The 144,179-nt window shown below is 40.9% G+C and overlaps 1 long non-coding RNA gene across 2 annotated transcripts; it reads left to right on the top strand.

Moving 5' to 3' along the window:
• Positions 1-90,743: 90,743 nt before the first annotated feature.
• LOC149126410 (uncharacterized) lies at positions 90,744-137,701 on the top strand. Of its 2 annotated transcripts, none has more exons than XR_016233387.1 (3): positions 90,744-90,900; positions 129,448-129,577; positions 130,287-132,325. It is a non-coding gene; the product is annotated as an uncharacterized LOC149126410 (long non-coding RNA). The 2 variants fall into 2 exon arrangements; XR_016233386.1 differs by lacking the exon at positions 130,287-132,325 and adding an exon at positions 137,129-137,701 and having other exon boundaries at positions 90,756-90,900.
• Positions 137,702-144,179: the final 6,478 nt, after the last annotated feature.

Here is a 144,179-nt window from a genome sequence, read left to right as displayed (position 1 = left end):
TGTGAAAAGCAAGCCTGCCTCATCTCAAGAGGAGCATCTGCCCATGCCTCGTGGCTGAGAGAGGTTGTGGAGGATCAGTTATTCCACTGCTTGAACAATGAAGCCTACAGAGTGTGCATAAACTCATGATTTCTGTTGATTTATGTGATTTGTGTCTAATTTATTCACCAGTGGGTACTGAATAAATACATATGAAACAAGATTTTTAAATATGTGGACCTAATATATAATGAAGTTTTGGTTACTTATTTTAATGCTCATAACCTGAAAATTTTAAATGTGTCCTTCGTAATTCTGGAAGATTTCAACCCTTCTATTATTATGCTTGCAGACCAAGCTGGACATAGAATAGAAGCAAAGAGAATTTGTGAGTTGATCAACTCACTTCAGGAGTACAACTGAAGCTACTTTAAAGAAGGAATGATATTCTTTTTCTAATGTGTTTTTTACACACGTTTGTTGGCACAACTCCTAATATTTTTTTCAAATGGAAAAGCATTTTCTGATATTTAGAGAATGTGTCCCTGGGTTTCTCCAGCTTCTAATTTCCCTAATAAAATTAGGAGAATCAGATGTTATGACTAGGAACTGTGCCAGCCTTCTGGGTTTCCAAGACCAGATCTGCCAAGGACTTGATCTAGGCCAATGTTCTTACACTCTATTGCTATAATCTCTACCACTTTCCCCTAAAAATTCCAACCCAGGGCCTTTGGAAAATAATATAAGCAGTTATTAAATAGAATATTCTTTCTTCCGTAGAATAGTCATTTTTAGACAATGAAAACCTATAATTTTATTATCAATAAACTCATAAGACACAGTCTTGCATTAGTTGTGATTAGATCATAAATGTGTTTCTAAATAGGAATATACCTATTACGAATCAATACTGCTGCTCCACTATTTTCTCATTCTTGTATCTATTCACTCACTAGAGTTGTTATGTAATTTTCCTGTTTAATAGTTTTAGCCCAAAGCCAGTGAAAGCTGAACTGCAATAATCCTTCCTATTTGTATATTAATTTGCAGTTAGAAAAGCATTTGGAAAATTTGTGCGCATTGATTGTGAGCAGAGAATCAGAGAGGTGCAGAACTTATCCAGAATCACATGTTTAATAAGAGGGACAGCAAGCAGGGCCAATGGCTCCGAGCAATGGGAGGAACCTGCCCTGGGGTCCATCACAGGATGTATGGACTTGAACCACTGTATAAACAGGGCGTCTCCTTGGATAATAAAGTTACTCATTGGTCATTTCTTTCTCTCCTTTCCTTCTCTCCTCTTTATTCCCTGTCTCCTTTCCTTCCCTTTTCTTATTTCTTTTTCCTTCTTTTTCTCCCACTTCCTTCCTTTTCTCCCTGTCTCTCTCCTGGTCTCCCTCCTCCCCCTTTCACTCTTGCATACCCTTCCACCATTCTTCCCAAGTTTCCATTCTCTCAACAAGCACCAACAAGTGTTTATAATGCCCTAGACACTCTTCTAAATAGCAAATGTACAATAACAAAGAAGAGGGTGGAAAGCTGGGCTAGGTCATGGTATACCGCGAGACGGAACAGAGCTCTTAATCTCAGAGAAGTGACACAAGAAACGTTTACTTCCTGCCCATGGAAGCCTGAAGCAGTTTAGAAGACTTCCTTGAACAACCTGCAAAAGGTAGCATCCAAACAGTCATGGAGACAGGGGAAGATTGGGAGCAAGGAGACACCTTGGCTCTTTACTGTTTAGCACAGAAATGTCGCCAGTTTCTTGTGCTGGTACTCCACTGTCCAGAGCTACTGGTGTGGCCCTAGCCTTGCCAACAGGAAGGCTGGGGAGCATTTTATTTTAAAGATTTATTTTTTTAAACTTTTATTTAGTAAATCTAAATTTCCAAAGTACAGTTTATGGATTACAATGGCTTTTTCCCCCCATAACTTCCCTCCCACCTGCAACCCTCCCATCTCCCACCCCCCTTCCATTCCATTCACACCAAGATTCATTTTCTTTTTCTTTCTTTCTTTCTTTTTTTTTTTTTTTGGACAGGCAGAGTGGACAGTGAGAGAGAGAGACAGAGAGAAAGGTCTTCCTTTGCTGTTGGTTCACCCTCCAATGGCCGCCGCGGCTGGCGCGCTGTGGCTGGCACATTGCGCTGATCCAATGGCAGGAGCCAGGTACTTATCCTGGTCTCCCATGGGGTGCAGGGACGAAGTGCTTGGGCCATCCTCCACTGCACTCCCTGGCCACAGCAGAGAGCTGGCCTGGAAGAGGGGCAACCGGGACAGAATCCGGCGCCCTGACCGGGACTAGAACCCGGTGTGCCGGCGCTGCAAGGCGGAGGATTAGCCTAGTGAGCCGCGGCGATTCATTTTCAATTAAAACGATTTATTTTTATTTATTATTATTATTTATTTTTATTTGTTTGAAATACAGAGTTAGAGAGTTAGTTAGAGAGTCAGAGAGTTAGAGTTAGAGTTAGAGAGAGAGCTAAGTGTCTTCCATCTGCTGCTTCATTCCCCAAATGGCCAGACGGCCAGAGCTGAGCTGATCCAAAGTCAGCAGCCAGGAGCTTCTTCTGGGTCTCCCACGTGGGTGCAGGGGCCCAAGGACTTGGGCCATCTTCTACTGCCTTCTGGGAGGGGTATTTAATGAGCAAACTGTTCTTCTCACAATCCCTGTCCTCATGGGGCCTTTCATCTGTGGCCTGGGGAGATGCACACAATTAGAAAGTAACATATAAGTAATGACAGACAATGGCAGATGTTACAACGTTGGGAGAGAGGACCCAGCTAAGACACATACATATTCTGTCACTTAGAAAATGAGGGATGATTAATGTTGTGGTTGCTTGTTATGCAGCAGTGTAAAACTATTACAGTGTCACCATTTTCTATAATCTAATAACTTTAATGCATAAGTTCTTATTTTGTGGGCTTTTAGAACACATTAGTGTGTGTGTGTATATATATATATATATTTAAAATTTTATTTATTTATTTTCAGAAGGCAGAGAGAAAGAAAAAAACAGACATAGAGAGATCTTCCATCCACTGGTTCATTTCCCAAATTCCCTAGGGCAGCTTGGGATGGGTCAAGCCAAAGCCAAGAGCTACTGGAACCATATCCTGCCACTTCCCAGGATGTGCATTGGCAGGAAGCTGGATCAGAAGCAAAAGAGTTGGGATTCAAACCAGGTTCTTCCATGTGGGGTGTAGGAGTCCCAAGTGGCATCTTAATTGCTGATCCAAATATCTGCCTCCTAATCTTTATTATTTTTTGTTAAAATTTGTATACATGGAAAAGAATATTTAAAACTCATGTAAAGTTTGAGAAGTAAAAAAAAAAAACTGTCATATTTCCCAGTTTACAAGAGATGTGACAAATTCCCTTTGAGTCCTGGTGTGCATCCCCACAATTCTTCATACACCAGAAATAAGCACTCTCTTGAATTTGCTGTCTGTCACTCCCTTACTTGTCTTTACAGATTTTCCACATATGTATGTATCCTTTAAACAGGATCTCATTTTGTTCTGCACGCCTTTGAACTTTATGTGAATGAATCACGTTGAAGATACTCTGCAAATTGCTTTTCTTGTTCAATCTTGTGTCTTGAACTCAAACCATGCTGATGTGTGCAGCTTTAGTCTATTTATTTACTTTTCACTGCTGGATGATATTTCATCTCATGAGCCTACCATGACGCATTTATCCCTTCTCGGTCCACGGACATCTGCATTGTTTCCAGGTTTTTTCCATTATCAGCCTTGCCTGGAAGCACATTCTTGTCTATGCCTGCAAGCAGAATAGCTGGATCATAAGTTATGCATATTTTCACTTTCCTGAAAAATGTCAAATTATTTTCTGAAGTGATTTTGTATCAAATAACACTCCCACTATTAGTTTATGAGGCTTCTCGCTATTCTATATTCTTGCCAAAACTTGTTGCCATCAAGTGTTTAATTTTTGCCAATCTGGTGGGTGTGAAATGATATCCCTTAGGTTGCAGTTGGCATTTCGGTGATTAATAATGCTGTTGAGCATCTTTTCAGAGCTGTTTTAGAGGCCATTTGGATCTCTTCCCACGTGAGGTTCTCTTTAAGCATTAAGTCAGTCAGTGCTCCAGGAGGAGACAAGAGGCACACCCACATTGAACTTTTGAGGAGATATGAATAAAAGGGGGATGTACTGAGATGTGGGCAGGATCCCAAAGCAGGTAACAATCCTGGTGCTCTTTACACTCTCAGGCCTGGACATGGGAAGAGAGGTGGGGAGGGGGACATGCAGAAAGAGATGGGGATGAAAGTAAGGAGGGAGAGAGAAAAATTAAGAAAGATAGAAAGGCGGAAAGACATAGGAAGAAAGAAAGAGAGAGAAGGAGAGAAAGGAATAAAGGTGGGGGGAGAAAAATAAATGGCCATCAGGTAGACTTAACATTCAAGAATGTGCACCTGCATGTACATTGCCGCTAGTGCCCATGGGACTTGTGATGGACTCCAGTACATGCTCCTCCCACTGGTTGGGGCCATTTGACGCGACTGCTTGCTCTACCACTTACTAAACATGTGACCTGGGACAAGTCATTCACCTCTCTGATTCTCCTCACCTGTGAAATAGGATTAATAACACTTGTCTTGCATGCCTTGCAACGTTGTGGTCACAAAATGGGAGGAACTGAACCATGCACCTCCAGGAACTGGATCCCGATTCAAGTCATGGGGAGAGGACTGAGACGGGCCTGTGACCTCCGAGGATGCAGCCAGCCTCAGGGGGTCCTGGAAGGAAAGAGCTGTCCCAGGGACTGTGAGGGAATGAACTGGCGGATGGCAGTTTCCTCCCGCCAGTGCTGCTGTTGTATACTACCCCAGGGAGCCCCGGGAGCCCCTTGCTCTGGTTTGTGCAGCGCAGGGTAGAGCAGGGAAAAGAGAACCATCTAGAGGGGCAAGATGAGTGTCCAGTCAATGTGCTCTTGTGCTACTGGATTGGTTGAGCTTTTCTTAGTGACTCGTAGGAGTTTCCATAGCTTCTCCCTGGCCTATTACTGTGTGAGATTCTCACTGCTCTGCCTGGTTCCCATTTCATATTTGGTGTGAAGTTTCTCTGTAAGTTGAGTCAAAATTCACCTTCTTGAAACATGCAGTTCTTGGACACATTCTAATTACCCTTCAAGGTCAAGCCTTCACAGTCTGGAAGAATTTCACATCCTCTTTCTGTCTTTAGTGCCTCTCCCCAACTTCTTCTTTTTTTTTTTTTTTTTTTCATTTATTTTTATTTGAAAGGCAGAGTTACAGAGGCAGAGTCAGAGAGAGAGAGAGAGAGAGAGAGAGAGAGAGAGAGGTCTTTGATCTGCTGGTTCACTCCCCAAATGGCCTCAACAGCCAGAGCTGTGGCAGTTGGAAGCCAGGAGCCAGGAGCTTCTTCCAGGTCTCCCACATGAGTTCAGGGGCCCAAGGACTGGGGCCCATCTTCTACGGCTTTCCCAGGCTGTAAGAGAGAGCTGGATCAGAACTGGAGCAGCCGGGACTTGAACTGCTACCCTTATGGGATGCTGGCACTGCAGGCAGTGGCTTTACCTTCTATACCACAGCACTGGCCCATCTCCCCCAACTTTTTAGTTCTTGTTTTGATGCCTGTCCCCCCACCTTTTTCGCTTGTCTCTGTTTCGGCACTCGGATTAAATAGATGGTTCAGATGGAGTTTCCTGCCCACTGCCCACCACTGCCCACCCCCCAAGCTAACATCAGTTGCCACCAACCTTGATCTCCTCCATCCTCTTTGGACATGAATTACTGTTAAACTCTCACTGCACGTTTATGGTTTTTCTATTTTATCTTTTTTGATTCAAGTCTTGAGCATATTTCTGTTAGAAACTGTATAAATTTGATTCATAAATTGTATTAGTCCTTTTTCCCAGTCTTGAGTCATATAGAATCTTTATGAAAGTGGACTTTGAGTAAAATGAACTCAAATTCAAAGCCAAGCCTCCTGCTCAAATGTGACTTTGTGCAAATGTCTTGTCTGGGATTTATCTTCTCATTGATAGGAAAGCAATAGCATCAATCATATAGAGAATTGTTCATTATTTTCTAAAAACTTTGGAGCACAGAATTAATTAAGATAACATATGTGAAAACACCTGCACCATAGAAACTCCGTGATGCAGTAGAAGTGTAGTGTCAAACATTTCACACACTTTCCTTTTGTGGTTTTCAAAGGGTGAGGCCTTGAACCTTGCTCACTTTACCCAAAGTGATATTTTGATTTCTTACAGCTGAATGGCAAGGAGAAAAGCCAATCAAAAGAAGGCTATGATGGAAGACAGTCATTTTCCCAGACAGACCATGGCCTTGAGACAATTATTAGCTGTCCCACAGTCCTTTTTCTCTTTCTTTAGTCTCTAGGAAGGCTTCATATGCAGCATTGGCCCATGGTGTAGGAGATCATGTCCATTATTAGGACATAGCTGGAAGCAAAAAGGAGATTATGACATAGGCAGTGTTCAGACAAAACAGGCCCCACTTCCACCTGAGGGTTCATGGGAAAAAGTGAAAACACAAAATACTTAGAGGCATGTCCCTGATTTCTCCTCTTTGCCTTTGGTCAGAGTTGAAATGCTCATAAAAAAAAAAAATGGTGGTCCACATGCCAGGGAATCTGTCGCTTGTGTCCATCTGATATGCTGAGAGGAGGACAGCTTGAGGACCATACTACACCAGTGCAGGACAGTTACAGCAATGTAACTCTGCATGTCAGGCACACTGTCCTTCTTGATGGATGTAGGCATGAGCCAGAAGGTGGGGAGCTTGACCATGGGGTGCCATAGCAGAGGCGTGGTGGCCGAGACCTAGGTCTCCACAGTAGATTGTTAAAGCTAAGAGTTAATGAGTGGCACAGGCAGATCTCAGGGATCCCAGAAAGACAGGACAAGCCCCTGTTCCTGAGCCAGCAGGGGACCCCACTGAGCACTGGCCCATACAAAGAGGACAGCTCACAGATCACCCTAGCTTTGTATTTCTAGCCAATCTCAGTACAGAGAAGAGTGAAATCACTTCCTCTGAGGACTGATACCAACCTGCTGCCCCTGGGGTGTACAAGTCACCCACTCTCTATGCTCAGAACTAATGTGGGTGTCCAACAGAAGAGCGTTTCCTTTGGAAGGACTGCTTATGTTCACATAGCAGACTAAATTCAGACTCAGTTGCATGGTTAAAATTTTTTCCAGTTGTTGTAGGTAGAGGCTCAGAAAGAGAATGGCTACCTATATGTTAAACTTAACTTGCACAACCAAGTTATAGTATAAGATGGAATTTTATTTCTCTTCAGAGGTATTTAAAAAGTTTTAACTTACTATTTTCGTTCTTTATTCATCAGTAAATTGTTTAGAGGATTATTTATTTGAGAGGCAGAGTTACTGTCAGAGAGAGGGAGTGACAGAAAGAAAGGTTTTCCATCTGCTGGCTCACTCCCTAGATGGCCACAATGGCCGGAACTGGGCCAATCCAAAGCCAGGAGCCAGGAGCTTCTTCGGGTCTCCCACGTGAGTGCAGGGGCCCAAGCACTTGGACCATCTTGCACTGCTCTCCCAGGCCATTAGCAGGGAGTTGGATCGGAAGTAAAGTAGCCAAGACTCGAACCAGCACCCATATGGGATTCTCATGCCACAGACAGAGGCTTAATCTACTGCACCACAGCACCAGCCTCCATCAGTTAATTAAAAAAAAAAAAAAAAAAAAAGAACTTTTAATAGCCCTGATCAAAATAAAGAATACTGTGTTTTTACTCAGGACAGATGGCAAGCTCATCCTTGATAGTTGCCACTTTTGCCTTTTATTTTCATTTCCTTTTATTTTGCTGTATTATTTGAGCTAGAAACATAACCCAAACAGTTTAAACAAATAGGAGTGAAATGAAATTTTTTAATATAAGTGAACATCCCAGGGATTTATTTTAGGTGTCAATTGGCTCTAGTTTTATGGTGTTTAAATACATGGTATTTGGGCCAGCACCGTGGCTCACTTGGTTAATCCTCCGCCTTGTGTCACTGGTATCCCATATGGGCGTCGGGTTCTAGTCCCAGTTGTTCCTCTTCCAGTCCAGCTCTCTGCTGTGGCCCAGGAAGGCAGTGGAGGACGGCCCAAATGCACCTGCACCTGCATGAGAGACCAGGAGGAAGCAACTGACTTCTGGCTTTGGATCGGCGCAGTGCTGGCCGTAGCAGCCATTTGGGGAATGAACCAACGGAAGGAAGACCTTTCTCTCTGTCTCTCTCTCTCTCACTGTCTATAACTCTACCTGTCAAATAAATAAATAAAAAATAAAAAAATACTTGGTATTTATATTTTGTCTTAGCTCATGTGTTCCTCCAGGCCACACTGTCTGGCTCTACATGTTGACCCTCAAAAATTCAGGATCAATCTTCTACTGGAGTCAAGGTCAACACAAATAGGAATATTTTTTATTGGCAACAACTAAAAATAAAGTGCTGGAATTAAGTTTGTTGGCATGCCTGGGGTCACTTGCCAGTGACACTTGAATGTTACTGGAAACATTTGCTCTGGCCAGTGGGTGGAACTGTCCTGCACGGCCAGGCCTGGGTCGGGTGCCTACTCCCAGAGACAGGCAGTTCAGTGGCTTTATCTGAACTCCTGGATTCAGAGTGGGAGTGAGCGGTTGCCCAGGGAAAGGAGGGTGCTGTCGTCAAAGAGGGGACTGAGTGCGCGCCAGGAAACCCTGTAAATGCCCCTATGCGTCCTGCCCCAGACTTCTGACCACAGCTCACTCTCTGTCAGTGCCTTTGAAGGTTCCCCGTGGAAATGTTCCCCAGAGAGGGCTCCCCAGCTCGTTCCCCACAGAATATCCCCCTGAGCAGGTCCCCTCAGAAGATTCCCTACAGCAGGTTCCACACAGAATGCGCCCAGCAGGACCCGTAAGCACCCAGGAGGCTGAACCAGAGCTTCTTAGCAGGTGCCAGAGCCTCCCTGTCCTCACGCTTTCTGGCTGTCTCTCACGTCTAACACTGCACTCCATGCTCTCTACGTTTGTTTTACCTTGTCTGAATGAGAACCGCTGCTGATGAAATGGAAAGCCAATCCATGTTGGATGAATAAAGAAATAGTGGAATGAAAGAAGTGAATGAAATCTTGAACAGATCTGCCTTACCTTTATTGACGTTAAAATTTCTGCATTTCGTAGCTACTGGAAAAAACTATACGTCATTTTTGTAGAATGCTTTTACCCCAGGACAGACTCAGCTCATTTAGGGCACATGCTTGCTGCATCCATTAGGTTTGAAGGGAGAGGTGTAGACAGTGTGCTATCTACCTTACTAAAGGGAAGACCTAGATAAAAGATGGAATGCCCAAGCCCACACACCACAACCCCTAAGGCCCGGTGTCCTCATGTATAAAATAATCAGGCTGCAGTGGAAGATCTTGAACAAAGTCCCTCAGCACTAAAATTCCACCTTTCTGCATCTATGGCATTCTCACGGTTGAGCTTCTCGGAGAAATCCTTGGGAATATGCCCAGATGTCTTGAGTGCCTGTGAGTATTCTCAGCACAGGATCAAATGTGGTGATTTCATCAGAGGAGAAGGAGAGGCAGTCCTGAGCTGCCAGGTTGTAGCTGGCGCTGTGTTAGTAAGCCGCTGTGCTCTCTGCTTGCACAGTTTCTCCAATGGCACCATCCAATGAGCACCCTTGGTTTCAGCAATGGACTGAGGCTAACCCAACATTTTCTGCAGTCACCGTGGAGCTCAGATCAGAAGAGCCTGTCAAATCACAAAATGTCCCATTTCCCCTCTCCAAGCTAACTTGGGTGTCTGCTGCTGCTTTGTCAATCAGCCATAGCTTTAGCCATGCTCCATTATCCCTCTTCCCTAGCTAAAAAACATTAAGATACCCAATTACGGAATTACCCCCAGTTTCTGATAGTATAAGACAGTATAATCCGGAGCAAGCTCCTGCTTCCTAAAGCCCTAAGTTAGAAGACCTAACTCCAGCCCAGATCGCTAACCCTTCACCTTCCCATTGCCATATTGCTGGTGCATAAGTCCTAATTTGACGACAGATGTGGGGGTCTTGGGCCAGAGGTTTTAACAGAGGTTTCTGCTCTCTTATATCATCTTCCAGTTTGGTATCTGAGCAGCTGCTTTCTCGGAATCACCTGTTCAGCTGGAGGAGGAGTTTGTCCAGACTGTTTTCTCCTGGATTCAGTCACTTTGTCGTCTGAACAGTCATTGATCCTGCAGAATTCACCTACTTTTCCTCCTGGAGATGTATCATTTAAAAGACATGATTTCTCTCCTTCATTTTGCTTTCTTTCAACTCTACCTTCCCTCTAGTGGTATCTAGGGTATTTTCATAAATATTAGTGCCTGATTTCACACTCAGAGCTTAAGTTGTGATTTCCTTGGCTTTGGTGCGGTACAAGCATGGATGTGTTTTTAAAGCTCACCTAGTGACTTCACCTGCAGCCACTGATGCAGATCACTATTCCAAGAAGTGAAATTGTCAGCAGGTCAGGTTTCTGGTGTCAGTTACTCTCTACCTTGCCTCAAACCCCTTAGCTGGGACCCTATGTGTCCAGTCCCAGACCTCTGATGGCAAAGCAACTTGTCCCTGCCTCCCCACTGGCTACTGTGCCTCCCCCTGCCCTTAGGCTGGGTTAGGGCTTTGACTCCCATTCAAAGTTCCTGTTCCAGCAATAGATACATACCCCACCCCACTGAGCACAAGAATCCCTGCTGTTAAGCTTAATCTCATTACACTAATGCTAAAGCATTCTCCCTCCACCCTGCCTTTCTTTCTTTTTTTTTTTTTTATCTTTTATTTAATGAATATAAATTTCGAAAGTACGACTCATGGGTTACAATGGCTTCCCCCCCCCATACCGTCCCTCCCACCCACAACCCTCCCCTTTCCCACTCCCTCTCCCCTTCCATTCACATCAAGATTCATTTTCGATTATCTTAATATACAGAAGATCAGCTTAGTATACCTTAAGTAAGGATTTCAACAGTTTGCTCCCACACAGAAACATAAAGTGAAAAATAATAGATGATTTTTTTTAAATGATGATGAAATCAGATCAGACCTATTGTCATGTTTAATCCCAGTGAGAGTCAAGTTGGGAAATTGATAATTTCTTTTTTTTTTTTTTTTTACAGAAGATCAGTTTAGTGTACATTAAGTAAAGATTTCAATCGTTTGCACCCCCATAGAAACACAAAGTGAAATATACTGTTTGAGTACTCGTTATAGCATTAAGCCTCAGTGTACAGAACATTAAGGATAGAGATCCTACATGAGGAGTAAGTGCACAGTGACTCCTGTTGTTGACTTTACAAATTGACACTCCTGTTTATGGCATCAGTAATCTCCCTATGCACCAGTCATGAGTTTCCAAGGCTATGGAAGCCCTCTGAGTTCTCCGACTCTTATCTTGTTTAGACACGGTCATAGTCAAAGTTGAGGTTCTCTCCTCCCTTCAGAGAAAGGCACCTCCCTCTTTGAAGACCTGTTCTTTCCACTGGGATCTCACTCACAGAGATCTTTTTGCCAGAGTGTCTTGGCTTTCCATGCCTGAAATACTCTCATGGGCTTTTCAGCCAGATCCGAGTGCCTTTAGGGCTGATTCTGAGGCCAGAGTGCTATTTAGGACATCCGCCATTCTATGAGTCTGCTGAGTATCTCACTTCCCATGTTGGATCACTCTCCCCTTTATTTATTCTATCGGTTAGTGTTAGCAGATACTAGACTTGTTTATGTGCTCCCTTTGACTCTTAGTCCTTTCATTATGATCAATTGTGAACTGAAATTGATCACTTGGAATAGTGAGATGGCATTGGCACATGCCACCTTGATGGGATTGAATTGGAATCCCCTGGTATGTTTCCAACTCTACCACTTGGGGCAAGTCAGCCCGAGCATGCCCCAAATTATACATCTCTTCCCTCTCTTATTCCCACTCTTATGTTTAACAGGGATCACATTTGTTAATTTTCAACACTTAAGAATAACTGTGTGATAATTACAGAATTAAACCAGTCATATTAAGTAGAACAGACAAAAAAAAAATACTATGAGGGATAATGTATTAAGTTGTCCATTAGCAGTCAGGGCTATGCTGATCAAGTCACCATTTCTCATAGTGTCCATTTCACTTCAGGAGGTTTCCTTTTTGGTGTTCAGTCAGTTGTCACCGATCAGGGAGAACATATGGTATTTGTCCCTTTGGGACTGGCTTACTTCACTCAGCATGATGTGTTCCAGATTCCTCCATTTTGTTGCAAATGACTGGATTTCGTTGTTTCTTACTGCGGTATAGTATTCTAAAGAATACATATCCCATAATTTCTTTATCCAGTCTACCATTGATGGGCATTTAGGTTGGTTCCAGGTCTTGGCTATTGTGAATTGTGCTGCAATAAACATTAGGGTGCAGACCGCTTTTTTGTTTGCCAATTTAAATTCCTTTGGGTAAATTCCAAGGAGTGGGATGGCTGGGTCGAACGGTAGGGTTATATTCAGGTTTCTGAGGAATCTCCAGACTGATTTCCATAGTGGCTTGACCAGTTTGCATTCCCACCAACAGTGGGTTAGTGTCCCTTTTTCCCCACATCCTCGCCAGCATCTGTTGTTGGTAGATTTCTGTATGTGAGCCATTCTAACCGGGGTGAGGTGAAACCTCATTGTGGTTTTGATTTGCATTTCCCTGATTGCTAGTGACCTTGAACATTTTTTCATGTGCCTGTTTGCCATTTGGATTTCCTCTTTTGAAAAATGTCTATTGAAGTCCTTGGCCCATCTCTTAAGTGGGTTGTTGGTTTTGTTTTTGTGGAGTTTCTTGATCTCTTTGTAGATTCTGGTTATTAACCCTTTATCTGTTGCATAGTTTGCAAATATTTTTTCCCATTCTGTCGGTTGTCTCTTCACTCTCCTGACTGTTTCTTTTGCAGTACAGAAACTTCTCAATTTGATGCAATCCCAATAGTTGATTTTGGCTTTGACTGTCTGTGCCTCCCGGGTCTTTTCCAGAAATTCTTTGCCTGTGCCAATATCTTGAAGGGTTTCTCCAATGTTCTCTAATAACTTAATGGTGTCAGGACGTAGATTTAGGTCTTTAATCCACGTTGAGTGGATTTTTGTGTAAGGTGTAAGGTAGGGGTCTTGCTTCATGCTTCTGCACGTGGAAATCCAGTTTTCCCAGCACCATTTATTGAATAGACTGTCCTTGCTCCAGGAATTAGTTTTAGATCCTTGATCAAATATAAGTTGGCTGTAGATGTTTGGATTGATTTCTGGTGTTTCTATTCTGTTCCATTGGTCTATCCATCTGTTTCTGTACCAGTACCATGCTGTTTTGATTACAACTGCCCTGTAGTATGTCCTGAAGTCTGGTATTGTGATGCCTCCGGCTTTGTTTTTGTTGTACAAGATTGCTTTAGCTATTCGAGGTCTCTTGTGCCTCCATATGAATTTCAGCATCATTTTTTCTAGATCTGCAAAGAATGTCTTTGGTATCTTGATTGGGATTGCATTGAATCTATAAATTGCTTTTGGGAGAATGGACATTTTGATGATGTTGATTCTTCCAATCCATGAGCATGGAAGATTTTTCCATTTTTTGGTATCCTCTTCTATTTCTTTCTTTAAGGTTTTGTAATTTTCATCGTAGAGATCTTTAACGTCCTTGGTTAAGTTTATTCCAAGGTATTTGATTGTTTTTGTAGCTATTGTGAATAGGATTGATCTTAGCAGTTCTTTCTCAGTCATGGCATTGCTTGTGTATACAAAGGCTGTTGATTTTTGTGCATTGATTTTATATCCTGCCACTTTGCCAAACTCCTCTATGAGTTCCAATAGTCTCTTAGTAGAGTTCTTTGGATCCTCTAAGTACAGAATCATATCGTCTGCAAAGAGGGATAGTTTGACTTCTTCCTTCTTGATTTGTATTCCTTTGATTTCTTTTTCTTGTCCGATGGCTCTGGCTAAAACTTCCAGAACTATGTTAAATAGCAGTGGTGAGAGTGGGCATCCCTGCCTGGTGCCAGATTTCAGTGGAAATGCTTCCAACTTTCCCCATTCAATAGGATGCTGGCTGTGGGTTTTTTATAAATTGCTTTGATTATATTGAGGAATGTTCCTTCTATACCCAATTTGCTTAGAGTTTTCATCATGAAAGGGTGTTGAATTTTATCAAATGCTTTCTCTGCATCAATTGAGATAACCATATGGTTTTTCTTCTGCAGTCTGTTAATGTGGTGAATCACATTGATTGATTTGCAAATGTTGAACCATCCCTGCATACCAGGGATGAATCCCACTTGGTCTGGGTGGATGATTTTCCTGATGTGTTGTTGTATTCTATTGGCCAGAATTTTATTGAGGATTTTTGCATCTATGTTCATCAGGGATATTGGTCTGTAATTTTCTTTCAGTGCTGCATCTTTCTCTGGCTTAGGGATTAAGGTGATGCTGGCTTCATAGAAAGAATTTGGGAGGATTCCCTCTTCTTCGATTGTTCTGAATAGTTTGAGAAGAAATGGGATTAGTTCTTCTTTAAATGTCTGGTAGAATTCAGCAGTGAATCCATCTGGTCCTGGGCTTTTCTTTGTTGGGAGGGCCTTTATTACTGTTTCAATTTCTGTTTCAGTTATGGGTCTATTTAGGTTTTCGATGTCTTCATGGTTCAATTTTGGTAGATTGCATGTGTCCAGGAATCTATCCATTTCTGATAGGTTTTCCTGTTTGCTGGCATACAGGTCCTTGTAATTTCTGATGATTCTTTTTATTTCTGTGGTGTCTGTTGTTACGTTTCCTTTTTCATCTCTGATTTTATTGATTTGGGTCTTTTCTCTTCTTTTTTTAGTTAGTTGGGCCAATGGGGTGTCAATTTTGTTTATTTTTTCAAAAAACCAGCTTCTCGCTTGGCTGATTTTTTGTAATGTTTTTTTGGATTCAATCCTGTTAATTTCTTCTCTGGTTTTAATTATTTCTCTTCTCCTACTAGATTTGGGTTTGGTTTGCTGCAGTTTTTCTAGGTCCTTGAGGTGCACTGAAAGCTCATTTATTTGGTACCTTTCTAATTTCTTGGTATAGGCCCCTATTGCTATAAATTTGCCTCTCAATACTGCTTTTGCTGTATCCCATAAGTTTTGATATGTTGTGTTGTTGTCTTCATTTACTTCCAGAAAGTTTTTGATTTCTCTTTTGATTTCTTGAATGACCCAGTGTTCATTCAGGAGCATGTTGTTCAGTCTCCATGTGTTTGCATACTTTCTGGGGTTTCCTGAGTTGCTAATTTCCAGCTTCATCCCGCTGTGGTCTGAGAAGCTGCATGGTATGATTCTAATTCTTTTAAATTTGCTGAGACTTGCTTTATGGCCTAGTATGTAATCAATCCTAGAGAAGGTTCCATGGGCTGCTGAGAAGAATGTGAAGTCTGTAGATGTAGGGTTGAAAGTTCTGTAGATATCTGTTAGATCCATTTGGGCAATAGTGTCGATTAAATCTGCTGTTTCCTTGTTGATCTTCTGTCCGGATGATCTGTCTATTTCTGAGAGTGGAGTATTGAAGTCCCCCAGTACTATTGTATTGGAATCTAAATCTCCCTTTAAGTCCCTTAACATATCTTTTAAATAGACCAGTGCCCTGTAATTAGGTGCATATACATTTATAATAGTTACATCTTCCTGTTGAATTGAACCCTTAATCATTATATAGTGTCCCTCTTTGTCTCTCTTAACAGTTTTTGTATTAAAGTTTATTTTGTCTGATATTAATATGGCTACACCTGCTTTTTTTTGGTTTCTGTTGACTATTTGAATCCCTGGATCAGTGGTTTATCTGATGTGTGAAGCAAGATGACTGAAGTGCTTGGAGCCCAACTTGGGTAGATCAACACAACTCCTGCAGACTGGATCCCTCCCAAGGAATTTGCATGGGTGGTGCTGAGCATGGGACAGGTGTCCCTAGGTTCCAATTTGCTGGGGACAGCCCAAGTTATGCTGCGTAATTTAGTAAGTGCCTCCTTTGTCTCCAGAGTGTTTTGGTTTAGAGCATCAGTTATAGAGCCTATTATGATCCGCCACGTATTGTGGTCTCGATTCAACATACCCTGAGAAATGATAGTGATTTTTTTTTCAATAGTTGTCCTGATAGCCCAGTTCCTTCATTACCAGAATATTGTGTTTCTTGCCTGCTTTGTGCAAACCAAAGAGAATTACATTGCCATTTTTCATGTAACACATGAACACACAAAATGCTACTTTTCTTTTTGCTTTTTTCAATAGTATATTAAAGGAGAGGAGAGATTGGTTATTGAATGAGACTTTCCATGTTCATACACAAGTACTTCAAAGAGGTCATGGAAAAACAGAATTAGATGATTTTTTTTTGGTTCCAAACCTATTTGCAATTTCTGCATAGGTTGCTCATAATATGCATTTTCCGTGAACTTTTGGAAGATTTCTCATATTTATTTTCCCCAGTTCTTCATACTTTTCCCCCGTCTTTTTTATGTGGGCTCATCTTTTTTATTTCTACTTGTACATCATTTACATCTTCTTAACTTCATTGTTTCAATTCGTGTTTCACCAAACAGACTGTATTTATTTTAGTTGCCTGAGAGTTTGTGTATTGCTTTCCCTAGCATCCGATATGTTTCTGGTTAGTTGGAGCATTGTTATGGAGTAGAGTCATGGGGGCACTTTGCCATTTTCCTTTCTCTCCTCTGCACCAGGCTCCCCAGCCCCGGTTTCGGAAAGTGGTCTTTACGTGCAGCATGCGTTCAGATTTATGGACCTGTCTTTGAAGGACAATGCACCCAATTTTAATGTCTGTTTTCTATTGTACTTTATAGCATTTTGTAGTTTGCAACACACAGTTTAGTGCTTATTCACTGCCAAATTTCTCTTTCCATTTTGTGTCTGCTAGTGCTGTTTCTTCCCCCTGGATTTCGGGCTTGTTTTGCGTAGGAGACAGTTCTGCTTCTTTTGTGTGTCCACATTATAGCGGTACATCAGACACCTTGCAAGAAGGGGAGAATGTGGGCACTGCTGTGGATAGGGCATCTCAATTCAGTCATCACCGCATTAAAGTAGTTTTCTCTTGTGGGAAACATCTCGAGACTCCGATTCTTCAGCTGTTGCCTTTTCTGCTTCTGCATCAGACCTCACTTCTGGTGACTCGTGTTGTTTGGTGCTTGTTTCAGTCTCCAGAAGTTTTACCAGATTCCCTCTCATATTGGCTCACTTCGGAGCTGCAAGTTTTTCTTACTCTCATTAACTAGTTAACTGAAGCCGATCAATGTGTGGCATTTGGTAACTGATTTTGTGTATTGCTTATATGTCTATTACTATCATCTCTTTAGTTTCTCTTTTACTGCAGATGAATAGCATGTTATGTGTTTCCATATTTCAGGGGCTGATAAATGTGTTGTGCAGCCATGCTGTGCTGACTGGCTTATATGCACCAAAATATTTTGTTACTACTGCAGTATCTTGGACTGTGCATGACTTGATGTGGTGATTGGATGCTGTGGAATAGCGCTACATTGGCAGCCTTTCAGTTTATTTCATGGTGTGTCTCCGTCCACATTTGCTTGAGAGGGCCTGCAACTTATTCATAGGATTTGTGGAGTCCCGAATATTGGCTCCACTACCTCCTGCCTCCCACATTGACATCTGACAAAACAGGATGACAGGGCTTCCCTGAGATGGTAAAAAGAAGCAATATTAGCATTAAGAAGTGATATTATGATTTTTCCGGTGTTCTCATTTGAAGGTGCATGAGGTTGACACAGTAATCTCAAAAGATTTAAACACACAATGACAGAATCTGTAATATTTATTAACAGGCAAGCGTAAGTGATAATTTAGGAGTTGAAATGCTGGGGCTGAACACAATCAATTTGGATTAGATGCACATTACCAAATGGAACGCCTTTTATTTCTGCATAATGTTGGCTCATGAATCAGAGTTTTACTTGTAATATTTGACTACAGAAACAGGAGAAATTCTGAGTTCACCCTGAATTACTTATTAACAGAAAATTACCACAGATTTTCACATCTCAAAATATGAAACTATTTAATCGTGGTCTTAAGAACTGTGGACGGAGGGTCTATTTTTATCTGGGGAAGAGCTTCCACAGTGCCGGAGGGAGAACTGCCCTGTATCACACTGGAGCTGTGACAATTCACTTTTTATGGATGGTTAAAGGGAGATGTAATGCGCAGTTCATTTCCTGGCAAAAAGGCAGGCACAGCCAGGGTCCACATGGTTGTGGAAGACATTTGGTATTAACTGGGTCTAACTCGGGAAGAGAAGGTTTTGAAATATTCAGTGACAATGATACCTGGCATAATCCAGAAAGCAATAAAACTCTTCGGGCCTCCCAGGAGGCAAGTCGCCAGTGGGGCCCTGGGGATTGGAGGATATTCGTGAATGTGGTTAGCGGGTGAGAGTCCCATCAGATGTGAGCAGAGAGTTCAGACAGGAGCCCAGCCTGTGCATCAGATGTGTCTGATCTACAGGGGAACTCAATGCCCTGAATTAAGCATATTTTCTGCTAAAACACGTATTTTAAGATTTTTCTGTTAAAAGCAATATTGAAGTCACTGTGCCCCATTCTCCTGTACTATTTCCACTTGATGTCCTCTAACATGCTTGGAGTTGAGAGTCTGTTAACACAGAAATCCTATAGAAAGATGTGCATGGTACCTCCAGGGATTACTCGCCACCTCTAGCTCTTCTTCGTTACAATTATTGAATGTGTGTATGCATGACAAACTTCAAAGCACAGCTCAGAGGGAGGGAGATGACTTCCAGGAACGTAGTTTTAAAGAAATATCTGACAGAGATTGAAAATATCGGCTGATCTATTAAAGAAATTCTCATTTATACAAGTAGAAAAATTTGTAACACTGTAAAGGTGTCTTGCTGTTGTTTTGTATGGCAATTTTTTACTTTTAAAATGCTTTCCATTACAAAGAAATCAAAGAGTAGGTTGGGGCCTGGAAGAACATTTTAAATTCTTGTTAAAATTGATTTCCCCTTATTACTATGTAGCTGCTAACTATTTTTCTTTGAAAACATATTTTGTTAATTTTTATAATGTGAAGTTTCAGTGAGATAAAATGTAGCTATAGCAAAAAAAAATTACCCATATCTACACTTTCTATCAAATTTATTTTATTGAGGATTTTCTTCTTTAGTTTAATAGCTTCATAATCTCCAAATTCATTTTCTTAAAGTTTTCAGAATTTTTAGTGTCTAGGAACTTGATCTTATTTCTCATTGTTTTATAAAAGAGAAAAGCCCTAATGTCCAGCTTACGTTGCTGTAACAGCTTCTTTAGGTTTTGTCTGTGGAGAAACCAGGAATTGATTGCTCCTTCAGTCATTTCCTTTCTTCCATTTACCTCACCACCCAATTTATCTTCTCTTGCCCTTTTGACATCTACTCCCTCACTCAAGGGGTTGCTGTTTTCATTAACCCAAACTTTCTGTTACATGAATCCCACGTGGCTTTTCTGTTCCCCTGATTCAACTCTTACGGCAACATTCAGGGTCTTCTTGTTTCTTCACGTCTCTGGGCTCCACACATCATTGTTTATCTGAGGCACTCGAGCCTGCCACCTGTTTTATTGCCGTAACCACACATCTCCGTCATTTCTTTCTTTTCAATTCTCTTTTACACATGTAACAGCCTTTCCTTGTAAGACACTCTAACTGAACACCTAGGGAAAGACAAAGCATACAATGTTTTGCCAAATATGCAAAAAGAAAGAAACAGGTTGATGGAAATGGGATTAGGGAAGACGTTTCAGAGATTCCAGTGAAAGAAATACTAATAAGCACACAAATGATAATTCTCACTTTATAAAATTCTAAAAAGTCTCAAGGTAAACATATTTGATTAAAATCTTATATCTAGTCAATGACAACATAGCGATATGCAATAAAGCTTTCTTAATTACACCAGGCATTGGATGCCTCAGCCTGCCTTACCACAAATCACTACCAGAAATTTCCATGTAGATATGAATCACACTTGCAAAATATTATTAATAGGTTTTACTACAGTAAGAGAAAAATCTGCATGGTAAAATAATATTAAAAACCAACAAACTGGCCGGCGCTGCAGCTCACTAGGCTAATCCTCCACCTTGCAACGCTGGCACACTGGGTTCTAGTCCCGGTTGGGGCACCGGATTCTGTCCCAGTTGCCCCTCTTCCAGGCCAGCTCTCTGCTGTGGCCAGGGAGTGCAGTGGAGGATGGCCCAAGTGCTTGGGCCCTGCACCCCATGGGAGACCAGGAGAAGTACCTGGCTCCTGCCATCAGATCAGCGCGGTGCGCTGGCCGCAGCGTGCCAGCCGCGGTGGCCATTGGAGGGTGAACCAACGGGAAAAGGAAGACCTTTCTCTCTGTCTCTCTCTCTCTCACTGTCCATTCCGCCTGTCAAAAAAAAAAAAAAAAACCACAAACAACAACAAACTAGGAAAAAATATTGTATTAATCATCACAAACAAGGGACTTTCATCCTTAGTTACAAGTAGAACTTGTAGAAGTAGGCAAGAACATGAACAGGAAATTTACAGCATAATGAATATAAATATTACTTAAATTAAAGGCAGTTCAATGTTAATGATAAGGAAACAAGTAAAGTAAACTGCACTAAATTGTTTGTGGTATTTCAAAAGTTTCAAATATGAAAGAGGAAGATTTGGGCTACCGTGAATTTGTTGGATTTGGCAGTTGAGGGTCACAGTTGCAGCAGTTGGCAAGCTGCGATGGATGTAAAGAATGAATGGGGAGTAAAGATACAGGCAGGGCAGGCATATTCTGTTCTTTTGAGTACAGCAGGTTTAAAGAAGAAATGAGACAAGGCATCATCTTTTTCCTTTTCAATTTTAAAATTAGAAAGAAATGAACATTTTTATAGACAATGTTACTAGAGCCAGGAGAAGGCTAATCAGATTGTGGTAATAGAGGTTTGGTAGTTTGAATCCATCTCCCAGGGAGGATCAGAAAAGTTAGAACAAAATTTATCTGCTTAAAATAATAAAACAAGGAAGAATTATGAACCCAATTCTGACAGAGGATGGCAACCCACAGAAGTTGCCACAGATTCCACTGGAGATGTCCACTGCTTTCAAGAGAAACCATTGAAGGCCGGCGCCATGGCTCACTAGGCTAATCCTCCATCTGCAGCGCCGGCACCCCAGGTTCTAGTCCTGGTCAGGGCACTGGATTCTGTCCTGGTTGCTCCTCTTCCAGTTCAGCTCTCTGCTGTGGCCCAGGAAGGCAGTGGAGGATGGCCCGGGTCCTTGGGCCCTGCTTCCGCATGGGAGACCAGGAGGAAGCACCTGGCTCCTGGCTTCAGATTGGCACAGCGCACCAGCCTTAGTGGCCATTCTGGGGGGTGAACCAACGGATGGAAGACCTTTCTCTTTCTCTCTCTCTCTCTCTCTCTCACTAACTCTGCCTATCAAAAAAAAAAAAAAAAAAAAAAAAAAAAAAAAAAAAAGAGAGAGAGAAACCATTGAGAGGCTGAGAAGTTGAGCAGAGTCTTTGGGGGCCTCTGCTAGTTAGGATGACAAAAAATGGGGCCCATGTATCTCAGAAGTCCAAAGTCTGTTAACTCAGAAGGGCAGATCTTAGGATGAAATGTTCCGTTACAGAATGAAGCCCTTACTGGATGAAGCTATCCTGAATTATTAATGCTCTTAGCCACTGGCAGAAATAAGTTTAGATTTTCTCTGAAAGAATATCATTATTCTGGGTTTCCAGTTATTTCTATTATTTTTAAAATAAAGTGTCAAGTGTTAAATAAAAAATAAGCAGATGAACAAGGAAACATTAAAATATGGAGGCTGGCATTGTGACACGGTGAGTTCAGTTGCCACTTGGTACACCTGCATCCCGTATTGCAGTGTTGGTTTGAGTTCTGGCTCCTCTGCCTCCAGTACAGCTTCCTGATAATGTAACTGGGAGACAGCAGATAATGGCCCACATGCTCGCGTTCCTGCCACCCACATCAGACACCAGAACGGAGTTCCTGGCTCCTGGGTTTAGTATGACCAAGCCCTAACTGCTGTGGGCAAGCAGCTGAAGATGGTTCAAGTCCTTGGACCCTTGCCATCCACATGAGAGACCCGGATGCAGTTCCAGGATCCTAACTTTGGCCTGCTCCAGCCCTGGCCATCGCAGCCATTTTGGCGGTGAATCAGTGTTTGGAAGATTGATCTCTCTCTCCCTCTGTCTCTCTGTCTCTTGCTCTGTCTGTAACTCTGCCTTTCAAGTAAATAAATCTTTAAAAAATATTCAACTCCAAGTTTTGGAGATTTAAGGGCATGGTGCCGGCATCCTTGGCTGCATCCCTGGTGGGTGGCACCATGGTGGGAGAACATTTGAGCTGGAGATATTATGTGGGAAGGCAGGAAGCTTGAGAGAAACCTTGAAGTAACCAGATTCACTGTTTTTGTAAGAACCAGTGAGAAGTAATCAGAACTATACAATTCCTTTACAAGGCAATGCTGTCAATCAGATACTTCCTGCTAGGCCTCGCCTCTTTAAGATTCCATAGCATTGTCACACTGAGGACCAAGCTCTCAACACAGGAGCCCTTGGGGATACACTCAACTGTGTCCACATTGTAATAATGCTGTATATATGTTTATGGGGTTATCTGCTAGTACAAAATCCTCATCCTGTCTCTCTCCTCACCTCTAATTTAAAGGTAACTATCTCCCCCTGTTCCAACATGCTACAGCAGATGTGGGTGTTGTCACTCCTGCATCCCATTTCAAGGTGCCTGTGTTCAGTTCCTGGTCCTGCTCCTGACTGCAGCTTCTTTCTAATGCAGACCCTCAGAGGCAGGGGTGATGCTCCAGTCAGTGGGTTCCTGCCACCTGCGTGGCACAATTGCGTTGAGTTCCTGGCTCCTGGCCCCTGGCTCTGGCTCTGGCCCAGCCCCACTCATTGTCAGCATTTGGGAAATGAATCAGTGGGTGAGAGGGCTCTGTCTCTCTGCCTCTCAAGTAAATAAAAATAATTTAGGAAACCAAAGAAAAAGAAGCACAATTTTAAAAATTAACAAATAGAAGCCAAATTTCACTACAAGATTTATCACCAAGTGGCTAGCTCTCTGTCTGATAATTTGCTACACTTTTTTGTCTTTTAGACATCTCCATCTTTCCACAGCCTCTTCTTTCTCTAGAGTTCTTTCAACACAGTGATTCCTCAATAGCCTGACACTTCTATATTAATCTAGTAATAAATCTCCATTAAAATTTTATTTTTCCTGTGCAAAGAGCTTGTCTTTCCCTCCTTGTCTGTCACAGAAACTTTAAATACCCAAGGGAAAACTATTTAATAATTTCTCAGGACTAAAAAAAAATGTAAGAACTAGGAAAAATAAACATATTTCAACTTGGTTATTTTCTTCAGACTTGTGAAATTCAATACCTTACAAAAATGAAGGTTGTTTTTCACACTCTATACTGTCCAGACTTCAAGGTCTTACCTTTTAGTAAAACAAACCAAAAATTAATTCTTTCACATTGATGTGTAAACATTAGGCTGTGTTTCTTTCTTGCTGCAGGAGACATTCCAAGCTATTTGTCTTTTTAAGCTTTGCAAATGTAAAAGAAATTAATGTAGGTTACTTTAGTCTATTACAAATTCACCTCGCTGTCTATTAACATATCTCAACTCTAACTCAATGGCACTTCTACCTGTATTATTCATTTTTCATTATCCCATAATCCAGGGCTCTCAGCTGAGACTCTATGAAACACAACTATTAGTTCCAAATTCAGAGAGATCCATCTGTTGGGACATGGATTAGATCATCAAGTTATTGAAGCAAGCTAAACCAACTGCCACTCAACTGCAGCGTTAGTCTCCCACTAGTGCTAGTTCTAGCCACCATCCATGATTAAACATTTCTGTATTCATTTCACATTGCCTCTAGCACCAACTTGAATTAACTTGCCAAGGTACTGTGCATTTTTAGTTACATAGCCAATAAGCTGGCAGTCTAAGTCTTCTCCAGTATTTCTCAGCCAAACGAGGCGCTATAAGCTTCGGTTTTCCCAAAGAAAGTTCACCCTGAGCTGAAGGCAAAAATTTCACATTTTATCAATCTCAGGTCAGAACATCATCTGTCAAAATCAATTGCCTTTCTTCTCACCTTGCTCCTTATTAAGGATTCCAGAAAAATATGTATGAGGGGAAGCCACGGAACAAACATGGTGGCTTAGAAATTTTGAGTTTTAAAGTCAGCTCAGAGGAAAACAAAAGCAATAGATTATAGGCATGAGTTACTGGGTTTTATCAGAGAACATTTACAAATGTCAACAATAACCTAACTTTCCAGTACTAGGGGATGTGTGAAATAGATTGCATTACATCCATTCAGTGGAATGGTATGTGATCATTAAAACAATGATAAAAACCTGTTTTTATTGGTTTAAAAGTCAAATTATAGGATGTTTTATTTTCCATGTATGTGTATATATAAAATTTTAAGGGATACTATTAAAAGTAATTTTTCTAGATTAGAAGATTCCAGATAACCTTTTTTATTTTACTTTTCTGTATTGCTGATTTTTATCTTTATTAAAAAAGAACACATAGACTGTTCTGCATCAGGCCATGATGGAGAAGTGGGGACCAGATTTCTTTTCTCATTGTAAAAAGCTGAAAACCTAGGCAAGACATACAAAGCAATGATGCTCAGACACTGGGAAACTGGCAGTGTGGGGCAGGATCCTCAAGGAAGAAAGGTAAGGAGGTGAGCCGCAGAATCTCAGCTGATATCCTCATGGGTCTGCAGTCTGCAGCACACGAAAGGGCAACCATGGGATTCTGGAGTATACTATTTCAAGGAGACAGAATTGAGAAAGGCAGCTGGATCAATTTGGGAAAAACTGCAGAATGAGGGAAGAGAGAGAGCACGCGGGAGAGCACACCATAGACCTGCAAAGGAGGCCCTGCAGTCATCCCCTCAGGGCTACTGAGCTTGGAGTTAAAAAAAAAAAAAAAAAAAAAAAAAAAACACATGAAAATGCAAAGCAGTCACACCAATGTGGAGACTGCTCATTCTCAACTCTGAAACAGAAAGCATCCTAATGTCCAGGGAATGGCACCTAGGCGCCAAAGGAGAATGCCTTGATAGTAGACAGAATGCTTCAATAGAATGCTTAGCATTAAGGGTTGTTCTCACCCTGCCCATCAAAGCTTAAAAACAAGCCTTAGGAGGAGAAGTCTGCTTCTAGGTACTGCAACTCAATCTGCATCCAAAAACAAAGCACCAAAATGTTTTAAAATATTAAAAAGTTTCCAATAGCGTGAATTTACAATGTCTGATATCTATATAGAAATTATGAAACATGCAAATAACAATAACAATAAAATCCAATCATCATAAAGGATGCATACATGGGAAATATGATAGTACACAGAGACATTTTAAAATATTTTTTGAGAGAGAGAGAGATAAAGGCAGACAGAGATCTCCCTTCTGCTGGTTCACTCCTCAAATTTCTGTTACAGCCGCAGTTTAACCATCAGAGCCAGTCTCTTGTAGCACAATCCAGGTCTGCCATGGGAGTGGCAGGAGCCCGATCACTTGAACTGTTGTCTCCCAAGGTGCTCATTAGAAGGAAACTTGAGAATGGAGTGACAGTGGTCATTCCAAGCATCATCTTAATCATTATGCCAAACATCTGCCCTAGTGCCTTATTCTCAATAACTGATTGATTAAGTGAATAGAAAAACTAAGATAATAGAAGATATTAAAATATTAACAAGCAACTTGACTTAGCTAATATTTCTAGCACCCTGCAGCCACCAGCAGCAGCATTATCAAATACACGTAGAATATTTACCAAGACACTCTAAGCAGCAAGAATTCTCAATAAGTATTAAAATGATAAAAATTAGTGTTTCTGACAAAAATGGAACTAAATTACAAATCAGTAACTGAAAGCTATTTGAAAATTTCTTAAATATTTGAACAGTAAACAATATACGCCCAATAACCTTGGTCAGTGGAACTTAGAAACTGTTTTCAATTGAATGAAAATTGAAATAATGCTCAAAAACTTCTTGATGATGCTACTGTTTAGTGTTTGAGATATTTATAACCTTTAATGTTTGTTTTAGAAATGAAGGAGGCCGGTGCCACGGCTCAATAGGCTAATCCTCCGCCTGCGGCACCTGCACACCAGATTCTACTCCCAGTTGGGGCGCCGGATTCTGTCCTGGTTGCCCCTCTTCCAGGCCAGCTCTCTGCTGTGACCCGGGAGTGCAGTGGAGGATGACCCAAGTGCTTGGGCCCTGCTTCCGCATGGGAGACCAGGAGAAGCACCTGGCTCCTGGCTTTGGGTCAACGTGGTGCGCCAGCCACAGCACACTGGCTGCAGTGGCCATTGGAGGGTGAACCAACGGCAAAGGAAGACCTTTCTCTCTGTCTATCTCTCTCACTGTCCACTCTGCCTGTCAATAAAAAAAAAAGAAAGAAAGAAATGAAAGAATATCTGAAAGCAATAATCTTATTTCTACTTTAGGAAACTAGAAAAAAGTAGAAAATTAAATACAAAGAAGGACTAAGAGTCAAAGGGATCACATAAACAAGACTAGTATCTGCAAATACTAACTGATAGAATAAAAAAGGGAGAGAATGATCCAACATGATAAGCGAGATACATAGCAGACTCATAGAATGGCAGATGTCCTAAACAGCACTCTGGCCTCAGAATCAGCCCTTAAGGCATTTGGATCTGGCTAAAAAGCCCATGAGAGTATTTCAGGCATGGAAAGCCAAGACACTCTGGCAAAAAAAAAACAAAAAAAAACAAAAAAAAACAAAAAAAACAAAACAAAACAAAAAAAACCTAAATGAAAGTGAAAGATCTCCACAAGTGAGATCCCAGTGGAAAGAACAGGTCATCAAAGAAGGAGGTACCTTTTTTCTGAAGGGAGGAGAGAACTTCCACTTTGACTACGACCTTGTCTAAATATGATCAGAGTCGGTGAACTCAAAAGGCTTCCATAGCCTTGGCAGCTCATGACAAGAGCCTAGGGTGATTACTGATGCCATAAACAAGAGTGTCAATTTGTTAAGTCAACAACAGGAGTCACTGTGCACTTACTCCTCATGTAGGATCTCTGTCCTTAATGTGCTGTACATTGTGATTTAATGCTGTAACTAGTACTCAAACAGTATTTTTCACTTTGTGTTTCTATGTGGGTGCAAACTGTGGAAACCTTTACTTAATATATGCTTACACTGATCTTCTGTATATAAAGAGAATCAAAAATGAATCTTGATGTGAATGGAAGGGGAGAGGGAGCGGGAAAGGGGAGGGTTGCAGGTGGGAGGGAAGTTATGGGAGGGAAGCCATTGTAATCCATAAGCTGTAGTTTGGAAATTTATATTCATTAAATAAAAGTTAAAAAAATAAATGAAGGAGTACCTAAAAGCAATAATCTTATTTTTACTTTAGGAAACTAGAAGAAAGTAGAAAATTAAATACAAAGAAAGTAGAAAGGAAGAAATAATAAAGAGAATAGAAAGCAAAGAAATATAAACCATAGGAGAAATATTCAGTGAACTGATAGAACAGAGACATGGTGGGGCAGTGGGGACAGAGGATAGACATGACACTGCTGGCCATGCTGCCAACCACCCCTGCTTCTACGTGTTTGGCTTCCCAGCAAGATGGAAATGCCATCTTGCTAAAATAAGGCAGGAAGAAGATGCTGTGGGCCCAGCCACTGACGGCTTTAACTGAGGGAGACTTCCATAGTCTCTGCTGACTCCACTTCCAGCCTGGAGAGCTGACAGTGCCTGAGTGACTACTGTGCTCTGTAAAGGGAGCCATATTGTCTCTACACCCTCCCTGTCACCAAGGCAGCAGATTCAGTATGATGTGGGAGAGTCACTGCTGAACTCTGATTCAGGGGACAGGATGCAGTCCTACTGATACCAGCAGCCACCAGAGTCAGAGACAAGCCAATCTACAGGGCAGAGAGCAGACCTGTACACAGTGACTGTGGGAATTCTGGACCTACCCCGCAGAGTTAAGGAAATCACGTTATAGCTGGGTTCCTGTGCATCCACTCAGTGTGACTGTGCAGATAGAGCTCCCTGCTCACCAGCGGTGGATCAGTCTGTGAGGTCACAGTGAGTCTGTGCTCTGGATAGTGTGCCTGCCTGGTTGGGTGAGGTGCACTGGAACTCTGAGCTCACTCTAAGCCGGGAATCAGCTAGTCCACCCTGGCACAGAGAAAATCTGGGACTGTGAACGCACTCGCTGTCTTCAACATCCCCCTCTCCTCACTGACGGTAGCCAAAGGTGCTCCACTGCCCCTTTTGGCTGTTACCTGGAACCTTGCCCCTCTGCAGACCTTCCTGACCCCACCCAGCACACAGACTCCTGGAGCACAAGTGTGAGCTTCAGGCACTCCCATGAACTCCAGTGGCACATTTGCAGAAAACAAGAAATTCAGCAAGGAAGTGGAGATATTGAAAAAAAATCCAGAAATATTAGAAATGAAGTATTCAATAAGTAAAGAAAAACACAGTAGAAAGCCTCAAGAACAGACTTTGTGAGGCAGAAGAAAAAAATATCTTACATAGAAGACAGGTCTTTTGAAATATGTCAGAAAGAAAGAAAAATTTGGGAAGACCAAAAGTAGTGTTCATGATCTATGAGATACAATAAAATGATGAAATGTATTAGTTTAGGAGTTCCTGAAGGTATGAGAAAAAAAATGGTTTAAAAAAACCTGTTTAATGAAATAATAGCAGAAAATTTCCCCAATTTGGAGAACAATGTGAACATCCAAATACAGGAAGCACATGGAACTCCAAGTAGACAGGATCAAAAAAGATCCTCACCAAGACATGCCCAGACTTTCAAAGAGAAAAATCATAGCATATGCAAGAGGGAAATGCCAGCTAACCTTTAAAGGAACTCTTATCACATTGACAGCAGATTTCTCTATAGCAGCTCCCTAGACCAGAGGGGAACTGAACGATACAGTCCAAGTCCGAAAAGAAAAATCTGCTAACCCATAATACTTTACCCAGAAAAGCTCTCATTCATAAAGGAAGATGAAATGAACACATTCCAAGACAAGTAAAAATTGAAAGACTTTGTCACCACCAGTTCAGCCTTCAAATGATACATAATGGGGAACTGCTTACACAAACATATGAAGACAACCATCATCATAAAAGAATATGAGAGTAGAAAAATCACCCAGTAAAAGAATAAAGGAGATTCAAAACAAATAATAAGAATACTTATGGATAAATAGCAGGAGCAAGTCATTACTTATCAAAAATAACCTTGAATATACATGGGCTACATTCTCTAATTGAAAGATATAGAATAGCTGAGTGGATAAAAAAGACCCATCTATATGGTTCTGCATACAAGTAATACACTTCACCATTAAAGATACACACATACAGAAAGTGCAAAGATGGAAAAAGATATCCCATGCAAGTGAAAATTAAAACCAAGCAAGAGGAGTTAAATTTATAATAGAAAAATAGACTTTAAGATAAAAAGTGTTAAAAGAGTTAATGGCATTATTTGATGTTTAAGAGATCAATTCAACATGAAGGTATGACTGTTGGAAATGTACATGTCCCCAATGCTACCGCACCAGTTTTATATAACAATGGACATAAAGGAAGACATAAATTTCAATGCAATAGTAATGGGGGACTTCAATGCTACATTGTAATTAATGGAAAGATCAACTAGACAAAAAATAGACAAACAGAGCTAATCTACACTATAGATCAAATAAACCTAATAAATATCTACAGACCATTCCATCCCCCAGCTGCAGAATAAGCATTCATTTTACCAGCACATGAAATATTCTATAGGCTAGACCTTATAATAGGCCATAAAACAAGTTTTAACAAATTAAAAAATTGAAATCATATCATGTATCTTTTCTGACCACAATGGAAAGAAGCTGGAAGTTAACAACAGAAGAAACTTGAAAATACACAACCACATTGAGACTGAACAACATGCTCCTGAATGAACAGTGGGTCATAGAAGAAATCAAAAGGGAAATTAAAATAATTCCCTGAAACAAATGAAAATGAGAGTACAATATATCAAAACTTATAGGTTACAGAAAAATCATTCTTAAGGGTATTTGGCAATAAGTTCCACATCAAAAAATTGCAAAAGTATCAAATAAATAATCTAGCAATGCATCTCAAGAATCTGGGAAAAGGAGAATAAACCAAACTCTGAATTAATGGAAGGAAAGAAATAATAAAATTAGAGAAGAAATAAATGAAATAGAAATTTTAAGCTATACAAAAGATTTGAAGAAATATTTTTTTGAAAAAATAAAATTGATAAATTTCATTTGGGGGGAGCCATTGTAATCCATAAGCTGTACTTTGGAAATTTATATTTATTAAAAGTGAAAAAAAATTAAAAATAATTGATAAGCCATTGACCCAGCTAACCAATAAAAGGTGGGTGGTGCAGGGAGAGAAGTCCCAAATTGATAAAATCAGAGATGACAAAGGAAATGTTATAACTGATACCATTAAAACATAAAGAATCATTCAGAATTATTACAAATATCTATATGCCAAGAAATTTGAAAATATAGAAGAAATGGATAGATTTCTGGGCACATATAATTTGTCAAAATTGTGGCAGGAAGATGTAGAAACCTTGAATAGAGCAATAATTAGTGCTGAGATTGAACCTCCCGATAAAGAAAAGTCCAGGACCAGTGGGCTTAATTCTACCAAACTTTAGAGGAAGAAATAATACAATTTCTCCTTAAGCTATTCAAAATAATTGAAAGTGAGGGAATCCTTCCAAACTCATTCTATGAGCCAAGCATTATCTTACTTCCAAAGCCAGACGAAGATACAACAAGAAAAGTATGCACCACTATGTTCATCTATGTTCAATGAAAAAATGCTCAACAAAATACTAATGAATTGAATCCAACAACTCATCAAAAAGGTCATTTACCTGGACCAATTAGGAGGCAGGGATGGTTCAACATGCACAAATCAATAAACATGATACATCACATCAACAAAATGAAGAATAAAAACTTTGAGTATTTCAATAGATGCAGAGAAAACATTTGATAAAATGCAATAAGCTTTCAAGATAAAAACCTTTTAAAATTGGATATAGAAAGAGTATACCTCAACACAATCAAGGTAATATATGGCAAATCCAGCACCAGCATCATGTGGAATGGGGAAAAGCTGGAAGCATTTCTACTACTAAGATCCAGAACCAGGCAAGGATGACCACTCTCACCACTATTATTCAATGTAGTTTTGGAAATTTAGCCAGAGCCATTCAGCAAGGAAAAGCAATCAAAGGGATCTAAAACTATCGGCAGATAACAGTCCTTTGGGGAACCAAAAGGCTCCACTTTGGGAGTATGAGGACTCATAAGAAAATTTGACAAAGTTGCAGGAAATAAAATCAGCACACAAAAAAACCAATAGCATTCTTATACACCAAAAATTCTCCATCTGAGAAACAACTTAGAATATCACTTCCATTCACAATAGCTGAAAAAATGTAAGTATCTTGGGATAAATTTTACTCAGGATTTGAATGATCTCTATAATTCAAACTGTAAAACATTAATGAAAAAAATAAAAGACACCAAAAAATGGAAAAAATCTTTCATATTGATGAATCAGAAGAATAAACATAATCTACTACCCAATGTGATCCCTTTCAAAATTCCAATGACATTCTTCACAGAACTAGAAAAAAATTCTTAAAATTTATGTGGAAAAACAAAAGACTTCAAACAGCAAGGCAATCATAAACAATAAAAACAAAGCTGGGTATACCACAACATCAGATTTCAAGACATGCTACAGCTACAGGGCTGTTGTAATCAAAACAGGCACAAAAAATATACGTGTAGACCAGTGGAACAGAATAGAAACCCCAGAAATAAAACCCATTCATCTACAGCCAACTAATATTTGACAAATGAGTTCAAATCATTTTCTGGATAAAGGACTGTCTCTTCAACAAATGGTGTTGGGAAAATTGGATTTCTACTTGCAGTTGAAATAAGACTCCTACATTACACCCTATACAAAATCTTAACACACAGTGGATCAATTATCTAAACCAAAGACCTGAAACAATCAAATTACTAGAGGAAAACATAAGGGAAACACTGCAAGGCATTGGCCTAGGAAAAAACTTTTTAGATAAGACCCCAGAGGCATAGGAAATAAAAGCAAAGAATAGATGGGGGATTACATCAAGCTAAGAAGCTTCTGCCCAGCAAAGACAACAATTAACAAAGTGAAGAGGCAACTGACAGAATGGTAGAAAATATTTGGAAACTCTGTGTCTGATGAAGGATTAATATCCAGAATATATATACGGAGCTCAAGAAACTCAACAACAATAAAATAAACAATACATTCAAACTTAGGTAAAGGATATGAATAGAAATTTTTCAAAGGACGAAAGAAAAATGACAAACATACAGATGAAAAAATACTCAGGTATCACTAGCCATCAGGGAAATCCAAATAAAACTCATGGTGTGGTATCACCTTGCTCCAGTTAGAGTGGCTATTATCCAAACAATCAAAAAATAACAAATGCTGATGAGGTTGTTGGTGGAATGCAAATTATTGAGGGAAACAGTTTGGAGATTCCTCAGAAAACTAAAAATAGATCTACCATATGACCCAGAAATCCAATTTCTGGAAAAATATCCAAAAGAAAATGAAATCAGCATGTGAAAGTGATACCTGCACTGCTATGTCTATAGCAACTGAATTCACAAAAGCAAAGATACAGAATGAACCTTGTGACCCATCAACTGATGATTGGATAAATAAACTTTGCTGTGTATACGTGATGGACTATTAGTTGGACATAAAAAGAAATAAAATCCTGGCATTTGCAACAAAATGGATACAACTGAAGATCATTTTGGTAACTGAAATAAGCCGTACCCAGAAAGAAAAATAGTACATGTTTTCTCTTATTTGTGGAAGATAATATATATATATATATATATATATATATAGTATAGAAATTGGGTGGTTATCATATCATTTGGTATTTATTTATTACAGATGTTGTTTCACTGAATCATATCTGTAAATGACAATATACTTTTCTTTCCCCATGTTCAAAAAGAAAAAGAAAAGAAATAAATGAAGAGAGAAAACAGTGAGGACTCTTGGAGGAATAGTAATGTTTTATCCTTAATGTGGGTGTTGGTTATTAGTGTGCTCAGAGTACAAAAAACTCACCTATACACTTATGTACATTTCTTGATATATTTACTGTATTTTGATGAAATATGTTTTTTAAAGATTTTATTTATTTGAGAGGTAGAGTTACAGACAGTGAGAGGGAGAGACAGAGAGAAAGGTCTTCCCTCCACTGGTTCACTCCTCAAATGGCTACAACGTAGCTGCGTCGATCTGAAACCAGGAGCCAGGATGCTTCTCCTGATCTCCCACACAGGTGCAGGGGCCCAAGCACTTGGGCCATCCTCCACTGCCCTCCCAGGCCACAGCAGAGAGCTGGACTGGAAGAGGAGCAGCCAGGACTAGAACCCAGTGCCCATATGGGATGCTGGTGCTGCAGGCAGAGGATCAACCTACTGTGCCAAAGTGCCTACCCCTTGATGAAATATTTAAATGAAAAAATAAATCATAAGAATTTACAAAATCAATAGAACTAAAAGAATATTTGATTTAACAAAATTGATAGACATTTAGCCAGACTGTTTAGGAAAAAAAAGGAAAGGAGAAAATATACAAATTACTAATATCGGAGAAAAGAGTGATATCTATACATATATTTATAAATTATTATATATATTTATAAATTACTGCTACTAATAATAAATTTTTTGAATTACTTTATGCCAATAACGAGACGATTTACATGAAATTGAGAGGTTACTTTCTGGGTACAAAGTTCCAAAGTTCATTTGGGAAGGAATAGATATCTTTTAAAAAAATTTTTTTTTATTTGACAGGTGAGTTATAGACAGTAAGAGAGAGACACAGAGAAAGGTCTTCCTTCCGTTGGTTCACTCCCCTAATGGCCTCTACGGCTGGTGTTGCGCCAATCCAAAGCCAGGAGCCAGGTGCTTCTCCTGGTCTCCCACGGGGGTTCAGGGTCCCAAGGACTTGGGCCATCCTTCACTGCCCTCCTGGGCCACAGCAGAGAGCTTGACTGGAAGAATAGCAACCAGGACTAGAACCTGGTGCCCATATGGGATGCTGGCGCCACAGGCAGAGGATTAACCAAGTGAGCCATGGCATCGGCCCCAGGAGTAGATATCTTGAATATCCCTATACAAAGGACTATCACAAAGTTCATAGAAAAATGGAATTGGAATATAAACATAAAAAATAAGCTTTATTTTTCAGTACAAGTGCCAGTCAGTTCAAGACTCCTAGGTAGGCAATCCATCTCTCTCCTGTAGGAGCCGTCACTGCTGCAGCCCAAGAAACTGAAGTCAGGGGTGGTGGTGGGGATCAGACCCAGAGACTTGGATGTGGGACGTGAGGCACTTATCTGCTGCGCTAAACATGCACTCTAGATTTTGTATTTTCAGAATGTTCCCAAGAGACAAAACTCTAGGCCCAATTAGCTTTGCTGGTGTTTTTTTTTAACCAAGTATATTAGAAGGAATAAAATTTTATACAAACTCTCCCAGGAAATGAGAGAGGTGGGAACACCCCAGTCTGAATCTGTGACATCAGCATTACTTAACACTATAATCAGGCAGAGGTATTATAAAAAATGAACGTTGAATAATCCTCTTGAACATGGACACACAGCCTCTTAAAGATCATAATGAACACATTGCAGCATGTGCAAAATGTACTATACGTCACGACTAAGTAGAGATTTTCCCTGGAATCCAAGGTTTATATAATATGTAGTTCATCACATTGACAGCTGAAATCAGATAACTCATTGTGTTCAAGGCTGAAGGAAGGAAAACCACATATGGCCATCACAACAGGCTCAGATAAGTCTTTTCCCAAATCCAACACTGACTCACGTTAGTTAAAACGAACAAAAACATCTTAGCAAATAAGAAATAGAGGAGAATTTCCCCAATCTGTTAAAAGTTATTTGGGAAAACGAATCTCTATTACACTTAATGGTGAGAGCCTAGGTGCTTTCTCCGTGGTGCTGGGAATCAATGAACGAATGATATGTGCTTTAACAGCTTCCATTCTATCATGTATGGCTGGTCCTAGCTAGTGCAATCAGGGAAGAAAAGAAATAAAATGCATTTAGAAGGGAAAGGAATAAAACTTTCTTCTTAGAAAATATAATTGTTTATGTAAAAAATCTTAAGAAACCTACAGTCTCTTGAAACTAAGAAGTGATTTTATCAAAGTCACAGCAAATAGAATCAATACATGAATATCAGTCAAAAAGAAATTGAGGCTAGAAATACCCAGACTACTTCACTTCTAGAGGGCTGGTGTTCTGGCAGTGTGAATTAAGGCAGTGCTTGCAATCCCAGCATCCCATACTGCAGCACCTTCCAATCCAGCTTACTTTTTTTTTTTTTTGACAGGCAGAGTGGACAGTGAGAGAGAGAGACAGAGAGAAAGGTCTTCCTTTGCCGTTGGTTCACCCTCCAATGGCTGCCGCGGCCGGCGCACCGCGCTGATCCGATGGCAGGAGCCAGGAGCCAGGTGCTTCTCCTGGTCTCCCATGGGGTGCAGGGCCCAAGCACTTGGGCCATCCTCCACTGCACTCCCTGGCCACAGCAGAGAGCTGGCCTGGCAGAGGGGCAACCGGGACAGAATCTGGCGCCCTGACCGGGACTAGAACCCGGTGAGCCAGCGCCACAAGGCGGAGGATTAGCCTAGTGAGCCACGGTGCTGGCCAGTCCAGTTTACTTTTAATGCACCTGGGACCTCAGCAGGAGATAGCCCCAGTTCCTTGGTCCCTGCCACCCACGTGGGAGACCGGGATGGAATTCCTGGCTCCTGATTTCAGCCTGGCCCATACCCGCCTGTTGCTGATATTTAAGGAGTAATCCATGGGATGGAAAGATGCTCGCTCTCTCCCTCTCCGCCTCTCCCGCTCTCCCCCTCTCCCCCTCTCCCCTTCTCCCGCTCTCTCCCTCTCCCCCTCTCCCCCTCTCCCGCTCTCCCGCTCTCTCCCTCTCCCCCCCTCCCCCTCTCTCCCTCTACCTTCCTCTGCCTCCCTCCTTCCCTCTCTTCTCTCTTCCTCCCTTTCTGTCATTCTGCCTTTCAAATAAATAATTCTTTAAAAAATCAATACTATCAAATGAAAAAAAAGTTAGGAATAAAATGACAAAATATTTGTAAGATATATACATACTCAAAACCAAATTCCAGATGAGAAATACAAAACCAAAATAAATAAAGATTAGCATGTGCATTGTTCGGAAGACTCAATGGTCTTAGGACATCAATTTTATTCAGATTGACCCATAAGTTTAATATAATATCAGTGATACCGCTAGCATGTTTTCCACAAGCTGAAATATAAATGCACAAGCTGAAATTTACATAGAAATGCAAGGGGTCTAGAATAGCCAAACCAGATTTGAAAAAGAAGAGTGAAATATTGCTATCTGATTTCAGAACTTAAAAAAAACAATAAGTAATCAAGACAGCATTATATTCATATAAAGGTGGAACAGTCTTGGTATAGACTGACACATACCTGCAATTGATTTTTCAAAACAAATGCCAAAATAACTCAATAAACGATTGTCTTTTCAAAAAATTGTACTTGAACAATGAAGCACATATGCAAAATTTGAAATTTTTTACTTTAAATAATAAGTAGAAATGAACTCAAAATGGACATACACTTAAACATTAGGCCAAAAAATATAAAATTTGTATAATTAAAAATAGAAAATATATTACTCCTGTTTTGTCGAAGTTGTCTTATATGACACACATGAAAAACACAAACTGTAAAAGGAAAACATTAACAAATTTGGTCTTCTAAAGTTACTTTTCTTTTTTACTGTTTAAAGGCACAGTTATAAAAATGAAAAGCAACCTAAAGACTGGAAGAAAATGTTTGTGGGAGATATATGACAAAAGACTTGCAATATATAAAGAATTTTAATAATAAATAAGAAAAGATAAACAATCCAACTAAGAATGTTAAAGAACAGAACAGATACTTGAGCAAAGAGGGAAGTATTCAGATTGCAAGTCAATGTATGGGAAGATTCTTAAGCTTCTTCAGTCTTTCAGGAGCATGAAAAGTAGAACACCATGAAATACCATTATGTTACCCACCATTGTGTAGCATTTTAGAATCATCTCTTGATTATGGGTTGAATCTGGGAATATGATGAAATACTCCTCCAGTAGCAAAAAGACTTTGTGAATATAATTAAGTTCCCAATTCTGTTAACCTTTAACTAGGGAGATTAGGTTGATTGGTGGGATCCAATCACCTGGGTCTTTAAATCCGGATCTAGAGGTCAAAATGGGGGAAATCTAGGAGATTGGAAGCAAGAGAGAGATTCTGTGCACAAATACCAGCTTTGAATAGGGAATGGGGTCATGTTGAGAATGCAGGCAGCTCCTAGGAGCTTACAGCAACCCATGGCTGATAACCAGGAGGGAAGTGGGGACCTAACTCTTTAACATTGGAGAATGCTAGTTTGCTGCACCTGTATGAACTTGGAAGAAGAACATGGGCTCAGGTAAGAATATGGGCTGGCTGGCGTCTTGATTTTTGCTTGAGAGACTGTGTGGGAAGTGAATCCAGCCACATGGGCCTTGACTTCTGACTTGCATGAAAACTCCAATGTTGTTTTAAGCGACTAAGTCAGTGGCCATCTGGTACAATGCAGTAGAAGATTCACACACTGACTTATTGTATCTGTCTGTAGAGAGGTGGAGCACCTGGAGCACGCCAACACAGCTGGCAGCAATGTGGAATGGCACTGCCACTTTGGAAGACAGTTTGACAGTTTATTTTAAACAGCTGCACACCTTTGGACCATAAGACCTGCTGATCCACTCCTGGGTGCTTGCCCGAGAGAAATGAAAATACACATCCCTGAGAGACTTGTGTACAAATGTTCATAGCAGATTTATTTATAATAACCAAAACTGGAAACAATTGAAATATCCATCAAGTTAATGGATAAACAAATTCTAGTTTGCAATTATTGCTTAAGAATAAAATAGAATGAAACGTTAAATATTTTTTTAAAGAAGCTGGATCAAAAAAAAAGAAAAAAGATTGTATACTATAAACCTATATAATATATGATTCCACTACATAAAATAAAAAAGAATCCATGCTAATCTTAATGGTAGAAGGCACATAAGTTGCCCAGAGGCAATTGAGAAAGATAGGAATGGATTACAGAGGAGAGAGGAGAGACTTTTGTAGCAAAGAATCTGTCCATTATCTTGATTGTGTTGATTATTTCATATTTATTTGTCAAAGAATATCAAATTGTGCACTTTAAATAATTGTAATCTATTCTCTGACCATTCTACTTCAATAAAGCTGTAGTAATAAGACAGATACACTCTGTAAACTAAAATACAAACAAAATGGGACCCAAGTTCATGGTTTCCTTTTCTATTCTCGGCTCAGTTTCTAACTAGTATATGAGCAAGTAACATCATCTTCTCCTCTCATATACTCCTTTATAGAGAAAGTTACCAGAATGAGATGATATTTATGCACTATTCCTGTGAAATACAATAACATCAGGTACCTTTTATTGTATGTTTTTTAAGTACCAGGCAGTGGGATTGATACTTACATCATGACATGTGACTCAGAGAAGTCGGCAGCTTTGCCACGATCACCATGTGAGAGTAAGTAGGAGGTTGAGCATCAGAGTCCGCCTGACTTTACAGTCTGTGTTTTCAGCCAGTCTTCTATGCACCTATAAATACAGGTACTTCAGAAAGTTCAGGAGAAAACACAATTAAAAGACAAGTTTATTTTGGTGCAGAAAGTTTTGAAATCATTTTTTTAATAATACACATTTTTTATGAACTTTTTGAAAACCTGTGAATAGATTTTAACTTTTTCATTGCCAAATTAAAATTAATTCCATTTTCCATGAATGTTTTGGAGTTCCCTCATTGTATTTTTTTTTTTTTTTTTTGGACCGGCAGAGTTAGACAGTGAGAGAGAGAGACAGAGAGAGAGACAGAGAGAAAGGTCTTCCCTCTATTGGTTCACCCCCAAAATGGCCCTTAAGGCCGGAGCTACACCAATCTGAAGCCAGGAGCCAGGTGCTTCCTCCTGGTCTCCCATGGGGGTGCAGGGCCAAGCACTTGGGCCATCCTCCACTGCCTTCCCGGGCCACAGCAGAGAGCTGGCCTGGAAGAGGGGCAACCGGGACAGAATCCAGCGCCCCAACCGGAACTAGAACCCAGGATACCGGCGGCGCAGGCAGAGGATTAGCCAAGTGAGCCGCGGTGCTGGCCACCTCATTGTATTTTGACCAGTGTTCACTCCCTGCTCATCTTGCTAGCTTTTAGCTTTGGTATGTTCTTTTGGCTATCACTAAACTACAGAGTTGCCTTCCATTTGCCATCTTTTCTCATGGTTTAACATCCAGTATAGATCATCTTTCATGTGATTTGTGGAATTTAATGGCACAGCTCTTATTAATGTTAATGTGAGTTGCTGAGCAGAACTATATCATTGTGCTAAGAATTTATACACGACACAATTTCATCACTAACATAACAACTCACAAATTACAAGGGCTTAATGTAATTCTGAACTTTACCTTTCATTTTCTATCATTGCCTTTTCACTCAAGAATAAAAATGGAACAAAAAAGCCCATTGTATACAGGATAATATGTAATTTTTTCTCTTATGGAATTTAACTTCACTTGAAAGAAGATACGATAGAAATCCCTGAAGAGATCTTTTATAAGAGATCACTTACAAGCTTTTCTGTCTTTTGCATGCATATATTTCTCAAGAGAGAGCCTATAGTATTATATATAATCAAGTGAAAAATACTATGCTAATTAATTAATTAATTAAGCTTATGAAACGGGAAAATAGGCTCATCAGAAAATTTCACCGCCACCCATCAGCCCTGAACCCTCTCCCTGTCTGAAGTGGGCCATATTGCTGCTGAATTACTAATAGCCTGGAGGGTGAGCTGATTAACAATAATCTTCAGTTTCAGAGCAGTTTTCATTCTTTATTCACATCATGGTTCACACGTTTTAACATGGGTCCAGAATAAGCCTTTCAGGAGGCGTGTGGGCAAGCCCTTTGGCAGAACCAGGCTGCAGAAATAGGGGGTCGGCGGCACAGGTCCGATCACATCCTTTCTGCCCCAGGGCTTCTGTATCCCCTCCACCTAGGTTTTGTCTTCTCATTTTATGTGATTCTGTTGGTATCTAATTTCTTAGAAACAAGAGACTAAAGGAGAATGGAGACTGAGGGACGGGTTTAATGGCTCCGATTCTCTTCACTGCTTTCCGTCAGGTTGCTCTCTGCATTGCAGGTGTGTGTTGGAACAGGCTCGCGTTCATCACCTGGTCTTTCTCTTGGCCTGTGCTGTCTTGCACTAGCCCCACGAGGCAAAGGATGCTAGAAAAACTCTGGGAAAAGAAAACTCACTTACTTTAACTTTATTGTTTTTTGATGTTGGCAGGTATATTTCTTTTTAACTTTAAAATAGCATTGTTAAGATATAATTGATCAATCAAGTCACATTTTTAGAGTATCTGGTAAATTTTGACACATGATTAGATGGTGACACCACCAGTTATTGATCACCTTCATCACCTGTGCAACACACCTTTATGACTTCATTTTTCTCTCTTACCCAGTCTTACCACCTGTGTGATTGGATCCATATACCCACCAGCAGGTTGAATTTAATGCACACATGTTTTCTTCGCTATTACACAGGATAATTATTTTGAAATCAGTTTTTACAAGTTAAGCATTGGTAGGTTTCACACTGCCTTGGTTTGAATGTTGGAAACGGACTCCTCAAATTCCTGTGTTAATGATTTTTGAAGTGAAGTCTTTGGGAGGTAATTAGATTAAATGAGGTCATGGAGTTGCCCCCAGGTAGCAGAGGGGCTTTAAAAGAGAGAGAGAGAACTGAGGTCCATCTCACTGTGTGATGCCTTCTTACCATGCATCCAGAAGACCCTCACTAGAACTCAAGTAGATGCCAGCTCCATTCTCTTGGACTTCCCGGCTTCCAGAATCATGAGCCAAGACTTCTCTCCTAAAGACATGACCCAGTCTTGGGTGTTTTGTTGTAATAACAGAAGAGGGATTAAGATAATTGCTATCCTGGCTGTTGACATGCATGTGTAGTTGTGGTGCTGTGTACTTGCCTGCCGTTCCAGACAACACATGCATCGTGCAATTTGCTTCAGTCTCCACAAGGCTTGCTTTACTTGCTGATGTTGTCTGTTTAGTCTTTAACTTTACCACCTTTGCCAGCCAATGTGTCCTCCACCCTAATGCACGTACTTACTGGTCTATTCAGTTACCATAAACTTCCCTTGTTTCTCTTTTGTTCTTGCAAAGAGTTTTGCCGTTCTCTGCCTAGCTGGCTTGACAGCAGCCTTTTTAGTAATACTTCTCTCTTTTTTTTTTTTTAATAATCTCTTTAGATAGGACTACTGCTCTGGCAGCATTTTGTTCTTAGCATTATTCCAGAACATGTCACATTGTTAATGTCTGCATACATACCTGGTCTGCTTGCTAGGTAGACACAGGCCTACTAAATCCAGGAAAGATGTTTTCAGTCCTCTGGTTCTTAGCATGTAGCCTAGCATCCTGTGCAAGGCAGAAATCTATGGCATATTTTTTAAAATGTCACATTTATTTGATTTTTTAAAGACGTAAGGCTTTTATTCTGTTATTCTATTCAAGAGGTGGGGGGATCCACAAATATAGCCCCAATGTTTTAAAAGAAACAGAGATTCAGCTAAAATTGTAATTTTAAGAAATGAGAAGACTCCAATAAATTAATGGAAAATGCATATTAGTAAAGAGCTGTGCCTGGATTCAAACATTTTTGCACCAAAATAAATTTACCATTTAATTATGTTTTCCATGAACTTGTTCAAATATCCTCAGGTGATATGTGTGTGAGTGTGTGTGTATCAACGACCATATGTGTGTGTTGACTGCTTTAGATGTAATGACCATTGGCACTCACAAAGACATCCTCATTGACACAGCATCTGACTTGTAGTTGGGAAGTTTTACAGGCTAGGTTGGCCCATTTGGGAAGGTGTGTGTTCATTTTGTGGGTTTATTGTTTTTAATTAATATGATGCTTGCTCCTCCCATATATATATATATATATATATATATATGAAACAGTGTAGCATATATATATATATACATCATATATATATTCATATATATAAGTGTAAACTTGACTAATTGGGATCTTCTTGCCTAAGAAGTTCTTTACTAAACACAGGCAAGTTTGTTATTGTTCAATAAAATCATTCCTAGCCAGTGTTTCTACATTTTGGTGACTAACTAGAAGCTGTCTTATTTCTGACCAGATCCGTCATCTTTCTGTTGAGTTTACATTGAAAAAAATTCTTTTTGAAAAAATACTTTATGCTACCAGTCTTTCTTAGATAAAAATGTGTTGGAGTTCAATGCTGTTTCTCAGTAGCATGCATGAAAAAAAAAAACCTGACTTTTTTTTTTTCAATTCAGTTCTTTTTAGAAAAGCATTTTGTGAATGCCTACCATGTTCAAAAAGCTCTGTACGTACAGTGAGAATAAAAGAGTGAATAATACCTAGCCCATCTTCTCAAGGATCTCACAATGTTCCAGGGAAAACTGAAAAATAGACGAGCATATCAGGGGATGGAAGCCGCTCACACAAAAGTCCAGAGATTGGGACACTGGCCACTGCATTCATGGAGCCCTCAAAAAGAACCTGACCGTCTGAGACTCTTTGTATGCAGTGGTTGGGAAGGAGTGGGCCGGGCAAATGGGCACCGTTAACAGGTTTAAATATCAGATCAAGGCCTCTGGATTTTCATTGTATATGGGTCACAGGGAACCATTAAATATTATAAAGGGAGGATTCAGAATGGAGATTTGGATTCTGTGATATTAGCTTGTCAGTTCAACGTTTATACATAGAATGTTAAGGTTGAGGCAAGCATTGGTCCCTCCTTCCTGTGCTTCTCTCCGTCTAGAAACACAGTTAGACATTGTCGAAAGATATCAAGGGTAGTTTGCAGCTTGTAATAGGTCAGTGAAGATCCATGGAAAACAGGTGGCTGCACGACCTGGACACTTCCCTCCCCAAGGAAGGTATTTCGTAGGGTATTTAGGGTTTATGTAGCCTTGTGAGGCTGAGCACATTGTTTTTGATGGTTACATTTGCTTTGATTGGTATAAAAGGTGACCCCTACCTGGTGTGTTCCAGACCACTGAAGATGTGGGAACTTTGCCCTGACTACTCCAACAAGTCCAGTTATATTCTAAAGGCAGCATTTGTGCGTTCTGCAGAGAGCAGGAGAGAGCAGGGACGAGGCCCACAGGGTGACTGCATTAAGACTCTTTTCCTGTCTTCTTTGCCACTCTGATGGATGATAATAATTTTCTTTTTCCCTGCCGATAATAAATTTAGGCTTTCTTCTATCAGTGTGTGAATGTTTCCAGAGGTTTTTCCCAACTTAGTGTTAATAAAATTATGCTTCTGAGGAAGGTGGGAGAACTCCTGCCCAGGCCCCCTGCGGCTGGACCGTGGGGTCTGGCCTCTGCTCACCCGCAGGATGAGATGAACACCTGCCTTGAGACTCTTCTGGATCCCCTGGGAAAGACAGCCCATGGCTATAGTCAGGGACCCAAAGGGTAAGCAGGGATGGGTGGTCTCCATGAGGAGGCCAAGGGCCTATGTGGATTTAGGGCCCCGGTGACCTTCTTGACCGACACCCACTGTGGAATCTTCCTGGGCCACCATCTCTCCCCGATTGGCCGAGCCACCCCCTCACTGCACACTGTGAACACCTGCCCAAGATGGGCCTCCCTCTGTGTGCAACTGTGTTATCAGAATGAATTGCACTGTGCTTTCCAGAGTGTATTTTTTTTTTTTTTTGGACAGGCAGAGTGGACAGTGAGAGAGAGAGAGACAGAGAGAACGGTCTTCCTTTGCTGTTGGTTCACCCTCCAATGGCCACTGCAGCCAGTGTGCTGCGGCTGCACACCACGTTGACCCAAAGCCAGGAGCCAGGTGTTTCTCCTGGTCTCCCATGGGGTGCAGGGCCCAAGCACTTGGGCCATCCTCCACTGCACTCCCTGGCCACAGCAGCTAGCCTGGAAGAGGGGCAACCGGGACAGAATCCGGCGCCCCGACTGGGACTAGAACCCGGTGTGCTGGTGCCGCAAGGTGGAGGATTAGCCTAGTGAGCCGCGGCACCGGCCAGAGTGTGTTTTTACTCCCCAGATGTGGATGTTTTCTGTGCCCAGGCCATTTCAGTTTGAATCAAGGGGTGTGTTTGTGACATACTCTTGATAGATAAATATTAAGTATGGATTTCAATGTTAGAATCTGTTTCAGGGCCGGCGCCGCGGCTCACTAGGCTAATCCTCCGCCTAGCGGCACCGGCACACCGGGTTCTAGTCCCGGTCGGGGCGCCGGATTCTGTCCCGGTTGCCCCTCTTCCAGGCCAGCTCTCTGCTGTGGCCAGGGAGTGCAGTGGAGGATGGCCCAGGTGCTTGGGCCCTGCACCCCATGGGAGACCAGGAAAAGCACCTGGCTCCTGGCTCCTGCCATCAGATCAGCGCGGTGCGCCGGCCGCGGCGGCCATTGGAGGGTGAACCAACGGCAAAGGAAGACCTTTCTCTCTCTCTCTCTCACTGTCCACTCTGCCTGTCAAAAAATAAATAAATTAAAAAAAAAATCTGTTTTAAACCTTGGCTGGGCCATGTAGGTGTGTGGTGGTACACAGATGGAGACCAGGAGCAGCGGAGGCAAAGAATCAGTGTATTTCACGATGGCTTAAGAGCTCCAGCCTCCTATCTGTTGTCCATCTCTGGTCGTCACTACTAACTCTGCTGACCTTCCTTGGCAGGTTGCTGCGAAGGGGCTCTTCCCTGGATATGCAGGACATCTCATTCTGCATGTGAGAACTTTCTGGAAAACAGCTGTTGGTGAGAACTCCTAGTTAGGAAAGTTAAAAGATTTCATGAATATGATTTTATAACTGAAGAAACCATGAGCTGAACCTGCTCACAATGATAATTTGAGGTTTAATTAATTAATGACTAAAGTATTTTAGAAACACAAAGGACTATATAAATGCTAAATATTATTAAATGTTAATAGCCATGTTCTCGAATAACACTGATATTAATTTAAATTCCTAAACCTTATTATCGGAATGAAATGCATGCTAATGAGGCTTTCCTAATAAATATTTTGTTTATGATGTATTTAGAGTGGTATTACTTATCTTGCTAGAGCGAGTATAAATTATGGCACTTGGCAAAAGGGCTGCTGCCTTTTCTTCATGATAATTAAAATGGAAATTTAGAGAAATATAATGAATATATTAAGCAAAAATTTTGTGCAAAACCACTGAGATTCACTTTATGACCGAGCCAACTAAATCCATTTCTTCTTCAAGTAGTGCTTCTGGTATTTTGTTTGTCCACATTTTCTTATTAAACTTTCCTTACTGTAGTTGGTGAAACATATAGAAATTTTCAAGCAAATTGGATAAAAATCTTTCCAAGGAATTTTATGAAAATCACAAGTCATCCTTTGAGATCCCTGGAGATATTCTGGGCTGTTTTCAGCCAAGCGTAGGGAGTCCCTTTTATATCCCTTCTTGCCTGGGACAGCTGACAAGCCACTATCACTGCCGCACAGATGGGAGGCAGACTTGCTGTGCTCTTCGTTTCGTACATGGACTGGGGAGTGATGCTACAGCCTGTTTTTTGGGGCGTTGAATCATTTGTGTTTCAATTAGTGAAGCCCGGAGTGAAATCATCAGGTAGAATGTATTCATACATTATTTATACATGATTTTTCTCCTACTGTGGTGGCTGCTTATAAAGGCTAGAGATGACTTAGTCCAGATCTCCTTCAAGTTTAGAAGCCTGAAATTTATAAGATTTATACTCATACATACTCTAAAATCATAAAAAAAAAAAAAAAGACCTTTATTTTAACCCTCTTTTTACTGGTAAAGTGATCACAACTCTAACTCCTGCATGTGAAAATGAGTTATAATACTACTCTACAGCAATATGTTAGTATAATGTTAAATATTTTACATGCATTATCAAATTTAATCCTTTTAGAAACTCTTTGAAGCAGTAGTATTATCCCTTTAAAAAGCATACATTAATTTAAATGTATACATCTATTTAAAACAATCTATAATTAAGAATAATTAATTTTATTATTGGCTTATGAGGACCCTTTACAAAGTCAGGAGAGTAAGCCTCTCTCCTTTGGGGTCATTTTGTTTTAAATTTGAGAGGCAGAGACAGAAAGCCAGCCAGCCAGCCAGAGCTCCCAATGCTGTCAATGGCCAGAGCTGAGGCAGGCTGAAGCTGGGAGAGGGGAACTCAATCCAGATCCCCCCTGTTGGTGTCATGGACTTGAACCATTGCTTTCTGCCCTCCAGGGTGTGCATTAGCAGGAAGCTGGAATCAGGAGCAGAGTTAGGGCTGAAACCCAGTTATTCTAATATGCAGATGGGAGTCCCAAGCCTGCAGTGTAACTACAAAACCAAACATTCCCTACCATCACCCCAAGCCCAGATCAAAAACTTTGTTAATTTCTTATAATTTTAAAAACTTTGATGTATTAAATTAAGCAAAACATATTCTAGTTGGTAATATCTGATCATACATTCCTTTGGGATCGGCTCCTTTTATTTTATCTGAATTTAGAATACCTTTGCCATTAAAAATGAGAAAACAATTTACAAATATTTTTCCAGCTCCTTAATAAATTGAAATTGTCTAATTATTTTTCTGCTTTTTACATATAATTTACAAATCTATCTGAAATTTATTATGTCATACAATTGCAACCCAAGCTCCAAATAGATTTTTTTTTTCCTTCAAAAGGCCAACCATTATTTCTAGAAGTTTTATAAAGTGTGATTAGACCTTGGAAAATAAAGCAGGCTGATCCATGTGCCAATGAGCGTGTGAAGTGTCTCTGTGAGGCAGTTAGCCAAGTGGTATAGCATGAACAGGCTCAGACAGCGAGAGTCTGCTCCAGACTGCCCAAGCTTGGGCTGTCTTGGCTGAATCCTCAGGAGGGGCAGGAGAACTCTGTTCTCAGGTCATTAGCTTGAATGTTTGAATCCCTTGGGTGTGAAAAGCAGAAGTGGCTGCCCAGAAAGACCAAGTTCCCAGGCTTTGTAGATTCTCCTATCATTTTTTCAAAAGCCTAGACTTGAAGGTGTGTACTGATAGAGAGAGCTGAAAGAGGCCTCCAGACAGTATGCCAGCAGTGCATCAGCCCAAGATGGGACAGTAATGGAGGTGATCTTTATGTCAAATGCCACTTCACACAGCCAGAAAATTGGCTACAATTCTGTTATATGGGAAATGAACTTAGTGACTTTTTTGCCGAACGGTGGCAATTTTAAGGCTGTAAGGGAATGGTTTTACTGTTGAATTTATAAAGGAAAGAATTGCTGATTTTTTTATTACTCAGAGAAGATGAGAAAGAAGTTAATGTGTATCACATCTGGTCAGCATCCAACAATGTTGATAATGGTTACCATGCTCTGTGAACTCACTGTGTGTGTGCCCTGCAGATTTTACATGTGATTTCATCAACCTTCCCAATAATCCTATGGAAGAGCGATTGTTATCACCTGAAATAACTTATCTTTGTTTTATAGACACCGGTATAGGAAGCAGAGACCCAGGGATTTGATTCCAAAGCCTATGCACTTAGACATGGAATTGTCTGTTGGAATTAGGTGCAATTCCTACTACATAGTATTTTGAATGAATGAATAAATTAATTATTGGGGAAGTATGCAAAATAATATTATCTATAAATATTTAAGAGAAAAAATTATTCAACTTACATATTTATTTACAGCAACCTACATATTTCTATTTCAACAACTTCAGAAACTGAAAGTACATCTTCATTAATAAAATAATTGAATAACCACAAAGCAATAGCTACCAGAAGAGCCCATGAACTACCCTTGTATCTTAATACAAATACATTTGAAGAATTCAATATACCTGTTTGCAGGTTTCTTAATATAGATAATGAAAAGCTACAAAGAGATCAGTTAATAGTTATATTGTTTTTTCATATTTATAAGCAAATTTAAAGTAAAGGATTTCTAAGAAAAATACAAATAAAAAGTATTTGTGGAAAAGGATTATGTATAATACTCAATATAATAAAAAAACTAATCAAAGAATGCAAGACTAAAAATCTTAAAGAAATATGGATAGACCTATACAATATAAATGTTTTCAAGTTCTGTTTATAGAAGTTTGAGCTAATATGTACATAAAGAATTGAATTCCACAGGTAACTATTGAAGAATTAGCTCTGTTTGCATGATCTTAAAGAAAAAAACTTTCAAAGAAAAAATATAAAATTATGATAATACAATTGTATTGCAATCTCATAAATTCAGTTATTTAGAAAATATGTAAATTTCCCATTGCTAATTATTTCAAAAACTAAAAAAGACAGGAAATAAGGAGCCACTTTCCTAATGGTTATTACTTTTCTAAGCTAATAATCATCAGAAGTTTGTGGCTCTCAGATAAGGAAATGAACATAAGCAAATCTGTAGAAAATAATGTTCCCTAGCTTGGCAGGTGACATTGGACACAGAGATACAGATAAAAGAAAAATATTAAAAGTTGAAAAACATTATGACAGTTAAAGTGAATAACTGCAACAGGATGATGGTCAGTTAGGGACCCCACCATCAGTTTATCAGGAAGATAGAGGCAGGGCCAAGGTCAGAGAACCCTGACTAAATCTGTAAACATAAGCAAGTGCTTTGCCACATTAGCATATGGGAAATACCACATTAGAATTTTCTGTGACATACAGACCACAGAATTGTGAAGATGGAACATGGAAAAACAAATGAATAATGCATCTAAAGCCATTGTCACAATATTAAAATCTTGGCTAGATTCTTTTTATGTTTTCCCTACCTACTGAAATCAAATAGTGAAGATGTATTTGTGATAATTATTTAAAAGAACAAGTGTGTCTACTCTAATTAATTACTAATCTTTAGCTCTTTATAAAGAAAAATACACAGTTTAAGCCTAAAAATTCCCAATCCAAGTCTTTCTAGTCAATTATTCTACATCATTTGTTCATTCATTCATCAGTCATTCAAAATCTTGAATTGTCGACGCGCAATTTTGAATGACTGATGAATGAATGAACAAATGATGTAGAATAATTGACTAGAAAGACTTGGATTGGGAATTTTTAGGCTTAAACTGTGTATTTTTCTGTTAAGGATACACGATATCAAAGACAAAGTTTCTGACATCCAGGAGTTCAAGGGTTATTAGGAGAAATATGTAGTCACAGTTATCTGAATGAGCCTAGCTGTGACCAAACAAAAGGTGGAAGGGCGGACAGTTCCATTTGTCTACACTGGGGGAGGGTGTGCAGTGGAGGAAGGCACGTGAGCTGCATGGTGAGGATGCAGTAGACGCTGGGATGACTGGGGATAAGAGATGGCGGGCAGCTAGAATATCTTGTTCAAGCCCCAGTGAGAAGACAGCGGGGTGTGCAGGAGAAACCACAGATGCTCCTCAGAGCCCCAGCAAGAGATGCCACTTGCCTTAGAGCTTGGTTGACAAATAATACTGGTGGGGTTATCTGGCCAAGAGAGAGTTCTCACCGTCGTCTCCCCTCTCTTACCTTCAAAGACGAAAATGACTTGAAAAGATTCACAAAAATATTTGGGGCACAGAGAGGGTGGGTCCCAGATGCTGGAGTTCTTCCTGTTCTAGCTCGTGGGGCTGGGTAAGCCAAGAACAGCTCTTGCTGCCCTTTCTTGCCCTTTCCTCATTGGCTCCTCCATTCCTCTCCCTGCTTCTGGTACTTGGCATTTGCTTATTTCTTTACACGTGGGGTGAATGCTGAAGGTCTTGGGCTGCTGATCCCTGGCAGGAAGCCTGGTCAGCCTTGTCTCCAGCGACTCCCTTCTCACAAGGCCAGAGGTCTTGATGGACCCAGGGCTCCTCTTCCCTGGGGAAGAAATGCACCCTTTCCTCTGTTCTCAGCATCCCTTCCAGCCTTGTAGGAAAAATAAGCAGGGGAGGAAACTTGGAAAAGGAGTTGGACCTACCCAATCCAGGCAGGGAATCCTTGCTGGATCCCTAGAGTCCAGGCCAGTCCTCCAGTTTCCACATTAGCACTGGGGCCAGAGGCCCTGCAGGTCACAAAATGTGCCTTCGCATTATATCAGTGTTTACTCAGATATTTCACCCGGGCAGTTCTCAGAACTTGAATGCTCCTGAGTTTCCTGGCCCTAACAATGGCTGACTGGCTGGCTGTCTCTCGTATGCACATCTAGCAAGGGGTTGTGTAGGTATTCACTGAAGGGTTTGAAGCCACATGTTCAGAGCAGCATATCTGAAAGACTATTTAGGAAGCTACATTAAGACTTGCCTGTGGGGAGTGGTTGGGTAGGATACTGATCCAAGCAGCAGAAGACTGAATAAAAGATGGAGAGGACTCCAGCAAGGAAACAAGGAAGACACAGTTCAATTGATCGTTAAGGCTTAGTGATAATTAGAGTGGGGAATCTGATAGGAAAATTGGATGCTTTAGCTTCCCACCAAGGGTGGGTTGGGCACAATAGAGAAAGATAATGTGTTATAATTTGAATATCCCCAAATAAATGATTTGGTAATACCTCTGGGAAATAGATACGGAGTAGATTGGTTCTGGCCCTTGTAAAGGAAGTCAAAGCATAGGGGAGGTCATTGAAGCTTGGATTTAAATGGGATTAACCAGGGAGGGTATGCGGAATAGGAAGAGCTGAGAATAGAATTATGGGGACATATGTGTATAATTGTGAGGTGAGTAGAGGAAGGGAGAGAGAGGAAGGGAGATTGAGACGAAATTTTCCAAGACATCAGATGCTTTCAGGCTTTTTCTATGGCTTTACACCGGGGGACAGAAACTGGCTATTCATTTAATATAAAGAAAAAAAGCTACGGAGGCACAGCCACAGTCATTCATTGCCATATTTTCAGTGGTGCTTTGGTGCCACAATAGCAATGTATAGGAATTGTTCAGTTGCCACAGAGCTCACGTGGCTCACAGCTAAAATAGATGCAGACCATTATAGAAGAGTTGCTGACCCTTCCTCTGGATCATGGTGATGGATCCTAATCGCTGTTGTCCTCAAATGTCAGTGACAGAAAGAGGGAAACTCAAGATCTCATCTGTCTCCATTGATCTTCGCAATCACTGGGAGAGTGGAACTCATAGCAGAAAGTTCATCAGCTTCAGTCATGACTGAAGACAAAACCTGGAAATGAAGACACAGTATTTAATCCGAACAGATGGTGCCCTCTCTAGTTAACACCCCATCACAGGGAGAACTCAGGAAGCTCCAGTCTTTGGTGTGGAGCCCTCCTCTCAATTTGGAGCAACTGTGCTGAGAAAGGTTGAAAGGACACTGAGGTTCCTGTGAGAAGACAGCTGATGGACAGGGAATCGTCAGAGCATTGCAGTCATGGCCACATACAGAAATCAGGAATCGCAAGAAGCTGACTGCGAGGCTGCTCTGAGTGGCTAAAAAGGCGCACGTTCCTCCAGCAAGTGGGCCCAGAAGTGGATTGGATTTGAGATGAAGGCGTTTGTTGTGTATGGAGGCCTGAGCCAGCAGACCGTAAGTGCTGCGGAAGATGCTCCTGCCGCCCGCTCTGCCGTGGCTCTGGGCTTCCTGAGGATGCGCGTCGACAATTCACTTCCAGCAGATATCAGGATGCCGTTAGGAGAAGTTCTGATGTTGTGATTTTTGTATATCACTGTTGAAATCGCCAAAATTTCCTATTTGAAATACCAGTATCTAAAAGTATTTGGAGCAACAGAATACAAACAAAATCATCTTTCTTCTGGGAAAGGCCAAGAAAAGTTAAAGGAAACTCAGTGGGCTGGACTTGAACTTTAGCTCCATTTTCCCCACGTCTGCTATGAATATCCGCTCCTAGAATCTGGTGCACGTTGGTTGGGAGGGAAGGACAGTAATGAATTCCTTTTACTGAGACCCTTTATATAAACACTTCACTTATCAGACCATAGAGAGAGAAGTAGATGGTTTCTTACCATCTCCTCCAGACACATCTGGCCACAGAATTTGCAGAATGAAGATGTGGGATCACTTGTTCAAAATGCAGGAAAAAAATGCCATTAAACATACTAAAATAATACAGCTTTTTCCCTCTTTCATGATCTTTCAATTTGGCATGGCATTTCTTACTTGTTCTTTAGTGTTGCTAAAAAGTGAAGAAAAGTTAAAATTTTAAATTGTAATAATGTTTTAATGGTAATAATGATAATCTTCTTTTCTTTATATTGTCCATTGCTAGTTTGAATTGCAATTATGAGATCATTTAACTAATACACAGATTCATCAGAATGACAAAAAGTGAATGTGCTTGTACCTGTATATGTAGTTTATTCTTACTAGAATCGTGGGAGTTCTGCCAAAACCAAATCAGTGGTTTTTACTTTACTGTGTGATATGTCCCCAGTCAATTAGCACTCTATGCTTGGTCTCCTAACTGGAAGGAATGGGAGGGACAGAAACTGCCCTTCAATGTCATCATCGGTGGTTGGCTGATGTAGAAAATAATTTGAGTAAGAAAGAATATGATAGAGCTGTTGGTCAGTCATGTTTCTTAGAGGTGATCGTCACCTTCTTTCTGAATTGAAGCCAGCTCTGGTTCTTACAGCCACAGGGACCTTTCAGGACCGTCAGCATCCCTAATCCCAAAGTCAGTCACAGACGTCACCCACGTCACTTCTACTCACACTGAGCCCCTCTCAACTCCCAGCCAACAACGGTCCATTGAGAGTCTGTGTCCCTTGGACAACAAGTGTATTGTACCTTTTCCCTGCTCATGCACATGCTACCTGTCCCACGGGACGAATAAAGCACAAGTTCAAAGACAGAATTGTTCATTTCAAGAGCAAGACAGCAGAGTATTAAACCACATGGGGCCCTGTAAGCAAGATCTGTGAGCGCCTTCACAGGTCACATGTCCCGGGGAGCCAGCTGAGCTTCAAAGAGAAGCCCTCTGATGCCAACCTGTGTCTGTGGACCAATGGGCCATGAGAGCTCAGCTCACCCTGGTCTGAGTCAGTTGTGAGCCCCAAGCCCAGCCTCCACCCTCTGTAAGCCCCCCTGCCCCATGCTACTACATAAGCCCCCGGAACTGGTGCTCAGATCTGCCACTCCTTCACTGTCACCCATGGTCCCCGCCTGCTCCTGAGCTCTGATGAAGATGAGACTAGAAATTGTAAACCCCTGTTGTCAAGGACTAACTCCCAAACAGCCCCATACCTGGTTTTCCCAAGAGTAGCACTGCCCCGTGCCTGCATTGCAGGCCCACAGTGAAATGTTCTCTCTCCACCTGGGCAGGCGCTCCTGTTCACGAGATGTCCTTGTGCTTTTCTGAACACTACCTGTATAGGCATGACAATGCCTGTGCTGTTGGGTGCTCCCCAATAGGCTTTGTCCTGTGTCACCCCTTAATAGCAGAAGAATGAGAGTGGGTCTCCTTGTCCCTGGGTGTCCCGCAGCAGCGGTGTTTGGTGCATTTTGTATTAGATGCCTCACAGGCCTCCAGCCACACCGGGATCTCCCATAACTTCAAGTTCTGCGTCCTGAAATGTTGGTTGAATTCTCAGAGCTTCTGAAACCACTGGTTTGGAGGTCTTTCCAACCTGTCAAATTGACCCTTATAATAACCATAACAAATGTATGCCTGGGTTTGGTTGGGGAGTGGGGGGGCGGGGTGGGATGGAGAACACAAAAAATAGGAAATTATTGTTCTAATCAGAGTTTCCGTGTGCATGCATTAGTGAAAAGTGAACTACCTCCCTGGTTAGCTGAACTGAGTTTAATTACAATGAAATAATTCACTGCTGACAGACAGGATGGGCCAAATGACCTTGTTCCTTGCATTCCATTTCTGGATTTTTATGAGACTTTTCCACCTCACTGGAGAGTCGTCTTAGTCAATCAATTTTACGTATTTGGTTTGGATCGCTTTCCTAAGGTAGATTAAGATCCAAGTGTGCTTTTGTGTTTTTAACGATATTAATTGCTTGATCAACTCCCATTTCAGAGCAGCTCCGGGAAGTGCTCCCTGCCTGCATCTCTTCCACTCTTCCACGGCTTCTTCGCCTTTCCCTTCTCATCCGTTAACCCTCCACTTGCCATGCAGATTATACACATTCTGCACCCCTGGCGGTAGTAAATTACATTTGTCTTTGAATTCCATTAGAGGTTTTCATGCGTGATTGAGCTTGTTTGTGTTCTTCTTTTCTAATCAAACCACTTAGATCTAAGGTCTGTCTCTCACTCAGTGATATGGCAAACAAGTTTTATCACTGCTAAATAATTTCTAAGTAATTCAAAATAGGAGAAAGAGGAAGAAAACAGGGTCATCAAATGTAGACATTTTCTTTTTTATGAAAAAAACCAGAATGCCTAGAATTGGTAAGTTTAAGTAAGCATTTTTGAAATAACTATCAATATCCCAAAGAAAAAAATATAAGCACAACATTTGTATGTTTTTAATTCTTCTATTGAGGATAACTAGGTTGGCACTTTAAGAAATCTGTATCATTGTAAGGGTGAAACAAAACAGTAAAACAGATCCAAATGGATGTGGCCATTCAAAAGGAAGAGTCCATGCCATTAATTAGGATTGACCTCAATCTTGCCGTGAGTGAATAAAATACTGCCCCTTAGTATTTATGTAGACCTTTTTAGTAGATAACAAAACAAGCTATTAAATCACAATTGACATATTCTGGCTACCTTTCCTTGAACAAATGGACCTCTCAGCTCAGTGATTTTGTCTGTAAAATGGAAACCGCAATGCCCATGTGAACCTGTTGAGGATCAAGGAGGATAATTTACATGAATCTCGTGGTCAATACAACAGAAAGGACTCGAGATCAGTACCTACAGCTGCATCACCATTGCTACTCAATCTCATCCCTAATTGTTTTACCAGGAAGAGGACAACTCCATTTCCCTTTCTAGATAGTTATGGTAAGAAAATGGATGGTCTTTGATGTTACCCATCACAGGTCAAAAACAAAGTAGTGATACTTGAAGATTTCCTAACCAACAGTTTCTTCTGTGTGTGCTTTCAATGGTCATTCACTTAAAATCCAACTATTTTCCTTTCTTATTTAATGTGTGTGTGTGTGTGTGTGTGAGAGAGAGAGAGAGAGAGAGAGAGAGAGAGAGAGAGAGAGCTAGAAGTGTGTATGTGCATATACCATGTTTAGCTGACAACTCCTTGAGATTTTGTATGCCCATAGCAAAACGAGATTGAATGTTTCTAATGAATGGTCATTCTCACCAATAAATGTAATTAAATGTGTCAGTATTTTCAGAGTGTGATCAGCCAGAAGATAACTCAAACCAAGTTTCCCTAATAATGCATTCTTAACAATTTAATCTAGTCCGTGATATTTAGCTCAGTATCAGATTTTCAAGCTTTTTTTAGCTTGAGAAAATTATAATTTCTGAGAAATTAAAACTTGAGAAATAAAAGACATCTTGCTAGCATAATTTGTAAAGCATTCAGTGGATAAAATAAGAAAAATTAGCCTTTGAGTGAAACTTAAAACACGTTTGTCAAAAGCTAGCAGCCAAAACACAGGAAAGCAATTTATCCAAAATTAGATTGCTCTGAACTACTGAGGTTAATGGAATCAAGGCAGGAAGAGGTGGTAAGATAATTTGGCATCGTTAAAACCTTGAACTGAGATGGGAGATAATCTCAGCTAACTATGTGAACATTAACTCATGTCTTAAAATTCTCCAAACAACTGGGAGTTTTTAGGAAAAATATTCCAAGAAAAAGAGTGGCACGGGGTGACTTTTGTGTTTCCTTTTTAGAGGGATAATATGAGGCCCTTTGAGATTGTTCTCTGGTGAAGCTCCTTTTAACTCACAAACAACTGAAAATACAAATCTACACAAGAAACAGCAGTTCATGCTCAGATGAGTACATGACTCATTTGTAAAATAACTTGAGAAAAGTGAGTTTTTTAGTTACTGAAATATATCTCTAGACACTATTTGTATCTTTCTTGGAGTGACAGAAATGCTGAAGTTACTTCATAGGACACTGCATCATTTATTTATATTGGTTTTGTTCCTCATTTTACTTCTAGTCATTCATTCACATCCAGATGTTTAAAATGTGTCCTGAGAAGTGTGATCATGTTAACAACAACAAACAATGGAATCATAAGCTCTGCTTTCCTTTGCTGGAAACGGATAAGAACAGTGATTGAAGAGCAGCTGTTTGGCCTGGTGGGTAAGATGCCATTACAATGGCCGCCTCCTATATTGCAGTGTGTGGGGCCACCTCCGGCCCCTGACTTCAGCTAGGTACTCATGCAGATCCTGGGTGGCTCAAGTAATTGGGCTCCTTCTACCAACACTGCAGACTGGATTGAGTTTCTAAGCTTCTCTGTGGCCCAGGGCGTGAATCAATGGATTCTCTCTGTTAATATGTCTCTCACTCTTTCCATTCAAAAAAGTTTATTATAATTAGTTCCCTTGGGTTGTATTTAAGGTTTTCAAGTCAAATAATTTTTCAGATAGTAAGTTTAAAGTCAGGTAAAAGTGACTTTTTCTCCCTTTGTATCCCTAAGAAGCTGGAAAGTGCAAATTAAATGTACCAGTTTCCAAAGCTGTAGCATTTCTATATTTTTGAAAAGAGTAATATGATTTGTTAGAGATCTTGTTCAGTCATTTATAAATAGTCACCTTTGTAAAGCAAGAAATAACCTTGTTTAAAAAACCACTAACATTGTTGTTCTATTGTCACCTGCTGGTAATTGAAAATGTGTTTCTGTCAGTTCCACCTAGGATGGAATGTAATTCCTCCTAAGATCTGGATCCTAAATTGGTAGCAAGAAAGCCAAAAAGGAAAAGCAAGAAGTCTTTACTTGTTCTTTGCACGAGTAATTTTGTTCTGCCCTTTCTGATAATGTGAGTTATTATTCTTACTGACTCTTGGAAGGCAGCAATAGGCTTCTATTTTTTTACAGCTCTGTTTTATCCAATTGATATGGAAGTGGGGCTCCACCTGACTTTGGAACACACATTTGTAATGTTTATTTTAAAATGCAATCCAGATTGCTTTGTTAGAACAGCCACCTCTACACAGCCAATAGCTAAATCCTTGCCACAGCACCCTCAGCCTCCTGTCTTGTGAGGGGCCATGAACTTGTCCAGAGCATGTACAACCTCGTATCACAAACTGTAGCAATGGTTACAGGGAATTAGTCAAAGTCTCCACACTGTGGGCTCAGAATAACTCAGAAGGTTACCAGCCTCAGCCAGATAACCACCCAAATCTGGTGCTTTCCGTGATCCCACTCCACAGTGCTTATCTTTATTTCATGGAATGCAAGCAGAATTTTAATTACACACATAACACTGCCTAAGGTAATCCTATCACAGAAACCGAAGTGCTGTTCTGCAAACCTTTTCGCTCCCTGTTGGTGGGAATACAGGGCACAGCTGGGAAGAAGTGTAAAATTCTTTCTTAACCGTCAGAGTTTGAAAGATCAACAAGCTGACCTGGCACAGACTGTGTCTTCTCATTGACCAAGTCCAAGGAGTCACTTACTTTTAGAGGTGAAATGAACCTATGAAGTCACATAAGCCAATTCTTTCACAAAAATTCTGTGGGGGCCAGCGCTGTGCCGTAGAGGGCTGGGCCCCCACCTGCAGTGCTGGCATCCCATGTGGGCTCCAGTTGGAGTTGCAGCTGATCCACTTCAGATCCAGCTCCCTGCTGGCGTGCAGGAGGGGAGGCAGTCATGGAAGATGGTCCCTGATACTTGGGCCTCTGCATGAAGTTGGACGATCCAGCAGAGGCTCCTGGCCTCTGGCTTCAGGCTGGCCCAGCCCTGGCCACTGCGGCCATTTGGGGGAGTAGGCCTACAGATGGTGGATCTCTCTCCCTCTCTCTCTCTTCCTCTCCCTCCCTTCCTCCCTCCTTCTCTCTCCCTTTCCTTTTCCCTCTCCCTCCCTCTCTCTCCTTCTCTCTGTATTTCTGCCTTTCAAATAAATAAATCTTAAATTTTGTCTACACTATTCCTAGGAGAGGTCACCCTATTTACTTATTATCATTTTAATTGATTTTTGTTTCTTCAGTTTTAAACGTGTTTACTTATGTATATTTGAAGTCAAAGACACACACACACACACACACACACAGGGAGAGAGACAGAGACAGAGACATCTCCTGTTCGCTGTTTTATTCCTCAAATGCTGGCAGAAGCAGGGCTGAGCCAGACTGAAGCTAGGAGCCTGGAACTCTCCTACATGGGTGGATAGAAGGGAGCAGCTATTTTTTTTCTTTTCTTTTTTTTTTATTTATTTTTGACAGAGTGGACAGTGAGAGAGAGAAACAGAGAGAAAGGTCTTCCTTTGCCGTTGGTTCACCCTCCAATGGCTGCCGTGGCCGGCGCACCACGCTGATCTGATGGCAGGAGCCAGGTACTTCTCCTGGTCTCCCATGGGGTGCAGGGCCCAAGCACTTGGGCCATCCTCCACTGCACTCCCTGGCCACAGCAGAGAGCTGGCCTGGCAGAGGGGCAACCAGGACAGAATCCGGCGCCCCGACCAGGACTAGAACCCGGTGTGCTGGCGCCGTAGGCGGAGGATTAGCCTAGTGAGCCACGGCGCCGGCTAGGGAGCAGCTACTTGAGCTTGCTGTCTCCCCGGATGCGCCTTAGCAGGAAATGGGAGTCAAAAGCAGAATCAGGACTTGGAACTCTTTAACAGTCTGATAGGAGATGCAGGTATCCCAAGCAGTATCTTAACTGTTGTGCCAAGGGTTCATTCTGATGCCATTTAAATGTTGTGGAAACTAGGAATTGCTACTTAAAAAAGTAGTGTGACCCACCTGGTTCATAAAGAATTCTAAATGTTAGTTTCCTATGTTAAAGCAAAAAAAAATTAGCTTCCTCTAGATCTTTTAGTTGCTGTTGCTGTTCTTTGTTGCTGTCCCAAGGAATTAACAGAGTAAATCTAATTAAGTCTGGTTTCATGTGACTGTCTTTCAAATACTTGCTGATAGCTACCATGACCATTGTTTGTGGGTACGGTGGTTCAGAGGTGTTAGTTTTATTTCTTTTGATTTCCTGCACACTGCAGGAATCTAGAATGGGGTTAGCAGCTCCTTCTTTTCTCTTTCGTAACTACAATAAAGGTGTTGGTTGGTAGGGCTACACTTTTATTGACTTTGTATAGACTTTTTGCTAAGTTAAGTATCATGCCCACTTTAGCTCTTTGACACATGTGATATTTCATATCGACTATGTCTGCATTGTGTTCTGATCATAAAGTATACAAACATTTGATCTTTTAAACAGAGGCTATCCTGATAACCAGGTACAAAATAAGCACCCTGATTACAGTGGAAGGTAAAACTAGGACCTCATGCTATCATTTGTTGACTTATTAAAAATTGGTAGTTGTGTTATTTAGGTATAAGAAATATAAATCTGAAACTGAAGCATCATATTTCACATACTTTCAGGTATTGTGATAAATAAAAAAATCACATTTCCCTGCGTACTTTCTCAACTAGCTGTCGTATGAGGAAGATAAGGACAGGAGGGTGTAGGTGGGTATCAGACCCACTTAAATGCACCACACGATTCTCAAAGATGCAAATAAACTAGTAGTCAAGTTTGAGAAGTTTTCTTGATAAATTTATTTAGTGAGGCATTCTGTCATCCACATGTTGTGGACAACTATATGGATCGACTGAGTCTATAGGTACTTCTCTGTAGGCTGAACCCCCTCGTGCTGGCTACCCTAGCAAGGTGAGGTGGGACAGTGGTAAGTGAACTGCGAAAGGTGAAAAAAAGTCTCCAAATTCAAGATCATGATGGAAGGTGGGCATACTAATTGAATACTAACTGAATTATGCACTTCACTCTGTAAAAGCAAGACCTCCTCTGCAAAGTAAAATACCTAAGTGATTTTATAGGAGAACCTTCTAAGATCGTAACAAAATATCCAGGCGTGGATTTGTTTGCTTGCAAGAGAATCATCACAACACTCTTTTCCAAATGCTGATATTTAAAGGCCCAAACCCTTAAGACCATAGGTGCAAGAGAAACAGGAAACCTTAATTTATTATGGACTTTCCACACGTTTAGAAGATAAAACTTGATTTTGTGGCTGCAGTGGTGCAGAAATCCCATAAAGCTAGTCAGCCTTTGGCTAATGTTCCGAAATCCCTAAAGCACCAGTTAGAGCCAGAGAAAGAAGTCCCATTTAACTGGGCATCTAAGATGCTTTACTGATAAAGCAGGACCAACAGCTCTGTCTGAGGCACCACAGCATTGACTTCCCCCAGAACTAATGAGATCACTGTACTTTTATTAGCCTTTCTCACTAAGTTTCCATTTAATGGAGCTTTGGGTACAAATTAACTTGTTCCCCCTTTGTGCCCAAAGAACTATCTAGTTAAGGTCACTCCACTTAAAAGCATTTTCTCACCACTTTACAAATGCATCAACAAAACTGAGATCTTGACTTCTTGCCTCAGTAGAGTAGTGGAATCCCAAATGGGGAAAGCCTGATAAACCATGGATGAAGAGCACGGAGAATATAAGCAGAACCTAGAGATTCCAGGAGCAACTGTAAATGCAGTCTCTCGCATAGGGACTAATAATGATGGAAATCATCACTCAGGCAGAGCAGGAAGTTTAAGAATGACAATTCCCTTTCATAACAAAATTGTCAAAAACAAAATTCTGGATGGTATTATTTTTTCTTTCTTTTAAATGGTATTTAATGTATGGAGTGAAACCACATGACCATTTAATGTTTTTAAAAGACTGAAATATACATGTTAATTATGGTCATTACAAGACTATGGCATACAGTTAGATTTTGACTCATATACTTCCACTACATTTTGGAGCCAAAAAGTTAAGAAACCAAAAATATCAAATTTTTAATCATTAAAGTATATATATATGCATAAAATAGAAAAGAAATACATTACAAGGTACTTATTTCAAAGATATTATGATTCCAATAAGAAAACAAAAATAACACACATAGCCAACACTTAAATGATAATGATATGGGCATAAATACTAAATATCATCTTGAAAAAATAATGAAAAATATATATTATGAAAATCTATGTAGAGAGTTCAAATTTTTTTGGATCAAAGCAGACTCATACAGACTTGTTATAACAATTAAGCAGGATCTAGTTTAAATCAGTTTGAAAACAGCCCATCCTAGAGCAACATGAATTCTGCTAAAATTAAAACAAGAGCAAACATCAAATTTAAGGTAAAGCCTGACTGAAAGAATGGTGAGATTATTGACATTTTACTAGAGATTTATTGGAATGATAACTCAAAGAAATGCATTGACAAATGAGTAACTCATTTCAAGAAGGGACAAGATGATGTTGAAAATAAAGCCTTCTGCATCAGACCATCTACACTGATTTGCAAGGAAAACATCAGCTTTTATCGGTGTCCTTAAAGGAGATGACCAACAATAGTAGTAGAAAAAATAGCCAACGCTGTGCATATCTCAATTGGTTCAGCTTGCACAATTCCGGCTAGAAAATTAAGGCAGACTTTCTGCTTGATGGATGTCAAAACTGGTGCACTCAGAGCAGCCACAGATAAGAGCTTTCAGTGGAAATTTCAATAAATGAGACCAAGATCCTGAAGCATTTCTTCAAGGAGTAGTTACAGGTGGAAAGAGGTACAATCCTGAAGATAACACACAATCAAAGCAATGGCTACCCAGAGGTGGAAATGATCCAATCCACACAGAAATGAATTGGTCAAAAACAAAGATCCTGGCAACAGTTTTTCAGGAGACTTAAGGAATTTTGCCATCGAGTTTCTGTAGGGCCAAAGAATAACAACATCTTCTTACTAGAAAAATAATTTGATTAGTTAGTGAAAGCCATAATGGGAAAAGGCCTGGGGAATCTTCCCTACCATTACAATGCTGCTGCTCATTCCTCTCATCCAATAAGGGTAATCGTGTGAGAATTTCAATGAAAAACCATTAGATATCCTGTATACAGTCCTGATTGGACTCCTTTTGAGTTTTAAAAATTTCTTACTCTTAGAAAAATCTTTAAACCAATATTTCTTAAGTTACTAATCTAAAAAAGACTTCATAGACATGATTAAATTCTCAGGACCCTCCAGGCTTAGGGATAGACTAAATGGTAACTTCACTTACAAAAGTATCTTCTAATTGATGGAATTTATGTTGAGAAATATAATTACTTTAATTTTTCAATGCAATTTGTGAGATCAGTTTGTAATTGGGAATACAACATGAATGCTAGAGGGGTATAAATGCAGGCATAAGAAGTGTCAGGGAGAATCACACGCCACTGAAGAATAAGGCGGTAAAGGGCCTGGGTAGATGGAAGTTGGAATTGGCAAGGATAAGGAGAAAGAATTTTCCAAGATAGCTTTTTGGGGTGGCAATGAAGACTAGCAGGACATGTAGATAGTTGACGGGAGAAATGTTGAGAAAATTATAAATGTTAAGGCTTTGATCTGATGTAAGAAGTAAGAGAGAACTGAAAATGTTTTGAGTAGAATAGAGATAGGAGGGTGGTGGGTAGGAAGGGTAAGTGAGACAGCCTGCCCCACTCCTGAGTCCCAGAAATCTGGGTAGAACACAATGTCTGCACCTCTTAACCAGCATCTCACAGGATCAGCCACTGAACTCCTCTGCGCCAGGCATGGTGAATGCAAGATGTTTGTTGCAAGCAGGTGTTTGATGAGCTACACATCATTGCACAAAAACCAGAGTACTCCACACATTCTTAGAGAAGAGGAATTAAAAGACAAATTTATTGTGTTACAAAATTTTCTTTGAAGTCATATATAGTTTTTTCATAATACACAATGTCTGTGGTCTTTGGAAAATTCCTTGTATGCATGCATGTCAAAGACTTTTTGTACCAAAATAAACATAGCTTTCATTTTCTATTGTTCATGAAATTTTTGAAATACCTGCATAAAGGGTAGGAGTGTTTTATTGTAATTTTTTAAAAAGTTTCTGTTTATTTATTTATACGAGGGACAGAGAGCTGGTGGGGAGGGCAGAGACAGACAGCAAGACTGCTTCACATCCCAGTGCCCAAGACTGCTATGGCTGGGCCAGACCAAAGCCAGGACCTCAATCCAGGTCTTTCACTAGGGTTTACAGGGATCCAACTACTTGAGCCATCACCTGCTACCCCTCAGCCTGTGAGTTAGCTGGAAGCTGGAATTGGGAGTGGAGTTGGGGCCGGCACTGCGGCTCAATAGGCTAATCCTACGCCTGCGGCGCCAGCACACTAGGTTCTAGTCCCGATCAGGGCGCCAGATTCTGTCGCGGTTGCCCCTCTTCCAGGCCAGCTCTCTGCTGTGGCCCGGGAGTGCAGTGGAGGATGGCCCAAGTGCTTGGGCCCTGCACCCGCATGGGAGACCAGGAGAAGCACCTGGCTCCTGGCTTCGGATCAGCGTGGTGTGCTGGCCTCAGTGCACCGGCCACAGCGGCCATTGGAGGGTGAACCAACGGTAAAGGAAGACCTTTCTCTCTCCCTCTCTCTCTCTCTCTCTCACTGTCCATTCTGCCTGTCAAAAAAAAGTGGGGGGGTGGACCTGTGGTATAAGGGTGGCGTCTTAACTACTAGGCCAATCACATATCCCAGGAGTGGGCATAGTGTTGACAAGAAGAAAGAAGGTCAAATGAGTTTGTTAAAAGTGTTCATGTCTAAGGGGATGAGAACTTTGACTCTGTTTCTTAATGACTGGAGATGAAACTGAGGATTTAACTATAGCAATGCAAGTAGCTTTCTCCTACTGAATCCTACCTTCTCCTTTTCATCTAATGAGGTAAATATCTTTACAGCTTTATTAGTCTTAAGATACACTCAGGTCATAAACTTGTGACTCTCTATCAGTTGGCATTTTATGTAAAAATGTCATTTGTCATAATTTACTCAATTATTGCTTAGCAAAATACCACACAACTAATACTCAACACAATTTTAATTGATGACAGCTGTGATTATGTCTAATAAAATACACAGTCAAGCAAGGTTCTTCTAATTAGAATGAGCTAAAATGCCCCCGAACAGTAGTAGGTTAATAATGCTCTAATTTCTTTATTTTCATTTAAAGGAAGAAAGTGAGAGATTTTTCCAAATCTGTGTTGCTCATCAGATGTGGCATGGGGAGAGATGAGGTTCACTTTTACTTGATCGGGCAGGAAGCTGGAGATGACTATGATAAGACCTTATAAAAAGAAAGTGAACATTTTATCCCTAAAAGAAAGCCAGCAAAGGCTACTTTAAAAAATTCCATTAGGAAAGGGAGATAAGCAAAGTCTTGTTTCAAATCCATATAACCTGCAGTGAGGCCGAGAGTTGGAGTATAATTTGATGACCTCTGTGTATTTGCACACACATTGTTAGCAGCCAAAAAAAAAAAAAAAAATCAGGTGTGTATATTTCCTCTTTATTTCAGAGAACCCTATGAATTTAAGACTGGCAAAATCTATCACAGCAGCCAGTGATAGCAATAAGAGATAAGAACACGAGTAAGGGAAGGCCTTCCTGTAAAAAGTGCCTTAGAAATTTCTCATCACACAAAGCTGATAAAAACTCAACATGCGGTGCACACCGTAGAATGCCAAGGGCTAAAATGAGATTGTGCCCCAAACAGCATGATATCAGGGAGAGTCAGTTTGCAACAAAGGATGAGGGTAGGAGGAGTGAGGAGGATAACAGGGGAGTGCTCTTTGTGGGAAAATGACACACAATCAACAACTCTCTCAGAGCTTTAGGGAGTGGGGCCTGCTCCCGGGACAGCGCCAGATGTCGGCCTGGAGAAGGGGCCCTCGCTGCGGCCCAGGTTGGCTCTTCCAGAGTCTTTCCTACTGCCTGCTGCACATTCCCTGGTACTGATCGACATGCCGACCGCAGAGGTTCGATGATAGCCCCCGCCAGGATAGCTTGGGAATCTAATCCCTGGGCCCAGTGATTGTGAGCTTGGCTGGAAAGAGAGTCTTTGCAGATACAAATGACACCAAAGCGGGAATAGGTCACTCGTGCTGGAATGGCGCAGGCCCTTAATCCTATATGAACGGCCTCCTTAGGAGAGTAGAGACAGAGACACACCCACAGAGGCACAGGGAAAATGCGGAGTGAAATGGGGGCAGAGAGCCCAGTGTTGTATCCATAACCAAGGAGTGCCAGGCATACCGGAAACAAACAGGAAAGCATGGACAGATGCTTCCCTGGGGCCTTCGGAGAGAGTCATGGCTGTGTGACTCTGATACGGAGCGTCCAGCCTCCAGAACTGCAAGTCAATCGATGTCTGCTGTTTTCACCCACTCAGCCTCTAGCACTGTATTACAGGAGTGCTAGCATCATTAACAGTCTTGTTTTCCTCAATGGCATGGCAGCATCCATGAAGGCAGGGACCATGTAGTATACTCTTCCTATCTGCCCCCCTAGCCAAACACCCAGCTCGCTGTTACAATAGGAGCCAAGCCCTTTGTCGTAACCACTGTTGCCATGCACTGTTCTGGAGTGCAACGTTAAGGCTGGTTAAGACTGTTGAACAGGTGGCAAATGGGTGCTAAAACCTGCTGGGTGCTAATTGCCAAACGGATGAGGCCTCTGGAGCGTATTTGTCCTCAAGCAAATCGTTGTGTATTTTACTTTGTAATCGTTTTATAATGATTTCTGTGTTGCCTGCTTCTACACGATATTTTACTTGAGTGACACAACTAACAAGCATAAAATAGGACAATTAAAACAGGGTGGAAAATGCGGGAGAAGAAGAAGGATAAGGAAAGATTAGTTTCAACAAGGAGTTAATTATTGCAAGTGAGAGCTAATTATACCTCTGAGCTTACTGGCAGCCCAGGGAAAAAGGTTTTATGGTTGGTTTTAGATCAACGATAAAATATTTAACTTCTACCTGAAGAGAGAAATTTTCTCATACAGTCTCTAAGATACTTTATGTGAATTTTAATGTAAACTTATATATATTCAATAAAATAAGTTGGTGTTTTTGCAAAAATGTTGACAGGTTTTGCAAGTGGACATTTCTTAATTCCTGAAAGGACATTGAGGACAGTTTTGGATCATTCATCCATCCCTCAAGAACATTTTTGCCTAAAATGTACTGAGCCCAATCAAGATGCTACGTGTCTGTTATGGTTTGAATATAGTTTGTGTGCCCCCACCCCGAAGTTGACATGTTGAGAACTTGGTCCCTACGTTGTCAATATTGGGAGATGGTATGAGCTTTTAAGTGGTGGCGTCTGGTGGAGGTCCTGGGGTCAATTAGGGTGTGCCCTCAGAAGGGATTGTGGGATCCCACTAACTCTGTCTTCTGCTCCTGGTTCACAGTGTGACCACTTGTGCTGACATGAGCTCCAGCCATTGTAATTGGCCGTGATGGACATAGCTGGGAAAGAGGCTACTCCAGAACTAAGCCTGTGCTAGTACTATGCCCTTGAACCTCCAAACTGAGTTAAATAAGCCTCTTATTCATAACTAGCCTGTGTCTGGCATTTTGTTATAGGGATGCAAAGCTGACTGATATACTGCCCTTAAAGAACTCTCTGATTAGAGAACAACTAATACAATAGGTTTTATATGCGAAGTGCATTCAGAAAAAATACACAGAACCTAACCAGGACATTAGGATATGATTTAAGATAAGATTCAGTGAGAGCTAAAATCACATAATACAGTTGCATTTTTCTCTAGCAAGTTGGCAGCACTTGGAGTAGATCTGGAAAACAAACCAGAGGGTGGCAATTTATGATCTGTGGGCTTAATATGACCAGTAGATGAATTGTGTTTTGCTGACACAGTCATATAACACTTTTTGGTATAGGTAAGCATTCAGCATTTTTAAAACAATCTGGCTTCTGGCTTCTTTCCTTAAAACTGTTTATTTGAGAGACAGAGAGGGAGCTCCCATCTGCTGGCTCACTTCCCAAATGCCCGCAATGGTTGGGGCTGGGCCAGGCCAAAATGGAGATCTGGGAACTCATTTAAGGTCTTCAGCATGGGTGGCAGGAACTCAGTAACTGGAGCCAACACTGCTGACTCCCTGGATCTACATTAGCAGGAAGCTGGAGTTAAGAGCCTGAGCCAAGTCTCAAACCCAGCTTTTCTGATGGGGACACAGGTATGTTAACCTCTGGGCTGAACATCTGCCCTAAGTTTCTGGCTTCTTTGCAAATGAGACAAACTGGACCATACAGCAATAGTGGACTTCATGCATCGGTCATCCAGCTTTGGGAACCACTGCCTTGGAAGGTCTCCACCCCTATTGAGAATCTCCAGGCAGCTTGTGGAATTTGAGGAGCAGATTTACATCTGGTAAATTCTTAATACACGAACAATATCATAACAAAGAACACCATTTACTGGCCACTGGTAATGTGTCAGGCATTGTGTTTCATGCCTTACTTACATTTTCTCCTTTGCGCCTCACAACAGACACATGTGACCTACATTATTATCTTCATTCTGCTGGGATCAGAGAAAGCCTGATCCAAGTTGAGGGAATTGATCAGCACTCGGGGCTGGAGTTCAAGCCCAGGTCTGTCTGATACCAAGTCTCTAAAATGTTAGAATATACCATCTCCAGAACCCAAAGTCTACAAAGCCACAATGCACATGAAAATGTGAATGTGTCTGTACACGACACACAGTATCAGGAAATCTTATTCACTATACTGAGAATGATAACTATACATATAGAGATGCAGATTAAAATGATAATGATTCAACACTAGTATCTATTATACTGACAAAATTAAAATCTGGGAAAAGTCAAGTGTTGGCAAGAGTAGGAAAAGAGAGACATGATCCTCAACTCTGTTTGCAAGCTGAAGTCACCTGGGAAGCGTCAACCAGCACTGTTGCCTTGATTCTACTCTGAGAAACTCTGATTTAGTGTGGGTTAAAGCCTAAAGTGGTTAGATTTCCAAAACCTCCCCCGGTGATTTGATATGCAGCCAGGATTTAGCACCACTGAGTCAGAAAATCTACCATCATTACTGGTCCTGTGTAGCCATTCCGGAGAGCAATCGGCCCTTCTTAAAATATATTTACACATACCACGTGATCTAGCAGTGCTGATCTTGAGTATATGTCCCAGAGAAATTCTCACAAAGGTCTAGGAGATGCAAATATAATGATGTTCACCCCACATGCAGTTGCAGTAATTGTATGGGAAGCAACATGTTTGTCATGGAGGTGAATGAATACCTAAGTGGACACATTGGGCAGGAGGTTGGACACCAATGTCTGGCATATGGGGGCGATGACAAATGATAAATAGATAGATATAGAGAGATACATAGATGATAGATACATGGATGATAGACACACACACACACACAGGGAGAGAGAGAGGGAGAGAGAGATGGCTTTTAAATATATAGGACTTAATGAATAAAATCATTTAGGGCTGTAATGTAAACAGATAGAAGAGGGAATGGCCAAACCTTAGAGGCTCCTACATTTAGAAATATGGGGCAGAAGAAAGAGCCAACAGAGGGGAATAATACATAGTGGCTCATAATTAGGAGGAAACCATGGGAATGTGATGTCAGGAACACCCAAAGTAGCAACCTAAAGAACTAGGGGTAGTCTACTATGCTACCTACTGCTGCGAAGCCAAGCAGGCCTTCACTCTGGCAAAAAATAGGTCATGGTGACCTTGAAAAGGGCTGTGTTAGTTTTGTGGTGGGAACAAAGGGTTGATTAAAATGGGCTGAGAAGATAGTGGGAGGTAGGGAAGAGAGACTGAGGTTTGGTTAATCCTTTGTTAGAATTTTGCTATGAATATTAAAGAAAAATGGGATAATGCATAACAATCTAGAGCACCATAGGTGCAAGCTGGGTGTTGTTTTAATAGATGGTTAAAAATTAAAAAGTGAATGACAGTCCTGGGGAGGGTCTAATGAAAATGATTTGATGCTGCAGGAGACAAAGGAAGGTTGGCCAGGGAAGAGGCAGTCGATGGTGATCAGTGGGTTGCTTTGGGAATGAGAAATGACCTGATAATTTTTTGTTGTCTTTTCTCTGTAAATTTGAAATACAGCCAATAGCCAAAAGTGTAGGTAATACAACCAATAGCCCAAAGTGTAGGTGTAGTGAATGCTGGAGTTTGGAGAAGACAGAAGTTGAGAAATGGGCACCTCATTTACATGAAAACTGCCAGTGTTGCCTGGATCTTTCCTTGTGATGGAGGCTACAGTTCAGGTGCTATTTTCCTAATTAACCTTCTCTTTGCTGCTTCAATATAAATGTTCCTCAACACACAATGGAGTTCTGTCCTGATGGACCCAATGTAAACTGAAGATACTGTAAACGAATGTGTATTCAACCATTCTGATCTCAGCAGCACTGCACCCTGGAGAGCTTGGCAGGTTCCCCTGGAGAGTGTGGGGCTGCCGTGGGGCTGTGTCCTTGCCTGCATCACACAGCGTCGGATCCACATTCAAAGCTGAAAGAGACGAGAAAGAATTCCCAGGAGGGTTTCTCCTGCATGGACATTGCTTGGCCACCATCATAAAGTCAGAAATCGCCAGTCAGCCTAAGTCAAGGACCGTCAGAATTCACGCTTCCCTTGTTCTTTCCCTCTGCTGAATAATGCAGTCACAGACCTCTGGCCTCTCTCTTCTTTCTTCCCACTTCCTAAGTCAGAATCTGGGTTTAGAGTCAGAAACCCAGAGCCTGGTGTAATGTGCTCCACAAATATCTGAGGAATGATTGGTTGTGCAGGTATGGAAATATTCCATGTCAACAGAGTTGAGACCCATTTTCAGTAGATTTTTAATGCATAAATGATTATTTTCAGCCAAGTTCACAAGTTCCCTTTCAAGCGTGGAAGTAAATAAAGGCTAAATCTGAAATAATCAATTGCACTGTCATCTTGATTAGAGAGTCAAGTTTAATTCCTCCTAGAACAATGTCACCTGTTGTTGTTAAATAATCATACCGGTAATTGGATACAAGTAGATAAATGTCTTTAAAACTCAGAGAGCTCTTACTAGAGAAGTACTCACAAGAATACAATCTTCCTAGTCCAGATTTTGTAGAATAACTTCTCAGCAAAACCAGTGCTTCTTAGCACTTAAGTGAATGAGATGATATTTAGGGTGAAATGAGTTCAGAGATACAGTCAGTCTTTCTAGACCTCTATGAGCTCCATATACTCTTGATAGACTGCAATTTTTCCCCCAAGAAGCTATATCCAGACATGGAGGAATAAATTTTCATTATATGTACCAGATAATCCTTTAGTAACTGAAATCAGTGTGGGTAGCTGACACTTAGATGCCCTTAAAATTCTTTTTGCTTGAATGTTAGCTGTGAGACTGTGGTTTATGCATGAGATGTGCACAAAAATATATTTTTAAAACCTAAATCTGTTATAAAAAGTCTCTATAGGCCCTACTCTTAACAGCAGAGGTTATTTTTTTCTTTAAAGTTGTTGAAAAACATAGCAAATTACTGTCTAGATTAGGAATAAAAATCAATTGAAAATAAATATTTTGTCTTTGGAGGTTTAGAATCATTTGATTATAACTAAAAAGACCTGATTTATTAGAGCTGATACATTAAAACAGCCCTCCTTCTTTACTTCCATCCTCCCTCCTCCCTCCTTCCTTCCTCCTCCCTCCCTCCTTCCTTCCCCCTCCCTCCTTCCTCCCTCCCTCTCTCCCTCCCCCCTTCCTCCTTCTCTGCCTCTTTCTCTCTACCTCTCTTCTCTTTTTCTCTTTCCTTATTATCTTTCCTTTAATTATTTATCAAGGGTCTGCTCTGCACCGGGAACTTGGAAAATGAAAAACAAAAGTTATGACAGTTACACTGTAGTCATCGTTGAATAAGATACAGAGTAGTGGGTGCCATAAGAGAGAAGTAGAAGGGCTGGTACAGTGGCGAGGTGGGTAAAGCCGCCACCTGCAGTGCTGGCATCCCATATGGGTTCCAGTTCGAGTCCTGGCTGCTCCACTTCTGATCCAGCTCTCTGCTGTGGCCTGGGAAAGCAGTGGAAGATGGCCCATGTCCTTGGGCCCCTGACCCCACATGGGAGACCCAGAAGAAGCTCCAGTCTCCTAGTTCCTGGCTCCTGGCTCCTGGCTTATCAGTGCAGCTCCCACCATTGTGGCCAGTTGGGGAGTGAACCATCAGATGGGAGATCTCTCTTTCTCTCTCTGCCTCTCCTTCTCTCTCTGTGTAACTCTGACTTTTAAGTAAATAAATAAATCTTTAAAAAAGAAAGAAAAAGAGAGAAATAGGTACACTTTTCTAAATGAACCATGGATAAAGGAATGAATATTTCTGAGAATAAGGGCCAAGAGCTATTGGTGTTAACAGAGAAGTCTCTAGGGAGAGAGTGACATTTGAGTTAGAACAGTTTACAGGTAAGTAGAAGACTAGATTAAGAGAACTAATAAATAGGTTTAAAGAATCTCAAGGAAAATTTTGATAAGACACGATTGCTTATTTAAAATTGTGTTAATATCTTTTATGCGATATCTTAGAATATAATTTATAGTATTTTCTAATATAAAACTATGATGATTAGAGATTTTGAGATTTACTGAGACTTGTTTAATGGCCCAGTGCATGGTGCATGGTATATTTTTGGTAAAAGACCAAATACTCATTCATAAATAAAGTCAGCTAAGCCAGTGTAGCTGGTAGTCTTTCAGATCTTCTATGTCAGTCCTGATTTTTTTCTCAGTTGTCAATGGCCTGGAGAGGTGGGGCTTAAAATCTCTCTCCATGGTTGCTGACCTATTTATCTCTTCCTTTAATTCTACATTTATTTCAGGTACTTTGCAGCGCTGTCATTAGACATACACACTTATGATTGTTTTGTCTGCCTGACAAATTGACCGTTTGAACATTTTGAAATGGATCCCCTATCTGTACTAACACTCTTATTCATGAAGTCTATTATATATCTTACTAACATGCCCATGGGCCCTCATCACAGCCAGTGATGTCATGATGTTGTTTTTCTTTTATTCTTTAACGATTTATTTATTTATTTGAAAATCAGAGTTACACAGAGAGAGAAGGAGAGGCAGACAGAGAAGTCTTCAGTCTGCTGGTTCACTCCCCAATTGGCCACCATGGCCAGAGCTGTGCCGATCAGAAGCCAGGAGCCAGGAGCTTCCTCTAGGTCTCCCATCTGGGTGCAGGGGCCTAAGGTCTTGGGCCATTTTCTACGGCTTTCCCAGGCCATAGCAGAGAGCTGGATGGGAAGTGGAACAGCCGGGACTTGAACTGGAACCCATATGGGATGCCGGCACTGCAGGCAGTGGCTTTACCTGCTACGCCACAGCGCTGGCCCTCAAGATATGTTTTTCATCCATTTACTATCAGTCTGTTTGTGTCTTTATATATTTTTTAAAGATTTATTTTATTTGTTTGACAGGCAGAATTACAGAGAGAGGTGGAGACAGAGAGAGTGGTCCTCCATCCGCTGGTTCACTCCCCAGTTGGCCGCAACGACCGGAGCTGTGCCAATCCAAAGTCAGGAACCAGGAGCTTCCTCTGGGTCTCCCACATGGGTGCAGGGGCCCAAGGACCTGGGCCATCCTCCACTGCTATCCCAGGCCACAGCAGAGAGCTGGATTGGCAGAGGAGCAGCTGGGATTAGAACCGACACCCATATGGGATGCTGGCGCTCAGGCAGGGCGTCTACCCGCTGCGCCACAGCGCCGGCCCCTGTGTCTATATTTAAAATATACTTACTACAGAATTTCATAGTTGATTTGGATACTTTTTTTCTCTCCTGTTAGTGTTGCCACTTAAACTGTTTAGTCAATTAATGCCTGATATGTAGGAATTTATGTCAACTATGTTATTATTTCTTTTTAAGTTCCATATACTTTTTGTTCTTATTTTCTTCCTTTCTTTTTCTAAGATTATTTATTTATTTGGAAGGCAGAGAGAGAGAAAGAGAGAGACAGACATACAGAGAGGTTTTTGTTTGTTTGTTTGTTTGTTTGTTTGTTTTTGACAGGCAGAGTGGACAGTGAGAGAGAGAGAGAGAAAGGTCTTCCTTTACCGTTGGTTCACCCTCCAATGGCTGCCATGGCCGGCGCGCTGCAGCTGGCGCACCGCGCTGATCCAATGGCAGGAGCCAGGTGCTTCTCCTGGTCTCCCATGGGGTGCAGGGACGAAGTACTTGAGCCATCCTCCACTGCACTCCCTGGCCACAGCAGAGAGCTGGCCTGGAAGAGGGACAACCGGGACAGAATCCGGTGCCCCGACTGGGACTAGAACCCGGTGTGCCGGTGCCACTAGGTGGAGGATTAGCCTTGTGAGCCGCAGCGCCGGCCCAGAGAGGTCTTTTACCTACTGGCTCATTCGTCAAATGACTGTAACAACCAGGTTTGGGTGAGGTCAAAGCCAAGAGCCAGGAAATCCATTAGTGGCAGGGCCAAAGTGACTGGGCCTTCTTCTACTGCCTTTCCAGGTGTATTAGTAGGAAGCTGAATTAAAAGTGGAGTAGCCAGGACTTGAACTGGCACTTTGAAATGGGATGACTGTGCTGCAATTGATGGCTTAACTTACTGCACCACAACACGGCCCCTGTTCTTTCTTTCTTGATATCTCTGAGGCTAAATGAGTTTTTGAACTCTAATTTGTCAAATTTTCACATATATTTTTCTGTTCTTAATTGGCACATAGCAGTTGCATGTTTTTGTCAGGTACAGTGTGACATCTCAATATATGAATACAATGTGAAATGACCAGATCAAGATAATTGACAGATTCATCACCTAAGAGATTTATCACATATTTGTGTTATCACATATTTGTGAACCTCCCAATCCTAATACTTATTTTGAAACATAAAATGAATTCTTGCCAACCACAGTTCTCCTACTGTGCCATAGAACATTAGAAGTTATTCCTTCTATCTGAAGGCATCCCTGTGTCATTGACTTTTTTATTTTATTTTATTATTTTTTTTTGACAGGCAGAGTGGACAGTGAGAAAGAGAGAGAGAGAGAAAGAGAGAGAAAGGTCTTCCTTTGCCGTTAGTTCACCGTCCAATGGCCGCCACAGCCGGCGCACTGCGCTGATCCGATGGCAGGAGCCAGGTACTTATCCTGGTCTCCTATGGGGTGCAGGGCCCAAGCACTTGGGCCATCCTCCACTGCACTCCCGGGCCACAGCAGAGAGCTAGCCTGGAAGAGGGGCAACCGGGACAGAATCTGGAGCCCCGACCGGGACTAGAACCCAGTGTGCTGGCGCCGCAAGGTGGAGGATTAGCCTGTTGAGCTGCGGCTCTGGCCTCCTGTGTCACTGACTTTTAAATAAGCTATACTTCCTTACTTTATTGCTAGTGGTTGCTGTGGAGTTGACAATAACCTTATTAGCTTTTCACAGTTTTTTAGTCAATATTGCTCTCCTTCATACCCCGTGTATGAAACCTGCATTTGTGTAAGTCCATTTACCTCCATCACGGTTCTTTTTCCAGCCTGTTTTGCTTATTGCATTTGTCTATATTATAGATACCTCAATGCAATATATATATTTATATGTAAATATATATTTAAAATACATCTCAATAAATACATCTTATATATATTTAAAACATATATATATATAATATATATATTTAAAATACATCTGGAGGAAAATGAGTCTTTAACATTTATTCCTGTGTTTATCATTTCTAATACTCTTCATTTTCACCCCAAAATGTAATTTCCTTCACCTCACTTCAGCCTGAACAACTTCGTTTCCTGTTTATGAGTAGTGCATGTTTGCTGGGCATGAATTCTCCCAGCCCCAGCTTCTCTGGAATGCTCCTGTCTTTCCTTCATTTATGACACACATGTTTCTGGGCAGACGATTCTGGTTTGATATTTCTGCTGCTCATTCCACTGGGTTCTGGCTGCCTTTGTTTTAATGCAATCACCATGGTCATACCTATTGTTTTTCTTCTGCGTATAACGTGTCCTTTTTCTCTGCCTGTTTCCAAGTGTTTTCTTTGTCTTTGGCTGTCAGCTGTTTGGCTATGATTTGCCTGAGAAGTGATGTGACTTTCTTCGTGTTTATGCTTGTTGTGTACTTGAGATTGAATTCCTTGAATCTGTAACTTTTTCTCATTCTGTTAAAAAAAGTGGCTATTTTTAAATAAACACCCTCTCCTCCAATTTTTCTCCTTTTTTTTTAAAAAAAAAATTTATTTATTTGAAAGGCAGGGTTAAGGAAAGAGAGGGAGAGATAGAGCAACCTTCCATCCACTGGTTTACTCCCCAAATGGCCGCAACAAGAGTTGTGCCAGCTGAAGCCTACCTGCCGCTGCTTTCCAAGGCTCGTTACAGGGATCTGGGTTGGAAATGGAGCAGCCAGGATTCAAACCAGTGGCCATATGGGATACTGGCATTGTAGGTGGCAGCTCAACCCACTGTGCCACAGTGCTGGCCCCTTGCACCTCTACTTCTGCGACTCCGAGTATATCTCTTGTTATACCACACGTGTCTGGGACCCTGTTCATTTTGTCCTTTGTTCTCTTCTACTGTTCATTTGGTTTTTTTCTATTGATTGATCACCAAGTTTATTGATTCTTTTGTCATCACCAATATATAAATTTTAACTGCATTTTCATTCTAAAACTTCTACTCCATTCTTCCTGAAGCAATGTTATTGAGGTATAATTTACATACAACTCAGTTGTTTAAATGTACAACCAATAATTTTTAGTATTTTATAGATTTGTACAACCAACTGCACAAACCACCTTTGGAACACTTTCATCATACCAACAGAAACCAAGTGCTTATTTGTACCCTTTGCCTCTTCCCACTCCCACCCCCAGATAACCACCAATATCCATGTCCCTTTAGGTTTATCTCTCTGGAATATACCTTAAAATAAATAAGATTAGAAATCATTTTTTGCATCTGGCATCTTTAGCATAGCATGTTTTTGAGGTTTATTCATGGTCTGCCATATATCAGTCAGTACTTTCTTAATTTGTATTCTAAGTAGAATCCAGTCACCTGAATATACTGAATTTTGTTGATCCTCTCACCAGATGATGGAAATTTATAGTTTCTTCCACTTTGTGGCTATTATTAATAATACTGCCATGATCATTCACATACAACTATTTTGTGGGCATATGTTTTTATTTCTCTTTAGTAGCTATATTTGCAGTAGGATTGCTGAGCCACAGAATAAATCTGTTTTTCACATATAAGAAACTGTCAAAATGTTCGTCAAAGTGACCGTGTCATTTGATCTTCCCATTTATAATATATGTGTGTTCCATTCTCCCTATCTCCTCTTGAACGTTTGTTATATTATCTCTTTTGTTAGTACAACCATTCTTGAGATGTAAAGTGGTATCTTGTCGTGGTTTTTATTTTCATTTCCCCGACAGAGATGTTAAGCATCTCTCCATGTGTGTATTTGCCATCCATCTATCGTTTTTGGTAAAAATGTCTATTCTGGGGCTGACTTCGTGGCACCACAGTTGAAGCCCTTGCCTGCCATGCCAGCATCCCAAATGGGTGCTGGTTTGTGTCCTGGCTGCTCCACTTCCCATCCAGTTCCCTGCTGGTTCACCAGGGAAAGCAGCGAGGGATGGCCCAAGTCCTTGGGCCCTTGCATCTGTCCCGTCCCGCGGGACGTCAACTAGGGCCAAGTACCTAGAATGGGGAATGAAAGGGACAGGACACACAAGGAAGGCAGCAAGACAAAAGTTCTGATCAAGCTGCAAATTTTATTTTTCAACCACACACTTATATACCGTGAAGGCAGGGTGTCAGGCGGGGGAAGGAGGGGCGTTTTGGGAGGGCAGGGTGTCGGGCGGGGGAAGGAGGGGGAGCTTATCTTGTAGCTGCAATGCTTGTGCAAGTAGGGGAAAGGTTACAAGGTCTTACGACACAAGGTTGCGTTATCAGTACTCTCCGGCCTGGGCTGCCTAGCTCTGTCTCAGTAGTTTTCCACTAAGAGGCCACATGCTGCGTGGTCCCCGACAGCACCCACGTTGGGGTCTTGGAGTAGGCTCCCAGCTTTGGATCGGCTCAGCATGGCTGTTGGGGCCATATGGGGGGAGACCAGCAGACAGAACTCTGTCTCAAACTCTCTGTGTAACTCTGTCTTTCAAATAAATAAAATAAATCTTTTTCCCCAGAAAACTTTTAAGATATATAAACTTCGTGCATTTCATAAATAGAACTTTATGCACATAGTGATCCTTCCCACTGTACCCACCCTCCCAGCCACACTCCCACCACTCTTCCTCATCCTACTCCTATTCCCATTCTTATTTTTTTTAAAAGATTTATTTATTTACTTGAAATTCAGAGTTACACACAGAGAGAAGGAGAGGCAGAGAGAGAGAGAGAGAGAGAGTGAGAGAGAGAGTTCTTCCATCCACTGGTTCACTCCCCAGATGGTTGCATCAGCTGGAGCTGCGCTGATCCAAAGCCAGGAGCCAGGAGACTCCTCCGGGCCTCCCATGCCGGTGCAGTGGCCCAAGCATTTGGGCCATTCTCCACTGCTTTCCCAGGCCATAGCAGAGAGCTGGATCAGAATTGGAGCATCTAGGTCTTGAACTGGCACCCATATCGGATGCTGGCACTGCAGGCGGAGGCCTTACCCACTATGCCACAACACCCCCCCCCATTCTTATTTTTTACTAAGAACTATTTTCAATTAATTTTATACACATAAGATTACTGTATACTAAGCAAAGAGTTCAACAAATAGCATGAAAAATAAAACTTTTCCATAACTTTCAAGACAAGGGCTGTTCAAAGTCATTGATCTCAAAGCGTCAATTTCAGTTCTAGAGATTGCCTTGTAGGTGCTTTGTCAGTTATCACAGATCAGAGAGAACATATTGTATGTTTCCTTTTGGAACTGGCTTATTTCGCTACATATGATGTTCCCAGTTTCATCCAATTTGTTGAAAATGACAGTATTTCATTATTTTAACTGCTGTTTAGTATTCCATGATGTACATATCCCATAATTTCTCTATCCAGTCTCCAGTTGATGGACGTTTAGGTTGATTCCATCTCTTAGCTATTGTGAATTTATCTGCAATAAACATGGGAGTACAGATAATTCTTTTACATACTGATTTCATTTCCCGTGGGTAAATTCCCAAGAGGTGGATGGCTGTGTCATATGTAGGTCTATATCAAGATTTCTGAGGTATCTCCATACTGTCTTCCATAGTGGCTGGACCAGTTTACATTCCCACCAACAGTGGATTAGGGTACCATTTTCTCCACATCCTCACCAGCATTTTTTGTTTATTGATTTCTGAATGAAAGCCATTGTAACAGGGATGAGGTTAAATCTCACTATGGTTTTGATTTGCATTTCACTAATGGCTAGTGATCCTGAACATTTTTTAAATATTTATTTATATATTTGAAAGTCAGAGTTACACAGAGAGAGAAGGAGAGGCAGAAAGAGAGAAAGGTCTTCTATCTGCTGGTTCACTCCCCAATTGACAGCAATGACTGGAGCTGCACTGATCTGAAGCCAGGAGTCAGGTGCTTCTTCCAGGTCTCCCACACAGGTGCAGGGGCCCAAGAACTTGGGCCATTTTGTACTGCTTGGGCCAATGTACTGTGTCATTTTGGGATGCTGGCTATTGATTTTGTATGTTGATTCTATATCCTGCCATTTTACCAAGCTCTTCTATGAGTTCTGTGAGTTCCAATAGTCTTTTAGTTGAGTCTGGATCCCCAATATATAATCATTTCATCTGCACGCAGGGATAGTTTGACTTCTTTCTACCCAATTTGTATCCCTTTGATTTATTTTTCTTGCCAAATGGCTCTGGCTAAAACTTCCAGGATTATATTGAATAGCAATGGTGAGAATGGACATCCTTGTATGATTCCACATCTCAGTGGGAATGTTTCCAACATTTCCACATTCAATAGGATGTTGACTGTGGGTTTGTCATAAATTGCCTTGATTGTTTTGAGGACTATTTCTTCTACACCCAATTTACTTAAAGTTTCCATCTTGAAAGGGTATTGTATTTGATCAGATGCTTTCTCTGCATCTGTTGAGATGATCATATGGTTTTTGTTCTTCACTTTGTTAATGTGATGTAGCACATTGATTGATTGGCAAATGTTGAACGATCCCTGCCTACTGGGGATCAGTTCCACTTGATCCTGGTGAAGGATTTTCTGATGTGTTGTTGGGTTCGATTGGCTAGTATTTTGTTGAGATTTTTGCATCTATGTTCCTCGGGGATATTGGTCTGTAGTTCTCTTTCTCTGTTGTATCTTTCTCAGGTTTAGGAATTAAGGTGATGCTGGCTTCATAGAATGATGAGTTTTGGAAAGTTTGCCTCTGTTTCAATAGTTTTGACTAGCTTGAGAAGAATTGGAGTTAAGTCTTTAAATGTTTGGTATAATTCTGCAGTGAAGCCATCATGTCCTGGGCTTTTCCTTGTTGGGAAGGTCTTTATTACTGATTCAATTTCTGTATTTGTTATTGGTCTGTTAATTTTCCATGTCTTCATGGTTCAATTTAGGTAGGTTGTATGTGTCTAGGAATCTATCCATTTCTTCTAGGTTTCCTGTTTTGTGGGCATACAGTTCTATGTAGTAATTTCTGATGATTCTTTTTATTTCTGTGGTGTCTATTGTTACATTTTCTTTTTCATATCTAATTTTATTGATTTGAGTCTTCTCCCCTTTTTTTTTTTTGGTTAGTTAGGCCAATGGTGTGTCCATTTTGTTTATTTTTTCATAAAATTAGCTCTTTATTTCACTGATCTTTTGTTGTTGGTTTCAATTTTGTTTATTCTCTAATTTTAATTATTTCTTCTACTAGTTTTGGGTTTTGTTTGCTGTTGTTTTTCTGTGTCCTTGAGATCCATTGATAGCTCATTTATTTGATCCCTTTCCAATTTATTGATGTAGGCACTAATTGCTATAAACTTACCTTTTATCACTGCTTTTGCTGTATCCCATAAGCTTTGATATGTTGTATTGTCATCTTCATTTGTTTCCAGAATTTTTTTTTATTTCTCTTTTGATTTCTTCTGTGACCCACTGTTCATTCAGGAACATGTTATTCAGTCTCCATGTGTTTGCATATGTTTTAAAGTTTCTTGAGTTGTTGATTTCCAGCTTCATTCCATTGTGATCTGAGAAGATGCATGGTATGATTTCTATTTTTTTTTTTTTTTAATGTGCTGAGACTTGCTTTATGGCTAGTATATGGTCTATCCTAGAGAAATTTCCTCCATGTACTGGAGAGAAGAATGTATGTTTTGCAACTATAGGATTAAACTTCTGTAGATATCCATTAGGTCCATTTGGCCTATAATGTTAATTAACTCTGTTGTTTCCTTGCTGATTTTCTGTCTGGCTGATCTGTCCATTGCTGAAAGTGGGGTATCGAAGTCCCCCTTTACTATTGTATTGGAGTCTATGTCTCCATTGAGATCTAGTAACATTTCTTTTAAATAGCCAGGTGACCTGTAACGAGGCTCATATATGTTAATAATAGTCACATCTTCCTGTTGATTTGATCCCTTAATCATTACGTAGTGCCCTTCTTTGTCTCTTTTAACAGTTTTTTTTTTTAAATCCATTCAGCCAGTCTGTGTCTTTTAACTGAAGTGTTAAGATCATTTATATTCAAGGTAACTATTGATAAGTAATGACTTGGCCCTGCCATCTTTCCATAAATATTCCTATTGTTTACTTTGGATTTCCTTGTACTTTTATTGGGAGATTTTCTGCCTTCTGCTTCTTTCATAGTGAAAACCATGTTTCTGTGTTTCCATGTGTAGGACATCCTTAAGCATCTTTTGTAAGGCTATATGAGTGGTGAAAAGTTCTTTCAATTTCTGTTTGTTGTGGAAGATCTTTATTTTACCTTCATTCACAAATGAGAGCTTTGCAGGGTACAGTATTCGGTGTTGACAGAATTTTTCTCTTAAAATAACTCTATTCTCTTGGAATGTCTCTCGCCATTCTCTCCTAGTATATAAGGTTTCTGATGAGAAGTCAGTTGTGAATCTAATTGGAGATCCTCTGAAAGTAATCTGGCATTTATCTTATGCACATTTTAGAATCTTTTCTCTATGTTTTCCTCTGGAGAGTTTGGTTACATTGTGTCATGTTGAATATCTTTTCTGTTCATGTCTATTAGGAATTCTCTTTGTTTTCTGTACTTGGACTTCCCTTTCTTTCTCCAAATTGGGGAAGTTTTCTGTAATTATTTCACTAAAAAGGCCTTCTAATCCATTCTCTTTCCATGCCTTCAGGAACTCTGAAGACCCATATGTTGGGTTGTTTGATAATATCCCATAAGTTTCCAACACTGATTTTTGGTTTTCTGATTTCTTTCTTTCTTTCTTTCTTTTTTTTTTTTTTTTTTTGGTCTGACTATAAAACTTCCAGTGATTTGTCTTCTAACTCAGATATTATTTCTTCTGCCCAACCAAGTCTGTTGTTAAGGTTTCCTACTGCATTTTTATTTGACCTGTTGAATTTTGTTTTTTTAAGATTTATTTATTTTTTGAAAGGCAGATTTACAGAGGCACAGACAGAGAGAGAGGTCTTCCATCTGCTGATTCACTCCCCAAATAGCCACAATGCCTGGAGCTGGGCCTATCTGAAGCCAGGGGATTCTTTTGGGTCTCCCACATGGGTGCAAGGGCCCAAGCACTTGGGCCATCTTCTATTGCTTTCCAAGGCCATAGCAGAGAGCTATATCAGAAGTGGAGCAGCCGGGTCTTGAAGTGATGCCCACATTGGATGCTGGCACTGCACTCACTATGCCATACACCAGTCCCTTGAATTCTTTGTTTCTAATATTTCATTTTGATTTCTTTTTAAAATCTTAATTTTAAGGGAAAAATTTAATTCATGTCATGTATGGATTTGCTTCTGATTACGTCTAAGTAATCCTATGATCAGTTTTTGATATTCCATTTCTGGCAGTTCTTCAATATCTTCATCTTCACATTCTAGTGTTGAAGTATTGTTGTGTTCCTTTAGGGGCGTCATGTGGTCTTCCTTGTTCTTGTTTCTTGAATTGCTGCATTTATTTTTTGGCATTTGTGTTTCTTTTCCCCTGTGATGGCTTTTATGTTTGAACTACGCCTCTGTGGCCTAGGAGTGTCTGCTCTTTCAGTGACTACGCAGAGGCCTGTGCTGGATGCTCTTTTCAAAGCTCCAGGGTACGAGGAGTGTCCAGCGTGGCATCCACATTGAGCATGGTAAATTGCCTCCTTGTTTATTCTATCAGAAGGGAGGTGTGTTCAGCTCTGTTGGCGCAGTCTCACACTTACCACCTCTCCTCCAAGTAATCTTTGAAAGAAAATGTCTATTCCACAATCCTTGCCCATTTATAATTGTTTTTTTTTCCTTCTCGTGATTGAGGTATAAGAATTCTTTATAGATTTTTATGTAAGCTCCTCCTTAAATATATAATTTGCAAATACATTCCCTAGTATGTAGCTTATCTTTTCTTTGTTAACAATATTTTTAAAGTACAAAACTTTTCATGTTTAATGTATTAGGGTTTTTTTTTTCTTTTATTGGGTATGATTTTGTGAAAAATCTAAAATATTTTGCCTAACCCTGGGTCATACAGATTTACTTCCACTTTTCTTATAAAAGTCTTATCTCTCGTATTTAGGTGTATGGCATATTTTGAGTTGTGTGTGTTATGTGAAGTAAGGTGCAGTAGCTTTCTTTGCTTTTTGACATGTGGACATGCAAATGCCTCAGTGTCCCTTGTTGAGAAAACTATTCTTTTCTCCTGAACTGACATGGCACATTTATTGTAAATCAATTGTCTATAAAAATAAAAATTTATTTCTAGACTCTCAATTCTATTCCATGGATCTAGTTGTCAATTCTTGTGCCAGTATTCTACTATCTTTGATGATTAAAACTTCATAGTAAGTTTTTACATCAAGAACTGTAAATTCTCCAAAACAGTTCTTTTTAGTTTAAAAAGATACCTTCTATTCCTCTGTTGAGATTTCCTATTTATCATGAGTATATTTTTCTTTATAATCTTGTGCATAATTATGTCAGCTGCATTAATGTTCTTTCGTGCTGATTCCAGTATCAACAAGGTTTCAAAGATTCCCATTCAATAAATGTAGAAATAATAAAATTAGAAAATCACTCTTTGCAACTCCTATTAAAAATTGATTCATGTGCCAATCATCGATGGATGAGAGATCCATTGGAGCTGGATGGCTGTACAGGACTTAAATATGAATCCATTGGTAACTTAATAGTTATAAAATGAAAATGCTCTTTACAGTGAGAGAATCTTTGCTTCTTCCTCAAGTCATCAAACCAGTAAGCTTCCTGATGTGAAGTATACAACTTTGTCTCTGAAGTATTCCACAAAAGCATTTCATAGGAATCTAATTAAATCTTTAGCCAGCTATTGGGAATACAAGATAAAGTTATAACATCAGGAAGAAACACTAAGGCAAATCCAAAATACAGCACAGCAGGACAGGACTCATCAGAAACTTAATTTCACTAGCCTAAAATAATGAAGAAGCCCTTTTTAGATGAAAATAAAGAAATATAACCAAATGCAAATTAAGAACTTTGATTAGATTATGGCTTTAAAAGATAAACTTTAAAGGACATTTAAAAACAAAACGATTGATGAAATTTGTATAAGGAAGATGATTACACATGGTTAAGTTTTTTTCCTTAATTGTATCATGTATGATATTAGGCATTTGTTTACATGTCAAGGTGCTCTTTTTTTTAAAAAAAAAAAAAAAAAAGATGTGCACTGAAGAATCAAGAAATGAAATGTTGTGACCTCTATAATGCACCTTCAGCTGGTTCAGAAAAACATCAAGACAGAGCGTGGATATCTGTATCAGTAAATAATATGTGATAACATGTGGGCATGGCTGAATCTACCTGCTGGGTATATGTTGCTCATGGTATTATTCTTTAACTTTACGATATGTTTATAATTGTTCATAATAAAATGCCAAAGAAAAGAGGCCTTTCCGCATTTGTCTACCCAGCAGGTATCAGATTTCTGGGTAAAAGCAGGCCCTAATACACTTTTGCTGTTCTGCCTCCTACAAGAGCTTTGTTGTTTTCCTTTGGACAAAAAGCAAGGCCATTTCTATGGCAGTATCTACCAGCTCTCTAGCCTGAGAAGGCATTCTTTATTCAGATTTAACATCAGACAGGGAAAAACAAAGTTGAGAGCGATGGAGAGAAGTGCCCTTTGTCTCTGGAGCCTGCCCTTAGAGTGGATAATGACAACCTGACCCTATTTCCAGATCTGGATACAAGCATCCTGTCCTTCTGCCTGCTGCATCATTAACCTGATAATGTGCAGCACAAGCCCATGCTGACCCCGGAATGTGACAGTATTATTCCAGCTCAGCGGTTGAAGGAGAGCTCCCTTTGAGGGTATTCTATCAATGAGCCCATTTTCCCACTGCCCAGGGAGGCCCTTCCCTGTCCCTGCCCCTTCATTTCTGAAATAAAAGCCATGAATTGTTCAGTCAGCTTCATTAGACGGCTAGTGTCAAGTGCTGTTATAATCTCTGCTGTGATTTGATGATATCCCATCACTTTGTTATTTTTTAGCTCCTAATTGCTCCATATGCTTTTGACATCTCTATTGGGTTGATGTTAATGTCAAGTTGTCCTGATTCAGGTACTGCATTGAAATCTGGTACTGAGGCAGCTGAAATATGAATTGGTTGAGGACTTTTTGAAGTGCTCTGCCTACAAACCTTTCTTTTTGACTTCTGTAGCACCAGAAGTAGTTTTATTTTTGAGAAAAGAATAAAGGCATATGAGGTTGAAATTGTTCATGATGTTAAAGTGCATCAACTTATGTTCAAATTGGAAAGGGAAAGGTGTGAAAAGTACACAGTAATCCTTAATACTGTGTGAATTTTTGGACTAATTAAGATAAATATTCTTTATAGAGAAAATCATGCTAATGGCCAGAAAAACAGAAGTGTGCACACACACACAAATGCACAAAGACACATACAACCTGAAAATAACAGAGATTCAAAGAAGAATATAAAGGCCAGCCATAAACACACTCCCATTTGCGTGCTTTTTGTTGTACAACTTTAGAGACTTTTCTGTGTGTACAGATATCTACTTATTTTTTATTTAAAAAATATAATAAGACCATGGATACTTGATTTGCAACTTGTTTATCTACATAATATGCATGGACTCTTTTCCATGTCAGCAAACATAGATTTTGCTGATTTTTATGGCTTTTTTATATTCCATTCTTGACAATCTATTTAATAATTCCCTATTTAGGAACATTTCTGTTGTTTGAAAATCTTTTCTTAATGGCATCATGTGTCTGAAAACTCACTACCTAAACCAGCCACTCTGATAATCATTTCTCTAGTTCTGTTTTGAAAAACTCCAGGCTGTTGCCTCCAAAATGAATCATATGACAAATCCTTTGACATGCAAATTTGGGAAACATTAATCACAAACTAAGTCAGTCTTAATTACTCAGGGGATTCTCGGGGGAGCCAGTGAGAGACAGATCTTCCATTGGCTGCTTCACTCCCCAGATGGTCCCAGTGGCCAGAGTTGAGCCATACTGAAGCCAGGAGCCCAGAACTTCATCAGGGTTACCCATCTGGGTGCAGGAGCCCAAACATTTTGGCCATCTTCCGCTGCTATTCTCAGGCCATTAGCAGGGAACTGGATCAGAAGTGGAGCAGGAGCAACTGGGACATGCAGGTAGAGACTTTACCTGATTCGCCAAAATGCCGGCCCCAGATATGATAATCCCTGTGCGTCAAGAGAGGCATAGGCAGTGATCATTTCCCAAACTCACTCCCTCACAAAGCATTTCAAGGAGCAAGTGTTCCCTAGAAAGTAACGTAAGAGGGGCCGGCGCTGTGGCACAGCAGGTTAATGCCTTGGCCTGAACCGCCAGCATCCCATATGGGTGCCGGTTTGAGCCCTGGATGCTCCACTTCTGATCCAGCTCTCTGCTATGGCCTGGGAAAGCAGTAGAAGATGGCCCAAGTGCTTGGACCCCTGCACCTGCTTGGGAGACCTGGAGGAAGCTCCTGGCTCCTGGCTTTGGATCGGCGCAGCTCCGGCCGTTATAACCAAATGGGGAGTGAACCATCCAATGGAAGACCTCTCTCTGCCTCTCCTCCTCTGTGTAACTCTATCAAATAAATAAATAAATCTTTAAAAGAAAAGAAAGTAATGCAAGAAATGGTGTTCTGATCCCGTGCAAGCCCTGTCCTGTATTCATTTCTCTTTGGATGTCCTAAGTTCAAACCTTTTCCCAGTAAGTTTATTAGTTTCTGGATTGTCAATTAATGAAAAAAAAATCACTTTTGTTAAGGTGACATTTATTGGATATCCACTATGTGTCAGATATTGAAGGAAGTCAAGGATAAAAATATCCATAAGAATCAAGTGCTTAAGGCTGGCACCATGGCATAGTGGGCTAAGTCTTCACCTGCAGTGCCGGCATCCCATATGAGCACCGGTTCTAGACCCGGCTGCTCCTCCTCCAATCTAGCTCTCTGCTGTGGCCTGAGAAAGCAGTAGAAGATGGCCCAAGGGCTTGGGCCTGTGTACCCACATCTGAGACCCGGAAGAAGATCCTGACTCTAGATCAGCCTGGCTCCAGCCTTTGTGGCCATTTGAGGAGTGAACCAGAAGATAGAAGACCTTTCTCTTTGTCTCTCCCTCTCTCTGTCTGTAACTTGACTTCTCAAATAAATAAATGAAATCTTAAAAAAAGAAAGAATCAAGTGCACAGGCTATGGGAGCTCATGGTCATGATCAATGACTATTTAGTAGTTGCTGTGGACTTTTGGTGTTTTGCTGTCCCGTGTCTCCCCATCAGAGAGTCTTAGTCTCTTAGAAAACAGGGGCCCAATTAGAGCCAACCAGATGCCACCTAACGCTGGTATCGTTTCTGGGAAAGAAATATTCTTTCCCCTGTATTTCAACCTTGGGAAAGCAGGTTACAGGCTGCAGATAACGATTTTTGTCACAACTCAAAGTCTAAGAATTGAATCAAATGGAGGCAGCAGAATCTGAAGATGGAGAATAGGTCCTGCTGAGCCAATCCACCTGCTCCTGGTCCTCTTGGAATTCAGTTACATGGGCCTATTTGGGTTGGGTTTCCTGGGACTTGCATCCAAAGGACCTCACTCATATGACTCTAACATGTTTCTCTCCTTATTGAAAATCATTCAGAGTATGTTAGGACATTTCATTGCCTGAGGAGGGATATAATTAGGTATAAAGTCCCTTTTGATTTAGAAAAATGTAGTATGAATTCTAAAAGTTGTTTTTTAACTCAATATTTGATCACAGCATGTTTTCTTTTGATTGACCTATATTTTTCCTATAAGCAGAAACACAATGAATTATGATTATATTGAAGGTTTTGTTTGGGTTTTGCTTTAGGTGATAAAGGCCCTGTTGTATGTAGGTACATTAAAAAAAATCTTGGAAAATGGAATTAAATTTTACATTTATTTTGGTGTAAACATTTTTGAAATCCATACGTAGTTTTTCTGTAACATACTTTTTCATGTATTATTTGGTGTCCCCTTGGATATAACCATCTCAGTAAGTGACCACATAACCTAGAGAAGTTTTAACAATATTTAGTTATTTTTTTTTTAATTGAAAGAATTACTGTCACATGATCCTATGGCAGCCAGGTTTTGCTGAAGCCTGAAGGAGTCCACTTTGAACAATGGTTTATGCTGGAGAAGTCTCTGACTTTGAGCCTCCTCCATATTGTACAAGGGGTTCTAACAATCCTAACTTAACGGTGTTTTTGGTGTTCCCTCTTCTTATTCTTAAGGGTCCTCTAAGTAAGAGCTCATCCCTCGCCCATGAATCTGCCAGATTCCTATACCAGTAACCGATTTTACTCTTAATCGCATCCACAGCAGGAATTCTCCTCACATTCCTTGCTGAATCCTGAGTCTGGGCCTCTCCCCACAGCTCACGCTCAGCATGTCCAACACAGTATGCCACGTGCCCACTGACTCCAGGCTGCCCCTTTGCAGGTAGAGTGGCCAAGAAGATTTGCAATAATAAAACATCGTAAGTTGTGCTACTTGTCAGCCCGGCCTGGCAAGTTTAAATTGTATTATTTGAACAGCTGTAATGTGTAACTGTACGAACTAAGTCTATGACACTGGCTTGAAATGCTACTGTCTTTCTAGATATGTCAGTTGAGTGGGCTCACACCTCCCAATGACTAACACTTCTCTCTTGGAACTTGACAGCGGAGAGCTCTGGATGCAAAGTGTCATGTCCATAAATTTCATTTAGGCTGCAAGATTTGCCTTGTATTTCAGATAAAATAAACACAATTCCTCTCACTCTGGGTCTTTTTATCCTACTCCTCCTATGAGACTCCACACCAGGCCCAACTTTCTGATCCTCTAGGTTCATAAAGCCATCTTGATTTTGTTTCCCAGAGTGGAACATGATGCTTGAAATTTTTTGTCCTGCCCATAATTTGCAGAAAATTTGGATAGGTTTCTGGTCTGAATTTGACATCTTCAGAGACTTATATAAGAGGCTATGAAAGAAAGCTATGCAGACATTCCAAAGAAGTTGGCACTAAAATAAATTTAGCATTTAATTCAACTTTCCATGAACTTTTTGAAGTTCCCTTGTGTGACTTCCTGTCCTCAGTGGCTCCATGAGATTGCAAAGCAGAATTGGCACTGATGTGATCAATGTTCTTACTGAAACAATATGCAAAGTAAAACTGGTTTTTTTTTTTTTTATTTATTTTATCTTTTTGAGAAGGAAGCAAAGAGAGAGACAGCTAGAGATAAAGACAGAGACAGACAGACACTCCCCAAATGACCATGGGTAGGCTAGTAGGAACCCATAAGCCAGGAACTCAATCCAGGTCCCCCATCTGGGTGAGAGAGACTCAAATACTTGATACATCACCTGTTGCCTTCCACATGATGCATGAGACAGAAGCTGGAGTCAAGAGTGTGTGGAGAATCAAACCCAAGCCTACTGATAACAGGATGTGTGTGTCACAAGGGTCTGTCTTAACAGCCAAGCCAAATGGAAAATCTGATTCCCTGATGAGCTACCTCCTCTTGGGCAGGATTTCCCAAAGTACAGTCTATGGAATGTCAGCTTCTGGTTTGAACAAGAGCCAAAGGGAACAATAATACTTATAGGATACAGGACAAAATATAACTTTGAAAACACACATGGCGGCATAGCAGATGGAGTGAGAATACAAAAGGAGGTACCCGGGAGCCACTTTGGAAGTTTTAATACTGTTTTTTCTTTCCTCTAGAAATCTGATAACACCTAATTCAGTCTTTGGTCTGATTGTTCTATGGAAGTTATATACGAGGACAGTGTTAGGTATAGTATGTAGAAATTGTAGAAGCATGGTCCTCACCAACAGTGGGGAAGTAACCTTTCCAGTGATGTTGTCCCTATTTTCATTCTATTAGCATAGAACATGAGCAACTCATGACAAGAGCCTAGGGAGATTACTGACGCCATAAACAAGAGTGTCAATTGTTAAGTCAACAACAGGAGTCACTGTGTACCTACTACTCATGTAGGATCTCTGTCCTTAATGTGTTGTCCAAAGTGAAGTAATGCTATAACTAGTACTGAAACAGTATTTTACACTTTGTGTTTTTGTGTGGGTGCAAACTGATGAAATCTTTACTTAATATATACTAAATCAATCTTCTGTATATAAAGAGAATTGAAAATGAATCTTGATGTGAATGGAATGGGAGAGGGAGTGGAAGATGGGAGGGGTGAGGGTAGGAGGGAAGTTATGGGCGGGGGGAGCCATTGTAATCCATAAACTGTACTTTGGAAATTTATATTTACTAAATAAAAGTTCAAAAAAAAAAATAAAAAACATGAGGCCTTGCATAGGCAGTTTGAAATTCTTTGAAAAAAAAAAGAATATAAGTAAATTCTATAATTATAATTACTATGGTTATTTAAAGCAGCTACTAAGGTAATATTGTATATTATATCATTACCAACTAATTCTGCAATTTGTCCACCTGCAGTTTCTGAGACAATATTCGCTGAAATTAACAGGCTGACAAACACTAGAGCTAATACACAGAACGATACAATCACTGATTAGCAGAACTAATATAATAACTGGCAAATCAAAATTAATACTGATCAATCAATACATAAGAAACTGAAATTAAAATTAGTAAAATACCTACTTGGACTGTTTTATATAAATTGGGTAAATGTGTTTGGAATTCATCAATATCCTGTTTTTTCATGCAAATCGTGAGCTTATTTTTGTTGTTTGTGCTTAGGCCACTGCAAAGTGGAAGCAGCCAGGTGGACCATGAAGCACACCCTGCGTGTACGCATGAGCGAGCAATTAGTGGAAGCTGTCTCCTCATTTCAGGAGAGAGACTTCACGTGCGTGTCAGGCTTCAAGAGGCATTCACCTTGAAGGCTGCAGGAGGCTGGTATCGGAATTCTGCCGGAGTCAGTCCAGGTACATGCTTGATTGGCTTGAATTCAGTGAGCTGCTCAGTCATTTAGTTTGCCTGACCCTGGACAGGTGATGTGTTGGGAGGTGTGGGTCACGGTTGTGTTTGCAAAAGTGAATAACAATGCACAAAAGCTTTCCTGGAAGTTTGATTTTACACCTTCTGTTAACAGAACTCTTACCCTGAATTTTACGATTTCCTCCCTCTGAGCTTTGGATGACAAGACACATTCCTGTGCAAAGTCTTCTAACTTCAGCTTAGGTCATGAGAAAACGTGAGTTTCAGTAGAAGGAGAATGGGTTCTTTCTCCTTGGCTTACCTGTAGAGGGGTCTCTATATCCTCTCTCTGACAAGCCTCCAACCTTGGGCTCTACCCTGAGGCCTTGCATTCCAATTTTAGCAAGAATTCTGATGAGTCAGTTTCCTGGAACCCCTCATCATAGCACCTTTGATATCTTATCACTCCAGCCTGCCTTCAGCAAAAATCCTGTTATGTCAGTTTAGCAGCTGCCCTGCTGCCTAGTGATTTTCCATCACACACCTCCCAGCCGGTGCTTAGCCTATGAATTCCTACTTTCCCTTCTTGTACTTGGGAGTTGAGTCCCAGCTCTCTCTCCTTCTGCAACCTCTACCCTCCTTGGCTAAAATCTTCCCTACCATCCTTAACAAATAGCGCTAACAGTTTTTCCTTTAACAATAACAAGACACAGTCCCATGGGGAGGCTGGCAGCCTCTGATTAGTTTCTAAGAAAATCTGTGTTTTAGTAGAAACAACGGCGGGGGGGGGGGGGGGGTTTGTGGTTATCAGAACTGAACAAACAAACATGTCCCTTGGGTAAGTCCTTTAACTTGAACTTCAGGTTTCTTATGGTTAAATTTGGGCCAATAGTAATATCCTTCCAGATTTGTAAGGATTAAATTAAGTCCTATATATAAAATTTCTTTGTAAACCTAGAAGTAAGTCCTAAGTTTTGTTAGTGCTAAAGCATTTGAACTTGCTTGTCACTCACAGGGATTTGTATATTGCATATTTCAAAAAAAAAATAAGTGCTTAAAAGTCTATTGATAAAATACTAAAATTGTATTTTAGTGCAATATTCAAAATTTTCAATAACTGAACACATTATTGAATTACATGTTACAGAAGCAGGGGCAAGGTTCAGCATTTTGGTGAAGTATGAGATGCAGGGCCAGTATTCCTTTTTGTATCGTAATAGCAAAGTAGTTGCAAAGCCCAGGAGGGACAAAGGTGAGGTGCTTTCTTACTATGAACACGTCTTTTTGAAAATTTCTGTAGTTTTATGAAAGTACAATTATTTGAAACTTTGCCAGAGTTGAAAACAATCTTATTTATAGACCACTCCTCTGATGTTAAGCCTTTATTCCTTTTTCCTCCCCCTGCAAAAGAAGATATTTAGTGGTTTTTAAGAGGTTCCCTGCTTGAAATCTTCTGTACAATACTTGCTTAATGAGCTGATTAACAACTGTTACTGAGAATTAATGAATCAAATCACAGTGGTAATCACCATACTGCAAATCACTGTATTGTGTTAGGTTACAATGGAGCCATACATTTCACTGTGATGCCTCTTTCGGATAATAAAGGTGTCTGAACAGATTGTATCCCAGTTCTCATTGAAGAAACCCCAATCATGTGTTGGATATAGGGAAACCTTTTGGAATTCCCTAAACAGTAAGCAACAAAAGATTCAATTAGTAGAATATTAGTCCATTAAACACACAGAGCATTTTGGTTTTAAATTATCTGGCATGCTTTTGAAGTCTATATTAGTTTTATGAATTTATCATAATCTAAACACATAGAAATGCTGCCCTGTGATTAGGCATCTGCCTTAGCATGATTTGCAACAGAATGGCAGATAAAATGTTAATGGCTACTGCAAGAGAATTTTCATTTTGACAATTTTCTGCATTGTTAGATAGCTTTCAGTTCAGAATATTTAATAAAATTAATTTGAGCATCTAAAATAGTTCTTGAAATCTGACTTTCTAGTTTTTAACTCTGAGAATGCTCTACTAGTGATGAGTTATTTCAATAAAGCTGTTATAAAATAATGAGTAGATGACTATGATTTTATTTTATAAGCAGCAAATAATGTGTTGTCATGTCCTCATATTGAAATTACAGGTATGCCTAAGTGATTTATGTAATTGAGGAACTATTTAGTTAAGAAGCCAAAATTTCCCTTTTGAAATATAACCTCCTGGCTAAAGCATTTAAGAAAGTAATTCAAAATTAGTTACAACTATCAAACGGGGGAATGGTTGATTGCATCGGAACATATTTCCTTACTGTACTCCAACCAGGTATGTGGGTTAAATAGAGTGAGATAGGAAAGGAAAGGAAAGGAAAGGAAAGGAAAGGAAAGGAAAGGAAAGGAATAGAATAATGGAAGTGTATCAAAGTCAGAGTATCTTAAACAAAGTCAACATCTATAAGTTATTCTAATAAAAATAAGAGCATATTAAAAGAGAATTGCAGTCTGGATCCCAACCTGCATTTATTGAGGAAGACTTATGTAGAAAACATTTTCCAATTGAAGGGCAGTTCATTTCAGTTGGCTAAAAGACTCATCAACACAAGTTTTTAAACAAATATAAATCTTACAGATAGAGACATTCTTCAAAAAAATTTTTTCCTTTATTATCATTCAATTTAACTAAACTAGGCAGTAATTTCTAAACCCAATGTGGAAATCCCTTCCAAGGAAAATAGAGTAAAGAAGGTAGAGACTCAAGTTCTGCATCCCTGAGAGGCAGAGTTACAGACAGAGAGCAGGAGACAGAGATCTTCTGTCCACTGATTCACTCTCCAGACGGCCGCAATGGCTGGAGCTGGGCCAATCCGAAGCCAGGATCCAGGAGCTGCTTCTGGGTCTCCCACATGGGTGCAGGGACCCAAACAATTGGGCCATCTTCCACTGCTTTCCCAGGCCATAAGCAGAGAGCTGGATTGGAAGAGGAACAGCTGGGACACCAACCATTACCCATTTGGGATAACAGCACCCCAGGTGGGGGCTTAGCCCGCTATGCCACAGCACTGGCCCCCAGGTCTACCATTTATAGCTGTATGTATCAGGGCAAGGTACTGAATTTCTCTGTGCCTCTTTGGGGTAGAATGACTTTCTTCTTCAACTGACTTTACATAGGTAAAATGAGCCAGTACAGGCCCACTGCTTGAACGCACCCAATATCAAATAAGTATTCCGTGAGTGTTAATTAGAATGAAAGGAATGGAAAGCTACTGTATGGCGATAATAGGTCTATGTTATTCTCTTAAGAACCCCATAAGGTACAAAGTGCCCTATTCAACAAGTGTAGAAACTCAGTTTCAGAAAGAGCCGTTTGTAGCTGCTCACTGGGAAGGTTCCAAGAGTCAGATCAGGAGGCAAATCCTTTTTGCTTTCCTCTAATGGTTATCAATCCTGGGTATATTAATAGAGACATCTGGAAAGCTCTTAAAGTGATTGATGTGGACTTCTGATTTCAGCTCCAACATGTCAAGTGTCTGGACATAATTATCTCAATCCTTACACCAAGAAAAACTCAATAGGGGCCGGCATTGTAGTATAGTGGGTTAAGCTGTCCCTTGGGATGCCCTGTGTCCCATATGTTAACTGCCAGTTCAAGTCCTGGCTACTCTGTGCTTCTGATCCAGCTTTCTGCTAAGGTACTGCAGAAGGTAGACGCTGATGGCCCAAGTACTTCGGTTTTTCCACTCATGTGCGAACCCCAGATGGAATCCTGAGGTTCTGACTTCATCCTGGCTCTGTCCTGACTGTTGCTGGCATTTGGGGGGTAACCAGCAGATGGAAGCCCCTTTCCCCCCAACCCCGTCACTCTTCCTTTTAAATAAACAAATATTAAAAAAAAGTTCAGTTCACCAAAAATCCATGACTGAATTGGACCATCAGAGTACTGCAGTCTTATGGCAGTCATCCTGTAATCTAGAGAGAGAAATAAACCTAGAGAGTAACAGCTGAGACCTGCCTACGTCGAGCCGATGCAGCGGGGGCCACAGAGTGGTCACAGTCATTGTGATGATTTGCTAGAGGCTGGGTTTAGACTGATGTGAGAGTAAGACATTCCGGGAGGCAGAAGTACTGATGTGGAGGGTGGGGACGCTTTCCTAGATTTTACCTCCAAGAAGAACTTCGCCAGGTCCTCATGGGGAGAGCAGGGAAAGGTTCCCTCGAAGGTAATCCTGTGAAATGCATTCGGTGCATCCTTCATTACAAAGACCTACTTCTGGGGGACTTTCATTAGAGCTTTATTGTACTTGGAGGAAGGACTTATTGCACTCCAGCCCCTTCCGACTTTCCTGTATCTTTTAGGAGGACTACATTTGACAATAGTTTCATTTTCAAAAATGTATTTATTTTCTTTACTTGAAAGGTAAAGAGATAGAAATTTCCCATCTGCTGATTCACTCCCCAAATGCCTTCAACAGCTGGTGTTGGGCCAGACTGAAGCCAGGAGCTAGGAATTCAGTCTTGGCCTACCACATGGGTGGCAGGAACCCAAGTACTGGAGTCATCATTTGCCATCTCCTAGGGTGCATATTACAAGGAAGCTGTAATTGCAAGAGGAAGCAGGGCCCAAACCCAGGCCCTCTGATAGGAGATGCAGGCTTACCAAGTAACGTCTTCACAGAATCAAATGCTTATTCATAGCCTTCCTGTCTTATCTAAAGTGAGGGAAAATAAAACACTTGTGGAGATCACAACCAAAGGAAATAAGACCACTAAAAGTTTAAGATTTATCTAGAAGATCATGGAATACACTCCTTTCCCCACAACACCTGTCGGACTTCAGTATTCCAGCCATGGGTTATAGCTGAAAGAGCTGCAAGGAATAAACTCTTTGAAGAGGAGTGTTTAAAGTAGGCCAAAGTCCTCAGGAAGATCAAATAACAACACTAATTTGGCACCTGTAGCTACAGCAAACACTTAACACAGCCTAAATCCTAGCCGGTTAACACAACCTCTCACATTAAAGGCCTGTTTACCTCAGTTCCTATTATTCAACATAAAATGGGAATTTCAAGAATGCTAAAGATTCAGGAAACACACAATTTAAAGAAATAATCCAAGCATCAGAACAAAACTCAGATTTGACACAGATCTTACATTTATCTGATAGAGAATTTAAAATAACTATAATTAATATGGTATGAGATCTCATGGAAAAAGTAGCAGGCAAGAACATATGGATAATGTAAGCAGAGGTATAGAAACTATAAGAAATAATCGTGATGAGATGCTAGAAATAAAAAATATGGTAACAGAAATGAACAGTGTTTTTAACGAGAGCATGAGTAGGCTGGACACAGGTCTTCAGTGAGCCTGAAAATAGGTTAATATATACTTCCAAAAATGAAATTCAAAGAAGTGACTCGAAAAATAGGAATAGATATGCAAGCAACTTATAAGGTCTGTAAGATGTGTAATTGGGACATCAGTAGTAAAAAAAAAAAGAGAGAGAAAAGGAGAGAAGGTATTCATGATGGGGCCTTCAAAAAGTCTGGTGAAATGCATTGATGAAAAAAAAATTCATGTATTCATGATTCTCAAAAATTGTACCAAAAATAAATTTCTTTTAACGGTCTTTCCCCAGAAACATTTTGAAGCATCTTTGTAAAGTAATAATGGCCAAAAATCATCTAAAGTTAATGAATACAGATACGAGAAGTTACAAAAGCACCAAATGGGTTATTTATATCTGCCCCCCAAAAAAGTTATAAACTTACACACACAAAAACCCCAAACCTGAAACCAAGTGTATCTTTGTCAATGTGCAAAAAGAAGGGCAAAGACAAAGACAGAATCCTGAAAAAAAATCACAGGGCAAAAGCCTCACCTGTAGAGGAACAGGGACAAGGATTACAGCATATTTTTCATCAGAAACTATGCGAGAAAGAAAGGAGTAGATTTAAATACAGTATTGAAAAAAACACTCTGAAAGTCCATACAAAATGAAAGTATCCTTTAAATGTGAATACGAAATAGACTTTCCTAGACAAACACAAAATGAGAGTATTTATTCCTGGCAGCCTTTTTTTTTTTTTTTTTTAGCAAAAAATGTTAAAATAAGTTCTTCAAAGAGAAGGAAAATGATAAAGGTCAGAAACTCAGACCAATAGAAGAAAGGAAAAATGTTACAGAAGGACTCTATGAACATAAAAAAAAATCTTTTTTTCCTTTAATCTTAGTTGATGTAGAAGGTAACTATTTGTTTAAAGTAGAAATAGGAACAATATATTCAGTGGTTATAACACACGGGTGAGATGAATGATCCAAAAGATGGGGGGGTTGGAAATCTCTGCCTTGCATGTGAAGCAGTGCAGTAGTCCCCCGGTATCTACAGAGCGTACATCCTGAGACCCCCAGTGGATCTGAATATATAGTACTGACCCTGTACAGACTGTTTTTTCTACACACATTGGCAACTTTAATGTGTTTCCCTCTTTACCAAGCATTTTTCATGCACTGTGGCTGTAACTTTTGCAGTTTGAGATACAATAGAAAAAACTAACTCAATGAATTAAAAATAGGACTTCCAAAAGGAAAGATGAACACAGAAAAGTGATCATCATGAGATCCAATCAGGGGATACACAAAAGAAATGAATTAACACGTGTGAAAATGTCTCACTGGATAATTTGCATGTAAGAACCTTTAAAATGCTCATTGAGCAAAGAACTAGATGAGCATTCCCTTCCACTTGTTATTTTGGAAGAGGACTAGAGCTCATCACACCCCCATCTGAGCTCACTACTCATCCCCTTACCCACGTCTGCTGTGCCACTCTATGGTTTTCCCAAAAGTGGTATACACAAATCAGATGATTGATAGGTCACAGCTTTATGTGGTGTTGGCCTGGAATTATCATCTCTGGCAATACCCATAAGCTGATGGGTAGTTCTCAGGATTACAAGGTTGTGATTCTGTATGTCCCAGAGAAGGATCTGGGACTGCACATTTTGCAAAATGATTCAAATAATTTCTGTGATCAGGAAACTTTGGGAAAATGTTGTGTCCTTAACAGAGTTCAGCAGTAGGACAGAATAGAATACACTTTCTTTCTAAATGGTAACGAGGTACAGATGGGCTTCTCAGATCCCCTTCCTACAACCTGTGGCCTTTCTGTTGCCACAGTCAGGGGTCATGGCATTGGTTATTTTTAGTAGGCACATCGTTGGCCTGCTGTCTCCAAATTGCTATCCTGAACACACCTGCTGACATGTCTGCAGTAATTCATGTTGGACCCTAGCACTGTCTGATTTGCTTCAGATAATGTCAGATACCAAATTGCCTCAAACTCTCCAGGCTTTCTCTATTCTAGAGCCTCCATAGGCACATGGGCTTGTGGGTTGAAAGTTTAGCCCTAGCTCCTCTTAGCCTCTCTCCTCTGACAATCACCAAGTGGCTTTTAGGATGGGACCCAAAGTTGATCCCATGTAGCTTGAAACACAGTGCAGTATTGGTCTATTCTTTTTCATTGCACATTTATATTTCAGTTCTACCACTTGGCTTTGATAGACTCACCTGTAGGCTTAACTCTCATTATTTATAATGGAAATTTTCATTCAGATTCCAACAGATTTCCAAAAATAGCATTTGTAATAGAGGGAACTAGGAACTCTGTCTACCCATCAACCCCAGACTATTCAGAGAAGAATGTGCAGCATGCAATGACCGTGAAAACACACAAGTGACAAGCGCTGTGCTGCTGGGAGTCCAGCTAGGGGAGCCCTGTAGCTGGGAAATGAAACAGGAAACAGAATCCTTCAAGGACACTTGGGGGCAGCCTGCGGAAGTGCAGCGCAGCTGTCATTAACTGGGTGGCAACAAAAGCTGCTGGGTGGTGCTGGGGTCCAGGATCCAGCCATAGGGTGGCTTGGTTCCCACAAAAACATCATGCTGATCAGGCGGCAAGAAGGAGGAAGCTGCAGTGGCCGGGAGTAGTGACCAGCCCTTAACTGAGCCGCGCACAATGCCCGCATCAGCGCGAGGGCGTGAGGTCACAGGCAATCATTTCAGAAACTGTTCTTTCCAGAGGAGGAAATAACAGCAACCCCTCACTGGCTTCTCTGTGTAAGAGAGGACTTTATGCACTATGATTTTGAAAAATAAAAAAAAAATAGTAAAAAGGATAATTTAGGAACCACTGCCCCTTTTGTAGCTATGCAAGGTATAAATTATAGTGTTACAAAATGTAGCCGTTTTAGCTCCCAGTGGGTCTTGTTCTTTGTGTGTATATTTATCCAATTGTCTGATTCGCTTAAGTTTGTAACTACAGGGTCTTGCTCTGGGTTTTAGAAATGAATAGCTCTAAAAAGTCAAAGCAACAATCAATTCTTTAAAACCCAGATTTTTCCCTGCTTGGAGTCATATAAGGATAGCTACGTGATTATCCAAAACAGCACTGACCCAGAGACAAAAGATCTCAGAGACTCCCTATAGCCACGGGAATTGTGATTTTTCTCTCTGCTTTGAATGGGGCTCTGTGAGTCAGTGAGGATCTGTTCCGTGTGATATTGATCTCCTGGGCCTTATTCAAAAGTGCGATGACTGGGGTCTATTTCAGATGATAAGTAGATAAGGATTATGAATTCTCCTGGAGAATAAATAAAAATAGCTCCTCTGACCCTTTATTCATTTCTCTTACAATAAGGGGAAGTTAACCTACTTTATATAAAGCCGTCTTCTTCTCTGTGTAGACATTATGATAGTTTACAAACCTCACAATTGGCTTTTTATTGGATTTTAATAATTTTTTAAGCTGCTGAAAGAATCACAGATCTTTTCCTTTTTCTCTTACTATCTGCCTCAGCAATCAATCTGTGCTTAGAGTCATGACTGCAGACTTCTTAAAGAGGAGGTCATGCCGCTCTGTTCCTAGGAGCCAACTTGATATCGATAAAAAAGCCCCTAAAATTCCTTGGCACCTGCTGCCTCCTACTTTTCCCCCAGTGAATTACAGGCCACAAACACAACTTCAAACGCGCTTACATGCTGCATATAAAGAATGCTTGAATCCGAGCCAGTGGTGTGGATCTGATTGCCCCTTGGCCTCTCAGGGTAGCCAGAGAGCCGGGTTCCTGGCTTGCTCCTGGCTGCATGCACTGGTTGAGCATCCGCTCTGGACCAGGCACGTCACAGCGTCCTGGAACTGCCTGAGGACGAGCAGACAGATCACAGGTAATCTGCTGGTGGCCAGCAGGCAACTTTGATTTCATTTCTCATATGCTTTGATAAGGGGAGGTCAGAACGTTCTAGAAGTGCAAAGACACGGCACCGCTATGTCCCAGGCGAGAAAGTTCTCTAGAACCTGATGTGTTATGGGAGCTGGAATGCCAACCCCATCCCTCTGATTTCCAGTTTGAAGTTACCTACCCCACCTTTCTGATGGGTCTTTTGTTAGATCACAAGCAGGCTAGAAAGGATTACCATGGGACCCCTGTAGCACCAGTTCCCAGTCAGTCTGAAGCACCCTCAATGATACAACAACCCCCACTCCCGCTACCCCACCCACCTTAGGTGCCCTATGGGGATAGGTTGACCTTCAAGCTTTCTCAACCAATGAGGATCAGTGGGAAGGAACCTTTTCATGGGAGGGTTAGAAGGAACTGGATGCCTGAGAATTGTGGCTGCTTACCACTCATGGTGGTGTGTGTGTTTGTGTGTGTGTATAAGAAAGAGAGAGAGAGAGGGAGAGAGAGAGAGAGAGAGAGAGAGAGAGAGAGAAACATCTCACTTTCTGCTTCCTTCAAGTTTCCTAACATTTAAAGAATCTTCTTGAAAGAACCTTTCGCACAGGTTGAACTTCACGGGTGTGCAGGCTCCTCCATCACTCAGGGCCCTGCTCAGAAGGGTTGGGCCATTGGTTTAATGCTCTGTGGCCTCCAGCCTGAAACTCTTTACATTTTAACAGAGGTCACATTTTACTCATTTCGTGCTGAGCCCCCAAATCATGCAACTAGTTCTTCTTGTTTCTTTTTCTGTTCTTTCTAAAAGAAGATTTATTTGCTTGTTTATTTGAAAGGTAGGGTTACAGAAAGAGATGGAGAGACAGAGAGAGAAGAGATCTTCCATCTACTGGTTCACTCCCCAAATGGCTACAGTGGTGGGGACTGGGCCAGCTCAAAGCCAGGAGGGAGCCTCATCTGGATCTCCTATGTGAATGGCGGGGGCCCAAGTACGAGGGCCTCGTATGCTGCTTTCAGGTGCATTAGCAGAGAGCTGGATGAGAAGTGGTGTATCCTAGGCTGGAACTGGTGCCTGTATGGGATGCAGGTGTCGCAGGCAGCAGTTTAACTCCCTGAGCCACACCTCTAGCCCCTATTTGTTTTCTTTAAGAGAGCGAGATAATGAGGAATGTTTCAGAGCGTGGGATTTTAGGTAAGGGGCAGACAGGAAGAAGGAACTCAGAAAAAGTTGAAAGTTGCACCAAAAGGCATATTTACTTTTATTTACTTCAACAGAGTCTAGAGAATGTTGCTTTCAATGCAAAAGTGTTAGAGAAAAATGAGCAGAAACTGCATATGACTCCTCCTAATGATTATCTGACTTGTTTTGTAATATGCATTGTACTTTTATAACTGTACAACATTTCATATGCTAATTAGATTATCAATTAGTAAAGACTATATTTCCTTATGGTCACACAAGGTTTTGTATATCATGAGTGCATATTACAGATTGAGAGGTTTCCTTTTAGAGGTGAAAATGCTTTTGCAGAAAGAGGAGACACATGAGGGATGGGAATGATGGTAGCAGGGGAGAGGGGGGAGGAGAACAGCAGAGAGTGAGATGGAGATGAAGCAGGAAAGAAGGCGGTCAGAGGTCAGAGATGGGTTCTCGGTGGAGGAAACGTTTGAGCAGAGACCGGCCTCCTGTGAGAAAGCGAGTTCTCTGAACCTGAGAGTAGAACTGCGAGAAGCCAGCATGTCTGCACCCAAGAAACAGGTGAGAGAAGATGATGGGGAAGGAAGTGAGGTGTCATGAGAGACCTGTTGGGTTCTGGCTTAATTCCAATGTTAGTGTTGAGACATGAGGTTGTAGATATATATTCTTGAATTTTCAGAATTTTCAGCTCTAGTAAACAGACAGTGCCCTCTCTGTCAACACAGCAGGCCCTATTCACTGTAGCCAGTAAAAAAAAAAAAAAGTGTGTATAGATGTTATTATATTAAGGATCTTGAAATGGAGAGATCATCCTAAATTATGACCTAGTTATGCTAATTGCCATCACAAGTGTCTCTGTAGAGGGAAAGTTTTCATTCACAGGAGAGGCGGGGCGGAGACTGGAGCGATGGGACCACAAGCCAAGGCGCGCATGCGCTAGAAGCTGGTGCCCCTGCAGAGAAGGCTGCCCCGCCAACAGCTCGGACGTGGCCCACGGGTGTGATCTTGGGCTTCCGGCCTCCAGGAACAGAGGATCAGCGTCTGTCATTTTCAGCCACCATGTGTGCCAATTTGTTTTAACAGCAAACAGAATTACTACTTTAGCATATGGACAGTGTTTATGGGCATGTCGTAGACACCGAGGGGATGAGTGTTGATGGAGAAGAGAAGACATCAAGGGGCTGGCCTGTGGCATAGTAGGTTAAGCCTCTGCCTGCCAGTTAAGTCCCAGCTGCTCCACTTCCAATCCAGCTCCCAGCTTATGGCCTGGAAAAGCAGTGAAAGATGGCCCAGGTGCTTGGCCCCTGCACTCATGTGGGAGACCCAGAAGAAGCTCCTGGATCCTCGCTTTGGATTGGCCCAGCTCCAGCCATTGTGGACATTTGGGGAGTGAACCAGTAGATGGAAGACATGTCTCTCTCTCTCTCTCTCTCTCTCTCTCTCTCTCTCTCTCTCTCTCCCACACACGCACACACTCTCCCTGTAACACTGCCTCCCAAATAAATAAATATTTTACAAAGAGAGAAAAGATGCAAGAAGTGAGCTCTGGAGGTCTCTAACACTCAGCAATAGAAGAGGAAGAACTGAGCTGAATCAACCAATGTCTTCTGTGTGTGAGACACCACATATGTGAAATGAAAAAATGGTCAAAGAAAATGAATTGCTCAAACAGAAGTGATCATAAAATCTTAACCTTCTGGGAATTTTCAGAGTTCCTAAGAAGTATACAGACTTTTCATAAAATGGAATGGTAACAATATCAGCTTTTTGACGTTACAACAAAATACCTAAAACAAGCTCCTTGTGAAGGAAGGCAGTCTATTGGCTCACAATTTTAGGTGTCCATAGTTCAAGATTGGGTAGGCCCTATTGGTTTGGTCAGCTGTGTCTGGTAAGGACAGAGGATGGCTGTGGTGGAGTGTGCGTGCAGGGACAATCACACAATGAGCCAGGAAGCAGAGAGAATGGCTGGGCCCACCTCAGGCTTTTCTAACCAACCCCTCACAAGAAGCACATCCTGGGGGCAGGAGGGCCAACCCTGCACGGCGTGAGGAGCTTCCACAAGGTGAGGTCTGGATGCCATAGCTGGACTAACTTCTACTCTCTTGTTGCCATCCCCCTCTGACTTTGGGAGTTAACTGCCTGCATGAGTTCAGGAGTCATATCCTATTCAAGACCTACCAGTGTCATTCAACAAACCTCATGGGTAACCTATAAGATGGGCCGTTCTTGCAAATCTGTGTGATGTTAATATGGTGGTTCTTCTGCTTGTTTTTGTAAAGTGTGTGTGTGTGTGTGCATAAATATATTGAATACAAAGGCAATCCAGTTTGTAACAAAGCATAATTGAAATGTGACATTTACTTTTAACAATTAATGAGAACATAGAGGATGTGTTTTTAAGATAGTGGGTTTAAGTCATAACCTGATTTGGAAGTACCTTGATGTCGCAGATAGGCTAGCCCTGTATGTGTCACTGTTTGATTTATGATTGAGCATGCAGTAATCTCCGACAAATTCAATTTTCACTGCAAAATATGGGTCTATTGCCTGAGTCAGTGGAGACTTTCTTAAACTTGAATGATGCATCATCATTTTCATTAATTTGAGTTAATATTTTCTTTGGGCAAAGCAAAGTTAAATGATGAAATATGCAGTCCTTAAATGAAGAATGTTCTCAGGAATAAAAATATCATTAATAAAAATTGAATGAGTAGAAAGCTGCTAAATAAAATTCAAATTACTTCAGCTGAGATGAGAAGGAATGGAGTGTCAGGGCATTGGGTGTGTCCACATGAGAGAAATTAAATGTCTTCTTTAAGGTAATCTATAACTTATGAAGCAGGGAACGCAAGTCGATTCATCGCATCAAAATAATCAGAACAGAGATACTTTGGGGGATGTCCTGATGGATCCGTGTAACGATGACAAATTATTATTTTTTCTTCTGCTTCTTTCCCTTTATTCCAACTCTTTCTATTTCTTGTTTCCAAAAGATCAATGTTAGCATGGACAAATGAGGCAACTCGATAACATCCACCCCAATAGACAGGACAGATTGAGCCAATTCAAAAGTGGGTGAACAGCAGCTGTGGTCTTGCCTGTGAAATTAGTTCAGAGGTGGCTCCTGCACAGAGAAGCAGGAGAGCTCTTTCATTTACAGTTTTCCGTAGGTGTTAAAAATGTAGACGGAGGTAAAGAAAGGCCTGTTTGCTGAGAGTTTAGCCTCTAAGCCAATGTGAGTGAAGGTGCGAGAGAGGAAGAGGAAAAGAAAAGAAGACAGAAGATACTATTCAGTGCCTTTTAAAGACTTTTAAGCCAGACAGCCAGAAGCACATTAGCCTTTTATTACTTCTGAATTGAGAACAGCTTCCTCTCTTTAAAGCTTTAGTTATACTGCAAGTTTTGTTTATGGTTTTAGAAGATAACATTGTCACTTGCGCAATGAACCTGAACCAAGTTGTTTGATGTGTTGAACTGTGTACCATGCACCTCTGTGGTTTTGATAATCCAGCATCATAGTATAATTACATCAATTACAATGCTTTCAGCTTGGTTTTTCAAATGCAATTCGAATATAGGACTTGCAGGAAATACTAGATCTGATCAGAAGACTTACAGATTAACTCTTTTGAAATGATATTTTTAAAACTTGAAGGAAAATTTAAGAGTATTATTTGATATTAGGCCACTTATAATTCTGTTGATGGTGTTTATATTGCAGTAAAAACTTAGTAATTTCAAAATATGCCATATTCTGGGCTGTAAATATGATTTTTATGATGTGAAATTGTTCATCAAATGTTGGAATAGAGAAATAGATTATATAAACAGGTATTACATAACATGAATCCAAGTTTGCTTAAATATACTTAGGTTTGTGATTGTATGTGTGTACTGAAAAGACAGAAGTAAAAATATAATGTTAACAGTTACTTGTGAATGTTGGAATTACATCTGGTTTTTGTCTTTTGTGTGTTTCTGATGTTTTCCCATTTTTTAACATGCAAATTGCATTTTTTAATATGAAACCTAAATTATGAATATGAAATCAAATTTTTAGATTTATTTATTTATTCTAAAGGCAGAGTTATAGAGAGGCAAAAGCAGAGAGAGAAAGGTCTTCCATCTGCTGGTTCACTCCCCAAATGGCCACAATGGCCAGAGCTGGGCCAATCTGAAGCCAGGAGTCAGGAGCTTCCTCTGGGTTTCCCATGCAAGTACAGGGGCCCAAGGACTTGGGCCATCTCCTACTGCTTTCCCAGGCCATAGCAGAGAGCTGGGTCAGAAGAGGAGCAGCTGGGACTTGAACCAATGTCTATATGGAATGCTGGCACTGCAGGCAGCAGTTTTACCCTCTAAGCCACAACGCTGGCCCAAGAAATCATTTAAAAAAGTAATTTCAAATTCAAACTATTTTAAAATGACAGACATAAGGTTGACCTAAAATGAAAATCTTCTATAAAACTGAACAGCATATATGAGGCCATTGTTTTCAGGCATAACAGCCTTGTGATGATGGAAAGAATGAAAATGTGTAAGGTGACTTCAACAGTGTTTCTTCAAGAGTCTCTTTGCAAACTCAGCATAGGCAGTTGAGCCCACATGGAGACCAGTGATCTCTCTGGATGGTGAAAGCAGAAGCTGGTACTGAGGCAGGTGAGGTGGCATTTGAGGGAAGGCTCCCAGAAAGAAGGACACGTTGTAGAGGAAGAACACCACAAAACCTCATGGGATTTCTTGAATCCTTCAGCAAACACTAAGTTCAGCATATTGTACAATGGTAAGGTCTCAAAGAATGCAGCTATTTGGAGGCTGTGCACAGCAGCACAAAGATAAGAGCTGGAGAGTGCTGGGAGACGCACGTTTCAAGCAGCCAGAGTGACATTGAGATCCCCCAAATGCTGCACTTGAAGAGAAAGGCTTTGTGAGCTCCAGATGCATCGTCTCAAAGCCTGCAGTCAAATCTCCACCAGAAAAAAGAGCAATCTTTGTTTTTTTAAGATTTATTTATTTATTTCGAAGTCAGAGTTATGGGGAGGGAGGGAGGGAGGGAGAGTGGGAGGGAGGGAGGGAGGAAAAGAATCTTCCATCCACTGGTTCACTCTCCGGATCCCCAGATGGCCAGAGCTGGGCCAGGCCAAACCCAGGAGTCAGGAGCTTCGTCCAGTTCCCTCGTATGGATATCAGGGGCCAACACTCGGGCCATCTTCCTGTGCTTTTTCCAGGCCATTATCAGGGAACTGGATCGGAAGTGGAACAGCTGGACAAAAGCCGGCACCCATATGGCTTAACCCACTATGCCACAACATTGGCCCCAAAAGAATAACCTTTGAAGAAAGACAATGTCATGGGTTTAATAGGACTTGGCTCCTCGAACTCAGATGTTTAAATCCCAAATCCTGTTGTCAGTTAATGGATTAATGCTAATAGTTGATTCATTAGGGTGGAGACTTCCTCTAGTTATGGCAGCAAAGAGGTGGGCCCAGTGGGATGCATTTAGGTCATTAAGGACTTGCCTTTGGAAGGTAGTTCTTGAAAGAGACTTGCTTATTTAAGACAAGTTCAGTCAATCTCTCTCTGTTTCCTGGCTCACATGTGATTCTTCCTCTGCACCTGCTGTTACTGCCAGTCACCACCAGAAGCCAGACTAATACAGCCAGCTGATCTCGGACCACAAGCTGATATAAACCGTCTTCCCTCCTTTTGCTCCTTTTGGGTATTTTATTTAAAATAATGAAAAGTTGACTAAAATAGACAATATAGAAGCTCAAACACATGGTAGCAGCAAGTTTTAGCATATAATTTAAAAGTCCTAGATTTTTCAAACAAGTGATAGTGTAGAAATAAAGAAAAAGATAAACACAAGAAGTAAAAATTTGGAAATTCCACTACAGAAATAAAAACCATAGCAACTTATATTTTCACATTTCAAAATGCCATACATAAATGAAAATTGCACCAAATAGATTTAACAAAAAATGCACACCTGTGAGGAAACATTGGTTAACTTGAAAGCAAGTGTATCAACCAAGTGTAGAAAAGAGACCACAATCTCAAGCGATTTAAACAGGAAGGTAAAGACTTAAGCTATACTGAAGGCCACGAAGGGCAAAATAACTGTTAAAGGTAATCTAGGACTAAAAGCAGGTGTATAGAGGACAAACCTAGAAAGCAGGATCTTCCTGGAGACTGAAGATCAGACTTTGCTGGGGAGGACTGGGTACAGCCACTGGACTGGAGAGTTTTCTGGATTTCCCAGGCCAGGCTGGTCCACAGTCATTAAGCAATCAAGAAGCAACCTTCTGGGATGCAGGTAAACTGTAGCCATGACAAAGTTTTCAGGGCCACACTGTGGCATAGCCGATAAATCCGCCATCTGCAACGTCGGCATTCCAAATGGGCACCAGTTTGTGTCCTGGCTGCTCCACTTCTGGTCCGGCTTCCTGCGTATGGCCTGGGAAAGCAGTGGGAGATTGCCTAGGAGCTTTGGCCCCTGCATCCACATGGGAGACCCGAACGAAGCTCCTGGCTGTTGGCTTCAACCTGGCCCAGCCCCCACCACTGCGACCATCTGGGGAGTGAACCAGCTGGTGGAAGATCCCTCTCTCTGTTTCTCTCTGTAACTGTGACTTTGAAATAAATAAATATGTTTTAAAAAATTTTCGGTGTGGATCGAATGTCTGTACTTGGAGGGCTGTGAACACAACCCCTCTAGAGGAGAGATGAGCGTGGCAGTGAGGCCGTGCGCTGAGAGGGTTGGTCTGTTGCTGCTGGTGGGTGGCCTTGAATGTGAAGCAGATGCATTGGCAGTTCCACAGAAGAAAAACTGGTGGGTGGTGGGGGCAGACACACAGAAGGAGTCGGATTTGCTGCTGCGATTGGCCGTTGTAGAGTGTCGCTCCCCGTCTTCGTGGAAGAACGACACAGGACCCTGCGCTGTTCTTTCGTCTGCTCAGCCCTTCCCGGGTTTGCTGCTGGTTCTTCCCTGGTTGGCTACTGTCCCTTCCACCTCCGTGGAAGGGCGGTTCCCCCTGGCCACTTTCCCCACTTCCGCAGGGGAGCGGCACACCACCGGCCGGCTCTCTCGGGGGCTGCACAGGTGTTCCTTCAGATAGATGTTCCTGGTGCATGTTGTCTCTCTCCTCCTTTATAGTCCTCTTCCACCAATCCCAACTCTGCTGCCCACACACCGAGTACGCTGCTCTCCTCCAATCAGGAGCAGGTCCTGCTGTTTATTGGTTGAACTGGAGGCAGCTGCGTAGAAGCTGCTTCTCCCTTCCCAGCGCCATATTGTGGGAGAGCAGATGCATAGAATAAGTCTTAATTCCAGTAACTTAGTCTAGTCCGAGTTGCTCCCAATTGCTCCCCACATAGAGCTTATTGGGAGAGCTATGGGAGAGGAGCGCCAGGCTGAGTCAGGGTTGGTGGGCCACCGAAAAATGGCATATTTGGGGCATATGGCTAGAGCAGAGCTCCATCAGGTGTCCATATATCCGATCAACTGTGCAGGAGCCAAACCAAGAAAAGAAGCCTCATTTTGCCTGAATCTCCCTCCAACACCTCTACTGAGAAGCTTGATTTAAAGCTCATTGTAAAGGAGGATTGCTGACAGGAATTCCAGCCATTATTACGAAGCAGATATTGAAAGCTGAATTTCGATCAGGGAGGGAAACAATAAATGCACAGCTGTTACAACAAGGCAATAGAAATGATATGAAGTGCAATGCGCAGAGAAAGTAGGCTTTTCGTATGGAACGCAGATTCAGTGACCTGCAGGATATCATAAAGTGCAGCGCTTTGTAGGAAACTGTAGGAAGGATAAGAAATTGCTATTAGAGTGAAAGACACATTTGAAGAAATAAGTGCCAAAAGTTGTTCAAGTTTGAAGAAAACCCCCAGACCCCAGGATCCCTGAAGCTCATTATTCCTAAGAAGGGAAAATAGAAAAATAATCACACTGGGGCACATTGTAATCAAAGTTAAAGGGAAAAACTTAAAAGCAGTCAGAGAAAAAGACACTATATGCATGTGGCAGAACAACAATATTTTACAAGAGCCAATTTCACATCAGAATAAAGGGAGACTACAAAGCAATGTTTAAAAATCAGGAAAAAAAGTCAATGAATAGCCCATATGCAGCAAGAGTATTTTTCAAAAATGGAGTATAAAATGTACTCTCACTTCAGCAAGTCAAATGATTTATTCACAAATACATCTGCAATAAGATACATGCTAAAGAAAAATGTTCAGGCTGAATGGAAATTATGTTAAAAGGAAGGCCAGTACCATAGGAAAAATTAAAAGCATCAAGTAATGGTAAATATTTGAATAAATATAAACTAACATCATTATTCTCAAATTTGTCATACCTTTTAAAACTAGTGACTGTTCAAATGTCTACCAACAGAGGAGTGGGTAAAGGAAATGGATAAAGGCAAAAAGTATGTATCTCATTATATAAATATAGCTATATCACACACATATATATACATACACATGCACATACAATGGAATATCATTCAGCTATAAAAACAATGAAATTCTACCACGTGCAACCAAACAGAATTGAAGATTATGATGAGTGAAATAAGCCAGACACAGAGTGACAAGTACTGCATATTCTCCCACATGCAAGAGCTAAAATTAAAATAAAAGATGAAACAAAAAAGGAAGTACACATGTGTATCAGTTTTGCTGCAAATACAGTGTTTTGTCAAAAAACACAATAAGATGCATTATAGAGTTTATAACACATGTAGAAATAAATGTAAAAAAATTTATATAAATTGATATATGATAAAATGAACATACCAGGGAGCAGAGGGATTTAATAAAATTATATAGTTATAAGATTCTGACACAGAAATAAAGGAACCATAGTTCATAGTTACACGAACATGATTACATAGTTCATAAGCAATTATATAACTTGAAAACAGATCATGATAAGTTAACAGAAATATATTGTAATTTTAGTGGAACCATAAAAATAAGATTGTAAAAAGCAATTTATTGTTAAAAAGAAAAAAGAAGATATTAAATGGAATAATAAAATTAATGAGTCATTCAAAGGTAGGAAAGAGGAAATAAAATAGATGTGGGAAAAATAGCTAGAAGACTTACACATGTCAATAATTATATTAAAGGTAAATGTAACAGATAATTTGATAAAAGGCATGGATAGCAAGATTAGATAAAGAAGCAAACCCAACTGTGTATTTTTATAAGAGGCATGGTTTAATATTAATAGTGATTAAATGAGTGGACAAAACACGAATCATAAGTATTTGGAAGAGCCTATATTAATGCATTAAATTATATATAAAAATCATCATAGACAAATAGAAATATTTCATAAAAGACAAATGTTTAAAAATATCCAGGAATAAGAAAATTGCTAAGTATTCCATAAATATTAGTGATAAGGAGGATTTCTTTGATTTGATTAGATTTGAGAGAGAGAGAGAGACAGCACTTCCATGTGCTGGTTCACTCTCCAAATGCCCACAACAGTTACTCACTGAAACCAAAGCTGAGGATCATGAACTCCATCCAGATCTCCCATGAGGGAACATTTACTATGTGAAATCAAGTAGTAATCAAATTTCTCAGTAAATGTCACAGGAGTGCAAGGTTACTAACTATGCATTCTGGTTAGAACATAATAAATTAGTAATCAATAGTAAAAATTTACCAGGAAACACTCTAAGTTTGAAAATCAAGAAAGCATTTCTAAATAGCCAGTTGGACTAATAAATCACAATGGATTTTAGGAAGTCTTGTGAAATAAATAATAATGAAAACATAGTATTTTAAAATTTGTCAGATGTAGGTGAAGCAACAATTAACCAGTTTTCAAGGCTTGTATTTCAAACGAATAGAAGTTGATTGTCAATAATCTGAGTTTCAACTTCATAAACTAGACAAAGAACAAACTAAATATAATCAGAGAAAGGCTAGAATTGAGGTAAGAGCAAAATCACCATCAGTGCAATTAGATACAAATGATAGAGAAAGGCTACAAAAGCAAAAATTGGTTCTTGGAAAATACTGTTTGCACATTCAGGAATGAGACAGAACCTATTAGTCAGAACTTACAGATATTAAAAAAATTAAGGGGAATGTGGTTACCTTTGCAGCAATAAATTGGACACTTAGTTAAAAGTACTCTGAGAATCACATTATCAAACCTGACGTGAGTAAGAGCAATTTTGAACAGAGCTGCTATATTTGTTAAAATATTGAATTAATTTTTCAAACCTTCCCAGATAGAATATTTGAGGCCACACATTCGAGAAAGAAATAATCACAGTCTTACCCAAACCCATTGAGATAATAGAGAATTAGACATGAAATAAGGCTAAACCTTAGACTAAAACCAGAGAAACATTACAAGCTAACAGGATGCAAGATCCATCATAAACACGGCTACAAATGTCCTCAGCAAAACGTGAGTAAATCAAATATAGAAAGGGCACTATGTCTTGATCAACCAGTATTTATCCCAGCAGAGCAAGGTTAGTTTACCATTTAAAAATTAATGTAGAATAAAAAGAAAAGGAATGATACGGCCACAGCAGCATCTGCTAGTGTTTAACACCTCCTCATCATAAAGCAGCAACATCTCAGCAACACAGTATAGAAGGGAATTTCTTCAGTCTAATAAAAGCAAGCTGGAAACCCTGCGGCTGACATCAAGGTAAAGGTCAGATATCAGTTTTTTCGCCAAGGTGAGGAAGAATGTAAGGCGGTAAGTTCTCAACAGTTCTATCCAACATCAAACTGGTGGCTCCCACCAAGCAATGAAGCCCGAGAAAATAAAGGCATATACATCAGCAAGGGAGTAGTAAAATTCTTGTTCACAGACACTTTGAGTGAACAAAAAATCCTAAGAAATTTAGCAAATTACTACTAGAATTAGCAGGTGGATATAACATTGTCACAGCATACAAACCCTAACTGTAAATTTTAATATATTTCTGTTGAACAGTGCACGAGCAATTAGAAAATAAAAAATACCACTTATAATAAATGAATAAAATAAAAATAAATATAGTTAATATGAAGTGTGCAAGACTTCTACATTAAAATCTACAAAATATTATTCACATTAAAAGTTGTAAATATCTGAGACGTGATTCCATGCTCATAGATGGGAAGATTCAGTGTCAAACAAGATGTCAGCTCTTTATGTATTGAACTGTAGATTCAACATAATCTCAATAGTAATCCCTATTGAACAGTAGATTCAACACAATCTCAATAGTAATCCCAACAGATTTATTGGTAAAAATGAAAAAGTTGATTCTAAAATTTATATGGAAATGCAATCAAGAATAGTAAGAACTACCATGAAAAAGAATAGCAAGATTGTACAATGTATACACTACCTAATTTCAAGACTTACTGTAAAGCTGTAGTAACAAAAGTGTGATTCTAGTAGCCGATAGACAGATTGATTATTGCATCAGAATTGGTTTCAAGAAATAGTAATGGAGGACCTATTTGGCCACTATGCAAAGGTAATTTAGTACAGAAAGGATAATCTTTTTAATAAATGATGCTCAGCAAATATACATCATTTGGATCTCAACTGCTATCTCATTCCATATAAAGAAATTAATTCCAGATGAAATCCTAGAATGTAAAAGCTTCTGGAAGAAATCATTAGAGATTTTTTTTTCAAACTGGACATGGACAATAACTTCATTGAGCGAATATGAAACGCAATAAGCATAAAATAGAAACTGATAGAATCCATCACAATTAAAAGCTTTGGTCATCACAGGATACAAGGCAAGAATACAAATAAATATTTGTGACTAAATTTGCGAAGTGTATATCTTTATTTTTAATTTATTTGAGAGGCAGAGCAACGTAGAAAGAAGAGGCAAGGAAGAAAGAGAGAAACAGAGATACGTCTCCCACCCTCTGGTTCACTCTCATATGCCTGCGATGGCTGGGGCTTGGCCAGGACCAGAGCCAGGAGCTGGGGACAAGAACCAAGGATCTCCTGAGTGCTGCAATAATCCAGTTCCTTGAGCCACCACCTTTGCCTTTCAGAGTCTGCACTGGCAGGAAGCTGGGATCAGGAGCTGGGGCCAGGAATCAAACCCAGGCACTCCAGTGTGGGACCTGAACATTTTAGCTGCAAGGCTAGGCCTGCTCCAGCATATATTTTTAAATGGACTTTTATGCAGAAAATATTTTAAAAATGTCAATAATTTCATTTTAAAAGGTTTTTTAATTTATATATTCAAAGGCAAAGTGACAGAGAGATATGGATGGGGGGGGGGGGGCAAGGGTAGAGAGATCTTTCCTCTCCTGTTTTACTCCCCAAGTGACCATAACTGCTAGAGCTGAATCAAACCGAAACCAGGATCCAGGAACTCAGTCCAGGTCTTCCACATGGGTGGCAGGGACCCAGATATTTATGCCATCTAATCTTCTGCAGCTTTCCCAGGTTCATGAGCAGGGAGTGGGATCAAAAGTGGAGCTGCCAAACTACACTGGCACCCTGATAGGGAATGCCAGTGCCACAACACTGGCCCAGAACCATCACTTTTCACTTCAGGTTCAACTTAATTTCCCCATCACTGAAAAAGGCAACAATAACAAAAGTGAGCAAAAGGTTTACACAGTAACTTCTAAGAGAAAGATACACAATTTTCAACAGGCAATGAAAATATCTTCAGAATTCCTCTTCAGGAACATGCAAATCCAAACCACAACATGGTACCAGTACCAACTCACTTGTATGATACCAAATGTCAGCAACACTGCAGAATTGGAGTCGCTGCACGAGTGTTGGGAGTGCTCAAGGATTCAACTGCTTTGGGAAGCCTTTGATAGTTTCCTACAAAAGGAGAGTATGTATCTAGGGCCTAACATTCTACTGTTTGATATTTTCTTTTCTTTTCTTTCTTTCTTTCTTTTTTTTTTTTTTTTTTTGATAGGCAGAGTTGGACAGTGAGAGAGAGAGACAGAGAGAAAGGTCTTCCTTCTGTTGGTTCACCCCCCAAATGGCCACTACAGCTGGCACTGAGCCAATCCAAAGCCAGGAGCCAGGTGCTTCCTCCTGGTCTCCCATGTGAGTGCAAGGCCCAAGCACTTGGGCCACTGTCCACTGCCTTCCCGGGCCACAGCAGGGAGCTGGACTGAAAGAGGAGCAACTGGGACAGAATCCAGCACCCATCCAGGACTAGAACCTGGGATACCGGCGCTGTAGGCAGAGGATTAGCCTAGTGAGCTGTAGCGCTGGCCTGATATTTTCTCAAAAGGAAAAAAATACATGTCCATAAGAGAATCCTTACAAGATTCTTCATAGATGCTTTGTTTGTAATGGTCAAAAACCCGGTCTAAATTCAATCCCATCAAGGTGGCATGTACCAATGCCATATCACTAGTCAAAGTGATAAGTTTCAGTACATAATTTATCATAATGATAGGATTAAGAGTCAAAGGGATTACACAAACAAGACTAGTGTCTGCTAATACTAACTGATAGAATTAAAAAGGAGAGAACGATCCAACATGGGAAGCAGGATACACAGCAGACTCATATAATGGCAGATGTCCTAAACAGCACTCTGGCCTCAGAATCAGCCCTTAAGGCATTCGGATCTGGCTAAGAAGCCCATGAGAGTATTTCAGGCATGGAAAGCCAAGACACTCTGGCAAAAAAAAAAAAAAAAAAAAAAAAAACAAAAAAAAAAAAACCCAAACCCAAAACCACACACACCCCTAAATGAAAGATCTCTGGAGTGAGATCCCAGTGGAAAGAACAAGCCATCAAAGAAGGAGGTACCTTTCTCTGAAGGGAGGCGAGAACTTCCACTTTGACTATGACCTTGTCTAAATAAGATCGGAGTTGGTGAACTCAAGAGGCTTCCATAGCTTTGGCAGCTCATGACAAGGGCCTCAGGTGATTAATGATGCCATAAATAAGAGTCTCAATTTTTAACGACATGAGCCACTGTGCACTTACTCCCCATATAAGATCTCTGTCCTTAATGTGTTGTACTATATGAATGAATGCTATAACTAGTACTCAAACAGTACTTTATACTTTGTGCTTCTGTGTGGGTACAAACTGTTGATATCTTTACTTAGTATATACTGAATCGATCTTCTGTATATAAAGATAATTGAAAATGAATTTTGATGTGAATGGGATGGGAGAGGGAGCAGGAGATGGGAAGGTTGCAAGTGGGAGGGAGGTTATGGGGGGAAAAGCTGCTGTAATCCAAAAGTTTTACTTTGGAAATTTGTATTTATTAAATAAAAGTAAAAAAAAAAAACAACCCAGTCTAGCAATAGAAAGATGAATAAAAAGTTGGTAACTTATTCATAGAATGGAATGCTAGTTGTTTATGAAAGGGGCAAAGTATTAATACACATAATAATATAAATTATTTTCAAAATTATCATACAGAGAAAAAGAAGTCAGACACAAATTAGTCCATAGTATATAATTCTATTTATATCTACTCAAATTAGACAAAAATTAATCCTTGGTGAAAAAAACCAGAAAAGTGCTGGCTTCCAATAGGAAGGATTGATGGGGAAGGAGTGTGAGCTAATTTGAGAAACAATGGATACTTTCTGTATTGCTTATGTACTTGTGTGTATATAGAAAAAGAAATCGAATTATATACTTCAGATTTATATTTTGCTGTTTATAAATATTACCCGTAAACTGTAAAAACAAAAATTGAACTCTTATTAGTAGATTGAATTTTTATTGTATCATCTGTTAGCAGTTCTGAAAGCAGTCTTTGTATTTTCTAGACTTGAACAAATGAGTGCATATATTAAAAATAATGAGAAGTACATTTCTCACTGGAACAGTTATAAATATGAAGACATAGAATGTGTCCAGTGGTGTTTCATTAGAATTGAATTTATCAGTAAGAACTCAGTTTTGTGGAGATAAACATGTGGGGTGTGTGTGTGTGTGTGTGTGTGTGTGTGTGTTTCCTAAATCTTAGTAATGAGAGGGTCTGGAAGCAGTGAGTGACCTGTGGAAATGATGAAATCTTGTTTTCCAAATGCTATTCTCTTCTGAAAGTTTGTGCAGCTCTTTGACTAAAAGGGTAATTCCAGGAATGTGTCAGGGAAAGTACATTATCTTCTGGAACATTTTTTGCAATATAAGGTTAGGAAGGGCTCAGAGAAAGATGAAGGAAACATCAAAAAGACCCAGGAACTAGCTAAAAGGGACTCACTCTGGTCAAATCTGAGACAAATTAATAATCCAAATAAATAATGACAGTAATGGCTTGTGATCCATTGAGAAAATTCCTTAGTCTGTTCTGGTATAAATAATAAATGAACAAATAAACAGAGCAAAGGTAAACCCCTCCAGACAGTGGAATGCCAACTTAGAAATATCAAAGGGCTGACAGGCTTAGAGAATCATCATTTAATGCCAAAATCATTAGGTGAGAGGTAGAAAAAGTACAGGATGTTTACATAGGCTCAAAGTATCTCCCTGCAAATTGTTTATTATTTCCAAGGGAAAACAGTACCTTTATAGGGCAGAAATCTGTCAAGCTACCACTTGAACCAGGCAATCAATGTTATTGTCACCAACTCGGAGACAAATTGACATCCTCTGCCTCCTGGTATTACTCAGTAAGAGGACTGTAATACTTCCGCAGCATTCCCGAGCCAAATACATAATCATAATCCTATAAGGAAGAAATGTCAGGGAAGTGCAAGTTGAAGCCTATTCTGTATCACCTCTGAATGGTATTCTTTACAATGTTAAGGTCAAGATAGAGGCTAAAACATTGTCAGTGCAGTTCACTAGGAATGCTTCTCCGTTAGATATTGGGCTGGGAAATATGTGTAAATCATATATGATGTGTAAACATTTTCGCAGATTTATAAGAATGCCCCCAAAATGTTGTGGAAAATGCAAGGAAGAGATGTTTATTTAGGTGCAAAAAATGTTTCAAGTCCATAGTAATGTTTTCCTAGCAGGCGCTTTCCATGAACTTCCTAAAGACCACTCTTAAATTTAATACATCTCCACAAAACGTATTATTGTACCAATTGACAAATTTAAATACAGAGTGTGGAGTAAAAATGTATTTTTATCAACTTTAAATTCAATTTCCTGACTTAGATCATTGAGCTTTCAGGACACAGTTTTAGTGTATGGAGAGGGAATGGTTGAAGGTGCTACTATTTCCAGTTTTAGTGGAGAGAGCGAGTGGGAGAAGGGAGGGGGGGTCAGTGAGCAAGAGAAGTGTCACAGCATGAACAGATTGTTGACTCTGGGAGAAGGCTGCATGGAGATTCCACTTACTGTGCGTGCAACATCTTTTATCAGTGTGAAATTACAGAAAAACTTATAAGTCAAGGAAGAAATGGAGAAAGGCTTGGCTAGAAGACAGTTCACAAAGGGCAGACGAGGGAATGCTTCCTGGAGAATGCTGAGGTGCAGAGCATGGGCTCAGTGGTGAGGTGGGCAGGGCTACCCCAAGGCAGCTCTGCAGTGGACTACGGGCCCAAGGAGGGGCTGAGGCCACCTTGGGGTTTGCGAGGTCTCTCCGAGAGCAGCTGCAGAAATTGAGGCTGCATGGCCTAGAACCATGCGTCCAGTGCTCACATCTGTGCATTTTCTTGGGAAATGATGAAGGGGCAGCAACTACTAGAGTGTATCAATCCCTGTTTCATTTTTTTGGAGCAGAAATCTTTACTCAGTTAAAATCAGCTATACAGAGACAGCAAGGGACAAGAAGAGCTTGTCTGCAACTTGGACTGACTGGAAGGAAAACATGTTGTTCCTTAATGTTCTCGAATCATCTTTAGAAAATGCCAGGTGTTGTACAAAGTCGGCAGGAACAGTGAGGCAGGAGGCCACCAGTGGCAAGCAAAAAGGGTCCAACTGTGTCCTTCATGGAGAATAGACTTTAGAGAAAGAAAGAACTGCACAGAGAAATCTAAATATAGGAATGGATGAACCGATTACTCGTGGTATCTGAAGGATAAAGTCCCCAGAGCAAAATGGAATAGTCAAGTCCCGGAGGATTTTCCTCCTAGAACAGAGGGCAGAGGGAGGGAGCTTGTTCAATGAAGAACTTTCCTCCTCCCTCCTCTGATTGCTTGGATTTGTCTCTTCTGAAGAATAACTTCAAATTCTCTCTCATTTTTAGCTTAAGAAATGGCTATTTCTTGGGAGATTATACTTTTATCCCAATGGAAGCTTTCTATAATAAAACTCTTAGGAAATTGTTTTATAAATGAAAACCACACACACACACAAATACAAATACAAAATGTAGAGTTACAGACAGAGAGACAGGTCTTCCATCTGCTGGTTCACTCCCAAATGGCTGCAACAGCTGGGGCTGGGCTGATGAGAAGCCAAGAGCCAGGAGCCAGGAGCTTCCTTCAGGTCTCCCTCATGGGTGCAATGCCCAAGCACTTGGGCCATCCTCCACTGCTTTCCAGGCTATCAGCAGAGAGCTTGGATAGGAAGAGGGGCAGCCGGAATACAAACCAGTGCCCATTTGGGATGCCAGCGCCGCAGGTGCAGGCTTGGCCTACTATGCCTCCACGGGAAGGACCCTACACAAATATTTTTAAAGGAAAATATTATTATCATATGGAAGAGTTTGATGAGGCCTGTATGGTGTGATTTGCATGGGATTTTGATTGGAGTTTCGTAGGCCAACACACAACATTGCCAGGCCGAGCCTACTGCCCTGGTGTGAATGGGGGAGAAGTGACTGTTATAGTCTGAGACACAGGAGGACACAGGGTTGGCAGACGCAGGATGCGCCCCTTGTGTGTCACTGCTGCAGGGGAACAAGGGCTCCCCCTTGCCGGGTGCACTGATTCCACGCACTCACGTGTGTTACGTTTGTGATTTGCTTATAGACACTCACCAGTGGAGATTTGCGTCTCTGCCATGCCAGAGCCGAGGCATAAAAAAAGAACAGCCCAGCAGAGCTGATTCACTCGTGGGAGGGAGTCCGATAACTTACGTATTGATGAGTCCAGAAGACACAAGATAGTTGTCTTTCAAATCAGGTCACTGCACCAGCCATCTCTGTGTTTCCGTGTGCGCATGCGTAAATCATAGTGTGACTTAGTTTTGTAAGTATCCTTGTCTATCTTTAGTTTCACCCATAAGTGTGTACTAAGTTCCAGTAGAATGCTGACCCACACATACAGTTGCTGGGGAGGACGATATGCACTAGGCGAGTGGCTCACTTAGTCCCATGTATACGAGCTAAATTAGTAATTAGAAAGCATAAGGGATCCCACGCTTAATGAGCGTAAAGTCTTATTATTAAACAACTTACAGCACTTCCAAGAAAAAGGAGTGCGCCACGAGTACAGCTGTGATTGTTAAAGTGTATCCCTGGCTCTGACATAAGGGTGGGGATGACAGTAACTGTGCAAAGTAGGTAAGTAACTGTGCCTTAGAGAAGATGCTGACCTACGCGAAGCCAAGCAGTCTTTGGAGGAAACCAGCAGATAGTGGGGGAGACGCTGGGCAAGATCATTTCCTGTGTCAGCCTTCAGGTGGCGCTGTGAACCCTGAAGCCTCAGTTCCTATCCGGCTGGTGGTAGCTCTGGGCAGGAGAAGGAGGAGGAGGAGGGCCTATGGTGAAAATGGGAGAGGTGTGGTTAGAGAAGGAAGCACTCACGGGCAGAGCAAGAGATGTTAATAAATAATGTGCCTGGAACTCGGGGCAGTGTCGGTAAACAGAGAGAGGAAACCCGTAGAACATCCAAGGAGAGAGAGGGGTCTGCAAATTGTGCTTCTCTTTTCTCAAGGAAGTGGACGGTTGGGTTTCAGGGAGAAAAACGTAGCTGTTGTTTTTCTGATGTTTTACCTGTCTGCTCTGGCATGGAGAGCTCTGTGAACAAAATGTCGTAGAATTGAATTTCTACGCTGACACGTCTCAGTAACACTGGCTCGCTCACCTCTGTGTGGCCTTCTGTGCGCAAGCCAATACTGCAAACAAATTAATACAGAAGTGCACAAAGAGGCTCTTATTTCTCTGTTGTCTTGGTGCCCATTGACGGGTCATGAAAGGAAGAACAGCGCAGCCATTCCTTACATCCTTTTCGAGATAGAGTGGAACAGTCCCCGATCCCGTCAGTCTGTGTCATTAAGTATAAATGAGTCTGTGATGAGCAAAGCCAAAGCTCCATTTTATCAGCCTTAATTTTAGTTTTTATTTTTAGATACCTAATTTGCTTTCACATCGGAGACCTTAGACAAAAGCATTGTCAACTGTTGATCTCTTGGTTCTCCCTGCCGAGAGTGTAATTGGACACTCTCTAAGCGCAGCACAACCGTTGGCGGCGAAGCCACAAAGCAATGAAGACTGCTAGATTAAAAAGAGATCTTTTAATATATTTGTGATTAACTGGCAACTATAATAAAAAGTTGCAGGGAAGTAGAAATAAACAGGAAAGGTTAGCAAGGGAGGACACAGAGACAATGGGTTGCAGGGAGGACGAAGGCACACAGCACCTAGGCCTTCCAGCTCGCACCAGCCTGTTTGATAAATAAGTCATGGGCAGAAAGGATTCCCGCCCTTAGATTTACACGTTTGGTACTCTTCTCGCTCCGACCTTTGTACGCGGCCACAAATCTGATGCTAACGGGCGAGCCTGGGAGTTCTCTGGAACCCGGATGACTTGGAGGATCTGCGTTAGCAATAGGACTTGCAGCTCTGCCTTTTTCCCTCTGCGCAGCACCGAGAGCTCTTCCCAGTGTCTTCTCCCATAGAGGTTTGAGGACATAGGTGCTTTTAATTTTTTTGAGAGCTTTGTTTACTCACTGAACATCTGAAAGATTGCCCAAAGATAGGCCAGAGCAGTGCTATGCTGCCTGAAGGATAACAGGAACTAAAGGTTGGAATAAAAAAAAATGTTGCCGTTGATATCTATCATGGTTAGTATCATCCGATAAACTTCAGGGTTGTGTCTTTGAGGCGCATGTTGGATAAATGACAGTCTAAAACAGCACTGTGTTGGCTCATTTCCAAAGGTGCTTGCGAGGCAAGTCTTGGTGAGGCTGAGCAGCCCTTGGAGATGCCAGTCTTCATCGGTTGTTTAATAATCAGGAAGTGGACAAGAAAGTGGCCAGTAGTGGACCACAGCTGTAGACTGTGGGCAAGGGGCACAGAGTGACGTCTGATAGCTGGTTCCCGTTATGTTTTAAAAAGCAAAATGAGATCTAGCCAAGTGTGGAATGAAAGACGTGGGAAATCAGTGAAATGCTGAACACCCAAAACATAGGTGTTACTCTTAAACACAAGGCCTCAAGCAACCCCACAAACACACTCCAGGGTGTTGAGTGCTCCTTTGAGGAGGAAGCAGGCAGGGGTCTTCAAAAAGTTCTTGGAAAATGTGTTTTATCAAAAAATCACTCCTGGACTTCAAAAAATTCTTGCATCAATATTTTTTTAAAGATTTATTTTATGTATTTGAAAGAGTTACAGAGAGAGGTAGAGACAGACAGAGAGGGAGAGAGAGAGCTTCAATCCACTGGTTCACTCCCCAAATCGCTGCAATGGCTGGAGCTGAGCTGATCTGAAGCCGGGATCCAGGAGCTTCTTCCGGGTCTTCCATGTGGGTGTGGGGACCCAGGACTTGGGCCATCCTCCACTGCTTTCCCAGGTGCATTAGCAGGGAGCAGGATTTCCTGAAGTGGAACAGCCGGGACTTGAACTGGTGCCCATATAGGATGACAGCACTGCACGCCGAGCCTTTAACCCACTGTGCCACAGCACTAGGCCCCCCATTATATGTTTTAATTCCATTTTCCCAAGAACTTTTTGAAGTAGCTTCATACATACAGAAAATGCATCTTGTTAAGCTGAGCTCTCTTGTTCCTTGATGAAAACAACATTGTATTTGTTCAGTGTTTAATTGACCAAGTGTTAAGGTTTGTACACGTGATCTTATGTAATCTTTTAAGAACCTGTGCAATGCTTACAGATAAGGAAACCGAGCCAGGAAGAAATGGAGTAACTTCCTTAAGTGCCATTAGACAGAATGAGGATTCACATCCAGGCAAACCCTGCGCTCAACCACTGTGCCCCCTCCCCTCCCTCATGCCTGCCCCATGATTGCCTGGTGGCACAGAAGGCCTCGTGCAGACCCCCCCCCCCCCACTTCAATTTAGGAAGACTGCCCTGTCTCGACAGTCCCAACAGCTGTTTTCTTTTGTCCCCACAGGGCAGTTGCTGTCCCTTCTCTTAGTTTCTTTAGCTAGGACTGTGTTGTCAACCCGCTTCCATGGACCTGCTGCTGCGTCTGTGCCACCTCTTTGCCCCTGGCGCTCCCTGAGAAGAAGACATCCTTTGACTGTAATGATGCCTGAACTTGGACCTGTAACTCCATGGTTCGCTAAATGGCATGCCCATTGCTGTGGTCTTAGGACGTGGCTTCATTAGATTTCTGTAGGGTCCAGGTTTTGATTATGTGCCTTGAAAAAGTGTACAGCTATACTTAGATTGCAGGAAAACCTGGGAGTTTCTATGGAGAAAATCACAAATCTATTTACTTATTTGCTTGATCTACTTGGGTTGAGTCAGTTGATAATAATTCTAGAGAGGTCAGAATGCTCACAAAATTGTCCACCAGGATGCTAAATCATGATTTCAAATGCTTTAAGACCTGTGAACACAACTCAGTGATTTCAAACCATTAAGAATCATTTATTAGAGTGAAATATTTAGGGAATATTGATAATTTCCTTCCCATATATTATTAATATCATGGTCTTAGAGTATAGTTGGGGGGCCATACCCCCTCCAAATCTGTGTGAGTTTTATTATACTAAACTTTCTTCTCTGCTTGTATAATATGATTTACTGGGCAATAAATAAATCAGAAATATCCCCCCTTGGATACTGGCTGGGAAAGTCCAGAACTACCAGACTCAGAAACGGACCCCAGGCCTTGGTGCCAAAGTCATGGGCAGCGGTCTCTTGGTCCCCATGAGTCTCAGCGTTTCTACTTAGTTTTGAATAGCGTCCTGCTAACGTGCATCCTGGGAGGTAGCAAATGATGGCATAAGTAGGTAGGTCCGTCCCACCCAAGTTCTCAGCTCCTGGCCTCAGCCTAGTCCAGCCCTGGCTGCTGTGGGCATTTGGGGGTGAATAGCAGCACGTGGAAGATCAGTCTCTTCTGTCTCTGTTTCTCTACCTTTCGAATAAATTTTAAAATTGTTTTCTAAAACATGTATATACATTGCTGGGGTTTTGGAGCTTTTTAAACATTGTACCATGGAATATTTAATTTTATATAACTTGCTTTAATTTGCCCAATATCATTTCCAAGATTGGTTTGGGGTTTTCATATATCTGTCAGGCATTGATTTTCTCTTCTGCTCAATATTCCATCGTGTGAATACTCTCAATTTCATTTTCTCCTTCTCATGTTACTGTAACCCTCTCCCTGCCCCGTAAATGTTTGCTATTAAACACAGTGCTCCTTAATTGTTCTTACAAATAGCCACTGGGTCACACCGAGGTTAGAAACCTAGAACTGCAATGACTGGGTTACCGCTGACACCACTGAGTACCTGTACCTGGTAATGCCAGACCACTCTCCAAAGTGGCACTACAGCAGCGTGTGAGGATCCGGCTGCTCCACATCATTGCTGTTGGGATTTTTTATTTTTATTTTTTTGGACTTCTTAATTTTCTTTTTCCTTTTTCTATGGAAAACCTGATTTCTTCTGTGAAATGCGGCCTCATAGCATTTTTCTTCTTTTCTATTGAGTTGTCTTTTCCTTAGTGCTTTTAAAAAATATTTATGTATTCATTTGAAAGGCAGAGTTGGGGTAGGGAGAGAGAGAGAGAGAGACAAAGAGAATCTTTCGTCCTTTGGTTCCCTCCCCTGAGGCTGGGCCAGGCTGAAGCCCGGAGTCAGAAATTCCTTCCAAGTCTCCCACGTGGTGACAGGGGCCCAAGCACTTTGTCTAGCACCTGCAGCCGCCCAGGTGCAGTAGCAGACAGCTGGATTGCAGGCAGCAGGGAAGAGTCCAACCAGCACGTGCTCCAGTGGGATGTGGGCAGCTCAACCTGCTGGCACCGTGCCCATTCCCTTATTGCTTCGTTAAAGGATGCTTTAAAAAAATTCATTGATTTATTTTGAAAGAGCTAGAGAGAGAGAGTGAAAGAGGGAGAGTTAGTGATATCTTCCATCCACTGTTTCACTCCCTAAATGGCCGTCACAGCCAGGTCTGGGCCAGCCCCAAAGCCAGGAGTCAGGAGCTTCATCCAGGTCTCCCATGTGGGTGCAGGGGCTCAAACACTTGGACCATCCTCTGCTGCTTTCCCAGGCGCATTGTCAGGGAGCTGGATTGGAAGTGGAGCAGCTGGGACACCAACTGTCGCAGAAGTGGGATGCTGGCATCACAGGCAGTGGTTGTGCCCGCTGGGCCGCAACGCTGGCTCCTAAACGGGTTCTTTATCCTGTTCGATCACACACCTCGCATATTGGTGCTGTAGGCCGTCATCTCCTGGTTGGTGGCTCTCCATCTCCTGGGCCTCCCACTTGTTTTCCTCTTGGTTTCTGCATCTCGAGGCCGCATTTTTCATTAGCTGCCTGACCAGCAGCGACCAGCCTCCGTCTGCCTCCTGCTCTAGGGATTCTATCCCTGTCTTTGTGTCAGTTCATGTGACAGACTGCTCCCTGTCACATGTCTCTTTGGATCCTCTGACCCACACTCAGCCGTTATGGCCTCAGACTGTCCTGCAGCTGCCTCTGGTTGTTCCTGATTTCCCCACCGCATGGAGAAGCGTGGCCGCCGCGGTGTGAGTCGTGCATGGGTACTTCAAGGTGGAAGCAGGGAGAGTGATTGTAGGATAATGACCACCACCCTTCCCCCCACCGCTGCCAATTACTACTCTCCCTCTCCTCCAAAACAATCAGGCCATTTTTATCCCCCTAACGTGTTTCTGAGATGATGACCATTAAAAATATATAAAACTGTCCTTTTTCTCCCAAGAAACAAGATGATTGAACTCCACAAGCAAAAGCTGCCTCCAACATAAAACTGCTGGCTTCCCCGGCAAAATGTGCCTTTCAGCACTTTTGCGTCATTTCGCTCCTTCCTGCCTCATTGCATGTGAGTTACATTTGTGCCTGAGCTCATCTGTCCTTGCAGCCGCCCGTCCATATTCCGCTGGCTGGATGTCCCCTGAGTTTGTTCGTTTCCAAGGGTTCTCTTGTGGAGGGGCTGGATTGGATCAGGGTAACTCACCTGAGACTCTAGACCTGTGGCAAGCACCGCAGTACATAAGCCCTGAATGCGTGTGCCACAGTGGTGAGGCAGGACACTGGGATATTTATCCGCCTTAGCCTTACATGGGTTCCGAAAACTCTTGGTGCACCATGCGTAAAATACATCGATGGTTCTACCTGGAGAGAATGAGCCTTTGCAAGCCCCTGCTCACGCTGGCACCATGGAGAGCTTGCTCTCCACCAGTCTGCATTTCTGTTACTCTCGGGGTCCTTCCTCTGACCCTTTGACTACGCACAATGTCATTGCTAACTGCAAGTCCAGCCTCTGAGCTGAGGCCTTTGTAATTATTTACTTGAGAGGCCATGAGACAGAAGGACAGATTGACAGACAGACGGAAAGCTCCTATCTGCTGATGACTGGGGCTCATCCAAGCTGAGGCCAGGAGCCGGGAGCTCAATTGAGGTCTCAACACGTGTGCCAAGAAACCAACTCTTTGTGTCATTTTTGCTGCGGCCCAGAGGGTGCCCGAGAAGGAAGCTGGGGTTCAGAGCTGGAGCCGGGACTGAACCCCAGGCTTACCTGCCAGGCCAAATGCCTGCACCTTGGTGATCTTTGTGCCTCCCAGCTGGAGTGTTGTGGCTGTGGAGGTCAGCTGGCACACAGCTGGGATGGGCCACCCTGCTGCCCGTGCAGCACCGATAATCTCCCACCTGCTCAGGCTCTCAACGCATATAGGTAAAAGGGCTGGGCAGCTGAAAGCCACAGGAGTTTCCGTGCTTGGGGCCTGGCCAGGGAGGAGGTCAGAGAAAGAAGGCTGGTGGGGGGGCACTCCCAGGCCAGATTCTCTGCTGCCCCAGCCCTGTCCCACGCTCCCAGTCCCCTGGATGTGGACTTCAGGCAACGACAAAGTTTTGGCAAAGTGACCAGTCTTACAGGGGGGCTGCTGGGGTGGTGCCGTAACTGGGTCTCAATTCCACGCTCCACTCAATACAGAGGGAAGCAAGGGGAGAGAGGGAGGGAGGGAGCGAGAGAGGAGGGAGGGAGGGAGGGAGGGACAGAGAAGCAGAAAGAACAAGGCCCTCATCCTGGAAGTCAGCTGATGCCTGGAATTGCAATCGATGCTAATCTGCGATCTGGACTCGCTTATGAGTGGAAATGCCACTTGCTAGTTGGTTGAGTAAACTCTTTGTTCAGTGTCTTGTCATTCACACAGTAATATGACAGGCATCAGTTCTGGTAACAGACAGAGAAGGAACTGGGGAGCGTGGGCAGCTGAAAATGAGCGAAAGAAGAACAGAATGCAATAGTCAGAACAAGGCCACCAACGTCTCTCCCTCCTCTCGTTTGCTGCACCTCCTTTGCGGAGGGCTGCCTGACCCATGGCTGTAGCCACTGTCTAAGCATGTCAGGAGTGACAGCCCTGTTCTTCCTGCCCACGCATCGCTTACCCACAGAGGCACTGATGGCCCACGAAGATGGATCAGGGCAATGGGGGCCTTTGGAGAGCCACAGATCAGGACTTTAGTAAAAGCTTTGTCAGTTACTAGGTATTATTACCATCTTACTACCATCCTGGTATTACCATCTTATCTTATTACCATCTGCGATGCAACAGGTGACAAATCATGTCTCATTGCTTTCACTCGATTTCTTTGATGAGTAAAATGTAAAGGATCTTGAAAATTGTGGTCCCCTCACTTAAACACGCCGCACCCAGGTGTGCCCATGTGTTCATGAGTGATGCTCCGTCCTGTCTCACGGGGAAGTGAAGGAACCAATGTGCACACAGCACTTAGAAGTGCCTCTGGGTCAGAGGACCTGATAAATGCTGGCTGCTATTTGTATAATGCAGAAATCAGCACATGAAACAAAGATTGTGAAGGATGGAGGGTTTTTTCCCCTAGTTATCAGAGCAGACCTTGCCCTTCAATCTGGAATCTTCTGTGTCCTACGGTAGTGAGGTCTGGACACATGTTTTTGTATATATGGGCCTCCTTGGATACCTCGTGTGTCAAATAAAGGGGTTTTACTACATGGTCTCCAAGGTCACACTGACCTCTACTACTCTCACACTTTGAGCCCGCTCATGTATTCCAAAGCACGTATCCACTTGCAGTGGACACACAGAGGACAAGGAAAGCTGCCCAACATGATAGACGTGTCCACATGCTTTCCACTCTCAAACTCAGAACAGAGACCTCTGCTGGTGGCTCAGCAGCAGGGTTCAGGGACAGGGATTTTGCTCGTTTTGTTCATTGCAGTGTCCCCAGCACCAGGACAGTGTGTGCGGCACATGGCAGGTGTTACAGAAAGATTTGTGGAATGAAACATATTAATAAGCCATATAAAACAGACATGTTAGGAGGAAGGAAAGTGGCTGACACATAACTATTTTCAGAGACCTTTTACATTTGAGTAATCAAAGAAATCCAGTTAAAACGATGACATATGATTTATCACCTGTTAAATTGGCAGATATTAAAAATATAACAGTCTTCACATCTTCAGTAAATGATGGAGAAATTGTCAATTTTACTCTGTTACAGCACAATCTTCCTGGAATTCAATGTGGCATTATTTATCACAAGGTTTAAAATTGTGCACGGTTTGACCCAGAAATTCCATATCTGGATTTTTTTAAGGAAAGAATTAAAGATATGCAGAATTTTAGCTGTAAGAATTCTGTTTATACATGCAAAATTTACAAGCAACCAAGATGTCCAACTATAGGGAATTCGGTAAGTAAGAGATGATGCAATCAGTCATTTAATGAAATACTAATTGACTATTGAGCACAGTGAAAAAATACTCATAGTACATGTAGCACAAAGGAAATTTAAGAGGTAGAATGTGCAGTACAGTTTCACAAAACTCTGTGGAGATACATAGAAGAGTCCCATAGTGAATTTACTGCAAAATTAACCTGGTTAGCTGGGTTATGTATTCTTGTAATTTTCTTGTTTTTGCTCATTTTCTCCTTTTTTATAAACAATGACCATAAATTGCTTTCATGACAAAATAATCATTTTCATTTAAAAGCTTGACTTCCTAGCTTCAACAATTATAGACCTGCAGGTAATCTGTGTGTGTATGGGTGTACGTGTGTATGGGTGTGTATGTATGTGTGTATGGGCGTGTGTGTGTATGGGTGTGTGTGTGTGTGTGTATGAGTGTGTATGTGTGTATGGGTGTGTGTGTGTGTATGGGTGTGTGTGTATGGGTGTGTGTGTATGAGTGTAGGGGTGTATGGGTGTGTGTGTGTATGGGTGTGTATGGGTGTGTGTATGGGTGTGTGTATGGGGGTGTGTGTATGGGGGTGTGTATGAGTGTGTGTATGGGTGTGTGTGTATGGGTGTGTGTGTGTATGGGTGTGTGTGTGTGTATGGGTGTGTGTATGTGTATGGGTCAGTGGGTGAGTGGGTTGTATCTGAACTATGCTCTTTGCTCATCCAGACTTTCTTCTCTATCATTAGTATGGACAAATTAATCAGATTTTAAGCTCCTTCAGGGTAGGGTTTATACCTCTTCTTTATTCTTTAAAGTATCTCACACCCCTTCTGGCTGCCTAATAAAAATTCACTGCTCTGAATTCAGTCAAGTGCAATTTCAATTTCTACTCTCATTAAATGTCCCCTAGAAATCAATTTAACCAGTTCTAATAACAGGAGCATCCCCCAAGGTTTCCTATTTTCCTTTTGTGTTGTAAGTTGATTCTACGCAATCTCTGACACTAGGGGGAAAGACCCTAATACAGTGGGGACAGTGGGTGGAAGCAAGAAGTGTTTTGTGTTGCTCCAAGGCAGCTGAACCAAGTAAGAGGAGAGTGAATTTCAGTTCTTCTAAGAAACTTCCTGTTTATTAAATATGCGTACCATCATCTCCAGGAGCTGGCGGTGTGAGAAGTTGCTGAACTCCCTCTCACAGGAGACTCCCACGCTGACGACAGAGACGTCATCATCACATTGTGAAACAACCCCGCAAGCTGGTTGGAGGGGCGCTGTAGAACTCCCAAAGGTGGGTCTGCTCTGAAAGCCAGCTGCTGATGGGAAGGGTAGTGGAGGGAAATAGGTGTTCATTTGCAAAGTGTAGAGCGAGGGGCCAAGCTCCCTGAGGGGTGAGGGGTGAGGGGTGAGGGGTGAGGGGTGAGGGGTGAGGGGTGAGGGGTGAAGGTTCTTATAGACTGAAGATGGGTCTGGGAGGTCCCTGTTCAGCACATGCCCACGTACCCCAGTTGGTCAGTGATGTTCGGGGTTTCTCTTTGCTTGGTCAGTGATGCTGTGCCTCCAGGGACGTTTTCTGATGGCAGGTGGGCTTCAGCTGATCTGGGAGAGACACACAGGTGTTAGTTACATTCTGCTCCAGACCTGGAATTGCCCTCAACAGCCTCTCCCTCCCGGACAGTTCTGGCCATCGAGGTTTTTATCTATGGGAGAAGAAAATAACTTCTTGAGTCCAGTGATGAGAACCGTACAGGGCCAGCAGTACCACTCCCTCAATTCAGTGAATTCCTTGTGAGAAGTGGTTGATACTAAAGGATGGGCAAGGACACCTTGGGCTAAGGGAGACAAACAGAGGCTGGATCTAAACATATCTTGCCTTTACATTGGGGGCATTCTTATGTGGGTTCCATCTCAGTCAGTGGGCACCAACACTGAATTAAAGATTGGACTAGGTGACCTTTGACCGTTTTTTTCCAAATATCCATATACCTTCCTTCTCTTAGACCTCATGTGCTGCCAAGAAATCAAGTCCATGCACAGATGAGCCTTTCATGACTCAAAGCTCCACACAGCTTACCCTTGGATTCCAGACCCAGGAACTCTATCCCAAAGCACCACGTCATCTCTTAGGCTTCTCTGGACACATGCCCATCTCATTGTGCAAGCATGGCTGCTTTCCCTTTCTCCAGTAACTGAAATGAACATAGAATTTTTTTGGCTAAGCATCATGGTGAGCCCTTGATGTGAACTGCTTTGCTTCAAACTCTCAAAACAACCCAAGGAGGTAGCACTGGATGATCAGAAAACCAGGGCCAACTAAGGTTCCCTAACGCATGCAAGGCAATGCACTTGGTACAAGAAAGACAGAATTTAAACCCAGGAATGTCTGACTTCAAAGTACTGCATATAGTAATGTGCTACCGTGACTGATGAGGTGTTGTCAGGGTCTTGGGGAGCTGCCCTGGAGACTGTACACACACACACGTGCTCCTCTGCTGTGCCCAACACTCTTACTCTGTCACTGATTCACCTTCTTGCCACATTGACACCCCTCTTTCTCCAAATACCTCCATCTATGATGTTTTTTTTTTTTCTCACTCCCAGCCACCAGACGCATCCGTAGTTGTCCAAGACTTAGTGTCTGCCTACAGCACTGGGGGCTAAGTTTAGTGGGCTGTTGATAGGTGTGACCGTTGCTTTTGTGTGTCAACTTGTCCAGGCTAGGGGAATCCCAGGGAGATTTCTGGGGGACTGTGTGTGAGGGTATTTCCAAAATGAGTTTAGCATTTGAGCCAGTGACCTATTTATGAAGATCTACCGTTACCACGGTGGACAGGCACTGTCCAATCCAGTGAGGGCCCTAATAGAGCGAAAAGTGGAAGAAGAGTGAAGCGTGTCTGTTTCTCTTCCGAGTTGGGACGTCTGTCTTCTGCCCTTGAACGTGGGAGCTTCTGTTTGTGTGATGTCTTGATCTCTGTGACCCTATGAGCGATTTGCCACAGTAAATACACTCTTGTGACCCATAAATATTGCATGTCTCTTTCCCTGGAGGACACTAGCACAATAGGGTGCTGCATTGTGTCCCTTCCCCCAAAGCCACCTCCCTATTTTAACAGTTTCAACACACCTCCAGATAACTTGATCTTGGGGGTCATCTCAAAGCTCCCCAAGGCAAGACATCCTTCCCCTGTAGCCCTCGGGAGCTCACATCCTTTTGATGAGACGGGCAGCTATGAATGGAATTAATTTTTTGTACATATAATTCTCGTGGCTACTTGCCAGCTCAACACAATGTAAGCACCCCTCACTTCCTCTCCCTTTCACGACTGCACGTTGCAGTGCAGGCTGGGAATTCTCTCAGATTCCTGCCATGTGAGTGCTACGTATGCATCTGATCTCATTTTCCTCCGTGGCACTGCTGGGTTGTATTCTGCTGTGAACTCCTGCCCTTTCTTCACTCTGCATGCAGTCCCAGGATCCTGGGCCACAGCACAGAAAGATATGCTTGGTTTATCTAACACAGCCAGAGGAGCCTGGGGGATACTTACTTCAGAGCTAATGTTTGGAGGGTAAACTTGTTTATAAATATTGATGGATACTGATATCCTGTTACTGGCTACTTTAAAAAAGACTGCAAAACTACCCGCTAGGTTTTTCATGTTACAGTGATTTCATGAAATTAATGCAACAAATTCACTTTAATACTGCTTATTCCCATACTGTGAACTATAAAGAAAAATGTCCAAAGAACACCCTTAAGAAGCATGAAACCAGAAAAAGTAACTTAAGAAATTCTAATTCAGTTTAGCTGCTATTTTATGGTCTACAGTGTGCAACCCTTCCTACTCTTACCTCCTTAAGTGATGCACTTTTGCAGTGTTGTTTCTCAAGATTCTTTAAGCTTGTACATGCATATCAATTCCTGCAATCAACAATGTCTTCTGTAATGATTTCTTGAACAATGTTACGTTCAGATACAGTGCACAGTGGGTTTTTGTAATCTCAGTTGATTGACAAAATCTTTTTGGTTTTGTGGCAGGAGAATGGTTAATAGACATGTCTTTTCCTGAAAATCAGTGCCTGATATTGCAGAATACCACAAACTGTTTATTTGTTTATCATTTCCGCTCTCCACCCACACTGGAATGTAACTCCATATGCATAGGGATGTTGACTGTCTAAACAATTCACTACGATTACCTTATTGATCAGGAATGTAGAATATTATGAATATTATGAACAAATCATGCTTTTTTTTTTATTTTTTTGACAGGCAGAGTGGACGGTGAGAGAGAGAGACAGAGAGAAAGGTCTTCCTTTGCTATTGGTTCACCCTCCAATGGTTGCCGTGGCCAGCGCGCGCTGCAGCCAGCGCACCGCGCTGATCCGATGGCAGGAGCCAGGTGCTTCTCCTGGTCTCCCATGGGATGCAGGGGCCCAAGCACTTGGGCCATCCTTCACTGCACTCCCTGGCCACAGCAGAGAGCTGGCCTTGCAGAGGGGCAACCGGGACAGAATCCGGTGCCCCAACCGGGACTAGAACCTGGTGTGCCAGCGCCGCTAGGCGGAGGATTAGCCTAGTGAGCCGCGGCACCGGCCAGAAAATTTTTAAAAATTGAAATCACATCATGAATTTTCTCGGGCCACAATGGACTAATACTAGAAATTAACAGGAAGAACACTGGAAATATACAAATAACATGGAAATTTAATGACATGATCCTGAATGACCAGTGGATCATTGAAATAAAAAAAATCTTGAAACAAATTCCAATGAAGCACAACACAGCAAAACCAGTGGGATACAGCAAAATCATTATTGATGAAAATTTATAGCAATAAATGCATACATCAAAAATATACGAAGATTTTGAATAAATAACCTAATGATGCACCTCAAGAATTTATACAATAAGAGTAAACCAAGTGCCAAATTGGTGGAAGGGCAGAAATTATAAAGATCAGAGCAGAAATAAGTAGAATAGGCATTAGCAAAACAGTTTAATTCCATGTAATGTTTAACCCTATGTGGTCTTAACTTACCTTTGTTGCAGCTGGAATTTATGGAAATTTTTCACTGCGAGGGATGTAACGTTACTTGCTGTGTGATTACAACAAGGCAGAGAAAAAACAATACGCATGAACGGTGCACCATTGACAATGATTTTTTCCTACATACAAGTGTATGATGTTGGAGTAAACATTTACATGCTTCATGTAGATTATTCTTTATTCATTCATCAAGGTTAAAAATTATTGAGTCATATTTCATGAACATCCTAATCTAACTTTCCAAGATTATTTCAATTTTAAAATCTGCAATAGTATAAAAGAGGAAAATTAAGCCCAATTCAGTATCCAAAAGCAAGTGGCCGAAGTCACAGGAGAATTATGTGGAAAGGATAGATATGATGTAAAGGAAAGACCATAAAATGTTATCTTCTTCCAAAATACTATCCCAGGCCATAAAAAGTCATTGAGCAAGCCAATGAAATAAATAAAAGTAGCTATCTTGAAGTATGCGTCTTATAATGATAAGATAAATATGCAGAGGATAAAAAGAGATAGCCTTAAAATCTGCCTGGATAACTCTCTTGTTTCTGTAACTAAATGCACAATTGATTTAAAATGATTCACTGATGGATTAATATGGATTATAATTTCTGCATTTGTGATTTCAATAGTTATTATAGAGCCAAAAATTTTGCTTAGAAAGAGCAGGTATCCCACATTGATTATGTGATGGATAATCACTGTCCTGTCTAATTCCTTTAAAGGATGGGGAACATGAAAGCATGCCCAGTATTTACAAAGTGAGGCTGCACGTCTCCTTTGAAGAGTGTACACACAGAGAGAGATTCCACAGGATGGATCATAGCATCCTCTCACTGTTTCCTTCTTTAGCCCAGAAGCACAAGTATACAGCTCTGATTTGTGTCAGATTGGGGGTATGGGGAAGAGAGAGAAAAAGAGAGAAAAAGAGGTTATTGGATTTGCAGCTTTGGATTTCTTTTCTACCATGGTTATGAATACTCAAAAAGACACGTTTGCTGTTGGAAAAGAAAGACAAAATGGAGAGAGGAAAAATTATTTTGTGGCAGCAAAGTCTTTGTTTGACAGGCTATACCTGAGCTAATAAGTGGGAAAAGTTTGCAAAGCAGTGAGAAAGCAGACTTGTATTATGTACTTGCATTATGCCAGGGATTATAAAACAATGACTAAAGTTCTTTTCTCTTTCTAAAACTCTTCTGTGAAAACCTGAATTCTAAGGAAACACAACATTAGTAAAACTGTCTCGCATTCACAGAAAGCTTCATAATTCGTTAAACAGCCCTTCTAACTGAGGAAGAAAGAAACTAATATTTATTGTATGCTAATCACACACAGCTCAGGAGCATGGAGGTTTGATGCATTAAAAAATTTATTCATGACATGCTTCAGAAATGGGTATTATTTCTGCCATATTTCAGATAAGAAAACAAAATGCTAGCAAATGTGAGTGCATTGTTAGAAGTCGCCACCAGGAAGGGTTGATGCTGAATTTCAAATTCAGAACTTCTCACGTGGCTGGGAAGTCATTTTGTGTGGGCTATCGCTAAGCCAGAAGGTAGCTATTAAAATACCTAAACATCTGCAACTTATAAAAAGGCAACACTGCAGGGTTTTGTTGTCCAAGGCTGAATTTGGCATCAAAAGCATCCAAGAACCTTGATTTGCTCTGTTTCATGTGTGCCTACAGTAAAGGCATTCATAAAAATTGCAATTGTGATTTTTAAGAAGGAAATGCCCTTTATTCAGAATTCCTTTTTAAATAATAGCAGAAAACTCATGAGTCTAAAAAATAAAAGACAAGTCTTTGATATTTCAGGAATTAGGCCTTCCATCCTGGTAGCAAATTATTTTGCAAACTCTCTTGCAACTCATATTTTCAAAGACTAGTTACAGTGAGTGTTGAGAAGTCTCTATTTGACCAACTATTTGCATACTGTACAGATTTCGGCATAATGCAAAGACAACTTCCTACTCAAAAAACTAGAAGAAAGGAAAAATGTCCCTTTCAAAAGAAAATGGTGTTAAAACCTGACATTTTGCAGAAATCCTGTCACAACCAATATCTATTTGTTTCTGGGGTGCACTGCTTTTTGCAGTTAGTAATACTGATGCCTTTCACTTTATCCATTTGGTTCTTCCTAATGCAGAAGTATCTAGGAAGTAACCTGACTGCAAATTCTAAAAATATCTTTTCATTATTTCTCAAAATTTAACCTCAGGATATACAGGATTGCAGCACAAAATTCAAGTTCACGTAAGTACTTGAATGTTACCTGCTCTGTCGAGTATGCACAACATTTTGAAAGAAACAACTGCTATAATTCTTTGCTCATGTATTTGATGAACCATACTTTGGCTGAGGAAGACGGAGTGGGATGAAATGCTGAAAGACAGGAACCACAGAGGCTGAAAAGTGACCTAGAAATCTTAATTTTAGCAATCATAGCTGTGGTTGAATTCAAGTTTACAGCAGCAGGGGTGAAATTATAGGACAAATTACCATGCTACAGCAGAGAAATTATTCTCTGCTGCATGGTTATTAAGTGATAGATAAATAAATAACACTGTAGGGCTGATTGACAAACTATAAGTGACCTAAAAGCTAAAAGGGGCACCATGCAAATAGTACTGTGTAATCACTAGGCATTTGAAAACTGAAATGAGATTTGTCATAGTGAAGAAACCTTAAAATGGTCTCTGCTCAAGTCGTTGCTGAAGCCATTCATAGAAGTCTTTAATCCTAAGGAATTTACAACTTCACAGGATCATATAATGCTTATTTTTTTATTTTTGAAAAAGACCTTAACAACAAATGGTGAATAGAACATGTGCCATAGTTGTTTTCAGAGCTGCATTCAGCAATGTTAAGAGGCTTTCTTTTTTTCATATTATAACATCTCTCATATCGAATGATTTTTTTTTAGATTTAATGAAATATGGTGGTAATGACAGTTTTACATGAGTTTTTCCAAATCTTGTCTCTTGCCAGTTAAAGTATGGAAAAACTTAAAGGCATCCAAAATAGTGTCTCCACACATTGCCCTTGGCATTAAGCTCCTTGAGTTTTTGTTAGCTTGATGGAACTCCCAGGCCCCAAGCCAGGCGTGCAGTGAAGTAATGAACTCTGATAGGAATCCAACCAAAATTCACTTTGTAAAATACTACTCCACTGGCTTCTAACCATTTGACCAGCACCATTTGGTGCTGTTGAACAATTAATGTTTCCTTTTAAAATTTACTGAATTTTAATGCTATAAAGTGATAGGAAGTCATTTTCATACAGATGATCTGGCTCCTGTATTTAACCAATGCATCCTTAATTTAGTTTATTGATAAGCAAGTCTTTGGATACTTAGGATACTTTGTCCTCGCAAAGCTTAGGTGAGAGAGAGCCATGAGACAGAATTTACACTGAAGTGACAGATTAAAGATCAGCCCTCTGGCCTGTGCAATGAAGACATTGGTCTTAGAGCCAAATAATTTCACCCCTGCACTGCAAACTTAAATTCAGCCACAGCTATGATTGCTTCTGGTGCAGATGTTAGGTTGGTGTCTTATGGTTCCTCCAGAATTAGGAGCTTTAGGAAATGGTTTATTGGTTTGTCAGAATGGGGAGTATCCAAGAGGTGAGCATTCCCAGTTGTACCAACTGTAATAAAAGGTTAATCTTAGATTTAAAATATATATATGAAGCAAGGCATGGCATACAGTCACATTTGTTGAATCTTTGTTATCTACAAAACACAAATGGTCTTCCATGATCTAGTCTTGTTTTCCTTTCTCTGCTTCCCAGTGACAGGTGCATTTGATGGAGGAGAAAGCATGTGTCTGGACTAGAGGACAAGCCCAAGGTCACTTTGAAGTGCTTGAGGAGCTGGGTGAAGGTGAAGGCAGGACTCCTCATCTAAGCTTAGTACTTTGTATTAGGCTATCAGTCAGGGACCTGGAAATGCATACCAGTTATATCCTCGTGCAAAAATGTGAAAAATTTGAACAACTTGAACATTTATTCCTTTTGTGCTGTTTCTTGAATAATCAAGGCTAGATTTAATAATTTAAACTCCTGCCCTTTCTTTAAATTCCTCCTGTTATTTTCTGTTATTTACTAAAAAATTGTCCTCTCAACAAAATGTTTCAATGCATTTTCTTGGAATATTATAGCTCATTATTAGTGTCAACTTCTCCCTGTCTTTAGGAAAATGTTCAGTTTGCTATTGGGAATGACACAATTTAATGCATGTCCAGAAAACCCTTAATGATGGATAATGCTTCAAAGGACAGCCTTGGATCAGCATTTTGCCCCTTGGTAAGGATGTATCTGACATGTGACACACAGGCTAGGCTGGACATATAGTTGGCTTTGGAATACTAGACTTGACTTGCTTATTTTATGTTAAAATCTGGACTTAGAGAAAGCAGTTATTTTTGAATCAGATGTTAAGAGAAAGTCTTAATAAAAAATTGGAAACAAGTTGATTATCTTGTGTCCTACTTGCTTCTACTGCGTGTTTGAGTCCCTTCCTCTTTCCTTCTTCATAACCATATTCCTATCAAAGCTCCAATGCCTTCATTCCTTCTGTGGTTAATCCAGTCTCCTACTGAACTGAACAAGACTTCCCCACTTAACAATGTATACAAATCGTTTTCCTCATTCTCTTGGTGTTCTAATTTCCTACTAGCAAATTGGATCTCTTCATCAGTGGTAATCATGTAACGTCTACTAACAGATGTTTTCTTTTACATTGTAATTGCACTCTACCCAGAGTCTGCCTAATTGTCACATTTTAGATTTGGGTTCATGGAGTTAATTCTTTGAGGAACATCGGTTCCTCTTGAATACAAACTGTTCCCTTACAGGTGACCATGAAAGAACAGGGCATTTACCTTAAAAACTGGCTGTGATGTGTGTCTTCCTGGTGTCCTGCACATCTGTCAGCACAGCAATAATCTAGTTGGTCGTAGAATCTTCCATCCCACCTTACAAGCCACTGAGTGGCCACAAGACTGGCAAATAAAATAAGGGAAGGGTGTTGTTACAGAGGAACCACAAAGGTTCAGATGGCACCAGAACCAGTGCATGGATGTGTAACTATTTTCTATACTTCCTAAACATTTTCTTTACAATTACTTTGTTTCACAGTCTCTACAGGTTGTGCACATGTTCCCCAAATAGAAGATTGTTAGTATCTGTCTACCAGTTCAAACTTGCCCTTCCATCTGGAAGTCTATATATTATTTGATTATATGTGTACCAAAGTCATATATGCTATAGGAGAGTACTTCAAAAAGTTTGTGGAAATTGAATTAAAAGTATAATTTTTGAAATCTATGAATAGTGTTTTTCATAATACACATTTTCTTCCAAATTTCTGAAGATCTCTTTAGTTTAAAAAGGACAGAAGGAAAACAAATAATAATAAAATATTGACATACAGTATTCCCTGCTCCACCTTCCCCAATCTCACTCTGAGAGTGTGCTTCTAGTATTTTAGCTTCAGAATCAATTTTCAGCCTCAGAATCAATTCAATTTAGACATTACTTATTGATTTATTTCAAGAGAAAAGAAAACCTGTTTCCAATTACATACCTTCTTCCTCTAAAGTGTTATGTCATTTTTGTTTGAAATATCATTAAAGGTTTGATTCACTTTGACCTGGAAACATGTATTCCTGTTGAGCTGGTTAGTGTACTACTTTCCATACTTATTACTACCCTTTCTATTTCACCTGGTCATTTTGATTCCATCTCTGTCCTGCTCCTTCTCCTTACTTTTTTGTCTTCTCTCTCTGACTTCTTTGTATTGTGGAGTTAACAAAAAGTTGCTTTTATTTTTATTTGTTTACTTTCTTACATACTTGCTAGAATATTTTCCCAATATATCTTTAAATGATCATTACTAATTTTTCTTTGTCTATTCCTCTTAACCTTGCTTCTCATGTAATGGAACAATATTCTCTTTTATTTCCTGTTCCAGAATTAATGAGAATATTTGGCATTTGTCTTCTGTTCTCTGGATTAGCTCTGTTTCTTGAATCCTGTGTAGTACTTATTTATTTTGGTTTCTGTTTTCCATACTGGAGACTTTCCTGTAATCTATGATGGTCTTGGTGCCATTCAGATGAAAGAGTAAGGGTCTACTTGTGTGGACTGAGATTGTTATCAGTGAGCTGTGCTCCAGTGACAAAAGTCACATTGGCGTGGAAAAGTTGATTTTGGGGCATGTACTCTGGGACAATTGTGTTTCTCCAAAGAAGGCACCTTGCTACCCAGCACAAACACTCAACCCTCACAGGACCAGGTGTTCTCGCATCCAGACATCCAACTGGATCCATCTTTCCAGAGCATAGAGCCATGCTCTCCAGCTGTGTGGAGGAGAAGAGGGTATCTCACTGATCCTTACACACGCTCTCAGTCTCTCCACGTTCAGACTGGAGTCTTCCCTTCATCTCCAGTTCATCTGTTCTCCCCTAAACCGCTCCGAGGCTGTGTAGGTGGATTGCCTGCTGTTTTTCTCTGTAGGAATGCAGGGTTCATGTTTTGTTTGTTGTTATTGTTGTTCTGCATTGTCAGTTACTAATCCTTAGTTAGATTTCTCTCTTCTCAAATTTGGTGATATGTCTCAGTGGTTCTTGTTGCCTCATACATTATCTTTGCCCTTGAGGGGCCGTTAATTGTGTATAAAAGTTCTCTGCCTATTATTTTGGTGGAATTCCCTGGAAAGGCCAAAATGAAGATGTGTTCAGTTGATCAACTTTTATTGGCATTTCTTGTGTTTCTATTTAATTATAAAGAGAAGCTGCAAAAAATTGAGATTTCCATTTACTCTTATTTTGATGTAGGGAACATTTTAATGTAAAGATACTCTAAAATCTCAAGGCACTCTATTTGAAAGAAAAAGCGGGTTACTAGCTACAATTTCTACGTGACGACAATGACAATTATCTCTAATACTATACAACTAAAAATCACTGAAGTAAATAGGAAATAAATGCAACCTAGTTAAAAATAAAGGAAGCAAAGGAGGATTTTTTTTTAGAAAAGATAATAGACTTGCCGATATTCATGACCCCTTTCAAATCCAGAATTTCTCAAAGCAGGCTTGTTGTTCTCATATTGATTTTTATAAATAGAAAATACTATAAATTTGCCTAAAAAGTAAACAAATAGCACTTTAATTTGTCTTATAAGGTGAGTTTCCACATGAACATTCTGATTGAAAAAAAAAAGTTTCTTGGCCAGCTAAAGAGAGGGAGAGAAAAAAAAGGGGGGAAAATCTTTTACAAACTAAATGATGATTTTTTAAATTCCTTTCTAGCTCTACAATTTTATCATTGTTAAGTCTCTTAAATTACTCTGTTTTACCTTGTCTGTAAAATTACAATAATAATACCTACTCTTACAGAATTATGAGTATCAAATTAGATACTGTATGATGAACTATAAATTCCTTTAGATATATAATTTATTATTACTAATCAAATCTGTGGAAGTAAGAATAAGTGAAAAAATCCATGAAATTATTATGCAAGTTGCAATTTTCTCTTTTCCACTACTAACATTTAGATACAGAGTTGTCCTTGTATGTCTTCTTATATTTTTAATCCTAACCTAAATAGTAGTGTAGCTTTAGTCACATAGGCAAATCACTTGTGCTGTCAAACGCTCTCTCCTGCGGAAGAAGATCACGCAATGTAATCATGCAATTGCTACTTTTCCTGCAGTGGTGCTGTTCCTTTGCCAGATTTCAGAGAACCTCGCAGCTGAAAGTCCCCCGTGTTTGCCGCTGAACTCCTTCATGTCACAAATAGCGGGGATGCTAAGAACAGTCACACACCTTTGCCCAAAATGTTTATGAAACAGTTTCCGATCGCATCCCAACCTAGTGTTTTCAGACTCCCCCTGTCAAGGGTAGGAGGGCCAGAAGTATTCGTCAGTAGGTTCTCATGGTCTTTCATGAATCTGTCAGGAATTCTGAACATAGACAAAGTCATTTCCATGTGTGTGTGTGTGTGTGTGTGTGTGTGATTTCTTATTCAATGAAAACTGGTGACAGAGCTCCTTCTGGTCTGTTAGATTCTAGAGGTGATTTTCTAGAGGAAGGGAGCTACATGGGCAAAGCTTCCCTTCCCTTCTGAGATCTATTAAAGTATAATACCAATCTGTGTGAGTGAACTGACTTCCCACTACGAATACGGGCACTGCACATCCACAGCGGAAATAACTGACCTGCTGTCAAAACAATCCCGTTCCTGCTCTCCAGGTCATGGGCCCGCATTGTATCTGTTACTGGAATGCCTGGCTCCTTCACTGTGGAGCTTCTCCTAGGTCTGTCTCTCTCCTAACAGTATTTAGGTCTCTTACTGTCTGGGTTCTGGGGTGTTTACTCTGTGATGTCTGATGGAACACAGATTGGATCTCCCTTAACTGCTGGTTTAAGTTAAGTAGGAGATATGAGTGAGCGGTCTCAGAGAACTAGGAGCTAATGAAGCTTTGTGTTTATAATGGGAGTGTATCAGGTAAATGCAGTGACTTTAGGTGACATTTTTTAAAAAAAGACAAATATATCAGATTACCATAGACTTCCCTTAAAAAAAAAAGTAGATAGGAGAAATCCCAGCATATGTGTCACAGAAAAAGAGTTAGATTCTAAAAGTCTTCTAAGATGTCGAATACACATTGGCTTTAGGATCCCAGTATTTCATTTTGAAGAAATTATTGAAAAGCTGTTTATTATTGATTCCAGAACCAAAAAGTTTACACCGTGGGATGTGGCTCTCCAGCTCATGCAGATATTTAAGTCTCGAAGTCATGAATGGATACTTACAGGCGAACGCTTGATCTGGCTGTGTTGTCTGAAGGTAGAGCCTTTTGGAAGTGGTTGGATTGTGTTGTTAGAATGGAGCTCTTGGGGCTGACATTCAGGGCAGCAGATTAAGCTGCCATCTGCCAAGATATGAGTGCCAGTTCACATCCTGGCTGCTCCACTTCCAATCCAGCTCCCTGCTGATGCACCTGGGAAATGACTGGGCGATCCATTGCAGTTCTTGGCCCATCACTTCTGCTTGGCCCAGCCCTGGCCACTGTGGCCATTTGGGGAGTGAATCAATGGATGGAAGATATCTTTCTGTCTCTCCTTTCTCTCTCTCTCTCTCTCTCTCTCTGTCTGTCTCTCAACTCTGCCTTTAAAATAAATAAATCATTACAAAAAAGAATGGTGCTCTTGTAATCCAATCATGTGGGTTTAGCAGAAACCACATAGACATGCAGAAGTCATCTCTCTGATTCCAGACCTGCCAGGGAATCCTTCCTCTACAGGCAAACCACCACCCACTGACTTCATGAGCTCCCCGACCAATAGGACTACCTGATCTTGGACTGTGAGCCTCCAAAGCTGTGAGTGAAAGGAAACCTTTTCCTTTATAAATTAGTTTCTCTCTTGTTAGTTATAGTAATGAAAAGCTGATGCAACGGGATCATCTTGATAAGCAGTTTGGTAATCAGAAAAAATGCCTGCTCTTCATACCCTAAACCAAACAGCATCAGTAGTCACAGTGAGATCTCAGCTATGACATGTAGTCCTCTGACATCTACCACAGTAGTTACGGAAGAATACTCAGGTCAGTAACAATGTATGTTTCACTGATTTCCAATGAAATAGATTAGAGGAGGGGGGAAAGGAGAGGGGGTAGGAAGGAGGGAGGGAGGGAAGAAAGGAATATCATTATGTTTTTAGAACTGAATCTACAAATCATTGAAACTGTTAAAAACATTAAATTTTTTTTAAAAATTAAAGAAGGTACTCAGTTTTATTTTTGGGTGAATTTTCTGATTCAAAATGTATGTTGGGTTCTGCTAGGGCTTATTATACGAAGGTACTTCAAAAAGTTCATGGAAAATGGAATTAAAAGATACGTTTTTTTGGGTAAAGAAAATTTTAAATCCATGCATATGAGGAGTCTTCAAAAAGTTCATAGAAAAAATGCATAATATGAAAGAAGCATATACAGATTTCAAAAATTTTTCCCAAAACTTTTTGAAGTATCCTTGTGGGCATCATTATTATATAAAATAGTATCTAAGGTTACCCATCACTAGTATCAGATAAACTTAATTATAGAAAATTTAACTGTCACTTATGCATAGAATTTCTCACCACAGGAAATCATTAGAAAGAGGACTGAGTCAATTTAACATACTTTTCAGCTCCTTGAAAGTGAGTCTCAGCCTTAATTGATGGGCAAATAGATGCACATTCTCTACCCAAAGTTTGAACCTTGATGAAATCTCATCTAAAAAGTGGCCACATGGCCTCCATTGCAGATGCGGATGCCCTGTTAATGTAAAACACTCTTTAACATGGGCACCACCAGTTATTCAAAATACATTTTTACTGTTAAAAGTGTTTCTTACAAGGCTTACCAATATGTTACCTCTTTTCTCCCTTCCTTCTTTTATTCTAAACTTTCTTTATCCAAATATAATATCAGGTGTTCTAAAAAAAATAACTAGTGGCAATTAGATGACTGAAAAAGAAAGAGAAAAAAAATAGAAGGAAGAAAATAAGTTGAAACTTGTACTCAAGTTAGTAAGGAAAAGACAGGGCATAGAGCTTTTTTTTAAGATTTTTATTTATTTATTTGAGTCAGAGTTACACAGAGAAAAGGAAAGGCAGAGAAAGAGAGAGTGAGAGAGAGAGAGGGAGAGAGAAAAGGAGAGAAGTCTTCCATCCTCTGGTTCACTCCTCAGATGGCCGCAATGGCTAGAGCTGCGCCGATCCGAAGCCAGGAGGCAGGAGCTTCCTCCGGGTCCCCTACATGGGTGCAGGGGCCCAAAGTCTTGGGCC

This window comes from Oryctolagus cuniculus, chromosome 5 (genome assembly GCF_051225735.1).
Source record: "Oryctolagus cuniculus isolate XC-2025 breed Fujian yellow rabbit chromosome 5, ASM5122573v1, whole genome shotgun sequence".
NCBI lineage: Eukaryota > Metazoa > Chordata > Mammalia > Lagomorpha > Leporidae > Oryctolagus > Oryctolagus cuniculus.
This window is presented reverse-complemented; position numbering and strand designations above follow the sequence as displayed.